The following is a 115,019-nucleotide window of genomic DNA, read 5'->3' as shown; positions in this document are numbered from 1 at the left end:
GAAGGCTGCTCGAGAAGACCGGAACTTGGGTTCGGGTGAGTCCTTTTCCGGATGGCAGAAATCACCCAAGCGAGCGGATCCGGAGGAGAAGAACCGGACCGAGGCGGGATTGAACCAGAGAAGAGGTCCCGGACGAAAAAGTCAACATCTGTTGACTTTGGGCTCCGGGGCGCCCGGACCAGACTTTTGACCAGGATCGAGATTTGACTCGATCTGATCGTTGGGGGATAAAGTTTATCCCCTCAGGGGGCCCGGAACCCTTTCGGGGTGCCTTGACCAAGACTATAAATATAGCCTTGGTCCAGAAGCTTTTCAACGAACTCAGAACTGTAAATCCAACGCTTGTGCGCTTTAGAGTTTTAGTTGAACTTCTTTCTTTTTGTACGTCAACGCTGTATGAGGCTTCTCCGCCTGAAGGAGATTGATATTGGGCTTAATCTTCCTTGGATTAACAACCACATCGGCCTCTTATTTTATGCTTTTTAATTTATTGCTTAATCTATTTATGCAAGTGTTAGCTTAAAGAGTTCGAGGAAGGTTGTGTTTGTTTTGATTTTACAGGATATCCAACAACCTCCCTTCCAGCCGGCCTCAACGCTCCTATAAAATCTTCTGGAGTTATGAAAGTAGTTATGTTTGCAAGTATATATATGTATTCATCTAAGTTGTCAAAGAAATCTTGTGATGAGTCTTGTCGGAACATACAATCCATATCATTTGTTGGGTATAAGAGTTGATTGGCTAATTACAGATATCTTATGCTTAGTTGTTGTAGTGTCCGAACATTATTTCTTATTAAGGAACTTTCTTCTTCTCCCTCAATATTTATTAAATTAAATATTTTATTTTCTTTATTTTTCTCATTTTGTGAAGTTGACGGTTTATAGTCATTAAACCTAACCATCAAGCCACCATGCCTATCTTTATATATTATCAAATGTGTTGGTTAAAGAGTTTGCGGTTGAGGTTCTAGATTGATGGTCCAATCTAGTCCTACTAATATTTCCAATGAGAAATCTTTTGGTTTGAGGAAGTAAATTCTTTTTGTGCTTCAATGATATTGTTTATTTGTACCTTAAAAAAATATAGATCCGCTACATTAACGACCTCCTAGTGTTGACTCCCCTAATATCGGGCCCACGGATATGGAAAGAGATAAATGTAGGTACACAAGCGTTAGGCGCATAGTAGGGTAAATCTCAGGTCGTTAGTTCCTGAGAATTATTATTTGTACTTCAAAGCTATTATTAATTTGAGTCATTATTTTTTCCAAGAAAATTATGTCAATTTGGACATTGTATTTCTAGAAGTTTCCATAACCTTTAGCTTGGAGTATGATTTAAATATGTTTGATAAAGTCTGAAATAATCATATTGGATTTTGGGCAAAAAAATGTAATGCCTATGTTATTGTTCATGTCTATTTCAATGACTCTTATAATTGCCTTTTCATTGTTTGAAAATCTAGAGTCATATAGGATTAAGAATACTTTGGCTCCTCTTAGATCACTTATTGTTTGTGTTTGTTGGACTAAAGTATTGGATATATGTTCCAATAAGGTTTTAGTTTGTTGTTTGTGAGATTCTAAGGTAGTTCCTATACTCAAGAATAAATCTATGATGGTGTTTAAGTGAGGATCATCATTATGTAAACAGTGATCAAATTTACAAGATATAACAAAACAACTATGTTTATGTTGATTAGAAGTAATAATTCTTCTAGTTGGAAATTGTGAGACTAGGTCTAATAAATCTATTTTCTAATATATTTTCTGAAAGTTCTGGAAGTTTATAGAAATTATTCATGGTCCGAAGAAACTTAGGCTCGGTACCAATTATTTTATTGTTGTGAATAGTAATTGTGAACAATAACGACTATTTTTTAGAAGTTGGTTTGAGTTGATCTGGGGTGTTTCCTAGGTTTGATTTATGAACTGTCAAGAGAGAGGATACCTTGTCGTTCCTATTCTAATATTATTCTACTTACTTCCAATGAACCTCACCTATCCTTGGCGATGTGGATATGTCTCTGGCCCAAAGGTAATTATGGAGAAGAAGAGGGACATTCTTTGTCATTCTATTGGTTAGGGCTTTAAAGGATGAAGAAGAGAAGTCTTCTGGGTTTTCTCTCATTCCGCCGCTAGGAAGAAGAGGATAAGTCTTTTTAGGGGAGGAGAAGGGGGCTTTCAGGAGAGGAGGGGAGGAACACAGGGGAGAATGATGACGCTGACGCCCCCTTCGTTGTCTCCGAAGCCGGCCGGATCTAATGTCGGTAGTCCTCTCCCTTTCCTCACACATGCCGGCCAGCTGTTGTTTCCCTTTCTCCTCTACTCTCTCTCATGACGAGGAGGTCGACAACCCCTCTCGTTGCCTTCGCCCTGAGCTGGACGCCATCGCATCCAGAGGTCAAGCGCCTCTGCTCCCCTTTCTCGTCTTCGATCCGGGTCGCAGCTAGCCTCGAGCCTTTAGTGGTCGGTGCTGCCCTTCACTCACGCCGCCAACATACGAGAGGACGTCGCCGATGATGCACGTGAGCACCACATCTCTTCCGCTGGCCACGCCTTCACATTGCTACCATCGATGGCCGCCTCCACCAGCCACCTCTTTTTCTCCATCGTCTACAGCAGGCCGACAGTGCATCCTCGCGTCCAGCCACCAGCTTCCCTCAGACAGCTAGACCGCCTCCTTTTGACCTTGGACGTTGTACCCCTTCTCCACGCCGACCTTCCCCTCAACACCGCTCCTCCTCATTGTCTCCGAGCCAGCCTTCTCTGGTCAGCGAGATCGCCTTCTCCTCTCTCCCTCTCCTCTTGTCAGCAAGCGTCGCGCGCCGCAGCCCCCTCTCCACTCCGACGCCACCGTGCCGCCTCTCCCTATCCCTCAACGTGCCAGCAGCCCAAGCACCGCCTCCTCTTTTTTGGCATCTACAACCATTGCCCGCAGCCTTATTTCCTCCTGACGCCTCTACAATAGACTCCGGCGCCTCTACCGGATCATATTGGCACTGTCTCCACTGTTTTCGACGCAGATCCGACCATTGCTATGTGTCGGCCATCGAGCCGCTATGTTTTGCTCTTTGTACCACTATTATAATTGTGAGTTACTTGTATTAGGCGGCGTGTGTGCCGTGTTCTGGCCTATGAGCCACTGTGATATTCCGGCCTAGGTGCCATGGTCATATTTCGGCCTACGTGACGCCTTTTGGATCCATGCGGCAAATGATTTCGTGTCGTTGCCCGTAGATCCGGCTTCTTAGCTGACTCACATTCATCTACCCTTCTGGGTCACGACGACTCGTTCAGCGTCGCGACCAGCTTGCCGATCCATCCGAGGGCGCCCCCCGGGCCACAATATGTCACTGTACTCATTAATTCATTTTATTGTTTTATTATTATTCGACTGCTTATATATTTTTGGAACATGTCTCGAGCATTGGGGTACCAAGACTAGGGCAACTATATATATATATGATTTAGGCTTAAGATTTAAGATTTATGATATATTATTTAGGTTAAAAGAAGTGGAAAAAATACACATAGTGTACATGCGGTGTGCACCATAAAATAAGTAGGATATTATTCCTCTTGTACTCGTGTGAATTGACCCTCTCAGTCCAACATGGGAGGTGAGCATCGTATCATTCCCATATATATATATAATACTTTTAATATCTTCTATATTTTACCTTGCACACTCCGTGTACATCTAAAAATAAATTTCAATTTGAAATTTTTTATACTTAATAGTATAACTTAACTTCTAGATCCTAAAAATAAAGATTTATTGGTATAACCTAAAACTTAAAAATAAATAAATAAATAAAAGAAAAAAATTCAGTGTTTTGCACACTGTAAGAGACACCCACAATTATCACCCAGGTAACAATTATATATATATATATATATATAAAAGGCATTTTGGAGGGCACGTGCAGTGCATGTGATAGGGAGAAAAAGGTTTAAGGGTAAAAGATGGAGTAAGAAAAATAATTAAAGTATCAGGATTTTTTTTTAAAATCATTAAAATATGACCTTCTTTTATAATATATTATATTTTAAAAACAAAATATATTAATTTTAATTAAAAATAACTTTATTTCAACAATAGTAATTTTAATTAAAATTACTCGGAGGATAGATGATAACTTTATTTCTATAAATATTAAAATTATTTTAATTAATTTTGATTAAAATTGTTATAATATTTTTTTTACCATAATTAACACCACATAGCACAAAAAAAAAATCATGGTAAATTGAAAAGTACATGTGGCGGCCAACTCAACTCAAGAGTCCAATATCTTTTGATTGTGATATCTATTTGAAAAAAAAATTTATGTAGATATACCCCATAGCACAAGATCCTATAAAATGTTGAAAGCTATCAATTTTCTCGTTCTACCCATTTATCAACTCAACCCTGAAGGTGATAAATTAATGGGCCCCAATAGTTCACCATTCATGGCTTTTGTCTCTGAGGGGCCCAATTTGCAGGCCCGCGTTTTGGGCTTTTCTTTATCTTTTTTGTACTGAAAGAAATAATTAAATTAAATTAAATTTCTCGGATTAGAAATCGAGAATGTCCTCTCTTCCTTTTTCCTTCTTTCGTTGTTTGCCGTCGCTCGTCCCCCACCTTCATCATTTCCTTCCCCTCTCTCCCTTTCTCTTCTTTTTTTTCTTCCTCCTCTTCATTCTTCTTCTTCTTCTTGAAATGGAAGGTGTAGGAGACGACGCTGGGGAAGCAATGAGGTACTATTTTTTTTTTTCAGAAAACAATAAAAAAAGGTGTGTTTTTTTTTGCTGTCAGTGTTTGTAATTGGGAATGCCGCTATCGATCGATTCTTGTGGAAAATTCCTTTCTTGATTCATCCAGATCTCTGGCCGATCGTGGCGCCGCCCGAATCGCTCGATGCTAAACTCGGGGAACGGGGGAAGCTTTGATGCTGATTTTGGGGATGGAGTGGTGTTACTTAATCGCGGATAACACGAAAATTTGAATTTTTTTTTCTTTCAGATATGTGGTAGAATTTTCGAGCTATTTCCTCCCGATCTACCCTTCATATTGCATCTTTGGATTGGGATTTCTCCTCTTGGTTGCGGATTTCTTGTGAAGAAAATGTGTTCAGATGAAAAGCACGTTTTTTAATCTGATCGCAGAACTTTCCAAGGAGCTCAATAAGTTATTGCTGTAGTCATTTATTTGGAGATGTTAAAAAAAGGAGAAAGTGATTAAGAGCATAATCTGCCTGCCTCCAAAAGACAAAAAAAAGAAGGTCTTATTTACCAATCGATCTTCTCCTGGAACACACCCCTACATCATCTGCGTCTTTATTCAATTAAAATTTAGTTGTTTGCATCTAAGCATGATTAAGCAGATCCTGAACCGGCTCCCTCGAAAGCCATCAAAGTCTGATGGTCGGGATTCAGTTGGTGGCCCTGCTTCAGTATCATCATCTTCTTCTTCAAGTAGTGCTAGGAGTGGAGATCTACAAACAAGTAGGATCACTCATTTGAACAGTCAGGTTTCTGGATCGCCTCCTGGATCAAATAATCTAATGCATCCTTCAACTGTTAATCCAAGGATGAATGGAAATTACATACCCCCAGTCTATGAAGCATTACCGAACTTTAAAGATGTTTCTAACGCTGAGAAACAAAGCTTACTTGTGAGAAAATTGGACCTATGCTGTGTCGTTTTTGATTTTACTGACCCAACAAAAAATCTGAAGGAGAAAGACATAAAGCAACAAACTCTACTAGAGCTTGTTGATTATGTAGCTTCTGCAAGCGGGAAGTTTCCTGAGAATGTGATGCAAGAGATTACAAAGATGGTGTCCATCAACTTGTTCAGGACCTTAACTTCCCCACATCGAGAGAGCATGATTCTAGAAAAAGTTGATGGAGATGAGGAAGAACCTATGATGGACCCTGCATGGCCACACTTGCAAATCATCTATGAATTCTTTCTACGATTTGTTGCTTCTCCAGAGACAGATGCTAAGTTGGCAAAGAGGTATATAGACCATTCCTTTGTTCTCAAGCTGCTTGATCTTTTTGATTCTGAAGACCCAAGAGAGAGGGAGTACTTAAAGACCATACTTCATCGTATATATGGGAAATTTATGGCGCACCGCCCATTTATTAGGAAGGCGATTAATAACATCTTTTATCGATTCATCTTTGAGACAGAAAAGCACAATGGAGTTGCTGAGCTGTTGGAGATTTTAGGAAGTATTGTCAGTGGCTTTGCATTGCCACTAAAGGAAGAGCATAAGTTGTTTCTTGTACGTGCATTAATCCCACTTCACAAACCACGATGCATGGCTATGTATCATCAGCAGCTGTCATATTGCATAACTCAATTTATTGAAAAGGATTGCAAACTTTCAGATACTGTCATACATGGGTTGTTAAAATATTGGCCTCTTACAAATAGTTCGAAAGAAGTAATGTTCCTAGGGGAGTTAGAAGAAGTCCTAGAAGCAACCCAGCCTGCAGATTTTCAGAGATGTATGGTTCCACTGTTTCAGCGGATTGCTCGCTGCTTGAGTAGTTCTCACTTTCAGGTAAAATTCCTCTCAACCTTCAGTTTTAATTCCACTTTATGCTCTACAGGACCATGTACTTAGTTCCAATTATATTTTTCTTGGAATGCCTTTTCTTCTTTCATGTTAAATTAATGGTAATTTTAAATGCTTTGGCCATTGTTCTATTGAAACCTCAAGCACCATATTTAGCTTTTCTACATAATTGTATTTCTTATAGCATACGTCATAGTGTCAACTGAGGTTGTTGTTGTGTCAGCACACCGTGTTACTTTGGGTATGGAATAATACCTTTGAATATATATTATAGTGGCCGTTCTTGTCTTTCGTGTATTGATTAGTTAAGATAAACTGGAGCATGTTTAAAGTCAATATCTGCTTTTTTAAATCAACTCTCACTATTTGTTAGGTTGATTTTTTCTGATTTTATTGCTAGATACATCGAGAAGAAATTTTATCTGTCTGATAAATTTACTTATTTGATATCATTTAGACTCATTCTATTTGCTGAAGGCTTAAATTGATTTATACATTTTGTGAAGCTTGTCTGTAGTCTATAGTGGGCTCCAAAGGTTGAGTTTGCTTAATCGTGTCATGAGTTTCATGACAGAGATTCGGGAAGTGATTTCAATCAATTCTTTGCCACCAATATTGAGTAATGTTAAGTGAATGAATTGTTGCAAATTTCTTCTTTAGTTTTCTGTTCTACAAAGAGGCATTATCATATGTATTGACACTTGCTGGCTCACATCAATGATCCATGATGTTTGGTTGACGTCATAACCGTAGCAGGAAACAACTGAGATGATGTCAGTAAGGTAGGCAGTGTTAATGCAGATTTGAAGGTCTATAAGGCCTTAGGGTATGGGAAAGTGAGTTTTGGGAGGATTGAGGAGAGTGAAGTTTCTAGGCTTAGGAGAGAGAAAATCCGCAACAATAACTCCCAATTGGATAGACCCACAACCACTTCACTAAGAGTTTAATTGGCTCCACACCATGAGCCCTTTCATAGATTTCCTCTAGCTTGGTCCTACATATGGCATGCTCCAACAAATGTCTAAACTCATCTATTAAGTTGACCCTTAACAAATCAATATGATAGGTATGGACCGGTATGGTGAAGAGCAGGGCATGGAATCTTAAAGGGATGACAAGTGTTTGAGCTCAAATCACCTAGGTTCCTATCTTGAGGAGGCCATCAAGTGATAGTCAATTTCAATGGGGGAAGACTCATTTGGTTCTTAATTGACAAGATGAGTAACAAAATTCTGAATTGCGAGGACAATTCTCAAAGAAACCTAGTGAATCACTGGTCGAAGGAAGAACTAGAAGTTTCGCTGGAGTCTAAGCCCATTCTAGAAGGACAGAATTAAATGACCTTTTGAAGTGCTGCACAAGGATCAACCAAGTTAGGTGCTAGAGCTAGGGTTGAACAAACCCTGTTGGTTCAGAATATTCAAGAAGAGCTTGTTTTACAAACTTTCATGTGTCTAGCATGAATACATATGATGGAAGCATTTGGCTGGACTAAACATGTGGATGACTTCAACATAAGGATGTCTTTGTATGGAATGACTAATGCAATTATGTGTTGGGTTTTCCCCTCTATGTTGGCGGGAGTGGCCCAAAAGTGGTTTGCAGACTTGTGGGATAGATTGCCAGCTCCGAGGAGTTAACTCACAGCTTCAAAGCCTGCTTCTTTGACAACTGTTAAATAGCCAAAAGTGTTGATAGCTTAATATCTTTAACCATCCAATTTCTGCACTCGCTATATGAGAGCCGTTGTCACACTATACAGAGATATTAAAAAGAGTAAGCCAATATGCTATGTCGTAAAGTTCATGACATCAAAAGTGAGGTCCAAAAGATTAGATGAGCCTCAAAGACTGTGACCACACGTGTCCCCAAAACTTCTGACAAGGTCCTTTGAGGTTCAAAAAAGCTAGGGAATCCCTCTGATTATCCCATTATCAGTGATTCTCATAGAAAAATGAGATAAAAAAGCTAATAGACTGAGCCAGCTAATCAGATCTACAGCCCATAAGAAAGATTGCAGTTTATTATGTCTTTTCCATACTGACCACAGACATTACATTGATGACTTCCACTTGAGGTAGGAGATAAAAAAAAAGCTAATCAAGAACAGATACATGTGTTGTTTCCTCATGCATATAAGAGAGAAAATGAAAAAGAAAATAGTGAGCAAACCAATTCAAAAAAACTTATTTGATTATTGGAGGCTCAACAACAGGCAGGTCAAGCAACATGAAGACCAAGGCTTATGTGAACAAAAGGCCTACCTACTTCTCCTTGAGTATAGCACCTGAATCAAATTGAAACCTCACTTTCTCATAAAAAGATATGATATTGCAGGTCAAATGGCAGATCGCCATTACGCTGGTCAATCTCTAGGTTGTCAATTGCTTAGTAAAAAGAGTACTCAGGCAACTCAGCTGATGTGCTTTTTTATGACAACTTTGTGAAGATAAGCTATACTAAGATAGACCTTGATAGGGAGAACATGATCCTCACAAGTTTCCCTACGAATGCTATACATACTCTGAGGACCATCACCTTGTCGTTATCATAGGAGAATAGTAGTGGTTCAGAAGTATTCAAGTACAATTCTTAGTAGTTGATTTGCTTTCAATTTACAATGTAATTATGTAATAAATACTTGGCAGGCCATCCCTTAGAAGAAGCAGTTTCTGTATATAGCTTGGTAATGAAGTTCCCAACCTCGTTGAGGTTGAAATGATATCAGCTGACCCAGTAGAGTTGAAGGCATGTTACAAAAATGCCTTGAACATTAATAAGGAGTTGGTGCTACAGATTGAGGAAGCCGCCCCAATCAAAACCAGACAGGGTGGAAGGCAGAGCGTTACACCTCTAAGTTGCACAATTATGTACATTAGAAGTAGTTCACGATGTCAACAAGCACCCATGTAAAAAAAGATGAAGCAACAAGTGATACCTAGTCTATTCGAGATAATGCCCTCTTGTTAATGAGACTCAAGGTGAATTCACCCTTGAGCCGAGGAAAAGTGGAAACATTCTTGTAAGAACTTGCCTGTGTAAAGAGGGGCACACTCTCAAGCACTTTAAGGCAATGATGATCAAGCCTTCTCAAGTTAGATGTCTTGAACTCCCGTGAAGTTACGACAAATGCCCTTAAAACTGTGGAACAAGGAGAGCAATAACAGGATAGCTCACTGAACTTGAAAGTGAGACTAAGCAAGGATGTGCCAAGTAAGAAAAACTAAAGAAATTGATAGGTAGCAAGCCCCATATAAGGACAAATGCATGACCAATTGCTAGAAATTGACTAAGCCAATGTAGCAACATTGGACTTATGACCAACTGTCAGGGACTGACACAGTCCACGTCACCGTATAAGGCCCATGAGCAACTGATCGTTAGAGATTGACTAACCTGATGTCCCAGTATGGGACTTATGACCTATTGCCAGCCCATAAAGGATGAAAGGCTAACACTCCCCTACAGGTTAGAACCCATGGCATGGTTAGCTGCTAAATGGAGTAGCAATAACCTTCACAAACCCAAATTGGGGCATCACCCTATTAGCAATGCAAAGAAGCAATACAAGAATTTCATATTCATCTATCTTAAGTCTTAACTATTCACTCAATTCTTTATTAATATTGAAACTGCATTTCAAATATTTTTATTGCAGTTCTAGTTAACTTAATTCTTAATCTCCAAAGTTTTCCTCCTCAATCAAAGCTTTAGATTTACAGTTTAGTTTGGTGTTTTGGTTTGAATCAAATAATGGACACTCCTAGCAGTATGCATATCTTTTTTTATCGCAATCATATAATCATTAGACACTCCTAATTTCTCTAAACCTCAATACAATAGTTGTCTTGGTAGTCAAGCATATAATGGTCCTAAATTGTTAGTTGAGTTTTTATTTTATTTTATTTCAGCTGGAAACTCTTTGGTTTTTAGTTTAAAATGCTATGTGCCACAGGTTTGAGCTAGGTTGTGGTGCGTGCATATTTGTTTTTTGGTCATTGGCTTATGATTAGAGTTAGATCATTTTTCGTTCCTATGCTCTTATGCAGGTGGCTGAAAGAGCATTGTTCCTTTGGAATAATGATCATATTGAAACCTTGATCAAACAGAATAGCAAGGTTATACTACCTGTCATTTTCCCTGCATTGGAGAGAAACTCAAAGAGTCACTGGAACCCAGCCGTGCAGAGCTTGACAATAAACGTTCGCAAGATTTTCTCTGACCACGATCCTCAGCTGGTTGCGGAGTGTTTGAAGAAATTCCAGGAAGATGAAGCTCAACACAAAGAAATGGTATCCGAACGTGAAGCAACATGGAAGCGTCTTGAAGACATTGCTGCTTCGAAAACCAGCAGTGCGGCATAGTTATTCCACTCCGCATGGTGTATCTCATTCAGTTTCTTTTCATTGTTACATCTCGATGTAGTAGCTCAGCATCCGTGATCAAGTGACGAGGTTAAGGGTTCTTGATCCACTTAATGTTTTCTCTCAGTACGTTATTCCTTGTGTCTAGTTTTTTTGATTGAATCAACCTTTTATTACTGTTATTTAGAAAGAAAAAAAATAATCAAAGGAGATCTGATTACTGCTTTGTATGTTGTGACATAGTGCCCTGTCTATTTCTTGTCTAACTTTTAATGCATTTCCAAGCTACATCACAAAGTAACAACATGAACCACAACCCTCCAAGAGCACTTGTGTGCAATGTATTATAGGAAAGAACAAATTAGATTTTGTTAGGACTATTATCTTCCTTAGCTCCTAACCATCTTACATTTGAGCATAGCTTCAAACCATCTTACATTTGAGCATATGGATACTGTGACATTTGGTAGATTCTTTTTTATTTTCTCAAAATTTAAATCTAGAGGTTTTGCTTTAGTTATAAAAGTTCTGTTTGGTACAGAGATCTCTCATTCTCCTTTTCACTTCAACGATGAAGGCTACTGAAATGTATTTTCCTTTCACTGGTTGGAATGAAAATCCTTATCTCAGTAAGGAACCACATTGAGATGTGGCCTCCTAATTTAGCAACAGCAGATTTTGATTTAAAACTCTCTTGATAAAAAAAGATTAAGGGCTCTCTTGTCTCACCAGATAGCATTCACATGCATGATTCTTGCAACAAAACATGCAGTTAAATACATTTAAATTATCCGAATTCATCTAAATTCTATCAGGTAATTTTGTTAATGAGCACATGTATAGGAATTATTTCATTATGGCCTATCCTTAAGAAGTTCTCTGTGCGCTATGCAATGTAGCTCAGCATATCAATAATTACCAATCAAAGTTATTTCATCATTCCATTGTGTTCCCATAGTTTTCAGCAAAGAGGCACTTACCTGCCACATACGCAAGGATCATCCTCCCTAATGCTTTTGCATTATCCACATAAGGTCTCAAAGGAGCACTCTATGTTGAGGTAGATATTGTCCCAGTAACCTTTAGGTCTCAAAGGGGTACCTGATTATTACTCATTTTTACATGAGTTCCTCAACTCGAGTGTTTCTCCAGTAACCAAAATGCAGTGGAAGTCCCCAAGAAAACTAAGGTTAGTACAATGGAATGAATAATAACTTTCTTGGATATTTCAATTATCATTTCAAAAGTTTACAAATGTATCAAAGTAATACAATTGCAATCCAATCTAGAGTAGCAAATAGAGAGCTATGATCTGAGAGTGCTCGCGAGTATGCTCCTGACATCGACGTGACTCGCATAGTGATGCACCAAGTGATAGTCATCATGAACTCTCTGTAGCACCTGTTCAATGAAAATAAATTTTAAAAATATTGAAGCATTTAAAATGTAAATTAACCCCTCTTAATTAGTACGAGAGTAGATTAGAAAATAATTTATTTCTTACCAATAAGACGGATGCTAAAGCATCATCATCGTCCACGCCCGTATGAAGTGGCGAATCTCCCGCCACCATGTATTTATGGCAAGTGTAAGGAAAATAGGCGTATCTGCACAAATTAAATTGTCAATAATTTCAATAATGAATAAAAAATATTATTCAAATAATTAAAGAAACATTACTTTATTTATTTATTTATTTATATGTACCTCTGAATGAGAATGAGATTCCATTGATTATGCGGCCAAACTCTCACAGTATCATCCAAAATCAGCACGCTGGACTCAAAAGTAGTCACTTGATCTAAATTTTTAACCAATAGACCGTGATCATCTATGCTGGCATCCTCTCTGGAGATGATCCTGCCGAAGAATAAGGTACCGGTGGGATCAAGTAACTCGGCCATCGCAACCGCATATCGCTGAGTCCCCATAGTGACGACGTGCAGATCAAACAATTCTCTCGCCTGCAATTAAAAACAAAAGAAATGATTAATTCATAATATGTGTAACATGTAATAGATGAATGCCAATCACATTAAAAAAAAAAAAAGCAGTTCTCTATTTAAATTATAGAAAAGACAGATGCAATTATAACTATAATGTTATTAAAATTAATTAGTTCAGTAATGTTAGTGAGTAAAACATCATTTATATAGGACATGAATAATGGTCACAGGAGAGTGAACTTAATAAATCTTACTGGTTTGATAAAAAAAAATGGTACCAAATATTATTAGTTGTTTTTTTGTTGTTTACTATAAATGACCTGCAAAGATTCATCATTCATACGCTATTAACCAAACTCACTTAAATTCCTATCCGAATGGAATCGTGTGGCCTGATCAAACTCCCCACCCTCCCATGCATAGTAGTAATTATATTAATATTCATCCCCTTAATGTGGATGAATTAATGTTGATTTTATTACCATCTTACTTTCCTTTAATCTTCATTTTGTTTTTTAAAAAAAAACATCCTGTTATTTTCAGAAGTTAAGTATCTTTATCAGTCAATAACAATATTCTTAAATTAATATTTTTATAAAAAACAAACAGTAGAAGTTACCTTATGGAGGAATTCTCTGACTCCGGGTCTGAGTTTCGTCCAACATCGAAGACTATCAACGCAGAAAAGATCACAATCATCCCTCTCTTTCTGCATCGTCAGTTTTCTCCTCAAAAGTCGTTTATCGGCCGAAGCCGCTCGATCAAACTGATAATGCAAAACCATCAAATGAATTTGTCAGCATTTAATATAATTATTTTTGACAAAATCAACAAATTAACAAATAAATACAGTGCAATTAGTGGAGATAGATTACCTCGACCGAGTTTAAGAGAGTGAGATCTAAATCCAAAACCAAGGACAGTTTAGGCGTAGAGATCGGCAATTCTACTCTCTGTTTTTTTGCAGCGTCGTCATCTCCGGTGGACTCGTTGTCGATGCGCTTGCGTCTGATTCCTCTGGTCTCATGCGACCCACCCAGGGCTCCATGGTTGAGGCCATGAATAGAGGGTGGTTTTGCATCCGACGCAAGCATCATCATAATTAATCAGGTAATGAAGGAGGAGGAGAAATTGGAAGTGGAGGGAAAGTGGAAGAGGAGAACAAACAAGGGTTTGAAAATGAATCGGCGCAAAACAACGGCGCCTGATTTAATTAATATAAGAACTAACAAGGGTTTGGTTGATACGTGTAGGCAGTAGCAGAGTGATCTTGAAGGCCGGCTGGATGGACCAACTCAGCCCAGCCCAGCCCAGCCCAGCCCAGTTGAATGGCTTTATATTTATTTGCTGTCTCTTTGACATCCATATTATAATCTCTGCTCTTAATTGATCTGCCTAGATTATTTGAGAGGGCTTAGTGTATCCCATAGGGGTCAATGATCAAGGCAACTTGCCTTACACTTGTCACCAAAGTCTCCAATATTAAAGGTAAAAGATTTCTTACGACTTAACTCTCAAAAAATGAAAAGACATAAAAAATGAAAATACTTTATATGTCTGTGCAAGAAAAATGATCTAACTGTTTGTCACATATCTCTTGTGAGTTTTATCCACTTGAGCAAATAAGAGGGAGGAAATTGCTTCTCCTTTATTCTTTCATGACCCAATGGCTAATTGTGGATGACTTTCGGATGCAATGTCTCAGCCACTCAACCTTATCATATATAACTTCATTGGAAACATAATTGAATTGAACCTACAAACATCGTGGATTGTCAAATTTAGCAAATGCTTTTATATGTGATTGGTTATAATGGCTTGAAATCTTCTGGTGACTAAACCACCACTCTCTGACAAATCAAGTATTCTACGTCAAGGTGGTACTTAGATTTTGATCTTTTTGTGATCCTTTGCTCATTAATTTACTTGCACCCACATTAATACAATGGTCAACATTCTTACATAAAAGGAGTATGGCAAGGGGCATTGAAAATTTCTATAGGTGTTTTATCTTGTGACATATCACTAAATATAATTTATTTTTTAGGGACTTATAAATAGGGACACGAAGGAGAGGCTAATTAGTGTAATGATAAAATTATTATCGTGTGACTTAAAAATTATGAGTTCGAATATCGAAATAACTTTTTGAAAAGCAAGATAAGACGGTGTAAAATAGCTCCTTTTTCAGGATCCTTGCATTAACAAGACTTCGTACACCAAGCCATGGAAATGTCTTATATGTCAAATTGAGAAGTTTCTAGGGATTATGGAGGGCACGTAGACCTTTCCAAGACATTTTCCTGAATAATAACATGTATGCTATGTTTAGGAGTCTTAAATTTATAGTGTCAAAGGGAAACATTAGGTTGGTATGAGTCTACTATAAATTTATTTAGTGCACATCATGAATTTATGATTAATTTATTTTAACTTTGCTTCAATTATTTGGTGTTTTTAAAGTGCTTAATATATTTCAAAATGTTTCAAATGAATAAAATTTAAATTCTTTAGCTACTTATAGTTTCATCTCACGTATTATTAACATCCAACAACACATTGATAAAATTATTATTGCTGCCGATGAAATTATTATTATGAAGATTGAATTTATCGCATTCATAAGATATAAATTTGTGTCTTCACACTTGTTGAAAATTTGTCCCATCAAAGAAGAGATGAAGCTAGAACTCTTCAAAGGGGAGACCAAATCAGCTACGACTCTTAAAAAGGATAATGTGAGGTGCTTCTGAATGTTGTTGTAAAAGTTTAGTTTTTTTGTCTTAGAGGGGAAAAAAAACAAATTTGGTTAGCTTATACTTGTTCTTCCTCTTGGAAGCATCAGAAACTAGCTTATTTGATTACAAAAGACAGGGCAACTCAAAATATCCCATAAATTTGAACTCGTGGTAGACAATTGTTCTGAAAGAGAACCCCAACAAAATAAGTTAACTGTTGCAGAAAATGAACTGCCTTCTAATTAATGTAGACTATTTTTCGTGATTTGATCTGAGTACGAAAAGCATAAACCTATGGGAATTTATCCAACAAAAAACCAAGAAGCGTTGTATTAAAGTTTAAAAATTGTTAATAAATGTTGAAGGGTTCCAACAGAATGAGGCTTTATTTTGTTGTATTAACAACATAAAGACAGACACTACCATTCTAATAATATGCTTAGAATAACAGAAAAATGATCACAGAAGTTACCTGCATTGCATTAGCATCTTTCTCAATAGATTTACTGGACTTGGTAGAAACTGAAGGACTTGATGCATCGTCACTTGAAAGCTTCTCCAGAGTGCCTTTATGTTCAGCGTCTTTTTTCGCTCTTGATTTTGCTTTAGCTGCTGTTGACAGAACAGCAGTAGGAATCCTGACTGCAGAAATTGAGGTAGGAGGTGTGGTTGGGCGAGGGTACTCAAAAAGGGAAGGCTTTGCATTTGATAAGAACTCAAATTGTGCAACTTTGAGATCATAGTTGAGTCCAATAAAGGCAGTTGGAGAGAAAGCGAGGCTTATGAAGTAGAGAAGGGGATACCAATACCAAAACTGGCTAAAAACTGCAAGCCCAACAACAGCTGTGATTTTGTCATGCTTTGTTTTAGACAGCAGTCTAATGCTTACATTCCTACCACCAGCATCAAGAATTCCAGAAGCCAATATTGCACCCATCTTGCTCATCATATCTTCATGCTTATCTAGAATTATTTTCTCTAATTGCCACCTACAAATATCAAAAAGATTTACAACATATAGCAAGGAAGTTATCATCTGCTTTATCACAAGCCTAAATTAGAATGTCACCAGCACCTGAATGTTCCAACACGAGAGTCACAAGAGTCATTGGTTTGGATCATAACCATGGCCATAGCTATGAGGGCTCCTTGGCAGACAAAATCCACGACATCAGATGTTAGAGGCTCAAGCAATGAAATGGCCTCAATCAAACCAGTACCAGCACAGGAAATGCCCACTGCTAGAGCCGCGCCATAACAGACATGAGGATTGTAAGACTTGGACAGCAAGGAAACAATTCTCGGGGTCTGCATCATCCGAAAATTACTGTAAAAACTAATACAATAAGGTAAAAAATAACTGGTTTGGGAATATTGACTCAGGTTGATTGAAATTACTATAATCACAGGGGTTGCTATAACCGCCGATGGGTAATAAATGAGAGTGAAGGAGAAGACCACGAACAGGAGATAAGTTTGCAAACACAACATCATAAATAAATTTGATGAGCAAGGACTACTATCTTCATATTCAAGATTTATTAAGACTTAAGCATTCATATAAACAAATTCAAAATAACTTACCTGTTCGGGTTCAGAGTACAAGACAAATCCAAGGGCTAGAACAGCAGTCCTTCGGACATCATCACATACATCTGAGACAGCAAAATGAAGCAACTGACGGATGGCCTTGTTGTTTGCTGTTCCCCGATAGGCTAAAGCCAAAGCATACATGCCACCATAACGAAGTATAGGATCTTGATCTCTTGTCATTTGCTCAATCAAAAAATCCGCCTCCTCTTCCCTTCCATAAACTGTCAAAGCAATTCCAAGAGATAAGCCCCTGTAAAGAAGAATACAGATCAATGTATGGCTTCTTAATTAGTGGATGTAATTAAAAAAAGGATTTCTAGTTTAAGACTCAAGAACATAAAGATGACATATCTTTTATAAGAATTAAGATTTTTTTTTTTCAAAAAAAAAAGGAGTGTAGAGGCTACCAAAAAAGAAATAGATGAACTAGTCAACCATGCCACATCAGCCCATTTAGGCAAATACACAATTTCATCAAAAAAAAAAAAGGGAAAATACACAAACCATACTTACCGAATGATTTTTTCATGTTGTGTATCATGTGCATATGCAAGCATTTCACTAGCCTTTTCACTTGCAGTCCCAACCATGAGCAACCCCATACTAATGCCAGCAGCTTCACCAGCCACAGCACTATCTGTATAGAGCACATTTTTGACATCTTCATATATTTCCTCATCTCCTGTTCCTAAAGCTGCCAATCCAAGACCTAAGCAAGCTCCATGCTGGATAACCTGTAAAATATATATCAACATATCAAATGAGACCAGGTTACTAAATTTGATGCTTGCATGAGTGTATTTCGGATTCAGTGTTTGGGGAATTTTATAAATAAAAGTCACCTCAGCATTAGTATTCTGCAGGTTTTCACGAAGAAATTGCTTGATGCCTTCTCCATGGTTAGCATGAATCAATCCCAAACCATAAAGTGCCCCACCTTCAGAATAAGGACTACCACCACCAACAGCACCACTTTCAGGTAAATATGGTGCCATCAGGGACCTTCCTTGCTGCAGATGACCTCTGTGGATGACTCCTAGTCCAGCGGTAGCACTGAACTTGGCCCAGTTTGTTGCTCTGCTAAGCCATTCCTGCCAACATTGAATCAAGAAAATTTAAACTTAAATTAAATGCAGAAACATATCGACTACTGGAATTTTCTTTAATCAAAACAACATGACAATTGAAAAAAGATAGATCAAGGAGAAGAAACCAAGGAATTTCTATGGCATACACTAATATACTCATACCAGATTTTCTCTAAGAAAAGTGTCGACGGTTGTTCCAGCATGCATTATCGCATTGGCACATATTGCTGCACTCTGGCACACACTATTTCTCATTTCCACTGACTGCTTTATCGTCTTAAGAATCAAAAGGTCAGACCTATGATCAAGACACAATGATATTAATTTGCATGTGAATGCCATAGTAAGATACACATGAATAAAGATAATGACTTGCCAGCCAATTATGAAAGATGTTATGTGTTACCTATTCTGACTATATATTGTAGAGTCAACTGAATTGATGTTTCTCCAGATAAAATCTCTTTTATCTTCATATGCCTCTCATTCCGAGTGGTGACCACTTCAGTGGTATTTTCTGCAATCTCATTAACAGCATGAGATTCTTCAGATATGTGAACATCCTCTGCATCAACATTGGCTTTCTCGTTTTGTGAATTTGGAGTTGATGATACTTGATCAGGGTTCACATGGTCAATTGCTTGAGATGTGAAGCCTGATAACTGATTGACAACCTTTAATAGGAAGGCTTGATGCTCATTCTCTACAAGATTGAAAGCTATCTGAAATGCAAGAAGGGCATCCTCCTACACAGGAAAATAAATCAAAATGTCAGAATTGCCACTGCCACTAAATACAAAAAGAAAAATATAATTAAATACCTTGTTCACAGATAGCAACCTCTCTAAAACGGTTGCAACAGTTTTGGGTTCATTCAAAAACAAGAGGCAATGGCAAATGCTTAAATAATCAGGAGAATCCAGCCTCTGATATATTTTGACAAGTAGACGGAGAACCTGCAATATTAAACCACAAGCAATTAGACAACTTGTCACATGTCAACTTGAGCGATGCATTCTCACCCAAAATGAAAAATGGATCTCACTTTTTATTGTATGATAAATCAGAGTAAGTGTTCAGGCCAAACCAACCCTAACACACACGCACGCGCACGCGCGCGCGCGCGCACACACACAAAAGAAAGATTTCACTAACAGAATTCTGAACTCCCAAGTATTTTTCTTGTGCAAATGAATGAAAAAAGGCACGTGCATCCATGTTGAAGCACAGGCCACATTTGTTACAGTGAGGATGTCAGCGAAGTTCATGCCGCCATGCATGTTAAACATTAAACTCAATGAAGAAAGAGGTTAGCATATTTTATAACTAACTAATCTATCAAAATTAAACACCAGAAACTGTCATGCATGCTTTCTACACTAACCGAATTATGAACTCAATCCAAGTAGATTGAACAAGCTTCCAATTATATTTTCATACTGGAAACAAAATCATGAAATTTTCTACAAGATTTTCATTTCACAATCCAAGAAAAGGACCAATCAGAAACATTATGGATCAGAACGTGCTCCTAGGGTGCTATAAATTCAATAATTCATTAAAAACAACCATATTGAATGCAGTTAAGTTCATATGTACTGTGACTATAATGTTAATGCAAATTCCTACAAATCCCCTCCACTAAAGTTATCCCTGTATTGAGCCAAGTACTTGAAAATGCACACAGAAAAAGATTGCACAATTTTTTTAATTTCTTGATCAAACATAACCATGCCTTACAATGTAAATATACTTTTCTAGAACTACCAGATTCACAAGGATTAAATCGCACCATCATCATGTGGGTCGTTTCTCAGCATTATAAATTATTTCAATTGCGTGGAATTTCCATTGTAGTCCCGCATATGATTTTTTGTTTTAAATGGTCACAATAAGACATCATCATCATGAGAATATCTCCCATATGAGCTCACAATTTTTCCTCTCTCTTAATATAAGATAACTTAGCACCTTCACTAAGGTCTGGTGATTAATGAATAAGCAATATTGCCAACAAGCTTTTTCGAGGAAAAGATAGCACATACATTTAAGCAAACAGGTTAAAAGTTAGGAAAACGTCAAATGTTGATGAAGCAGCCATATTTGTTAGTTTATATCTGTACATAAGTATCCATATACTATAAATATCATCGCCAATCTGTGTTTGTTCTACCTATATGAAGCTGGCTATATGAATCTTGTCCCCTATTGAACTCAATGCAACATCGCCGATCATATTTGCACATGTTCGTTACTTTGAATCTGCATATACTTAATTGTATACTACCTTTTCTGAAAATTCATAGCAACAAAATTGTATATTTTTATTATCATAGCTAAAAGAATTTAACCCTCCATTGAGCTCAATGTGAGTCTGCATTAACATCATCGATGATATTCAGATGTCTCAGATAACTTTTCTATTACATTTAGAAATTTCTTTTATCTCCCTTGACCGCTTACCCCTTCAACTCTATCAATTCCAACTCATCTAATTATAGAATCTATTAACATTTTTTGACCGTCCAAACCATCTCAACCCATTTTATTTCATATTATCATTTATTTGTGCTACACAAGGTTACTCCACAGAGTGCCATTTTTTTTTTTATTTTCTATACAAAATGAAAATCCCCATAAAATTGCATCAGATTCAATACCGAGCACAAATATAGCATCAGATTCAACCTAGATATGCTATTATAGAGACATGAATAAGCTTATTGGAAACTTAACTGACAAGGATAGCATTACCTCACAGCGGTATTCTCTGTGATTGACAAATGAATGGGAAAGTGCTATGCAATATGAAAGTGCACCATGAATATTGTCACTTCAACTAATTGCTTTTTCAAGCTTATCTAATCTCCTACATTCAATGGACATCCCCATGGCTTGCTGGTATTTACCATCTAAAATGCACCTGAATCAACAACATATGTTGATACTTTCATAGACAGTAATAAATAGATATTGAAAGCACAAAATTTCTTAACATACTTGTCCAGCAGTCTTTCTACTATTGCCTCCAACCTTGGATCCATTTGTGACTCCCCTTCACTTGTTTTTGTTGATTTAGACTTAAGAGTGGCATATTCATCTAGCGCTTTGGCTAAAAAAACAACATGAATCAGAACCGACAATAATTGGAAGAGAAAAATGCAATCGAATCAATTGGCTAGAGTTGCATACCTAATAAAGTATGAGCATAAGCAGAATCTTCTGATACATCAAATAGGGGTCCAGCACCAAGAGCGTAAGACAATGAGTCATTAAGCTCTACAAGATAGTAGAAAAGACTTGGCCAGTAGAACCAAATAAGAACATCTAATATTGGAAATGAAATGACAACAGTTTCAAATCAAGTAACAACAAATACTCGATACAAAAATTTAATTTGTCAAAAAGAAAAAGAAAGCAAAGCATCACCTTAGATACCACCAATGCAGCAAGTTGCCTTTGATCAAACTCCTCGTCTTCATATAAACTTTCACTGCAAAATATGAGGCTGAGTGATACTGACGGAAAAATAAGCACGAAAGAAACCGAACCATGTTATGGAATTATTTCTGGACAACTATCCTTGACGTCGCATAACAATAACACACTTCCAAGCTCTAATACGATTCATAAGCATGTTCTCGTCTTAGAAAACACATTAAAACCAAAAGTCCAAACTTCAACCCATCGTAGCACTTTTCCCAATCACACCTCCTGTAACTTTATAAAGATTCACAAAATTCAAGGTACCCAAATTCAAAAAACAAAGAAAGGAGAAACCTCGACAGAAACACCAAATCTGCAACCCGTACTAAAGCCCTAACCCAACCGAGGAAAAGAAAAAAAATCAAGAATAAAAGGCAGAATGAGGGAAAAATTAGAGCAAACGGGCTCACATGGTGGGGACGCTGGTGAAGATCTCAGGCCAGAAAAGGTGGACGAGGGAGTTGAGCTTGTCGAGGGCGTGAAGCTTCAGCTCCGGGTGCGGTTCGTGAAGCATCGCAATAACACCGCTCGCGGAGCTCACAATCGCCATCTCCAGGTTATTTCAATCGCTAGTCGCAGCGGGGACGCCGGTTCCGTCGTCGATGGCTGGCGGTAGGGAGAGAGAATTCTTTTTACTTGGAGACTCGGCAAACTAAAAAGAAGCGAGCTGTTCATTTGCTCAGATGACAAAATATCCAGTTAAATTATTAAAAATGAAAAATACCTTTAATCTTTGTATTTTTTTATCTAGTGGCATTTTATTCCTATATTTAAAAAATAATATTTGACCAAAAGTCAGATGTAAAAAATCTTAATAAAAGATAATTATATTTTTATCTTTTATTTAATCAATTTTTAATAATAATAATAATAAAGGGAAAAGTATACATGCACCGGTATAAATAATAAAAATAATAATAATTCTAAAAAAGATAATTAATCAAAAACTTATTTTGTCACCCTCACCAAATCAAAAAAGAACTAGAATTCTAAATTGATGAATCAAAATCAAATGAAGATGAAACAAAGTTCATCATTAAAAATTTCCTTCTCATTATCAAATGTGACATACAATGAAGTAGGAGTGATCAATTTAGAATTCTGGCTCTTTTTTAGTTTAGTGAAAGAGTGGAATGAGTTTTTGACTATTTATCCGTTTTAGAGTTGCTGTTTTTCTCTTATTTATGCGGTTACATGTATGAATTTTGTGAGGTTTTTTTACCGAAGGATATAATAGTTAATTCAATATGTTTTTTTCCTCTCAAAAAATAATAAAAAAAAGATACAATTGTCTTTTATTTATTGTCTGCTACATTTGATGATGAGGAGGAGATTTTTAATAATAAACATTGTTCATCTTCATTTGATTTTAGTTCATTAATTTAGAATTATGATTTTTTTTTAAGTTTGATGAGGGTAGTGGAATGAGTTTTTCGATGATTAACCCTTTCAAAGTTACTTTTTCTGTTATTTATATTGATATATGTTTGAGTTTTGTGAGGATTTTTACCCAAGGATATAATAGTTAATTTAATATATTTTTCCTTTTTATTATTATTGAAAAATAATTAAAAAAAGACAATGGTATAATTGTCTTTTACAAGATTTCTCACATTTGACTTTTGGTCAAGGAGGTTAAATGTTATTTTTTTAAAAAAAATACAAGAGGTAAAATGTTATTGGATAAGAAATACAAAGGGTTAAAGGTATTTTATCCAACATAAAATGACTAGAGTATGAATAAATAAATTATAAAATCCAATCTTCTTTGCAAATCTAACTTGGAATCATTCAAGGATAAGTCATAATTCATTTAATGAAAAATATGGAATCCTCATATTAGTGGCCCCCAAGTTGTCCACTACCATTAGGAGGGAGATAAAAGTGAGAAAACCCAAGTGACAAGTGCTTGGGTGAGGATCTACACAGATGATAAAACCCTCTATTGAGTTTTGCCCTCTCAATCATTAGAGTCTTATTCTAAGCACGTACTACTGAATCATGCCCTTGAAGATGCAATAATTCATTTGATGCTCTGTTTAGATGGATGAAGGAAAGTTTATTAACATATGTTATTTTATTTGGGAGGAAAAAGAAGGAATGCAAGTTAATAATATAAAGTTATAAAAACACTCACTTTTTAAAATAAACCTATGTGTGAAAAAAAGGTATAGCTCATTAAAACTATAGATGTAAGTTTTTTTTCTTGCCAAAATCACCTTGTTAGGCCAACTAAAATTAGTATTTATATGGCGAGGGCGACACCTACATCGTGGAGTGCAAGCAATTGGATGCTAGGTGGTGACGGCACACATTGCGTAAGGAGTGACGACGTAAAGACAAGATACTTAAATAGACAAGTTAATTTGAGAATTAATATTTTAAAATAGGAATAAAATTGGATCAAAATATTTTGAGCTCCCCTTCTCCTTCTTTACATTCCAAATTAGTTGTAAGAAATTGTGCCGATTCATAAGCATGCAAAGGTATAGCTTACCTTTCTCTTCCTCCCTTTCTTAACTCACTCTATCTCTAATAAGGGTCAAAATTCACTTTCTCCTTATTTACCCTTTTCTCCCATTCCCCCACCTCCTCCCAAATAGAAAGTAAATGTTGTGAATTATGGTTATTTGAAATTTTAGGTTATTAAGTTTATTCAATTGGTTAATGAATTTACTTTTGATTTTAAGAGTCTATTTATTTATTAATTATGAGAATTTTTTTTGATGAATATAAATTTATATATTTTATTTGAGAATATTATTCATGAATAATTTATAATCTTTATTTATGAATATTAAGGAACACACGCTATCAAATCTATTTATTTAATTTTGTTGGACCAGCGGGGCCGGAGGCGTAGTGTCTGTAAGAGAAAAATAAAACCTTTCTCTGTTTTTCAACTAAGATTAGTAGCACTATCACAATAATTATAATCTCAAAAATGAACAACTAATAAAAAGAAGAGGTAAACATATTTGACTTGATTACAACCTAGGTGGTTGTTAATCCAAGGTAGTTGCAAAGTTTTACTAGAAAAATCTCCTTCTATGTAGGCGGAGAAGCCTCTTACACTCTTTGAAAAGCTTAGAAAAGACTAGGAAATAATTACAGTAGTTGTTCTCAAGTTGTTATTCATTTCCTAAGTCCAAGGGTCTTTTTATAACCCTTGGGAAATCTCATCCGAAGCTTGAAGGCGCCTCCAGAGTGGCAAGTGAATAAAGCTTTATCCACTTGCAAACAGTTAGTTTGACTGGCCGAAGGCGCCTTCCATACTCATGGAGGGGGCCTTCCATGCATATGGAGGGCGCCCTCCATGCTTATAGAGGGTGCCTTCCGCTTGAAGGTGGTGGAGGCGCAGGCGCGCCTCGGAGGCACTTTCTATTCCCATAGAAGGCGCCTTCAGCAGCTTTTACAACCTCTATCCTCCATTGCTACTCCGATCGCCTAGATGATTGCGGCCAATCGAAATAGGGCTCACCTGAATCCAATTTCTGACCTCACTACAAGAAAAAAGCTAATAGACAACACTTTTAAAGCGTTGTCTTTGTGCCTGAAAAAGTGTTGTTAAAGGCACTGTTGTTAAAAGTCTACTCAACGACAACGCTTTTAAAGCGTTGTCGTTTGTAGCGAAGACAACGCTTTTAAAGCGTTGTCGTTTTTAGCGAAGACAACGCTATTACAACGCTTTAAAAACGTTGTTGTTTTTTTTTACAAAGACAACACTTTTTGCAACACTTTAAAAGCGTTGTCGTTTTAAAGAAAAAAATTTTAAAAAAATATTTTAAAATCATTATTTTTATATTTATGAAACTATTATTTTTCTTTTACCATGTCTAGATTCGAATTTTACATATAATCAACTCAGCTAATGATTTCAAACTCATACCAAAATAATAGAATTCTGACATTGAAATAATATTAGTATTTAATTACATAAGAAGCTAGTAAATATCAAAATTAACACTAATTCTATTTCAAAGTAGATAGTGATATTCCTCTAACTCTTCCTAAATCCAGCTTCAGTTCCACACTGATGGAAACCATCTGCTTCTCTGTGAACTTGGAGACCGACTCTGCATCAAATTCAGCAAATGCCACCCTGCCACACAACATTTCTTTCAAGATTCTAAATTGTTCGAAACAAGTACTTTCCTCTGAATAAAAACTGTTTCTAGCATTAGTTCTAACCTGAATTCATTCCTCTTCTTCAGTATGAAGTATAGTAGTCCAGTCCATCCCCACTTGAGCTCCTGTTAGAACAAGCAACTCAAACAACATCCTGCAACCGGATTTCTCCACTACACCAGGAGTGTTGAAGGTATTCGGCTTTGCTCCGAGTGCAACGACCAAGTAATCATAATCTACTGTAAATTCCCCTTTCCCTTCCGAGTTTGTGCAAATATTGGAGCGGCAGAGAATTTTCTTGTTAACTGGATCGATCTTATGACACTCAGCTTCCCAAAATTGAATCTGCTCACCTTTCTATTAAATACAGCAGCAGATTAGAGAGAAAGAACTTCCAATGAACGAGAGTAATTACAGCAACTCCAGATTTTCTAAGGCTTCATAATAAGGAAAATCACTATGTTATTGCATACGGACGTACCTTTCGCATGATATTGCGAATGGGTTCTGCGATACTACGTTGTTCAACAGTTCCACAAGTGACGCTTGGCAGTAGAGGAGTGAACAGAAAGTAGTTACGCGGCGACACCACTTTCACGTCATACTGGGAGGTGTCTACATTTCTCAAGAAACTAGTGCCAGCCCAACCTGTTCCAAGAACAACCAACTTCTTCTTGTTGGTTGCTCCAGGTGCATCAAAATTATGATCTGACTTTGCATCAGCATAGGCTATTATGCCGCCACCACTGCAAACACAAACAGAAAGAAAAGAAAAACTTGTTAACTTTATTAATCAAAAGAAAGAGTTTAATTAACCAAATATAAAACTTGTAATCCATATATTTTTTACAAGTCCAATTTATACAAGAGAATAGTTCCTATATGGTTTAGATAACTGTGATTAGCCTTCACGAGATGAATGAGAACTAAACATTAGCCTGTCCTTCCTTAACTCAAATCACAGTGATGGCAGTCATGCAACAATTTTATGAACAAACTTAAATCACAGTGATGGCAGTCACTTGAGCTCCTGTTGCGCAGCAGTCCGGAAGAGAAGTCCGCCAACCGGATTTCTCCACTCACCTTCTATGGCTTCTTGTTCTTATCCATTTTAGAGTGTCATGTGTTGATTAGAACTGGAGCATCTACATCCAAGCGACTAGCCACTAGGATTGATAAGAAGCCACTAATAAACAACAGTGAAAATTAATAAGCAGGAGAAACTATTACTTACAAATCAAATATATTTTACTAGGAAGTCAAAAGGATACGACTAACTAGAGCATTTTATAGAAAAAGTAATATTGAAGACTCTCACTACAAGATAAAAAAACAACTACAAGATATATATCCACTCTAATATAAATTATAACTTTTACATTAGTTTACATTTAAAATGTTTTAAATTTTGTTAGGTGAATCAAGTGCCATCACACAAGTCCTATAACATGACATCTTACAACTAATCTCTATCAAACCCCTTAACAAACAACCACTCTAGGTAAAGCTTAACAAATAACATATTTTTTTATTTCTATGACCCATGGTCAAGGTCACAAAATATTACATTAGCTCACATTTTAAAATCTATAACATCTTACAACTAATTAGACAAAGAACAACCACTTTATTTAGGTAAAGCTTAACTGATTAAACAGTATATTGTTTTTCTCACAAAGAATGAACCTTTTCTTTCTTGTATAAGAATCTTTGCCTTCCTAAACCTTTTGCATACAAAGACCACCTATTTGTATCTACTAAGGGCAGTTCTAATGAGCATATTTGAGTGTCTACCTTATTGGGATTGATCGATTCAGTGTTCTTTGAGTAGCATCGAAATAAACAAGTGATGATAAAGCAGACTTGACTCGATCCCTACAGTAAGAACTCATACATACAGGCTAATAAAAAACCAAACTTAACACCGATTAGTTAACTCAGACAAAGATTCTCTGCATCTTATAAAAATTGAACAGTCAAAACTGTAGAAAAAAATGCAGAATGTAAAATTTCAAGTAAATTAAACAGTAAAAACTCAACAGGAAACCAATGGTGAGTAAAAGGGCAAAAATTGAGCAGTAAAATTCCATATTAAGCATCCAAATCGTAATACAACAAACTAAGCAGTACCTATGGGATGGGGAAGACCTCGAGGAGCTACAAACGGACGGAGACATCCCAGAAAACCCATAACTTCCTTCAGACATGGATAAACTCGAAGCAGCCCCCGGTTGCTTGTTCTCCACACAACTCAGCTCAATCTTCATGACTTCGATAGCCATGGCGCCACCATCTCCCATGCAAGCAGCAACTAGATTCTAAACCCTACAACACCAGATCAAATCACCACATCAAACCCAACTCCAACGGGCAAATGTAAACACCACTATGGTTGTAATCGGAGCCAAAAGCTACTGCACGAGGCTCAAACAGCAAGAGGAAAAAAAAACAGAAGCAAACCAGAACGGAAGGCAAATCTCCAAAAAAGGATCGATCCGAACAGGTTCAGAAGGGATCCAGAAGCGAGATCTAAATTCTAAAACAAATCGAGGACAAAAAAAGCTTAGAGATCTCTCTAGCAGAACCACGAAGCGATCCAGAGGGCTTCAGATATCGAGTACCTTGCGTGAACGAAGGCCGGAAGCTGGAGATCGGACTGGATACCCACGAATCGAAGCAACGCTCTCGCGGGACGCTCGCGTTCCGCTGGAGAGTTCAAAAGGAAACCTTTTCGCCTTCGCCCGTTGAAGCAAAAGGAAGAACTGCTCGATATCGGACGAGTAAGAGATTAATCCCACGAATCAAAGAGATTGGGCAGTGTGAAGGAAGCGACGGAGGCAAAGAGATTAATCCCGAGGTCTTGACGGAGAGGAGTTTGGAGGAGTGGTTCGCGGAGAGGGGTTCGCCAGAGAGGGGTTAGCCGGAGAGGAGTTGGATGGAGAAGGCTGCGTGAGATGAGGAGTTGGGAGAAGGGTTCGGGATCAAAAACGATCGGAAGATAGGAGTTGGGAGAAGGGTTCGGGTTTTCTACTCCTTACCTAGATCCAACGGTTTGTATTAATCAAGATTTAGATCCAACGGTTTGTATTAATCAAGATTTAGATGAGAACTTAACAATAGACAATACTTTTTAAAAAGCATTGTCGTAGACATTAAAAAAAAGGCTAATAGACAACGCTTTTTATGAAGCGTTGTCTTTGACCCGTAAAAATCACTAATAGACAACGGTTTTTAGAAAAGCGTTGTCTATTAATAAGAAAATAATGAAATAGACAACGCTTTTCACTAAAAGAGTTGTTAAAAAAAAATAGACAACGTTTTTTATAAAAAGCGTTGTCGTTTAAGTGTTGTAGAATCCCAATTTTCTTGTAGTGCCTTCTCCTCGAGCAGGCTTCCGCTCAGGCTTCTCATCCCTTGAACGTCGCATAGGTTCTTCTCATCTACCGGTGTACTCTTCCGCAGCCCTTTCATCCCTTGGATGCACTGAGCCCGTCGGCTCCCTTCCCATGTCATCCTTTTTGCTAGCTGCGTCTTCCGCTCAACTTCTTGTGCTCTTAAACTCCTGCACACTTAGACATAGAGATTAAAATCAAACAGGACTCAACCTAACTTGGTTGATCACATCAAAATAACCACGAGATCCACAATCTCCCCTTTTTGATATGCATCAACCCAAGTTCAAGTTAGGGTAATAACAAACAAGTAGTAATAAAAAACATTTAAAGTATAAATTTTGCAATAAAAGAAATTGCAACACTAAGTATAAAATAAACTTATTTGAATTCAGAATTTGAAAAAAAAATTCTAACTTCCCCTAAACTTGTACTTATTTTTCCCCCTTTGATCACATTAAAAAATAGGGTAAAAATATGAAAAATTTAAGTTTTAGAAAAATGCAAGTAAAAGAAATTTAACACAATTTCTAAGTTATTGAGTTTTTTAAAAATTGACAAACATTGGAAGTATTATCTTTATTAATTTCACAAGCTTATCAGTTTATCAATTAAATATTTAATTCAATAATCGGCTTTCAGGCCGTGGCGAGGCACTAGATCTTCTTGGTGATTGGATCATCAACCACTTCTGGACAAAGCCTTTTAAAGAATTTAAACATTTAACTTTTCTGAAAGTTTTAAAAAAAAACATTTTAAATTAAGTATAATCTTCGAACCCAATAAAGGTTCCTTCCTATTGGATTAAATAAAAATTTGTGGGGGATATGATTTTTTGGGAGTCTCTTTATTTGTCCTTGGTGATGTCTAATATACCAATTTAGTCTACCATAAATTCTAAGTTTTGATTTTTGAGAGTTATTTGGTTTCAAGCATGCATTGTCATTTTTCAATTTTTCGATTTCTATTTTCAAATTTTCATTTTCTAATTTTAGATTATCATACAATTCTAGACGACATGCCTTTGCTAAGTTCAATTTTAACTCAACATTTTCCTTTTCTAATTTCACTAGATCTTTAATAAGAATTTTAATGAAATTAAAGGACTGCTTAGGAGAAAAAACACGTACCTCACTTACCTCAATTTCTGATGCTCCCCATTCATCGTTCCTTTCTTCCGATTATCCTCCCCCCTCATCTATGCTCATCTTTGAGCTGGTCTCATCTTCTTCTTGATGGATCAACGTTAGGGTTAGTTCGGCGTATGCTTCGATTTCAGATTCGGAGGATGATGACTCGTCCCACGTGGCTTTGAGATTATGTTTGGGTCGAGCTAGCTTCTTATTCTTTTCCTTGTCTTTATTCTTCAGTTTCGGGCAGTCATCTTTGATGGTCTCCATCATACGCGGAAACATCCGATTGATCTTCAACGTGAACAATGTATGCTTTAAGCTCTTCGTCGCAGGCAGCCCCTTTGGCAAACAAGAGAAAAGAAACAAAGAGAAAGAAGAAAAAGATGGAGGTCATTGGTGCAGTAATTGAACGTTATCTTTTCCTTGTGGATGATTTACAGAAGAGAAGAGGTGCTTATTTATAGTCTCCAATTAGCAACTACTCGGTATGTGATTTGTTATTTTTGATTTAATTTGACAACAAATTCGAAAAACTTACTATAATTGTCAAAACTTAAGCATTATGATCCGTGGTTTTGAATATCTCTCTTGTCCTTGTGGATGATATACGGAAGAGGAGGTGATTATTTATAATTATAGCAACCAACTCACATTCGTTAATGATTCGGTGTTTGATCTTGTAGTTTCCTTCGATTTGGTGACAACTAAGGATAATCCAATTAGCAATGTGATTTATTATTTTTGTTTAATTTGACAAGAAATTAGGAAACCCTATTATTCATTAATTGTCGAAACTAAAGCATATCGAAATGTGTGTTTGAAAATCAAAATAAAAATAGAAGGAAGTACAGTACTTTTCAAACTTCCTCGTGGTTTACATTTGTTTTTTAAATGTGCTTTAATTTTTTTAATGATTCAGGTGGGTATATTTCGCTAGATTAATTTTGAAGATAGATAGTTTTTTTTTTTCTTAATTCACCTATTAGGTAAATCGAAAGCAAGACTTATCTACATTTAGAAGTTAATCACTACTTAGTTATTTGTCTCATTTAATATTTAAATTTCAAGTCTCTTTATGCTCCTCTAAATTTATTACTACACTATATATTTTTAATAGTTTTTTTTAATTTTATTTTCTTGATAATTTATGTATCAGAGTTTTCTATAACTAATTTTGAAGATAGACTATTACTAATATTTTTTTGGGATAATCTAGATGTTCTAGCATTGCTCGACTTGGAAGTAAGCGATTGTCATGACCCGAAGATTTTCTTCTCTATAGCAGGGATAGTCGTCTTGCTCGAACAATATTTGTCACCGTATAAAAAATTATAAATAACATCCTCGAGGGTATGTGCACCAGATTGTACAAACATAAATATGTAATTGTTTTTTTAGCATAAAGGATAAGTTATTATAAGAATCAATAAAAGGGAAATTGAGTAAAGACTATATTTTTCCTCCAGATTAATAAAAGCTATATGAACAAAGATGAATTATTATAAGAAACAATAACCCACTTTAGAGGATATCAGGAAATGATATATATAATATACAGTATTTTTTGGATTAACACTCTACTTTGTATTTTGTAACCCACAAAGTTGGGGCAAGTATGAATCTTAGTATGAATTTTAGATAAAGGAGAAGAATTGACAATAAGAAGGGAAAATCATAATCACACATTTGCTTGCCATCCATCTAGCAAATCGGAGTAGAATCAACCTTAAATCAATTGATCTAGGAGGGGTGCGTTGCGCTGTGCTCGGGACTTCTAAATCAGTCGTTAACTAAGGTGGCATTTGGTTCTCTCCTAGGAATCGGAATGGAAATGGGTATCATAGTATTGTGGAATGGGAATGGGTATGAGCTTGGGTATCATTCTTAAAAATAATGCTTGGTTAGTTGAATATTTTCAATCGGAATGAACCTAAATTTTCTTTTTTACCCTTAGAGGAACATAAGAGAAAAAATTAGATGGAAGAGAAAGTTGAATGTGAGAGAAACATATGATGAGAGAGAAAGTGTGATGAGAAAAAATGAAGAGAGGGAAAGTGTGATGAGAGAAAATGAGGAGAGAGAACGTGATAGGAGAGATTGAAAATAGAAAAAGTATGATGAGAGAGAAAGAGTGATGGGAAAGAAATGAAGAGCGAGAAAGTATGATGAGAGAAAATGAGAGATTGAGGAGAAAAAGTAAGATGAGAAAATATGATGAGAGAGAAAGTGTGATGGGAAAAAATAAAAAGAGAGAAAGTGTGATGAGAGAAAATGAGAAGAGAGTGTGATGGAAGAGAATGAAGAGAGAGAAGGTGTGATGAGAGAAAATGTAGAGAGAGTATGGTAAGAGAGATTGAGAGGAGAGCAAGTATGATGAGAGAGAAAGTATGAAGAAAAAATAAGGAGGGAATGAAGAGAGAGAAAATGATGAGAGAGAGTGTGTGATGAGAGAGAATATAGAGAGAAAATGGTAGAGAATGTGTGATGAGAGAGAATGAGGAGAGACAATGTGATGATAGAATGAGGAGAGAGAAAGTATAATTCGAGAGAAAGTCTGATGAAAAAATGAGGAGAGAATGAAGAGAAAGAAAATGATGAGAGAGAGTGTGTGATTAGAGAGAAAATGGTAGAGAATGTGTGATAAGAGAGAATGAGGAGAGAGAAAGTATATTGAGAGAGAAAATTTGATGATAAATGAGGAGAGAGAAAATATGATGAGATAGAAAGTATGATGAAAAAAAAAGAGAGAATGAAGAGAGAGAAATGATGAGAGAGTGTGTGTGTGCGATGAGAGAGAATATAGAGAGAAAATGATAGAAAATGTGTGATGAGAGAGAATAAGGAGAGAGAAATTATATTGAGAGAGAAAATGTAATGAAAGAATGAGAAGAGAAAATAAGGAGAGAGTGAAATGAAAGAAAAATTGAACATATATACTAAGGGTATTTTCGTCCAAAACTTAATTCTCATTCCCATTCTCTCAAAACCCAAGTTTTTTGATTTCATTCCAAAATCTTGATTCCATTCCCATTAACCAAACACAAGTTTAGAAATGAATCCATTCCCTCATTCCCAAACATCTAAACCAAACGCCACCGAAGTTTGTTTGTATTTACAAATCGTACTTTATCTTATTATTTTTGTGCTTGTGATTTAGATCAATAAGTGGTTTCTCCACCACCAGAAAAGTTTCAGATAGGAGAAAAACTAGTGGGTGGGCGGCTCTCGTACTTAAGCCTTTGACGTATTGACCCTGGGGGTTAGGAACCAAGTAAATCCGCACATCTGTTTTCGTTCATTATTGTTTTTATTATATACCATTGCAACTAACTTTGATAGAACGGACACGACAAAATGAGTCAAAGAAAAGCGACGAGTTAATATTCACCACCTCTATCGACGCCACCGGTCTTATTGTTACTTGAGGACTATAGAGAAGACAGCGTGCCGAGAGGATGACGTCGGCGATCGGGGAGAGAGATCAGTGAGATAGGGGAAAAGTCGGGCTGGAAAAACCCAAAATTTGCAAAATTAATGACTGAAATTTAATTATGTCGCTAATTAGAGATGAAATTTCATTTCTTTGGCAAATTTTATGATGAATTTTATTTTTCGTCAATAATTTTGCGACGGAATTAAACTTTCATCGCTAAATAAGGGACATAAACAATTAGCAATGGAAATTTAATGACAGAATATTAATTACGTCACAAAGTTGTGGGCTAAATAATATTCGGTCACTAAAAGTTGGATTGTTAATTGTAGGTTTTCTTGTAATGTAGAAAAAGTATGTAGTTATGCGAATAAGATATGACAAAAATATATGAAAATGTATTGACTCTAAATCCCCACTTGAGTCGATTAAATGAGCTAAATATATTGAGATGCGAGCCAAATATGTTACGTGATTCAATCATTCAAAGTGACAAAGCATGGTGAAAGATGAGATTGATTATGCCCACAAAAGTAGATCAAATAGATTAGGCAATAATTTCTAAAGAGTAAGAATGTTAAAGTAAAATAAGGTAGCATGATCTATTGTTCAAGAGAGCCAAGAGATATTGTAAAATTATTTTAATAGTATAAGAAATAATTACAAATAAAACAGACATGAATTATAATTTAAAATTTTTACAAAATGAAAAAAAGGGATAAATGCTTGTCCATGCAATATTCATAAATTTAGATGTATATACATGAATAAGAATATGATAATTAATATACATATGGGGAATTAATAGCTTCCTTTGCTTTATATAAATCATCATCACTCCAGGATGATGGAGATTGGACTTCTGACCACACTCCTCGCCTGGGAAACCCACATCAATTGCCCTTCAACAGTCGGTGACGACGCCCCATAGTCACTCCTTCGCTTGAAACTAATCTTGAAGCTCTTCTTTTCATTAACCTTCTCGAAGGTTAAGCTTCTCGGAACTACACGTGCCGAAACCACGTCGGGCACGTCTAACTTTGCGTAGTAAGTCGCTGCTGCCTTGTCGACGTTGGTCACGGTCCTTGTGAAGGTCACCGTCCTTGCCTCATTCGTCGGCAGTCGGACGGTGATGGAAGGATAGTTGAGCTCTCCTTCTGGGATGCTCTTGATCGACGAGCAGTTGATTTTGCGGTGGACGATGATTCTCACGTCGGAGACACTGTAGCCAAGGCCGCAAAGGTATGGATAATAGTCCGTCGGAGAGATGTCGTAGATGAGTCCCGGGTCAAGGACCTTTAGAGGCATGACGTGGCCGGCTCCCACCGCGAAGCGGTCGGCTGGAAGGTTCCTCTCATCAAAGATGGGGTTGTTGGTGTTATCTTTTACGTAGGCTGTCGTCATTATGGCAGATTTGATAGCTGCGGGCGACCAGTCGGGATGGGCTTTCTTGATAAGGGCGGCGATGCCGGAGAGATGGGGGCAGGACATGGAGGTGCCGGAGATGACATTGAATATTTGTGTGTTCCAAGCAGCAAGGACGCTGACACCAGGGCCTGTGATGTCGGGCTTGAGGATCCCCGGTGTATTTTGGCTAGGCCCACGGGAGGAGAAGGAAGTTATCGCCGGAGAGTGGGGCACATGGGTAATGGTGCCTTTGAAGACAATGGTGGCCGTCGGGAGGGAGGATGAGTTGATGTAAGCCTTGATCTTATGTCCAAAGGCATAGGGAATGTGCGACGCCGGCAGTACGTGGAGATCGGCGATAGTGCTGTAGCCGTCTTTCGGTGCATTGACAAGCACCATGCCGGCGCCACCGGCTTGCTTGACGACTTCCCCCTTCTCGATCCGCCCGTTGATGCCGCGGTCACAGAGCACAATCTTTCCCTTCACGTCGATACCGTTAAGGGAACCGTTGAGACATAAGGTGGAAGCGCCGCCAGGGAACACGAGAGGATACTTCTTCGATGAGAATCCCTGCGGCTGGTAGATGCTCTCGCCGTGGAACTCGCTGCCGTCGCCAAGCTTTACGGTGGCCAAGAACTCACGGTCCATAGTGCTGGCCGCCACAGTGAGTAACCATGGCGCGTCATTGGATACGGTGGAATTAAACGGCCCCGAGTTGCCGGCCGAGCAGCTGACGAAGACTCCCTTGCGCATGGCGTTAAAACCGCCGATCGCAATTGGGTCGAGGTAGAATGGACTAGGGTCACTACCGAGCGAGATTGAAAGCACATCCACACCGTCCTCCACTGCGGCGTCCATCCCAGCGAGTATGTCGTGCGCCTGACACTCGTCATTCGCGCAAACCTTATAAATGGCGAGATGCGCAAGGGGGGCCACTCCAGCTGCCACTCCCCTGGCTAGCCCGTACACATTAGCGCGCTTCACGAATGCTCCGGCGGCGGTGCTAGACGTGTGAGTACCGTGGCCATCGTTATCAATAGGCGAATCCATCGATCCGTTCCCGGACCGATTATAGTTGACGAAGGATCGGGCGCCGATGAGCTTATTGTTACAGAACTGCTCGGTCGATGACGACACGTTCCCTAAGTCGCAACGTCCCTTCCACTTGGGTGGAGGAGGCGGCATGCCGCGGTCACTATACGAAGGGTGGCCAGGGGTGATGCCGGAGTCGAGGACGCCTATGATGACGCCTTCCCCCATGTTGGTCGCGTTCCACACACTGTGAGTGCGGTGGCGCAACCCCAAAAACAGGGGCGTGTGGGTGGTCAACGGACGGTAAACCAAGCTCGGAACGACGCGCACAAACCAGTCGACCTTCGACATGGCCGCCACATCCCTCTCTGTCAGCATCGCCGAGAAGCCGGTCATAACATTCCGATAGGAGTGTATAACCCGCGACGCCGCATCATCTTCTTGGATCTCTAATGTTCCGGCCAAAAGGAAGGTGTAGTAGTCTCCATCATACGCGGAAACATCCGGTTGATCTTCGACGTGAACAATGTATGCTTTAAGCTCTTCGTCGCAGGCAGCCCCTTTAGCGAACAAGAGAAAAGAAACAAAGAGAAAGAAGAAAAAGATGGAGGTCATTGGTGCAGTAATTGAACGTTATCTTTTCCTTGTGGATGATTTACAGAAGAGAAGAGGTGCTTATTTATAGTCTCCAATTAGCAACTACTCGGTATGTGATTTGTTATTTTTGGTTTAATTTGACAACAAATTAGAAAAACTTACTATAATTGTCAAAACTTAAGCATTATGATCCGTGGTTTTGAATATCTCTCTTGTCCTTGTGGATGATATACGGAAGAGGAGGTGATTATTTATAATTATAGCAACCAACTCACATTCGTTAATAATTCGGTGTTTGATCTTGTAGTTTCCTTCGATTTGGCGACAACTAAGGATAATCCAATTAGCAATGTGATTTATTATTTTTGTTTAATTTGACAAGAAATTAGGAAACTCTATTATTCATTAATTGTCGAAACTAAAGCATATCGAAATGTGTGTTTGAAAATCAAAATAAAAATAGAAGGAAGTACAGTACTTTTCAAACTTCCTCGTGGTTTACTTTTGTTTTTTAAATGTGCTTTTATTTTTTTAATGATTCGGGTGGGTATATTTCGCTAGATTAATTTTGAAGATAGATAATTTTTTTTTCTTAATTCACCTATTAGGTAAATCGAAAGCAAGACTTATCTACATTTAGAAGTTAATCACTACTTAGTTATTTGTCCCATTTAATATTTAAATTTTAAATCTCTTTATGCTCCTCTAAATTTATTACTACACTATATATTTTTAATTGATTTTTTCAATTTTATTTTCTTGATAATTTATGTGTCAGAGTTTTCTATAATTAATTTTGAAGATAGACTACTACTAATATTTTTTTGGGATAATCTAGATGTTCTAGCATTGCTCGACTTGGAAGTAAGCGATTGTCATGACCCGAAGATTTTCTTCTCTATAGCAGGGATAGTCGTCTTGCTCGGACAATATTTGTCACCGTATAAAAAATTATAAATAACATCCTCGAGGGTATGTGCACCAGATTGTACAAACATAAATATGTAATTGTTTTTTTAGCATAAAGGATAAGTTATTATAAGAATCAATAAAAGGGAAATTGAGTAAAGACTATATTTTTCCTCCAGATTAATAAAAGCTATATGAACAAATATGAATTATTATAAGAAACAATAACCCACTTTAGAGGATATCAGTAAATGATATATATAATATACAGTATTTTTTGGATTAACACTCTACTTTGTATTTTGTAACCCACAAAGTTGGGGCAAGTATGAATCTTAGTATGAATTTTAGATAAAGGAGAAGAATTGACAATAAGAAGGGAAAATCATAATCACACATTTGTTTGCCATCCATCTAGCAAATCGGACTAGAATCAACCTCAAATCAATCGATCTAGGAGGGGTGCGTTGCGCTGTGCTCGGGACTTCTAGATCAGTCGTTAACTAAGGTGGCGTTTGGTTCTCTCCTAGGAATCGGAATGGAAATGGGTGTCATAGTATTGTGGAATGGGAATGAGTATGAGCTTGGGTATCATTCTTAAAAATAATGTTTGGTTAGTTGAATATTTTCAATCGGAATAAACCTAAATTTTCTTTTTTACCCTTAGAGGAACATAAGAGAAAAAATTAGATGGAAGAGAAAGTTGAATGTGAGAGAAACATATGATGAGAGAGAAAGTGTGATGAGAAAAAATGAAGAGAGGGAAAGTGTGATGAGAGAAAATGAGGAGAGAGAACGTGATAGGAGAGATTGAAAATAGAAAAAGTATGATGAGAGAGAAAGAGTGATGGGAAAGAAATGAAGAGCGAGAAAGTATGATGAGAGAAAATGAGAGATTGAGGAGAAAAAGTAAGATGAGAAAATATGATGAGAGAGAAAGTGTGATGGGAAAAAATAAAAAAAGAGAAAGTGTGATGAGAGAAAATGAGAAGAGAGTGTGATGGAAGAGAATGAAGAGAGAGAAGATGTGATGAGAGAAAATGTAGAGAGAGTATGGTAAGAGAGATTGAGAAGAGAGCAAGTATGATGAGAGAGAAAGTATGAAGAAAAAATGAGGAGGGAATGAAGAGAGAGAAAATGATGAGAGAGAGTGTGTGATGAGAGAGAATATAGAGAGAAAATGGTATAGAATGTTTGATGAGAGAGAATGAGGAGAGACAATGTGATGATAGAATGAGGAGAGAGAAAGTATAATTCGAGAGAAAGTCTGATGAAAAAATGAGGAGAGAATGAAGAGAAACAAAATGATGAGAGAGAGTGTGTGATTAGAGAGAAAATGGTAGAGAATTTGTGATGAAAGAGAATAAGGAGAGAGAAAGTATATTGAGAGAGAAAATGTGATGATAAATGAGGAGAGAGAAAATATGATGATAAATGAGGAGAGAGAAAATATGATGATAAATGAGGAGAGAGAAAATATGATGATAAATGAGGAGAGAGAAAATATGATGAGATAGAAAGTATGATGGAAAAAATGAGAGAACGAAGAGAGAGAAAATGATGGGAGAGAGTGTGTGTGTGATGAGAGAGAATATAGAGAGAAAATGATGAGAGAGAGTGTGTGTGTGTGATGAGAGAGAATAAGGAGAGAGAAAGTATATTGAGAGAGAAAATGTAATGAAAGAATGAGGAGAGAAAATAAGGAGAGAGTGAAATGAAAGAAAAATTGAACATATATACTAAGGGTATTTTCGTCCAAAACTTAATTCTCATTCCCATTCTCTCAAACCCCAAGTTTTTTTATTTCATTCCAAAATCTTGATTCCATTCCCATTAACCAAACACAAGTTTAGAAATGAATCCATTCCCTCATTCCCAAACATCTAAACCAAACGCCACCGAAGTTTGTTTGTATTTACAAATCGTACTTTATCTTATTATTTTTGTGCTTGTGATTTAGATCAATAAGTGGTTTCTCCACCACCAGAAAAGTTTCAGATAGGAGAAAAACTAGTGGGTGGGCGGCTCTCGTACTTAAGCCTTTGACGTATTGACCCTGGGGGTTAGGAACCAAGTAAATCCGCATATCTGTTTTCGTTCATTATTGTTTATATTATATACCATTGCAACTAACTTTGATAGAACGGACACGACAAAATGAGTCAAAGAAAAGCGACGAGTTAATATTCACCCCCTCTATCGACGCCACCGGTCTTATTGTTACTTGAGGACTATAGAGAAGACAGCGTGCCGAGAGGATGACGTCGGCGATCAGGGAGAGAGATCAGTGAGATAGGGGAAAAGTCGGGCTGGAAAAACCCAAAATTTGCAAAATTAATGACTGAAATTTAATTATGTCGCTAATTAGAGATGAAATTTCATTTCTGTGGCAAATTTTATGATGAATTTTATTTTTCGTCAATAATTTTGCGACGGAATTAAACTTTCATCGCTAAATAAGGGACATAAACAATTAGCAATGGAAATTTAATGACAGAATATTAATTACGTCACTAAGTTGTGGGCTAAATAATATTCGGTCACTAAAAGTTGGATTGTTAATTGTAGGTTTTCTTGTAATGTAGAAAAAGTATGTAGTTATGCGAATAAGATATGACAAAAATATATGAAAATGTATTGACTCTAAATCCCCACTTGAGTCGATTAAATGAGCTAAATATATTGAGATGCGAGCCAAATATGTTACGTGATTCAATCATTCAAAGTGACAAAGCATGGTGAAAGATGAGATTGATTATGCCCACAAAAGTAGATCAAATAGATTAGGCAATAATTTCTAAAGAGTAAGAATGTTAAAGTAAAATAAGGTAGCATGATCTATTGTTCAAGAGAGCCAAGAGATATTGTAAAATTATTTTAATAGTATAAGAAATAATTACAAATAAAACAGACATGAATTATAATTTAAAATTTTTACAAAATGAAAAAAAGGGATAAATGCTTGTCCATGCAATATTCATAAATTTAGATGTATATACATGAATAAGAATATGATAATTAATATACATATGGGGAATTAATAGCTTCCTTTGCTTTATATAAATCATCATCACTCCAGGATGATGGAGATTGGACTTCTGACCACACTCCTCGCCTGGGAAACCCACATCAATTGCCCTTCAACAGTCGGTGACGACGCCCCATAGTCACTCCTTCGCTTGAAACTAATCTTGAAGCTCTTCTTTTCATTAACCTTCTCGAAGGTTAAGCTTCTCGGAACTACACGTGCCGAAACCACGTCGGGCACGTCTAACTTTGCGTAGTAAGTCGCTGCTGCCTTGCCGACGTTGGTCACGGTCCTTGTGAAGGTCACCGTCCTTGCCTCATTCGTCGGCAGTCGGACGGTGATGGAAGGATAGTTGAGCTCTCCTTCTGGGATGCTCTTGATCGACGAGCAGTTGATTTTGCGGTGGACGATGATTCTCACATCGGAGACACTGTAGCCAAGGCCGCAAAGGTATGGATGATAGTCCGTCGGAGAGATGTCGTAGATGAGTCCCGGGTCAAGGACCTTTAGAGGCATGACGTGGCCGGCTCCCACCGCGAAGAGGTCGGCTGGAAGGTTCCTCTCGTCAAAGATGGGGTTGTTGGTGTTATCTTTTACGTAGGCCGTCGTCATTATGGCAGATTTGATAGCTGCGGGCGACCAGTCGGGATGGGCTTTCTTGATAAGGGCGGCGATGCCGGAGAGATGGGGGCAGGACATAGAGGTGCCGGAGATGACATTGAATATTTGTGTGTTCCAAGCAGCAAGGACGCTGACACCAGGGCCGGTGATGTCGGGCTTGAGGATCCCCGGTGTATTTTGGCTAGGCCCACGGGAGGAGAAGGAAGTTATCGCCGGAGAGTGGGGCACATGGGTAATGGTGCCTTTGAAGACAATGGTGGCCGTCGGGAGGGAGGATGAGTTGATGTAAGCCTTGATCTTATGTCCAAAGGCATAGGGAATGTGCGACGCCGGCAGTACGTGGAGATCGGCGATAGTGCTGTAGCCGTCTTTCGGTGCATTGACAAGCACCATGCCGGCGCCACCGGCTTGCTTGACGACTTCCCCCTTCTCGATCCGCCCGTTGATGCCGCGGTCACAGAGCACAATCTTTCCCTTCACGTCGATACCGTTAAGGGAACCGTTGAGACATAAGGTGGAAGCGCCGCCAGGGAACACGAGAGGATACTTCTTCGATGAGAATCCCTGCGGCTGGTAGATGCTCTCGCCGTGGAACTCGCTGCCGTCGCCAAGCTTTACGGTGGCCAAGAACTCACGGTCCATAGTGCTGGCCGCCACAGTGAGTAACCATGGCGCGTCATTGGATACGGTGGAATTAAACGGCCCCGAGTTGCCGGCCGAGCAGCTGACGAAGACTCCCTTGCGCATGGCGTTAAAACCGCCGATCGCAATTGGGTCGCGGTAGAATGGACTAGGGTCACTACCGAGCGAGATTGAAAGCACATCCACACCGTCCTCCACTGCGGCGTCCATCCCAGCGAGTATGTCGTGCGCCTGACACTCGTCATTCGCGCAAACCTTATAAATGGCGAGATGCGCAAGGGGGGCCACTCCAGCTGCCACTCCCCTGGCTAGCCCGTACACATTAGCGCGCTTCACGAATGCTCCGGCGGCGGTGCTAGACGTGTGAGTACCGTGGCCATCGTTATCAATAGGCGAATCCATCGATCCGTTCCCGGACCGATTATAGTTGACGAAGGATCGGGCGCCGATGAGCTTATTGTTACAGAACTGCTCGGTCGATGACGACACGTTCCCTAAGTCGCAACGTCCCTTCCACTTGGGTGGAGGAGGCGGCATGCCGCGGTCACTATACGAAGGGTGGCCAGGGGTGATGCCGGAGTCAAGGACGCCTATGATGACGCCTTCCCCCATGTTGGTCGCGTTCCACACACTGTGAGTGCGGTGGCGCAACCCCAAAAACAGGGGCGTGTGGGTGGTCAACGGACGGTAAACCAAGCTCGGAACGGCGCGCACAAACCAGTCGACCTTCGACATGGCCGCCACATCCCTCTCCGTCAGCATCGCCGAGAAGCCGGTCATAACATTCCGATAGGAGTGTATAACCCGCGACGCCGCATCATCTTCTTGGATCTCTAATGTTCCGGCCAAAAGGAAGGTGTAGTAGTCTCCATCATACGCGGAAACATCCGGTTGATCTTCGACGTGAACAATGTATGCTTTAAGCTCTTCGTCGCAGGCAGCCCCTTTAGCGAACAAGAGAAAAGAAACAAAGAGAAAGAAGAAAAAGATGGAGGTCATTGGTGCAGTAATTGAACGTTATCTTTTCCTTGTGGATGATTTACAGAAGAGAAGAGGTGCTTATTTATAGTCTCCAATTAGCAACTACTCGGTATGTGATTTGTTATTTTTGGTTTAATTTGACAACAAATTAGAAAAACTTACTATAATTGTCAAAACTTAAGCATTATGATCCGTGGTTTTGAATATCTCTCTTGTCCTTGTGGATGATATACGGAAGAGGAGGTGATTATTTATAATTATAGCAACCAACTCACATTCGTTAATGATTCGGTGTTTGATCTTGTAGTTTCCTTCGATTTGGCGACAACTAAGGATAATCCAATTAGCAATGTGATTTATTATTTTTGTTTAATTTGACAAGAAATTAGGAAACCCTATTATTCATTAATTGTCGAAACTAAAGCATATCGAAATGTGTGTTTGAAAATCAAAATAAAAATAGAAGGAAGTACAGTACTTTTCAAACTTCCTCGTGGTTTACTTTTGTTTTTTAAATGTGCTTTTATTTTTTTAATGATTCGGGTGGGTATATTTCGCTAGATTAATTTTGAAGATAGATAGTTTTTTTTTTCTTAATTCACCTATTAGGTAAATCGAAAGCAAGACTTATCTACATTTAGAAGTTAATCACTACTTAGTTATTTGTCCCATTTAATATTTAAATTTTAAATCTCTTTATGCTCCTCTAAATTTATTACTACACTATATATTTTTAATTGATTTTTTCAATTTTATTTTCTTGATAATTTATGTGTCAGAGTTTTCTATAACTAATTTTGAAGATAGACTACTACTAATATTTTTTTGGGATAATCTAGATGTTCTAGCATTGCTCGACTTGGAAGTAAGCGATTGTCATGACCCGAAGATTTTCTTCTCTATAGCAGGGATAGTCGTCTTGCTCGGACAATATTTGTCACCGTATAAAAAATTATAAATAACATCCTCGAGGGTATGTGCACCAGATTGTACAAACATAAATATGTAATTGTTTTTTTAGCATAAAGGATAAGTTATTATAAGAATCAATAAAAGGGAAATTGAGTAAAGACTATATTTTTCCTCCAGATTAATAAAAGCTATATGAACAAATATGAATTATTATAAGAAACAATAGCCCACTTTAGAGGATATCAGTAAATGATATATATAATATACAGTATTTTTTGGATTAACACTCTACTTTGTATTTTGTAACCCACAAAGTTGGGGCAAGTATGAATCTTAGTATGAATTTTAGATAAAGGAGAAGAATTAACAATAAGAAGGGAAAATCATAATCACACATTTGCTTGCCATCCATCTAGCAAATCGGACTAGAATCAACCTCAAATCAATCGATCTAGGAGGGGTGCGTTGCGCTGTGCTCGGGACTTCTAGATCAGTCATTAACTAAGGTGGCGTTTGGTTCTCTCCTAGGAATCGGAATGAGAATGAGTATCATAGTATTGTGGAATGTGAATGGGTATGAGCTTGGGTATCACTCTTAAAAATAATGTTTGGTTAGTTGAATATTTTTTATCGGAATGAACCTAAATTTTCTTTTTTACCCTTAGAGAAAAATAAAGGGAAAAAATTAGATGGAAGAGAAAGTTGAATGTGAGAAATAAAATATGATGAGAGAATGATTAAAAAGAAAGTGTGATGAGAAAGAATGAAGAGAGAGACAGTGTGATGAGAAAAAATGAGGAGAGAGAACGTGATAGGAGAGATTGAAAATAGAAAAAGTATGATGAGAGAGAAAGAGTGATGGGAAAGAAATGAAGAGCGAGAAAGTATGATGAGAGAAAATGAGAGATTGAGGAGAAAAAGTAAGATGAGAAAATATGATGAGAGAGAAAGTGTGATGGGAAAAAATAAAAAAAGAGAAAGTGTGATGAGAGAAAATGAGAAGAGAGTGTGATGGAAGAGAGAGAAGATGTGATGAGAGAAAATGTAGAGAGAGTATGGTAAGAGAGATTGAGAAGAGAGCAAGTATGATGAGAGAGAAAGTATGAAGAAAAAATGAGGAGGGAATGAAGAGAGAGAAAATGATGAGAGAGAGTGTGTGATGAGAGAGAATATAGAGAGAAAATGGTAGAGAATGTTTGATGAGAGAGAATGAGGAGAGACAATGTGATGATAGAATGAGGAGAGAGAAAGTATAATTCGAGAGAAAGTCTGATGAAAAAATGAGGAGAGAATGAAGAGAAAGAAAATGATGAGAGAGAGTGTGTGATTAAAGAGAAAATGGTAGAGAATTTGTGATGAGAGAGAATGAGGAGAGAGAAAGTATATTGAGAGAGAAAATGTGATGATAAATGAGGAGAGAGAAAATATGATGATAAATGAGGAGAGAGAAATATGATGAGATAGAAAGTATGATGGAAAAAATGAGAGAACGAAGAGAGAGAAAATGATGGGAGAGAGTGTGTGTGTGTGATGAGAGAGAATATAGAGAGAAAATGATGAGAGAGAGTGTGTGTGTGTGATGAGAGAGAATAAGGAGAGAGAAAGTATATTGAGAGAGAAAATGTAATGAAAGAATGAGGAGAGAAAATAAGGAGAGAGTGAAATGAAAGAAAAATTGAGCATATATACTAAGGGTATTTTCGTCCAAAACTTAATTCTCATTCCCATTCTCTCAAACCCCAAGTTTTTTGATTTCATTCCAAAATCTTGATTCCATTCCCATTAACCAAACACAAGTTTAGAAATGAATCCATTCCCTCATTCCCAAACATCTAAACCAAACGCCACCGAAGTTTGTTTGTATTTACAAATCGTACTTTATCTTATTATTTTTGTGCTTGTGATTTAGATCAATAAGTGGTTTCTCCACCACCAGAAAAGTTTCAGATAGGAGAAAAACTAGTGGGTGGGCGGCTCTCGTACTTAAGCCTTTGACGTATTGACCCTGGGGGTTAGGAACCAAGTAAATCCGCATATCTGTTTTCGTTCATTATTGTTTTTATTATATACCATTGCAACTAACTTTGATAGAACGGACACGACAAAATGAGTCAAAGAAAAGCGACGAGTTAATATTCACCCCCTCTATCGACGCCACCGGTCTTATTGTTACTTGAGGACTATAGAGAAGACAGCGTGCCGAGAGGATGACGTCGGCGATCAGGGAGAGAGATCAGTGAGATAGGGGAAAAGTCGGGCTGGAAAAACCCAAAATTTGCAAAATTAATGACTGAAATTTAATTATGTCGCTAATTAGAGATGAAATTTCATTTCTGTGGCAAATTTTATGATGAATTTTATTTTTCGTCAATAATTTTGCGACGGAATTAAACTTTCATCGCTAAATAAGGGACATAAACAATTAGCAATGGAAATTTAATGACAGAATATTAATTACGTCACTAAGTTGTGGGCTAAATAATATTCGGTCACTAAAAGTTGGATTGTTAATTGTAGGTTTTCTTGTAATGTAGAAAAAGTATGTAGTTATGCGAATAAGATATGACAAAAATATATGAAAATGTATTGACTCTAAATCCCCACTTGAGTCGATTAAATGAGCTAAATATATTGAGATGCGAGCCAAATATGTTACGTGATTCAATCATTCAAAGTGACAAAGCATGGTGAAAGATGAGATTGATTATGCCCACAAAAGTAGATCAAATAGATTAGGCAATAATTTCTAAAGAGTAAGAATGTTAAAGTAAAATAAGGTAGCATGATCTATTGTTCAAGAGAGCCAAGAGATATTGTAAAATTATTTTAATAGTATAAGAAATAATTACAAATAAAACAGACATGAATTATAATTTAAAATTTTTACAAAATGAAAAAAAGGGATAAATGCTTGTCCATGCAATATTCATAAATTTAGATGTATATACATGAATAAGAATATGATAATTAATATACATATGGGGAATTAATAGCTTCCTTTGCTTTATATAAATCATCATCACTCCAGGATGATGGAGATTGGACTTCTGACCACACTCCTCGCCTGGGAAACCCACATCAATTGCCCTTCAACAGTCGGTGACGACGCCCCATAGTCACTCCTTCGCTTGAAACTAATCTTGAAGCTCTTCTTTTCATTAACCTTCTCGAAGGTTAAGCTTCTCGGAACTACACGTGCCGAAACCACGTCGGGCACGTCTAACTTTGCGTAGTAAGTCGCTGCTGCCTTGCCGACGTTGGTCACGGTCCTTGTGAAGGTCACCGTCCTTGCCTCATTCGTCGGCAGTCGGACGGTGATGGAAGGATAGTTGAGCTCTCCTTCTGGGATGCTCTTGATCGACGAGCAGTTGATTTTGCGGTGGACGATGATTCTCACATCGGAGACACTGTAGCCAAGGCCGCAAAGGTATGGATGATAGTCCGTCGGAGAGATGTCGTAGATGAGTCCCGGGTCAAGGACCTTTAGAGGCATGACGTGGCCGGCTCCCACCGCGAAGAGGTCGGCTGGAAGGTTCCTCTCGTCAAAGATGGGGTTGTTGGTGTTATCTTTTACGTAGGCCGTCGTCATTATGGCAGATTTGATAGCTGCGGGCGACCAGTCGGGATGGGCTTTCTTGATAAGGGCGGCGATGCCGGAGAGATGGGGGCAGGACATAGAGGTGCCGGAGATGACATTGAATATTTGTGTGTTCCAAGCAGCAAGGACGCTGACACCAGGGCCGGTGATGTCGGGCTTGAGGATCCCCGGTGTATTTTGGCTAGGCCCACGGGAGGAGAAGGAAGTTATCGTCGGAGAGTGGGGCACATGGGTAATGGTGCCTTTGAAGACAATGGTGGCCGTCGGGAGGGAGGATGAGTTGATGTAAGCCTTGATCTTATGTCCAAAGGCATAGGGAATGTGCGACGCCGGCAGTACGTGGAGATCGGCGATAGTGCTGTAGCCGTCTTTCGGTGCATTGACAAGCACCATGCCGGCGCCACCGGCTTGCTTGACGACTTCCCCCTTCTCGATCCGCCCGTTGATGCCGCGGTCACAGAGCACAATCTTTCCCTTCACGTCGATACCGTTAAGGGAACAGTTGAGACATAAGGTGGAAGCGCCGCCAGGGAACACGAGAGGATACTTCTTCGATGAGAATCCCTGCGGCTGGTAGATGCTCTCGCCGTGGAACTCGCTGCCGTCGCCAAGCTTTACGGTGGCCAAGAACTCACGGTCCATAGTGCTGGCCGCCACAGTGAGTAACCATGGCGCGTCATTGGATACGGTGGAATTAAACGGCCCCGAGTTGCCGGCCGAGCAGCTGACGAAGACTCCCTTGCGCATGGCGTTAAAACCGCCGATCGCAATTGGGTCGCGGTAGAATGGACTAGGGTCACTACCGAGCGAGATTGAAAGCACATCCACACCGTCCTCCACTGCGGCGTCCATCCCAGCGAGTATGTCGTGCGCCTGACACTCGTCATTCGCGCAAACCTTATAAATGGCGAGATGCGCAAGGGGGGCCACTCCAGCTGCCACTCCCCTGGCTAGCCCGTACACATTAGCGCGCTTCACGAATGCTCCGGCGGCGGTGCTAGACGTGTGAGTACCGTGGCCATCGTTATCAATAGGTGAATCCATCGATCCGTTCCCGGACCGATTATAGTTGACGAAGGATCGGGCACCGATGAGCTTATTGTTACAGAACTGCTCGGTCGATGACGACACGTTCCCTAAGTCGCAACGTCCCTTCCACTTGGGTGGAGGAGGCGGCATGCCGCGGTCACTATACGAAGGGTGGCCAGGGGTGATGCCGGAGTCAAGGACGCCTATGATGACGCCTTCCCCCATGTTGGTCGCGTTCCACACACTGTGAGTGCGGTGGCGCAGCCCCAAAAACAGGGGCGTGTGGGTGGTCAACGGACGGTAAACCAAGCTCGGAACGGCGCGCACAAACCAGTCGACCTTCGACATGGCCGCCACATCCCTCTCCGTCAGCATCGCCGAGAAGCCGGTCATAACATTCCGATAGGAGTGTATAACCCGCGACGCCGCATCATCTTCTTGGATCTCTAATGTTCCGGCCAAAAGGAAGGTGTAGTAGTCTCCATCATACGCGGAAACATCCGGTTGATCTTCGACGTGAACAATGTATGCTTTAAGCTCTTCGTCGCAGGCAGCCCCTTTAGCGAACAAGAGAAAAGAAACAAAGAGAAAGAAGAAAAAGATGGAGGTCATTGGTGCAGTAATTGAACGTTATCTTTTCCTTGTGGATGATTTACAGAAGAGAAGAGGTGCTTATTTATAGTCTCCAATTAGCAACTACTCGGTATGTGATTTGTTATTTTTGGTTTAATTTGACAACAAATTAGAAAAACTTACTATAATTGTCAAAACTTAAGCATTATGATCCGTGGTTTTGAATATCTCTCTTGTCCTTGTGGATGATATACGGAAGAGGAGGTGATTATTTATAATTATAGCAACCAACTCACATTCGTTAATGATTCGGTGTTTGATCTTGTAGTTTCCTTCGATTTGGCGACAACTAAGGATAATCCAATTAGCAATGTGATTTATTATTTTTGTTTAATTTGACAAGAAATTAGGAAACCCTATTATTCATTAATTGTCGAAACTAAAGCATATCGAAATGTGTGTTTGAAAATCAAAATAAAAATAGAAGGAAGTACAGTACTTTTCAAATTTCCTCGTGGTTTACTTTTGTTTTTTAAATGTGCTTTTATTTTTTTAATGATTCGGGTGGGTATATTTCGCTAGATTAATTTTGAAGATAGATAGTTTTTTTTTTCTTAATTCACCTATTAGGTAAATCGAAAGCAAGACTTATCTACATTTAGAAGTTAATCACTACTTAATTATTTGTCTCATTTAATATTTAAATTTTAAATCTCTTTATGCTCCTCTAAATTTATTACTACACTATATATTTTTAATTGATTTTTTTAATTTTATTTTCTTGATAATTTATGTATCAGAGTTTTCTATAACTAATTTTGAAGATAGACTATTACTAATATTTTTTTTGGATAATCTAGATGTTCTAGCATTGCTCGACTTGGAAGTAAGCGATTGTCATGACCCGAAGATTTTCTTCTCTATACCAGGGATAGTCGTCTTGCTCGGACAATATTTGTCACCGTATAAAAAATTATAAATAACATCCTTGAGGGTATGTGCACCAGATTGTACAAACATAAATATGTAATTTTTTTTTTAGCATAAAGGATAAGTTATTATAAGAATCAATAAAAGGGAAATTGAGTAAAGACTATATTTTTCCTCCAGATTAATAAAAGCTATATGAACAAATATGAATTATTATAAGAAACAATAGCCCACTTTAGAGGATATCAGTAAATGATATATATAATATACAGTATTTTTTGGATTAACACTCTACTTTGTATTTTGTAACCCACAAAGTTGGGGCAAGTATGAATCTTAGTATGAATTTTAGATAAAGGAGAAGAATTAACAATAAGAAGGGAAAATCATAATCACACATTTGCTTGCCATCCATCTAGCAAATCGGACTAGAATCAACCTCAAATCAATCGATCTAGGAGGGGTGCGTTGCGCTGTGCTCGGGACTTCTAGATCAGTCGTTAACTAAGGTGGCGTTTGGTTCTCTCCTAGGAATCGGAATGGAAATGGGTGTCATAGTATTGTGGAATGGGAATGGGTATGAGCTTGGGTATCATTCTTAAAAATAATGTTTGGTTAGTTGAATATTTTCAATCGGAATGAACCTAAATTTTCTTTTTTACCCTTAGAGGAACATAAGAGAAAAAAATTAGATGGAAGAGAAAGTTGAATGTGAGAGAAACATATGATGAGAGAGAAAGTGTGATGAGAAAAAATAAAGAGAGGGAAAGTGTGATGAGAGAAAATGAGGAGAGAGAACGTGATAGGAGAGATTGAAAATAGAAAAAGTATGATGAGAGAGAAAGAGTGATGGGAAAGAAATGAAGAGCGAGAAAGTATGATGAGAGAAAATGAGAGATTGAGGAGAAAAAGTAAGATGAGAAAATATGATGAGAGAGAAAGTGTGATGGGAAAAAATAAAAAGAGAGAAAGTGTGATGAGAGAAAATGAGAAGAGAGTGTGATGGAAGAGAATGAAGAGAGAAGATGTGATGAGAGAAAATGTAGAGAGAGTATGGTAAGAGAGATTGAGAGAGAGCAAGTATGATGAGAGAGAAAGTATGAAGAAAAAATAAAGAGAGAGAAAATGATGAGAGAGAGTGTGTGATGAGAGAGAATATAGAGAGAAAATGGTAGAGAATGTGTGATGAGAGAGAATGAGGAGAGACAATGTGATGATAGAATGAGGAGAGAGAAAGTATAATTCGAGAGAAAGTCTGATGAAAAAATGAGGAGAGAATGAAGAGAAAGAAAATGATGAGAGAGAGTGTGTGATTAAAGAGAAAATGGTAGAGAATTTGTGATGAGAGAGAATGAGGAGAGAGAAAGTATATTGAGAGAGAAAATGTGATGATAAATGAGGAGAGAGAAAATATGATGATAAATGAGGAGAGAGAAATATGATGAGATAGAAAGTATGATGGAAAAAATGAGAGAACGAAGAGAGAGAAAATGATGGGAGAGAGTGTGTGTGTGTGATGAGAGAGAATATAGAGAGAAAATGATGAGAGAGAGTGTGTGTGTGTGATGAGAGAGAATAAGGAGAGAGAAAGTATATTGAGAGAGAAAATGTAATGAAAGAATGAGGAGAGAAAATAAGGAGAGAGTGAAATGAAAGAAAAATTGAGCATATATACTAAGGGTATTTTCGTCCAAAACTTAATTCTCATTCCCATTCTCTCAAACCCAAGTTTTTTGATTTCATTCCAAAATCTTGATTCCATTCCCATTAACCAAACACAAGTTTAGAAATGAATCCATTCCCTCATTCCCAAACATCTAAACCAAACGCCACCGAAGTTTGTTTGTATTTACAAATCGTACTTTATCTTATTATTTTTGTGCTTGTGATTTAGATCAATAAGTGGTTTCTCCACCACCAGAAAAGTTTCAGATAGGAGAAAAACTAGTGGGTGGGCGGCTCTCGTACTTAAGCCTTTGACGTATTGACCCTGGGGGTTAGGAACCAAGTAAATCCGCATATCTGTTTTCGTTCATTATTGTTTTTATTATATACCATTGCAACTAACTTTGATAGAACGGACACGACAAAATGAGTCAAAGAAAAGCGACGAGTTAATATTCACCCCCTCTATCGACGCCACCGGTCTTATTGTTACTTGAGGACTATAGAGAAGACAGCGTGCCGAGAGGATGACGTCGGCGATCAGGGAGAGAGATCAGTGAGATAGGGGAAAAGTCGGGCTGGAAAAACCCAAAATTTGCAAAATTAATGGCTGAAATTTAATTATGTCGCTAATTAGAGATGAAATTTCATTTCTGTGGCAAATTTTATGATGAATTTTATTTTTCGTCAATAATTTTGCGACGGAATTAAACTTTCATCGCTAAATAAGGGACATAAACAATTAGCAATGGAAATTTAATGACAGAATATTAATTACGTCACTAAGTTGTGGGCTAAATAATATTCGGTCACTAAAAGTTGGATTGTTAATTGTAGGTTTTCTTGTAATGTAGAAAAAGTATGTAGTTATGCGAATAAGATATGACAAAAATATATGAAAATGTATTGACTCTAAATCCCCACTTGAGTCGATTAAATGAGCTAAATATATTGAGATGCGAGCCAAATATGTTACGTGATTCAATCATTCAAAGTGACAAAGCATGGTGAAAGATGAGATTGATTATGCCCACAAAAGTAGATCAAATAGATTAGGCAATAATTTCTAAAGAGTAAGAATGTTAAAGTAAAATAAGGTAGCATGATCTATTGTTCAAGAGAGCCAAGAGATATTGTAAAATTATTTTAATAGTATAAGAAATAATTACAAATAAAACAGACATGAATTATAATTTAAAATTTTTACAAAATGAAAAAAAGGGATAAATGCTTGTCCATGCAATATTCATAAATTTAGATGTATATACATGAATAAGAATATGATAATTAATATACATATGGGGAATTAATAGCTTCCTTTGCTTTATATAAATCATCATCACTCCAGGATGATGGAGATTGGACTTCTGACCACACTCCTCGCCTGGGAAACCCACATCAATTGCCCTTCAACAGTCGGTGACGACGCCCCATAGTCACTCCTTCGCTTGAAACTAATCTTGAAGCTCTTCTTTTCATTAACCTTCTCGAAGGTTAAGCTTCTCGGAACTACACGTGCCGAAACCACGTCGGGCACGTCTAACTTTGCGTAGTAAGTCGCTGCTGCCTTGCCGACGTTGGTCACGGTCCTTGTGAAGGTCACCGTCCTTGCCTCATTCGTCGGCAGTCGGACGGTGATGGAAGGATAGTTGAGCTCTCCTTCTGGGATGCTCTTGATCGACGAGCAGTTGATTTTGCGGTGGACGATGATTCTCACATCGGAGACACTGTAGCCAAGGCCGCAAAGGTATGGATGATAGTCCGTCGGAGAGATGTCGTAGATGAGTCCCGGGTCAAGGACCTTTAGAGGCATGACGTGGCCGGCTCCCACCGCGAAGAGGTCGGCTGGAAGGTTCCTCTCGTCAAAGATGGGGTTGTTGGTGTTATCTTTTACGTAGGCCGTCGTCATTATGGCAGATTTGATAGCTGCGGGCGACCAGTCGGGATGGGCTTTCTTGATAAGGGCGGCGATGCCGGAGAGATGGGGGCAGGACATAGAGGTGCCGGAGATGACATTGAATATTTGTGTGTTCCAAGCAGCAAGGACGCTGACACCAGGGCCGGTGATGTCGGGCTTGAGGATCCCCGGTGTATTTTGGCTAGGCCCACGGGAGGAGAAGGAAGTTATCGCCGGAGAGTGGGGCACATGGGTAATGGTGCCTTTGAAGACAATGGTGGCCGTCGGGAGGGAGGATGAGTTGATGTAAGCCTTGATCTTATGTCCAAAGGCATAGGGAATGTGCGACGCCGGCAGTACGTGGAGATCGGCGATAGTGCTGTAGCCGTCTTTCGGTGCATTGACAAGCACCATGCCGGCGCCACCGGCTTGCTTGACGACTTCCCCCTTCTCGATCCGCCCGTTGAGGCCGCGGTCACAGAGCACAATCTTTCCCTTCACGTCGATACCGTTAAGGGAACCGTTGAGACATAAGGTGGAAGCGCCGCCAGGGAACACGAGAGGATACTTCTTCGATGAGAATCCCTGCGGCTGGTAGATGTTCTCGCCGTGGAACTCATTGCCGTCGCCAAGCTTTATGGTGGCCAAGAACTCACGGTCCATAGTGCTGGCCGCCACAGTGAGTAATTAACCATGGCGCGTCATTGGATACGGTGGAATTAAACGGCCCGAGTTGCTGGCCGAGCAGCTGACGAAGACTCCCTTGCGCATGGCGTTAAAACCGCCGATCGCAATTGGGTCGCGGTAGAATGGACTAGGGTCACTACCGAGCGAGATTGAAAGCACATCCACACCGTCCTCCACTGCGGCGTCCATCCCAGCGAGTATGTCGTGCGCCTGACACTCGTCATTCGCGCAAACCTTATAAATGGCGAGATGCGCAAGGGGGGCCACTCCAGCTGCCACTCCCCTGGCTAGCCCGTACACATTAGCGCGCTTCACGAATGCTCCGGCGGCGGTGCTAGACGTGTGAGTACCGTGGCCATCGTTATCAATAGGCGAATCCATCGATCCGTTCCGGGACCGATTATAGTTGACGAAGGATCGGGCGCCGATGAGCTTATTGTTACAGAACTGCTCGGTCGATGACGACACGTTCCCTAAGTCGCAACGTCCCTTCCACTTGGGTGGAGGAGGCGGCATGCCGCGGTCACTATACGAAGGGTGGCCAGGGGTGATGCCGGAGTCAAGGACGCCTATGATGACGCCTTCCCCCATGTTGGTCGCGTTCCACACACTGTGAGTGCGGTGGCGCAGCCCCAAAAACAGGGGCGTGTGGGTGGTCAACGGACGGTAAACCAAGCTCGGAACGGCGCGCACAAACCAGTCGACCTTCGACATGGCCGCCACATCCCTCTCCGTCAGCATCGCCGAGAAGCCGGTCATAACATTCCGATAGGAGTGTATAACCCGCGACGCCGCATCATCTTCTTGGATCTCTAATGTTCCGGCCAAAAGGAAGGTGTAGTAGTCTCCATCATACGCGGAAACATCCGGTTGATCTTCGACGTGAACAATGTATGCTTTAAGCTCTTCGTCGCAGGCAGCCCCTTTAGCGAACAAGAGAAAAGAAACAAAGAGAAAGAAGAAAAAGATGGAGGTCATTGGTGCAGTAATTGAACGTTATCTTTTCCTTGTGGATGATTTACAGAAGAGAAGAGGTGCTTATTTATAGTCTCCAATTAGCAACTACTCGGTATGTGATTTGTTATTTTTGGTTTAATTTGACAACAAATTAGAAAAACTTACTATAATTGTCAAAACTTAAGCATTATGATCCGTGGTTTTGAATATCTCTCTTGTCCTTGTGGATGATATACGGAAGAGGAGGTGATTATTTATAATTATAGCAACCAACTCACATTCGTTAATGATTCGGTGTTTGATCTTGTAGTTTCCTTCGATTTGGCGACAACTAAGGATAATCCAATTAGCAATGTGATTTATTATTTTTGTAAAATTTGACAAGAAATTAGGAAACCCTATTATTCATTAATTGTCGAAACTAAAGCATATCGAAATGTGTGTTTGAAAATCAAAATAAAAATAGAAGGAAGTACAGTACTTTTCAAACTTCCTCGTGGTTTACTTTTGTTTTTTAAATGTGCTTTTATTTTTTTAATGATTCGGGTGGGTATATTTCGCTAGATTAATTTTGAAGATAGATAGTTTTTTTTTTCTTAATTCACCTATTAGGTAAATCGAAAGCAAGACTTATCTACATTTAGAAGTTAATCACTACTTAGTTATTTGTCCCATTTAATATTTAAATTTTAAATCTCTTTATGCTCCTCTAAATTTATTACTACACTATATATTTTTAATTGATTTTTTCAATTTTATTTTCTTGATAATTTATGTGTCAGAGTTTTCTATAACTAATTTTGAAGATAGACTACTACTAATATTTTTTTGGGATAATCTAGATGTTCTAGCATTGCTCGACTTGGAAGTAAGCGATTGTCATGACCCGAAGATTTTCTTCTCTATAGCAGGGATAGTCGTCTTGCTCGGACAATATTTGTCACCGTATAAAAAATTATAAATAACATCCTCGAGGGTATGTGCACCAGATTGTACAAACATAAATATGTAATTGTTTTTTTAGCATAAAGGATAAGTTATTATAAGAATCAATAAAAGGGAAATTGAGTAAAGACTATATTTTTCCTCCAGATTAATAAAAGCTATATGAACAAATATGAATTATTATAAGAAACAATAGCCCACTTTAGAGGATATCAGTAAATGATATATATAATATACAGTATTTTTTGGATTAACACTCTACTTTGTATTTTGTAACCCACAAAGTTGGGGCAAGTATGAATCTTAGTATGAATTTTAGATAAAGGAGAAGAATTAACAATAAGAAGGGAAAATCATAATCACACATTTGCTTGCCATCCATCTAGCAAATCGGACTAGAATCAACCTCAAATCAATCGATCTAGGAGGGGTGCGTTGCGCTGTGCTCGGGACTTCTAGATCAGTCATTAACTAAGGTGGTGTTTGGTTCTCTCCTAGGAATCGGAATAGAAATGAGTATCATAGTATTGTGGAATGGGAATGAGTATGAGCTTCGGTATCATTTTTAAAAATAATGTTTGGTTAGTTGAATATTTTCAATTGGAATGAACCTAAGTTTCCTTTTTTACCCTTAGAGGAAAATAAGAGAAAAAATTAGATGGAGAGAAAGTTGAATGTGAGAGAAACATATGATGAGAGAGAATGATGAGAGGGAAAGTGTGATGAGAGAAAATGAAGAGAGAGCGTAATAGGAGAGATTGAGAAGAGAAAAAGTATGATGAGCGAGAAAGAGTGTTGAGAGAGAAAGAGTGATGGGGAAAAATGGAGAGAAAGAAAGTATGATGAGAAAAAATGAGAGATTGAGGAGAGAAAGTATGATGAGAAAATGTGATGAGAGAGAAAGTATGATGGGAAAAAATGAAGAGAGGGAAAGTGTGATGAGAGAGAATGAGGAGAGAGAGTATGCTGGAAGAGAATGAAGAGAGAGAAAGTATGATGAGAGAAAATATGGAGAGAGAGTATGGTAAGAGAGATTGAGGAGAGAGAAAGTATGATGAGAGAAAGTATGATGAAAAAATAAGGAGAGAATGAAGAGAGAGAAAATAATGAGAGAGTGTGTGATGAGAGAGAATACAGAGAGAAAATGGTAGAGAATGTGTGTTGAGAGAGAATGAGGAGAGAGAGAGTGATGGAAGAGAATGAAGAGAGAGAAAATATGATGGAAAAATGAGGAGAGACTGAAGAGAAAGAAAATGATGAGAGAGTGTGTGATGAGAGAAAATGGTAGAGAATGTGTGATGAGAGAGAATGAGGAGAGAGAAAGTATATTGAGAGAGATAATGTGATGATAGAATGAGGAGAGAGAAAGTATGATAAGAGAGAAAAAGGAGAGATAGTGAGATGTAAAAAAAATAGAAGAAAAGAGAAAAGATGTGTGTGTGGAAAAAGAGATGATGGAGAGGTGTGTGGAGAGAGAGAAAGTATATTGAGAGAGAAAATGTAATGAAAGAATGAGGAGAGAAAATAAGGAGAGAGTGAAATGAAAGAAAAATTGAACATATATACTAAGGGTATTTTCGTCCAAAACTTAATTCTCATTCCCATTCTCTCAAACCCCAAGTTTTTTGATTTCATTCCAAAATCTTGATTCCATTCCCATTAACCAAACACAAGTTTAGAAATGAATCCATTCCCTCATTCCCAAACATCTAAACCAAACGCCACCGAAGTTTGTTTGTATTTACAAATCGTACTTTATCTTATTATTTTTGTGCTTGTGATTTAGATCAATAAGTGGTTTCTCCACCACCAGAAAAGTTTCAGATAGGAGAAAAACTAGTGGGTGGGCGGCTCTCGTACTTAAGCCTTTGACGTATTGACCCTGGGGGTTAGGAACCAAGTAAATCCGCATATCTGTTTTCGTTCATTATTGTTTTTATTATATACCATTGCAACTAACTTTGATAGAACGGACACGACAAAATGAGTCAAAGAAAAGCGACGAGTTAATATTCACCCCCTCTATCGACGCCACCGGTCTTATTGTTACTTGAGGACTATAGAGAAGACAGCGTGCCGAGAGGATGACGTCGGCGATCAGGGAGAGAGATCAGTGAGATAGGGGAAAAGTCGGGCTGGAAAAACCCAAAATTTGCAAAATTAATGGCTGAAATTTAATTATGTCGCTAATTAGAGATGAAATTTCATTTCTGTGGCAAATTTTATGATGAATTTTATTTTTCGTCAATAATTTTGCGACGGAATTAAACTTTCATCGCTAAATAAGGGACATAAACAATTAGCAATGGAAATTTAATGACAGAATATTAATTACGTCACTAAGTTGTGGGCTAAATAATATTCGGTCACTAAAAGTTGGATTGTTAATTGTAGGTTTTCTTGTAATGTAGAAAAAGTATGTAGTTATGCGAATAAGATATGACAAAAATATATGAAAATGTATTGACTCTAAATCCCCACTTGAGTCGATTAAATGAGCTAAATATATTGAGATGCGAGCCAAATATGTTACGTGATTCAATCATTCAAAGTGACAAAGCATGGTGAAAGATGAGATTGATTATGCCCACAAAAGTAGATCAAATAGATTAGGCAATAATTTCTAAAGAGTAAGAATGTTAAAGTAAAATAAGGTAGCATGATCTATTGTTCAAGAGTGCCAAGAGATATTGTAAAATTATTTTAATAGTATAAGAAATAATTACAAATAAAACAGACATGAATTATAATTTAAAATTTTTACAAAATGAAAAAAAGGGATAAATGCTTGTCCATGCAATATTCATAAATTTAGATGTATATACATGAATAAGAATATGATAATTAATATACATATGGGGAATTAATAGCTTCCTTTGCTTTATATAAATCATCATCACTCCAGGATGATGGAGATTGGACTTCTGACCACACTCCTCGCCTGGGAAACCCACATCAATTGCCCTTCAACAGTCGGTGACGACGCCCCATAGTCACTCCTTCGCTTGAAACTAATCTTGAAGCTCTTCTTTTCATTAACCTTCTCGAAGGTTAAGCTTCTCGGAACTACACGTGCCGAAACCACGTCGGGCACGTCTAACTTTGCGTAGTAAGTCGCTGCTGCCTTGTCGACGTTGGTCACGGTCCTTGTGAAGGTCACCGTCCTTGCCTCATTCGTCGGCAGTCGGACGGTGATGGAAGGATAGTTGAGCTCTCCTTCTGGGATGCTCTTGATCGACGAGCAGTTGATTTTGCGGTGGACGATGATTCTCACGTCGGAGACACTGTAGCCAAGGCCGCAAAGGTATGGATAATAGTCCGTCGGAGAGATGTCGTAGATGAGTCCCGGGTCAAGGACCTTTAGAGGCATGACGTGGCCGGCTCCCACCGCGAAGAGGTCGGCTGGAAGGTTCCTCTCGTCAAAGATGGGGTTGTTGGTGTTATCTTTTACGTAGGCCGTCGTCATTATGGCAGATTTGATAGCTGCGGGCGACCAGTCGGGATGGGCTTTCTTGATAAGGGCGGCGATGCCGGAGAGATGGGGGCAGGACATAGAGGTGCCGGAGATGACATTGAATATTTGTGTGTTCCAAGCAGCAAGGACGCTGACACCAGGGCCGGTGATGTCGGGCTTGAGGATCCCCGGTGTATTTTGGCTAGGCCCACGGGAGGAGAAGGAAGTTATCGCCGGAGAGTGGGGCACATGGGTAATGGTGCCTTTGAAGACAATGGTGGCCGTCGGGAGGGAGGATGAGTTGATGTAAGCCTTGATCTTATGTCCAAAGGCATAGGGAATGTGCGACGCCGGCAGTACGTGGAGATCGGCGATAGTGCTGTAGCCGTCTTTCGGTGCATTGACAAGCACCATGCCGGCGCCACCGGCTTGCTTGACGACTTCCCCCTTCTCGATCCGCCCGTTGATGCCGCGGTCACAGAGCACAATCTTTCCCTTCACGTCGATACCGTTAAGGGAACCGTTGAGACATAAGGTGGAAGCGCCGCCAGGGAACACGAGAGGATACTTCTTCGATGAGAATCCCTGCGGCTGGTAGATGCTCTCGCCGTGGAACTCGCTGCCGTCGCCAAGCTTTACGGTGGCCAAGAACTCACGGTCCATGTGCCGCCGCCGCAAAGTGAGTAAACGCGGGCGCCATCGGATACGGTGGAATTAGTGGCCTCAGTTCTTGCTACTTTAGCAAAACGACGAAGACTCCCTTGCGCATGGCGTTAAAACCGCCGATCGCAATTGGGTCGCGGTAGAATGGACTAGGGTCACTACCGAGCGAGATTGAAAGCACATCCACACCGTCCTCCACTGCGGCGTCCATCCCAGCGAGTATGTCGTGCGCCTGACACTCGTCATTCGCGCAAACCTTATAAATGGCGAGATGCGCAAGGGGGGCCACTCCAGCTGCCACTCCCCTGCTAGCCTGTACACATTAGCGCTTCATCATCGCCCGGCGGGGCGTGCTAGATGGTGAGTAACGTGGCCATCGTTATCAATAAGGACCCATCGATCCGGTGGTTCCGACCGGCTATAGCTGACGAAGGATCGGGCGCGCCTGGCGAGCTGGCTGGTTGCAGAATCGCCGTGAGCGACGGCACGTTCCTCAAGCGTAGCGCCCCTTCCACTTGGTGGGTGGCGGCGGTATGCCATGGTCACGAAGCACGGCCGGGGTGATGCAGGGGTCGATGCCGATGATGGCGCCTTTCCCATGTTGGTGCATCGTTCCACACCGTGAGGCGGTGGCGCAACCCCTGTGCCAGGGGCGGGTGGTCAGCGGACGGTAAACCAAGCTCGGAACGGCGCGTTATTAAAACCAGCCGACCTTCGACATGGCCGCCATATCCTCTCCGTCAAGATCGCCGAGGCCGGTCACACATTCCGGCAGGGAGTGTATAACCATACCGTGATCATCTTCTGATCTCTAATGTTCCGGCAAAAAGGAAGGTGTAGTAGTCTCCACTCATACGCGAAAACATCCGGCTGATCTCGACGTGAATAATGTATACTTTAAGCTCTTCGTCGTAAAAGGCGGCGTAACAAGAGAAAAGAAACAAAGAGAAAGAAGAAAAAGATGGAGGTCACACAGCAGAATTGAACGCTATCTTCCTTGTGGATGATTTGTGAAGAGGAGAGGTGCTTATTTATAGTCTCCAATTAGTAACTACTCGGTATGTGATTTGTTATTTTAGGTTTAATTTGACAACAAATTAGAAAAACTTACTATAATTGTCAAAACTTAAGCATTATGATCCGTGGTTTTGAATATCTCTCTTGTCCTTGTGGATGATATACGGAAGAGGAGGTGATTATTTATAATTATAGCAACCAACTCACATTCGTTAATGATTCGGTGTTTGATCTTGTAGTTTCCTTCGATTTGGCGACAACTAAGGATAATCCAATTAGCAATGTGATTTATTATTTTTGTTTAATTTGACAAGAAATTAGGAAACCCTATTATTCATTAATTGTCGAAACTAAAGCATATCGAAATGTGTGTTTGAAAATCAAAATAAAAATAGAAGGAAGTACAGTACTTTTCAAACTTCCTCGTGGTTTACTTTTGTTTTTTAAATGTGCTTATTTTTTAATGACCGGTATATTCTATTAGATTAATTTTGAAGATAGATAATTTTTTTTCTTGAATTCATCATTAGGTAAATCGAAAGCAAACTTATCTACATTTAGAAGTTAATCACTACTTATTATTTGTCCCATTTAATATTTAAATTTTAAATCTCTTTATGCTCTAAATTTATTATACTATGATTTTAATTGATTTTTCAATTTATTTTGATAATTTATGTACAGTCAGTAATTAATTTTGAAGAGGACTACTACCACATTTTTTTGGATAATCTAGATGCTCTAGCATTGCTCGACTGGAAGTAAGCGATCACAAGACTCAAGATTTCTTCTATACAGGATATATCGCCTTGCTCGAGCAATATTTGTCACCGTATAAAAATTATAAATAACATCCCCGAGGTATGTGCACCCGATTGTGTATGCTAAAATATATATGTAATTGTTTTTAGCATAAAGGATAAGTTATTATAAGAATCAATAAAAGGGAATTGAGGCAATGGTATTTTCCTCCAGATTAATAAAAGCTATATGGAACAAACAGAATTCATTATAAGAAATAATAACCCACTTCAGAGGATACACGTAAATGATATATATATAATATATGTGATTTTGGATTAACACTCTATTTGTATTGTGAACTCATAAAGTTAAAAGTATGAATCTGGTATGAACTTTAGATAAAGGAGAAAATGAGAAGAGAGTGTGATGGAAGAGAATGAAGAGAGAGAAGATGTGATGAGAGAAAATGTAGAGAGAGTATGGTAAGAGAGATTGAGAAGAGAGCAAGTATGATGAGAGAGAAAGTATGAAGAAAAAATGAGGAGGGAATGAAGAGAGAGAAAATGATGAGAGAGAGTGTGTGATGAGAGAGAATATAGAGAGAAAATGGTAGAGAATGTGTGATGAGAGAGAATGAGGAGAGACAATGTGATGATAGAATGAGGAGAGAGAAAGTATAATTCGAGAGAAAGTCTGATGAAAAAATGAGGAGAGAATGAAGAGAAAGAAAATGATGAGAGAGAGTGTGTGATTAAAGAGAAAATGGTAGAGAATTTGTGATGAGAGAGAATGAGGAGAGAGAAAGTATATTGAGAGAGAAAATGTGATGATAAATGAGGAGAGAGAAAATATGATGATAAATGAGGAGAGAGAAATATGATGAGATAGAAAGTATGATGGAAAAAATGAGAGAACGAAGAGAGAGAAAATGATGGGAGAGAGTGTGTGTGTGTGATGAGAGAGAATATAGAGAGAAAATGATGAGAGAGAGTGTGTGTGTGTGATGAGAGAGAATAAGGAGAGAGAAAGTATATTGAGAGAGAAAATGTAATGAAAGAATGAGGAGAGAAAATAAGGAGAGAGTGAAATGAAAGAAAAATTGAACATATATACTAAGGGTATTTTCGTCCAAAACTTAATTCTCATTCCCATTCTCTCAAACCCCAAGTTTTTTGATTTCATTCCAAAATCTTGATTCCATTCCCATTAACCAAACACAAGTTTAGAAATGAATCCATTCCCTCATTCCCAAACATCTAAACCAAACGCCACCGAAGTTTGTTTGTATTTACAAATCGTACTTTATCTTATTATTTTTGTGCTTGTGATTTAGATCAATAAGTGGTTTCTCCACCACCAGAAAAGTTTCAGATAGGAGAAAAACTAGTGGGTGGGCGGCTCTCGTACTTAAGCCTTTGACGTATTGACCCTGGGGGTTAGGAACCAAGTAAATCCGCATATCTGTTTTCGTTCATTATTGTTTTTATTATATACCATTGCAACTAACTTTGATAGAACGGACACGACAAAATGAGTCAAAGAAAAGCGACGAGTTAATATTCACCCCCTCTATCGACGCCACCGGTCTTATTGTTACTTGAGGACTATAGAGAAGACAGCGTGCCGAGAGGATGACGTCGGCGATCAGGGAGAGAGATCAGTGAGATAGGGGAAAAGTCGGGCTGGAAAAACCCAAAATTTGCAAAATTAATGACTGAAATTTAATTATGTCGCTAATTAGAGATGAAATTTCATTTCTGTGGCAAATTTTATGATGAATTTTATTTTTCGTCAATAATTTTGCGACGGAATTAAACTTTCATCGCTAAATAAGGGACATAAACAATTAGCAATGGAAATTTAATGACAGAATATTAATTACGTCACTAAGTTGTGGGCTAAATAATATTCGGTCACTAAAAGTTGGATTGTTAATTGTAGGTTTTCTTGTAATGTAGAAAAAGTATGTAGTTATGCGAATAAGATATGACAAAAATATATGAAAATGTATTGACTCTAAATCCCCACTTGAGTCGATTAAATGAGCTAAATATATTGAGATGCGAGCCAAATATGTTACGTGATTCAATCATTCAAAGTGACAAAGCATGGTGAAAGATGAGATTGATTATGCCCACAAAAGTAGATCAAATAGATTAGGCAATAATTTCTAAAGAGTAAGAATGTTAAAGTAAAATAAGGTAGCATGATCTATTGTTCAAGAGAGCCAAGAGATATTGTAAAATTATTTTAATAGTATAAGAAATAATTACAAATAAAACAGACATGAATTATAATTTAAAATTTTTACAAAATGAAAAAAAGGGATAAATGCTTGTCCATGCAATATTCATAAATTTAGATGTATATACATGAATAAGAATATGATAATTAATATACATATGGGGAATTAATAGCTTCCTTTGCTTTATATAAATCATCATCACTCCAGGATGATGGAGATTGGACTTCTGACCACACTCCTCGCCTGGGAAACCCACATCAATTGCCCTTCAACAGTCGGTGACGACGCCCCATAGTCACTCCTTCGCTTGAAACTAATCTTGAAGCTCTTCTTTTCATTAACCTTCTCGAAGGTTAAGCTTCTCGGAACTACACGTGCCGAAACCACGTCGGGCACGTCTAACTTTGCGTAGTAAGTCGCTGCTGCCTTGCCGACGTTGGTCACGGTCCTTGTGAAGGTCACCGTCCTTGCCTCATTCGTCGGCAGTTGGACGGTGATGGAAGGATAGTTGAGCTCTCCTTCTGGGATGCTCTTGATCGACGAGCAGTTGATTTGGCGGTGGACGATGATTCTCACGTCGGAGACACTGTAGCCAAGGCCGCAAAGGTATGGATAATAGTCCGTCGGAGAGATGTCATAGATGAGTCCCGGGTCAAGGACCTTTAGAGGCATGACGTGGCCGGCTCCCACCGCGAAGAGGTCGGCTGGAAGGTTCCTCTCGTCAAAGATGGGGTTGTTGGTGTTATCTTTTACGTAGGCCGTCGTCATTATGGCAGATTTGATAGCTGCGGGCGACCAGTCGGGATGGGCTTTCTTGATAAGGGCGGCGATGCCGGAGAGATGGGGGCAGGACATGGAGGTGCCGGAGATGACATTGAATTTTTGTGTGTTCCAAGCAGCAAGGACGCTGACACCAGGGCCGGTGATGTCGGGCTTGAGGATCCCCGGTGTATTTTGGCTAGGCCCACGGGAGGAGAACGAAGTTATCGCCGGAGAGTGGGGCACATGGGTAATGGTGCCTTTGAAGACAATGGTGGCCGTCGGGAGGGAGGATGAGTTGATGTAAGCCTTGATCTTATGTCCAAAGGCATAGGGAATGTGCGACGCCGGCAGTACGTGGAGATCGGCGATAGTGCTGTAGCCGTCTTTCGGTGCATTGACAAGCACCATGCTGCCACCGGCTTGCTTGACGACTTCCCCCTTCTCGATCCGCCCGTTGATGCCGCGGTCACAGAGCACAATCTTTCCCTTCACGTCGATACCGTTAAGGGAACCGTTGAGACATAAGGTGGAAGCGCCGCCAGGGAACACGAGAGGATACTTCTTCGATGAGAATCCCTGCGGCTGGTAGATGCTCTCGCCGTGGAACTCGCTGCCGTCGCCAAGCTTTACGGTGGCCAAGAACTCACGGTCCATAGTGCTGGCCGCCACAGTGAGTAACCATGGCGCGTCATTGGATACGGTGGAATTAAACGGCCCCGAGTTGCCGGCCGAGCAGCTGACGAAGACTCCCTTACGCATGGCGTTAAAACCGCCGATCGCAATTGGGTCGCGGTAGAATGGACTAGGGTCACTACCGAGCGAGATTGAAAGCACATCCACACCGTCCTCCACTGCGGCGTCCATCCCAGCGAGTATGTCGTGCGCCTGACACTCGTCATTCGCGCAAACCTTATAAATGGCGAGATGCGCAAGGGGGGCCACTCCACCGGCCACTCCCGGCTAGCCCGTATACATTAGCGCGCGGCGGTGCTAGACGTGTGAGTACCGTGGCCATCGTTATCAATAAGCGAATCCATCGATCCGTTCCCGGACCGATTATAGTTGACGAAGGATCGGGCACCGATGAGCTTATTGTTACAGAACTGCTCGGTCGATGACGACACGTTCCCTAAGTCGCAACGTCCCTTCCACTTGGGTGGAGGAGGCGGCATGCCGCGGTCACTATACGAAGGGTGGCCAGGGGTGATGCCGGAGTCAAGGACGCCTATGATGACGCCTTCCCCCATGTTGGTCGCGTTCCACACACTGTGAGTGCGGTGGCGCAGCCCCAAAAACAGGGGCGTGTGGGTGGTCAACGGACGGTAAACCAAGCTCGGAACGGCGCGCACAAACCAGTCGACCTTCGAAATGGCCGCCACATCCCTCTCCGTCAGCATCGCCGAGAAGCCGGTCATGACATTCCGATAGGAGTGTATAACCCGCGACGCCGCATCATCTTCTTGGATCTCTAATGTTCCGGCCAAAAGGAAGGTGTAGTAGTCTCCATCATACGCGGAAACATCCGGTTGATCTTCGACGTGAACAATGTATGCTTTAAGCTCTTAGTCGCGAAGCAGCCCCTTTAGCTAACAAGAGAAAAGAAACAAAGAGAAAGAAGAAAAAGATGGAGGTCATTGGTGCAGTAATTGAACGTTATCTTTTCCTTGTGGATGATTTACAGAAGAGAAGAGGTGCTTATTTATAGTCTCCAATTAGCAACTACTCGGTATGTGATTTGTTATTTTTGGTTTAATTTGACAACAAATTAGAAAAACTTACTATAATTGTCAAAACTTAAGCATTATGATCCGTGGTTTTGAATATCTCTCTTGTCCTTGTGGATGATATACGGAAGAGGAGGTGATTATTTATAATTATAGCAACCAACTCACATTCGTTAATGATTCGGTGTTTGATCTTGTAGTTTCCTTCGATTTGGCGACAACTAAGGATAATCCAATTAGCAATGTGATTTATTATTTTTGTTTAATTTGACAAGAAATTAGGAAACCCTATTATTCATTAATTGTCGAAACTAAAGCATATCGAAATGTGTGTTTGAAAATCAAAATAAAAATAGAAGGAAGTACAGTACTTTTCAAACTTCCTCGTGGTTTACTTTTGTTTTTTAAATGTGCTTTTATTTTTTTAATGATTCGGGTGGGTATATTTCGCTAGATTAATTTTGAAGATAGATAGTTTTTTTTTTCTTAATTCACCTATTAGGTAAATCGAAAGCAAGACTTATCTACATTTAGAAGTTAATCACTACTTAGTTATTTGTCCCATTTAATATTTAAATTTTAAATCTCTTTATGCTCCTCTAAATTTATTACTACACTATATATTTTTAATTGATTTTTTCAATTTTATTTTCTTGATAATTTATGTGTCAGAGTTTTCTATAACTAATTTTGAAGATAGACTACTACTAATATTTTTTTGGGATAATCTAGATGTTCTAGCATTGCTCGACTTGGAAGTAAGCGATTGTCATGACCCGAAGATTTTCTTCTCTATAGCAGGGATAGTCGTCTTGCTCGGACAATATTTGTCACCGTATAAAAAATTATAAATAACATCCTCGAGGGTATGTGCACCAGATTGTACAAACATAAATATGTAATTGTTTTTTTAGCATAAAGGATAAGTTATTATAAGAATCAATAAAAGGGAAATTGAGTAAAGACTATATTTTTCCTCCAGATTAATAAAAGCTATATGAACAAATATGAATTATTATAAGAAACAATAGCCCACTTTAGAGGATATCAGTAAATGATATATATAATATACAGTATTTTTTGGATTAACACTCTACTTTGTATTTTGTAACCCACAAAGTTGGGGCAAGTATGAATCTTAGTATGAATTTTAGATAAAGGAGAAGAATTGACAATAAGAAGGGAAAATCATAATCACACATTTGCTTGCCATCCATCTAGCAAATCGGACTAGAATCAACCTCAAATCAATCGATCTAGGAGGGGTGCGTTGCGCTGTGCTCGGGACTTCTAGATCAGTCGTTAACTAAGGTGGCGTTTGGTTCTCTCCTAGGAATCGGAATGGAAATGGGTGTCATAGTATTGTGGAATGGGAATGGGTATGAGCTTGGGTATCATTCTTAAAAATAATGTTTGGTTAGTTGAATATTTTCAATCGGAATGAACCTAAATTTTCTTTTTTACCCTTAGAGGAACATAAGAGAAAAAAATTAGATGGAAGAGAAAGTTGAATGTGAGAGAAACATATGATGAGAGAGAAAGTGTGATGAGAAAAAATAAAGAGAGGGAAAGTGTGATGAGAGAAAATGAGGAGAGAGAACGTGATAGGAGAGATTGAAAATAGAAAAAGTATGATGAGAGAGAAAGAGTGATGGGAAAGAAATGAAGAGCGAGAAAGTATGATGAGAGAAAATGAGAGATTGAGGAGAAAAAGTAAGATGAGAAAATATGATGAGAGAGAAAGTGTGATGGGAAAAAATAAAAAAAGAGAAAGTGTGATGAGAGAAAATGAGAAGAGAGTGTGATGGAAGAGAGAGAAGATGTGATGAGAGAAAATGTAGAGAGAGTATGGTAAGAGAGATTGAGAAGAGAGCAAGTATGATGAGAGAGAAAGTATGAAGAAAAAATGAGGAGGGAATGAAGAGAGAGAAAATGATGAGAGAGAGTGTGTGATGAGAGAGAATATAGAGAGAAAATGGTAGAGAATGTGTGATGAGAGAGAATGAGGAGAGACAATGTGATGATAGAATGAGGAGAGAGAAAGTATAATTCGAGAGAAAGTCTGATGAAAAAATGAGGAGAGAATGAAGAGAAAGAAAATGATGAGAGAGAGTGTGTGATTAGAGAGAAAATGGTAGAGAATTTGTGATAAGAGAGAATGAGGAGATGATAAATGAGGAGAGAGAAAATATGATGATAAATGAGGAGAGAGAAAATATGATGATAAATGAGGAGAGAGAAGATATGATGATAGAAGAGGAGAGAGAAAATATGATGAGAGAGAAAGTATGATGGAAAAAATGAGAGAACGAAGAGAGAGAAAATGATGGGAGAGAGTGTGTGTGTGATGAGAGAGAATATAGAGAGAAAATGATGAGAGAGAGTGTGTGTGTGTGATGAGAGAGAATAAGGAGAGAGAAAGTATATTGAGAGAGAAAATGTAATGAAAGAATGAGGAGAGAAAATAAGGAGAGAGTGAAATGAAAGAAAAATTGAGCATATATACTAAGGGTATTTTCGTCCAAAACTTAATTCTCATTCCCATTCTCTCAAACCCCAAGTTTTTTGATTTCATTCCAAAATCTTGATTCCATTCCCATTAACCAAACACAAGTTTAGAAATGAATCCATTCCCTCATTCCCAAACATCTAAACCAAACGCCACCGAAGTTTGTTTGTATTTACAAATCGTACTTTATCTTATTATTTTTGTGCTTGTGATTTAGATCAATAAGTGGTTTCTCCACCACCAGAAAAGTTTCAGATAGGAGAAAAACTAGTGGGTGGGCGGCTCTCGTACTTAAGCCTTTGACGTATTGACCCTGGGGGTTAGGAACCAAGTAAATCCGCATATCTGTTTTCGTTCATTATTGTTTTTATTATATACCATTGCAACTAACTTTGATAGAACGGACACGACAAAATGAGTCAAAGAAAAGCGACGAGTTAATATTCACCCCCTCTATCGACGCCACCGGTCTTATTGTTACTTGAGGACTATAGAGAAGACAGCGTGCCGAGAGGATGACGTCGGTGATCGGGGAGAGAGATCAGTGAGATAGGGGAAAAGTCGGGCTGGAAAAACCCAAAATTTGCAAAATTAATGACTGAAATTTAATTATGTCGCTAATTAGAGATGAAATTTCATTTCTGTGGCAAATTTTATGATGAATTTTATTTTTCGTCAATAATTTTGCGACGGAATTAAACTTTCATCGCTAAATAAGGGACATAAACAATTAGCAATGGAAATTTAATGACAGAATATTAATTACGTCACTAAGTTGTGGGCTAAATAATATTCGGTCACTAAAAGTTGGATTGTTAATTGTAGGTTTTCTTGTAATGTAGAAAAAGTATGTAGTTATGCGAATAAGATATGACAAAAATATATGAAAATGTATTGACTCTAAATCCCCACTTGAGTCGATTAAATGAGCTAAATATATTGAGATGCGAGCCAAATATGTTACGTGATTCAATCATTCAAAGTGACAAAGCATGGTGAAAGATGAGATTGATTATGCCCACAAAAGTAGATCAAATAGATTAGGCAATAATTTCTAAAGAGTAAGAATGTTAAAGTAAAATAAGGTAGCATGATCTATTGTTCAAGAGAGCCAAGAGATATTGTAAAATTATTTTAATAGTATAAGAAATAATTACAAATAAAACAGACATGAATTATAATTTAAAATTTTTACAAAATGAAAAAAAAAGGATAAATGCTTGTCCATGCAATATTCATAAATTTAGATGTATATACATGAATAAGAATATGATAATTAATATACATATGGGGAATTAATAGCTTCCTTTGCTTTATATAAATCATCATCACTCCAGGATGATGGAGATTGGACTTCTGACCACACTCCTCGCCTGGGAAACCCACATCAATTGCCCTTCAACAGTCGGTGACGACGCCCCATAGTCACTCCTTCGCTTGAAACTAATCTTGAAGCTCTTCTTTTCATTAACCTTCTCGAAGGTTAAGCTTCTCGGAACTACACGTGCCGAAACCACGTCGGGCACGTCTAACTTTGCGTAGTAAGTCGCTGCTGCCTTGCCGACGTTGGTCACGGTCCTTGTGAAGGTCACCGTCCTTGCCTCATTCGTCGGCAGTCGGACGGTGATGGAAGGATAGTTGAGCTCTCCTTCTGGGATGCTCTTGATCGACGAGCAGTTGATTTTGCGGTGGACGATGATTCTCACATCGGAGACACCGTAGCCAAGGCCGCAAAGGTATGGATGATAGTCCGTCGGAGAGATGTCGTAGATGAGTCCCGGGTCAAGGACCTTTAGAGGCATGACGTGGCCGGCTCCCACCGCGAAGAGGTCGGCTGGAAGGTTCCTCTCGTCAAAGATGGGGTTGTTGGTGTTATCTTTTACGTAGGCCGTCGTCATTATGGCAGATTTGATAGCTGCGGGCGACCAGTCGGGATGGGCTTTCTTGATAAGGGCGGCGATGCCGGAGAGATGGGGGCAGGACATAGAGGTGCCGGAGATGACATTGAATATTTGTGTGTTCCAAGCAGCAAGGACGCTGACACCAGGGCCGGTGATGTCGGGCTTGAGGATCCCCGGTGTATTTTGGCTAGGCCCACGGGAGGAGAAGGAAGTTATCGCCGGAGAGTGGGGCACATGGGTAATGGTGCCTTTGAAGACAATGGTGGCCGTCGGGAGGGAGGATGAGTTGATGTAAGCCTTGATCTTATGTCCAAAGGCATAGGGAATGTGCGACGCCGGCAGTACGTGGAGATCGGCGATAGTGCTGTAGGCGTCTTCGGTGCATTGACAAGCACCATGCCAGCGCCACTGCTTGCTTGACGACTTCCCCTTCTCGATCCGCCCGTTGATGCCGCGGTCACAGAGCACAATCTTTCCCTTCACGTCGATACCGTTAAGGGAACCGTTGAGACATAAGGTGGAAGCGCCGCCAGGGAACACGAGAGGATACTTCTTCGATGAGAATCCCTGCGGCTGGTAGATGCTCTCGCCGTGGAACTCGCTGCCGTCGCCAAGCTTTACGGTGGCCAAGAACTCACGGTCCATAGTGCTGGCCGCCACAGTGAGTAACCATGGCGCGTCATTGGATACGGTGGAATTAAACGGCCCCGAGTTGCCGGCCGAGCAGCTGACGAAGACTCCCTTACGCATGGCGTTAAAACCGCCGATCGCAATTGGGTCGCGGTAGAATGGACTAGGGTCACTACCGAGCGAGATTGAAAGCACATCCACACCGTCCTCCACTGCGGCGTCCATCCCAGCGAGTATGTCGTGCGCCTGACACTCGTCATTCGCGCAAACCTTATAAATGGCGAGATGCGCAAGGGGGGCCACTCCAGCTGCCACTCCCCTGGCTAGCCCGTACACATTAGCGCGCTTCACGAATGCTCCGGCGGCGGTGCTAGACGTGTGAGTACCGTGGCCATCGTTATCAATAGGCGAATCCATCGATCCGTTCCCGGACCGATTATAGTTGACGAAGGATCGGGCGCCGATGAGCTTATTGTTACAGAACTGCTCGGTCGATGACGACACGTTCCCTAAGTCGCAACGTCCCTTCCACTTGGGTGGAGGAGGCGGCATGCCGCGGTCACTATACGAAGGGTGGCCAGGGGTGATGCCGGAGTCAAGGACGCCTATGATGACGCCTTCCCCCATGTTGGTCGCGTTCCACACACTGTGAGTGCGGTGGCGCAGCCCCAAAAACAGGGGCGTGTGGGTGGTCAACGGACGGTAAACCAAGCTCGGAACGGCGCGCACAAACCAGTCGACCTTCGACATGGCCGCCACATCCCTCTCCGTCAGCATCGCCGAGAAGCCGGTCATAACATTCCGATAGGAGTGTATAACCCGCGACGCCGCATCATCTTCTTGGATCTCTAATGTTCCGGCCAAAAGGAAGGTGTAGTAGTCTCCATCATACGCGGAAACATCCGGTTGATCTTCGACGTGAACAATGTATGCTTTAAGCTCTTCGTCGCAGGCAGCCCCTTTAGCGAACAAGAGAAAAGAAACAAAGAGAAAGAAGAAAAAGATGGAGGTCATTGGTGCAGTAATTGAACGTTATCTTTTCCTTGTGGATGATTTACAGAAGAGAAGAGGTGCTTATTTATAGTCTCCAATTAGCAACTACTCGGTATGTGATTTGTTATTTTTGGTTTAATTTGACAACAAATTAGAAAAACTTACTATAATTGTCAAAACTTAAGCATTATGATCCGTGGTTTTGAATATCTCTCTTGTCCTTGTGGATGATATACGGAAGAGGAGGTGATTATTTATAATTATAGCAACCAACTCACATTCGTTAATGATTCGGTGTTTGATCTTGTAGTTTCCTTCGATTTGGCGACAACTAAGGATAATCCAATTAGCAATGTGATTTATTATTTTTGTTTAATTTGACAAGAAATTAGGAAACCCTATTATTCATTAATTGTCGAAACTAAAGCATATCGAAATGTGTGTTTGAAAATCAAAATAAAAATAGAAGGAAGTACAGTACTTTTCAAACTTCCTCGTGGTTTACTTTTGTTTTTTAAATGTGCTTTTATTTTTTTAATGATTCGGGTGGGTATATTTCGCTAGATTAATTTTGAAGATAGATAGTTTTTTTTTTCTTAATTCACCTATTAGGTAAATCGAAAGCAAGACTTATCTACATTTAGAAGTTAATCACTACTTAGTTATTTGTCCCATTTAATATTTAAATTTTAAATCTCTTTATGCTCCTCTAAATTTATTACTACACTATATATTTTTAATTGATTTTTTCAATTTTATTTTCTTGATAATTTATGTGTCAGAGTTTTCTATAACTAATTTTGAAGATAGACTACTACTAATATTTTTTTGGGATAATCTAGATGTTCTAGCATTGCTCGACTTGGAAGTAAGCGATTGTCATGACCCGAAGATTTTCTTCTCTATAGCAGGGATAGTCGTCTTGCTCGGACAATATTTGTCACCGTATAAAAAATTATAAATAACATCCTCGAGGGTATGTGCACCAGATTGTACAAACATAAATATGTAATTGTTTTTTTAGCATAAAGGATAAGTTATTATAAGAATCAATAAAAGGGAAATTGAGTAAAGACTATATTTTTCCTCCAGATTAATAAAAGCTATATGAACAAATATGAATTATTATAAGAAACAATAGCCCACTTTAGAGGATATCAGTAAATGATATATATAATATACAGTATTTTTTGGATTAACACTCTACTTTGTATTTTGTAACCCACAAAGTTGGGGCAAGTATGAATCTTAGTATGAATTTTAGATAAAGGAGAAGAATTAACAATAAGAAGGGAAAATCATAATCACACATTTGCTTGCCATCCATCTAGCAAATCGGACTAGAATCAACCTCAAATCAATCGATCTAGGAGGGGTGCGTTGCGCTGTGCTCGGGACTTCTAGATCAGTCGTTAACTAAGGTGGCGTTTGGTTCTCTCCTAGGAATCGGAATGGAAATGGGTGTCATAGTATTGTGGAATGGGAATGGGTATGAGCTTGGGTATCATTCTTAAAAATAATGTTTGGTTAGTTGAATATTTTCAATCGGAATGAACCTAAATTTTCTTTTTTACCCTTAGAGGAACATAAGAGAAAAAATTAGATGGAAGAGAAAGTTGAATGTGAGAGAAACATATGATGAGAGAGAAAGTGTGATGAGAAAAAATGAAGAGAGGGAAAGTGTGATGAGAGAAAATGAGGAGAGAGAACGTGATAGGAGAGATTGAAAATAGAAAAAGTATGATGAGAGAGAAAGAGTGATGGGAAAGAAATGAAGAGCGAGAAAGTATGATGAGAGAAAATGAGAGATTGAGGAGAAAAAGTAAGATGAGAAAATATGATGAGAGAGAAAGTGTGATGGGAAAAAATAAAAAGAGAGAAAGTGTGATGAGAGAAAATGAGAAGAGAGTGTGATGGAAGAGAATGAAGAGAGAGAAGATGTGATGAGAGAAAATGTAGAGAGAGTATGGTAAGAGAGATTGAGAAGAGAGCAAGTATGATGAGAGAGAAAGTATGAAGAAAAAATGAGGAGGGAATGAAGAGAGAGAAAATGATGAGAGAGAGTGTGTGATGAGAGAGAATATAGAGAGAAAATGGTAGAGAATGTGTGATGAGAGAGAATGAGGAGAGACAATGTGATGATAGAATGAGGAGAGAGAAAGTATAATTCGAGAGAAAGTCTGATGAAAAAATGAGGAGAGAATGAAGAGAAAGAAAATGATGAGAGAGAGTGTGTGATTAAAGAGAAAATGGTAGAGAATTTGTGATGAGAGAGAATGAGGAGAGAGAAAGTATATTGAGAGAGAAAATGTGATGATAAATGAGGAGAGAGAAAATATGATGATAAATGAGGAGAGAGAAATATGATGAGATAGAAAGTATGATGGAAAAAATGAGAGAACGAAGAGAGAGAAAATGATGGGAGAGGGTGTGGGTGTGATGAGAGAGAATATAGAGAGAAAATGATGAGAGAGAGTGTGTGTGTGTGATGAGAGAGAATAAGGAGAGAGAAAGTATATTGAGAGAGAAAATGTAATGAAAGAATGAGGAGAGAAAATAAGGAGAGAGTGAAATGAAAGAAAAATTGAGCATATATACTAAGGGTATTTTCGTCCAAAACTTAATTCTCATTCCCATTCTCTCAAACCCCAAGTTTTTTGATTTCATTCCAAAATCTTGATTCCATTCCCATTAACCAAACACAAGTTTAGAAATGAATCCATTCCCTCATTCCCAAACATCTAAACCAAACGCCACCGAAGTTTGTTTGTATTTACAAATCGTACTTTATCTTATTATTTTTGTGCTTGTGATTTAGATCAATAAGTGGTTTCTCCACCACCAGAAAAGTTTCAGATAGGAGAAAAACTAGTGGGTGGGCGGCTCTCGTACTTAAGCCTTTGACGTATTGACCCTGGGGGTTAGGAACCAAGTAAATCCGCATATCTGTTTTCGTTCATTATTGTTTTTATTATATACCATTGCAACTAACTTTGATAGAACGGACACGACAAAATGAGTCAAAGAAAAGCGACGAGTTAATATTCACCCCCTCTATCGACGCCACCGGTCTTATTGTTACTTGAGGACTATAGAGAAGACAGCGTGCCGAGAGGATGACGTCGGCGATCAGGGAGAGAGATCAGTGAGATAGGGGAAAAGTCGGGCTGGAAAAACCCAAAATTTGCAAAATTAATGACTGAAATTTAATTATGTCGCTAATTAGAGATGAAATTTCATTTCTGTGGCAAATTTTATGATGAATTTTATTTTTCGTCAATAATTTTGCGACGGAATTAAACTTTCATCGCTAAATAAGGGACATAAACAATTAGCAATGGAAATTTAATGACAGAATATTAATTACGTCACTAAGTTGTGGGCTAAATAATATTCGGTCACTAAAAGTTGGATTGTTAATTGTAGGTTTTCTTGTAATGTAGAAAAAGTATGTAGTTATGCGAATAAGATATGACAAAAATATATGAAAATGTATTGACTCTAAATCCCCACTTGAGTCGATTAAATGAGCTAAATATATTGAGATGCGAGCCAAATATGTTACGTGATTCAATCATTCAAAGTGACAAAGCATGGTGAAAGATGAGATTGATTATGCCCACAAAAGTAGATCAAATAGATTAGGCAATAATTTCTAAAGAGTAAGAATGTTAAAGTAAAATAAGGTAGCATGATCTATTGTTCAAGAGAGCCAAGAGATATTGTAAAATTATTTTAATAGTATAAGAAATAATTACAAATAAAACAGACATGAATTATAATTTAAAATTTTTACAAAATGAAAAAAAGGGATAAATGCTTGTCCATGCAATATTCATAAATTTAGATGTATATACATGAATAAGAATATGATAATTAATATACATATGGGGAATTAATAGCTTCCTTTGCTTTATATAAATCATCATCACTCCAGGATGATGGAGATTGGACTTCTGACCACACTCCTCGCCTGGGAAACCCACATCAATTGCCCTTCAACAGTCGGTGACGACGCCCCATAGTCACTCCTTCGCTTGAAACTAATCTTGAAGCTCTTCTTTTCATTAACCTTCTCGAAGGTTAAGCTTCTCGGAACTACACGTGCCGAAACCACATCGGGCACGTCTAACTTTGCGTAGTAAGTCGCTGCTGCCTTGCCGACGTTGGTCACGGTCCTTGTGAAGGTCACCGTCCTTGCCTCATTCGTCGGCAGTCGGACGGTGATGGAAGGATAGTTGAGCTCTCCTTCTGGGATGCTCTTGATCGACGAGCAGTTGATTTTGCGGTGGACGATGATTCTCACATCGGAGACACTGTAGCCAAGGCCGCAAAGGTATGGATGATAGTCCGTCGGAGAGATGTCGTAGATGAGTCCCGGGTCAAGGACCTTTAGAGGCATGACGTGGCCGGCTCCCACCGCGAAGAGGTCGGCTGGAAGGTTCCTCTCGTCAAAGATGGGGTTGTTGGTGTTATCTTTTACGTAGGCCGTCGTCATTATGGCAGATTTGATAGCTGCGGGCGACCAGTCGGGATGGGCTTTCTTGATAAGGGCGGCGATGCCGGAGAGATGGGGGCAGGACATAGAGGTGCCGGAGATGACATTGAATATTTGTGTGTTCCAAGCAGCAAGGACGCTGACACCAGGGCCGGTGATGTCGGGCTTGAGGATCCCCGGTGTATTTTGGCTAGGCCCACGGGAGGAGAAGGAAGTTATCGCCGGAGAGTGGGGCACATGGGTAATGGTGCCTTTGAAGACAATGGTGGCCGTCGGGAGGGAGGATGAGTTGATGTAAGCCTTGATCTTATGTCCAAAGGCATAGGGAATGTGCGACGCCGGCAGTACGTGGAGATCGGCGATAGTGCTGTAGCCGTCTTTCGGTGCATTGACAAGCACCATGCCGGCGCCACCGGCTTGCTTGACGACTTCCCCCTTCTCGATCCGCCCGTTGATGCCGCGGTCACAGAGCACAATCTTTCCCTTCACGTCGATACCGTTAAGGGAACCGTTGAGACATAAGGTGGAAGCGCCGCCAGGGAACACGAGAGGATACTTCTTCGATGAGAATCCCTGCGGCTGGTAGATGCTCTCGCCGTGGAACTCGCTGCCGTCGCCAAGCTTTACGGTGGCCAAGAACTCACGGTCCATAGTGCTGGCCGCCACAGTGAGTAACCATGGCGCGTCATTGGATACGGTGGAATTAAACGGCCCCGAGTTGCCGGCCGAGCAGCTGACGAAGACTCCCTTGCGCATGGCGTTAAAACCGCCGATCGCAATTGGGTCGCGGTAGAATGGACTAGGGTCACTACCGAGCGAGATTGAAAGCACATCCACACCGTCCTCCACTGCGGCGTCCATCCCAGCGAGTATGTCGTGCGCCTGACACTCGTCATTCGCGCAAACCTTATAAATGGCGAGATGCGCAAGGGGGGCCACTCCAGCGCCACTCCCCTGGCTAGCCCGTACACATTAGCGCGCTTCACGAATGCTCCGGCGGCGGTGCTAGACGTGTGAGTACCGTGGCCATCGTTATCAATAGGCGAATCCATCGATCCGTTCCCGGACCGATTATAGTTGACGAAGGATCGGGCGCCGATGAGCTTATTGTTACAGAACTGCTCGGTCGATGACGACACGTTCCCTAAGTCGCAACGTCCCTTCCACTTGGGTGGAGGAGGCGGCATGCCGCGGTCACTATACGAAGGGTGGCCAGGGGTGATGCCGGAGTCAAGGACGCCTATGATGACGCCTTCCCCCATGTTGGTCGCGTTCCACACACTGTGAGTGCGGTGGCGCAACCCCAAAAACAGGGGCGTGTGGGTGGTCAACGGACGGTAAACCAAGCTCGGAACGGCGCGCACAAACCAGTCGACCTTCGACATGGCCGCCACATCCCTCTCCGTCAACATCGCCGAGAAGCCGGTCATAACATTCCGATAGGAGTGTATAACCCGCGACGCCGCATCATCTTCTTGGATCTCTAATGTTCCGGCCAAAAGGAAGGTGTAGTAGTCTCCATCATACGCGGAAACATCCGGTTGATCTTCGACGTGAACAATGTATGCTTTAAGCTCTTCGTCGCAGGCAGCCCCTTTAGCGAACAAGAGAAAAGAAACAAAGAGAAAGAAGAAAAAGATGGAGGTCATTGGTGCAGTAATTGAACGTTATCTTTTCCTTGTGGATGATTTACAGAAGAGAAGAGGTGCTTATTTATAGTCTCCAATTAGCAACTACTCGGTATGTGATTTGTTATTTTTGGTTTAATTTGACAACAAATTAGAAAAACTTACTATAATTGTCAAAACTTAAGCATTATGATCCGTGGTTTTGAATATCTCTCTTGTCCTTGTGGATGATATACGGAAGAGGAGGTGATTATTTATAATTATAGCAACCAACTCACATTCGTTAATGATTCGGTGTTTGATCTTGTAGTTTCCTTCGATTTGGCGACAACTAAGGATAATCCAATTAGCAATGTGATTTATTATTTTTGTTTAATTTGACAAGAAATTAGGAAACCCTATTATTCATTAATTGTCGAAACTAAAGCATATCGAAATGTGTGTTTGAAAATCAAAATAAAAATAGAAGGAAGTACAGTACTTTTCAAACTTCCTCGTGGTTTACTTTTGTTTTTTAAATGTGCTTTTATTTTTTTAATGATTCGGGTGGGTATATTTCGCTAGATTAATTTTGAAGATAGATAGTTTTTTTTTTCTTAATTCACCTATTAGGTAAATCGAAAGCAAGACTTATCTACATTTAGAAGTTAATCACTACTTAGTTATTTGTCCCATTTAATATTTAAATTTTAAATCTCTTTATGCTCCTCTAAATTTATTACTACACTATATATTTTTAATTGATTTTTTCAATTTTATTTTCTTGATAATTTATGTGTCAGAGTTTTCTATAACTAATTTTGAAGATAGACTACTACTAATATTTTTTTGGGATAATCTAGATGTTCTAGCATTGCTCGACTTGGAAGTAAGCGATTGTCATGACCCGAAGATTTTCTTCTCTATAGCAGGGATAGTCGTCTTGCTCGGACAATATTTGTCACCGTATAAAAAATTATAAATAACATCCTCGAGGGTATGTGCACCAGATTGTACAAACATAAATATGTAATTGTTTTTTTAGCATAAAGGATAAGTTATTATAAGAATCAATAAAAGGGAAATTGAGTAAAGACTATATTTTTCCTCCAGATTAATAAAAGCTATATGAACAAATATGAATTATTATAAGAAACAATAGCCCACTTTAGAGGATATCAGTAAATGATATATATAATATACAGTATTTTTTGGATTAACACTCTACTTTGTATTTTGTAACCCACAAAGTTGGGGCAAGTATGAATCTTAGTATGAATTTTAGATAAAGGAGAAGAATTAACAATAAGAAGGGAAAATCATAATCACACATTTGCTTGCCATCCATCTAGCAAATCGGACTAGAATCAACCTCAAATCAATCGATCTAGGAGGGGTGCGTTGCGCTGTGCTCGGGACTTCTAGATCAGTCATTAACTAAGGTGGCGTTTGGTTCTCTCCTAGGAATCGGAATGGAAATGGGTGTCATAGTATTGTGGAATGGGAATGGGTATGAGCTTGGGTATCATTCTTAAAAATAATGTTTGGTTAGTTGAATATTTTCAATCGGAATGAACCTAAATTTTCTTTTTTACCCTTAGAGGAACATAAGAGAAAAAAATTAGATGGAAGAGAAAGTTGAATGTGAGAGAAACATATGATGAGAGAGAAAGTGTGATGAGAAAAAATAAAGAGAGGGAAAGTGTGATGAGAGAAAATGAGGAGAGAGAACGTGATAGGAGAGATTGAAAATAGAAAAAGTATGATGAGAGAGAAAGAGTGATGGGAAAGAAATGAAGAGCGAGAAAGTATGATGAGAGAAAATGAGAGATTGAGGAGAAAAAGTAAGATGAGAAAATATGATGAGAGAGAAAGTGTGATGGGAAAAAATAAAAGAGAGAAAGTGTGATGAGAGAAAATGAGAAGAGAGAGTGTGATGGAAGAGAGAGAGAGAAGATGTGATGAGAGAAAATGTAGAGAGAGTATGGTAAGAGAGATTGAGAAGAGAGCAAGTATGATGAGAGAGAAAGTATGAAGAAAAAATGAGGAGGAATGAAGAGAGAGAAAATGATGAGAGAGAGTGTGTGATGAGAGAGAATATAGAGAGAAAATGGTAGAGAATGTGTGATGAGAGAGAATGAGGAGAGACAATGTGATGATAGAATGAGGAGAGAGAAAGTATAATTCGAGAGAAAGTCTGATGAAAAAATGAGGAGAGAATGAAGAGAAAGAAAATGATGAGAGAGAGTGTGTGATTAAAGAGAAAATGGTAGAGAATTTGTGATGAGAGAGAATGAGGAGAGAGAAAGTATATTGAGAGAGAAAATGTGATGATAAATGAGGAGAGAGAAAATATGATGATAAATGAGGAGAGAGAAATATGATGAGATAGAAAGTATGATGGAAAAAATGAGAGAACGAAGAGAGAGAAAATGATGGGAGAGAGTGTGTGTGTGTGATGAGAGAGAATATAGAGAGAAAATGATGAGAGAGAGTGTGTGTGTGTGATGAGAGAGAATAAGGAGAGAGAAAGTATATTGAGAGAGAAAATGTAATGAAAGAATGAGGAGAGAAAATAAGGAGAGAGTGAAATGAAAGAAAAATTGAGCATATATACTAAGGGTATTTTCGTCCAAAACTTAATTCTCATTCCCATTCTCTCAAACCCCAAGTTTTTTGATTTCATTCCAAAATCTTGATTCCATTCCCATTAACCAAACACAAGTTTAGAAATGAATCCATTCCCTCATTCCCAAACATCTAAACCAAACGCCACCGAAGTTTGTTTGTATTTACAAATCGTACTTTATCTTATTATTTTTGTGCTTGTGATTTAGATCAATAAGTGGTTTCTCCACCACCAGAAAAGTTTCAGATAGGAGAAAAACTAGTGGGTGGGCGGCTCTCGTACTTAAGCCTTTGACGTATTGACCCTGGGGGTTAGGAACCAAGTAAATCCGCATATCTGTTTTCGTTCATTATTGTTTTTATTATATACCATTGCAACTAACTTTGATAGAACGGACACGACAAAATGAGTCAAAGAAAAGCGACGAGTTAATATTCACCCCCTCTATCGACGCCACCGGTCTTATTGTTACTTGAGGACTATAGAGAAGACAGCGTGCCGAGAGGATGACGTCGGCGATCGGGGAGAGAGATCAGTGAGATAGGGGAAAAGTCGGGCTGGAAAAACCCAAAATTTGCAAAATTAATGACTGAAATTTAATTATGTCGCTAATTAGAGATGAAATTTCATTTCTGTGGCAAATTTTATGATGAATTTTATTTTTCGTCAATAATTTTGCGACGGAATTAAACTTTCATCGCTAAATAAGGGACATAAACAATTAGCAATGGAAATTTAATGACAGAATATTAATTACGTCACTAAGTTGTGGGCTAAATAATATTCGGTCACTAAAAGTTGGATTGTTAATTGTAGGTTTTCTTGTAATGTAGAAAAAGTATGTAGTTATGCGAATAAGATATGACAAAAATATATGAAAATGTATTGACTCTAAATCCCCACTTGAGTCGATTAAATGAGCTAAATATATTGAGATGCGAGCCAAATATGTTACGTGATTCAATCATTCAAAGTGACAAAGCATGGTGAAAGATGAGATTGATTATGCCCACAAAAGTAGATCAAATAGATTAGGCAATAATTTCTAAAGAGTAAGAATGTTAAAGTAAAATAAGGTAGCATGATCTATTGTTCAAGAGAGCCAAGAGATATTGTAAAATTATTTTAATAGTATAAGAAATAATTACAAATAAAACAGACATGAATTATAATTTAAAATTTTTACAAAATGAAAAAAAGGGATAAATGCTTGTCCATGCAATATTCATAAATTTAGATGTATATACATGAATAAGAATATGATAATTAATATACATATGGGGAATTAATAGCTTCCTTTGCTTTATATAAATCATCATCACTCCAGGATGATGGAGATTGGACTTCTGACCACACTCCTCGCCTGGGAAACCCACATCAATTGCCCTTCAACAGTCGGTGACGACGCCCCATAGTCACTCCTTCGCTTGAAACTAATCTTGAAGCTCTTCTTTTCATTAACCTTCTCGAAGGTTAAGCTTCTCGGAACTACACGTGCCGAAACCACGTCGGGCACGTCTAACTTTGCGTAGTAAGTCGCTGCTGCCTTGCCGACGTTGGTCACGGTCCTTGTGAAGGTCACCGTCCTTGCCTCATTCGTCGGCAGTCGGACGGTGATGGAAGGATAGTTGAGCTCTCCTTCTGGGATGCTCTTGATCGACGAGCAGTTGATTTTGCGGTGGACGATGATTCTCACATCGGAGACACTGTAGCCAAGGCCGCAAAGGTATGGATGATAGTCCGTCGGAGAGATGTCGTAGATGAGTCCCGGGTCAAGGACCTTTAGAGGCATGACGTGGCCGGCTCCCACCGCGAAGAGGTCGGCTGGAAGGTTCCTCTCGTCAAAGATGGGGTTGTTGGTGTTATCTTTTACGTAGGCCGTCGTCATTATGGCAGATTTGATAGCTGCGGGCGACCAGTCGGGATGGGCTTTCTTGATAAGGGCGGCGATGCCGGAGAGATGGGGGCAGGACATAGAGGTGCCGGAGATGACATTGAATATTTGTGTGTTCCAAGCAGCAAGGACGCTGACACCAGGGCCGGTGATGTCGGGCTTGAGGATCCCCGGTGTATTTTGGCTAGGCCCACGGGAGGAGAAGGAAGTTATCGCCGGAGAGTGGGGCACATGGGTAATGGTGCCTTTGAAGACAATGGTGGCCGTCGGGAGGGAGGATGAGTTGATGTAAGCCTTGATCTTATGTCCAAAGGCATAGGGAATGTGCGACGCCGGCAGTACGTGGAGATCGGCGATAGTGCTGTAGCCGTCTTTCGGTGCATTGACAAGCACCATGCCGGCGCCACCGGCTTGCTTGACGACTTCCCCCTTCTCGATCCGCCCGTTGAGGCCGCGGTCACAGAGCACAATCTTTCCCTTCACGTCGATACCGTTAAGGGAACCGTTGAGACATAAGGTGGAAGCGCCGCCAGGGAACACGAGAGGATACTTCTTCGATGAGAATCCCTGCGGCTGGTAGATGCTCTCGCCGTGGAACTCGCTGCCGTCGCCAAGCTTTACGGTGGCCAAGAACTCACGGTCCATAGTGCTGGCCGCCACAGTGAGTAACCATGGCGCGTCATTGGATACGGTGGAATTAAACGGCCCCGAGTTGCCGGCCGAGCAGCTGACGAAGACTCCCTTGCGCATGGCGTTAAAACCGCCGATCGCAATTGGGTCGCGGTAGAATGGACTAGGGTCACTACCGAGCGAGATTGAAAGCACATCCACACCGTCCTCCACTGCGGCGTCCATCCCAGCGAGTATGTCGTGCGCCTGACACTCGTCATTCGCGCAAACCTTATAAATGGCGAGATGCGCAAGGGGGGCCACTCCAGCGGCCACTCCCCTGGCTAGCCCGTACACATTAGCGCGCTTCACGAATGCTCCGGCGGCGGTGCTAGACGTGTGAGTACCGTGGCCATCGTTATCAATAGGCGAATCCATCGATCCGTTCCCGGACCGATTATAGTTGACGAAGGATCGGGCGCCGATGAGCTTATTGTTACAGGACTGCTCGGCCGATGACGACACGTTCCCTAAGTCGCAACGTCCCTTCCACTTGGGTGGAGGAGGCGGCATGCCGCGGTCACTATACGAAGGGTGGCCAGGGGTGATGCCGGAGTCAAGGACGCCTATGATGACGCCTTCCCCCATGTTGGTCGCGTTCCACACACTGTGAGTGCGGTGGCGCAGCCCCAAAAACAGGGGCGTGTGGGTGGTCAACGGACGGTAAACCAAGCTCGGAACGGCGCGCACAAACCAGTCGACCTTCGACATGGCCGCCACATCCCTCTCCGTCAGCATCGCCGAGAAGCCGGTCATAACATTCCGATAGGAGTGTATAACCCGCGACGCCGCATCATCTTCTTGGATCTCTAATGTTCCGGCCAAAAGGAAGGTGTAGTAGTCTCCATCATACGCGGAAACATCCGGTTGATCTTCGACGTGAACAATGTATGCTTTAAGCTCTTCGTCGCAGGCAGCCCCTTTAGCGAACAAGAGAAAAGAAACAAAGAGAAAGAAGAAAAAGATGGAGGTCATTGGTGCAGTAATTGAACGTTATCTTTTCCTTGTGGATGATTTACAGAAGAGAAGAGGTGCTTATTTATAGTCTCCAATTAGCAACTACTCGGTATGTGATTTGTTATTTTTGGTTTAATTTGACAACAAATTAGAAAAACTTACTATAATTGTCAAAACTTAAGCATTATGATCCGTGGTTTTGAATATCTCTCTTGTCCTTGTGGATGATATACGGAAGAGGAGGTGATTATTTATAATTATAGCAACCAACTCACATTCGTTAATGATTCGGTGTTTGATCTTGTAGTTTCCTTCGATTTGGCGACAACTAAGGATAATCCAATTAGCAATGTGATTTATTATTTTTGTTTAATTTGACAAGAAATTAGGAAACCCTATTATTCATTAATTGTCGAAACTAAAGCATATCGAAATGTGTGTTTGAAAATCAAAATAAAAATAGAAGGAAGTACAGTACTTTTCAAACTTCCTCGTGGTTTACTTTTGTTTTTTAAATGTGCTTTTATTTTTTTAATGATTCGGGTGGGTATATTTCGCTAGATTAATTTTGAAGATAGATAGTTTTTTTTTTCTTAATTCACCTATTAGGTAAATCGAAAGCAAGACTTATCTACATTTAGAAGTTAATCACTACTTAGTTATTTGTCCCATTTAATATTTAAATTTTAAATCTCTTTATGCTCCTCTAAATTTATTACTACACTATATATTTTTAATTGATTTTTTCAATTTTATTTTCTTGATAATTTATGTGTCAGAGTTTTCTATAACTAATTTTGAAGATAGACTACTACTAATATTTTTTTGGGATAATCTAGATGTTCTAGCATTGCTCGACTTGGAAGTAAGCGATTGTCATGACCCGAAGATTTTCTTCTCTATAGCAGGGATAGTCGTCTTGCTCGGACAATATTTGTCACCGTATAAAAAATTATAAATAACATCCTCGAGGGTATGTGCACCAGATTGTACAAACATAAATATGTAATTGTTTTTTTAGCATAAAGGATAAGTTATTATAAGAATCAATAAAAGGGAAATTGAGTAAAGACTATATTTTTCCTCCAGATTAATAAAAGCTATATGAACAAATATGAATTATTATAAGAAACAATAGCCCACTTTAGAGGATATCAGTAAATGATATATATAATATACAGTATTTTTTGGATTAACACTCTACTTTGTATTTTGTAACCCACAAAGTTGGGGCAAGTATGAATCTTAGTATGAATTTTAGATAAAGGAGAAGAATTAACAATAAGAAGGGAAAATCATAATCACACATTTGCTTGCCATCCATCTAGCAAATCGGACTAGAATCAACCTCAAATCAATCGATCTAGGAGGGGTGCGTTGCGCTGTGCTCGGGACTTCTAGATCAGTCATTAACTAAGGTGGCGTTTGGTTCTCTCCTAGGAATCGGAATGGAAATGGGTGTCATAGTATTGTGGAATGGGAATGGGTATGAGCTTGGGTATCATTCTTAAAAATAATGTTTGGTTAGTTGAATATTTTCAATCGGAATGAACCTAAATTTTCTTTTTTACCCTTAGAGGAACATAAGAGAAAAAATTAGATGGAAGAGAAAGTTGAATGTGAGAGAAACATATGATGAGAGAGAAAGTGTGATGAGAAAAAATAAAGAGAGGGAAAGTGTGATGAGAGAAAATGAGGAGAGAGAACGTGATAGGAGAGATTGAAAATAGAAAAAGTATGATGAGAGAGAAAGAGTGATGGGAAAGAAATGAAGAGCGAGAAAGTATGATGAGAGAAAATGAGAGATTGAGGAGAAAAAGTAAGATGAGAAAATATGATGAGAGAGAAAGTGTGATGGGAAAAAATAAAAAGAGAGAAAGTGTGATGAGAGAAAATGAGAAGAGAGTGTGATGGAAGAGAATGAAGAGAGAGAAGATGTGATGAGAGAAAATGTAGAGAGAGTATGGTAAGAGAGATTGAGAAGAGAGCAAGTATGATGAGAGAGAAAGTATGAAGAAAAAATGAGGAGGGAATGAAGAGAGAGAAAATGATGAGAGAGAGTGTGTGATGAGAGAGAATATAGAGAGAAAATGGTAGAGAATGTGTGATGAGAGAGAATGAGGAGAGACAATGTGATGATAGAATGAGGAGAGAGAAAGTATAATTCGAGAGAAAGTCTGATGAAAAAATGAGGAGAGAATGAAGAGAAAGAAAATGATGAGAGAGAGTGTGTGATTAAAGAGAAAATGGTAGAGAATTTGTGATGAGAGAGAATGAGGAGAGAGAAAGTATATTGAGAGAGAAAATGTGATGATAAATGAGGAGAGAGAAAATATGATGATAAATGAGGAGAGAGAAATATGATGAGATAGAAAGTATGATGGAAAAAATGAGAGAACGAAGAGAGAGAAAATGATGGGAGAGAGTGTGTGTGTGATGAGAGAGAATATAGAGAGAAAATGATGAGAGAGAGTGTGTGTGTGTGATGAGAGAGAATAAGGAGAGAGAAAGTATATTGAGAGAGAAAATGTAATGAAAGAATGAGGAGAGAAAATAAGGAGAGAGTGAAATGAAAGAAAAATTGAGCATATATACTAAGGGTATTTTCGTCCAAAACTTAATTCTCATTCCCATTCTCTCAAACCCCAAGTTTTTTGATTTCATTCCAAAATCTTGATTCCATTCCCATTAACCAAACACAAGTTTAGAAATGAATCCATTCCCTCATTCCCAAACATCTAAACCAAACGCCACCGAAGTTTGTTTGTATTTACAAATCGTACTTTATCTTATTATTTTTGTGCTTGTGATTTAGATCAATAAGTGGTTTCTCCACCACCAGAAAAGTTTCAGATAGGAGAAAAACTAGTGGGTGGGCGGCTCTCGTACTTAAGCCTTTGACGTATTGACCCTGGGGGTTAGGAACCAAGTAAATCCGCATATCTGTTTTCGTTCATTATTGTTTTTATTATATACCATTGCAACTAACTTTGATAGAACGGACACGACAAAATGAGTCAAAGAAAAGCGACGAGTTAATATTCACCCCCTCTATCGACGCCACCGGTCTTATTGTTACTTGAGGACTATAGAGAAGACAGCGTGCCGAGAGGATGACGTCGGCGATCAGGGAGAGAGATCAGTGAGATAGGGGAAAAGTCGGGCTGGAAAAACCCAAAATTTGCAAAATTAATGACTGAAATTTAATTATGTCGCTAATTAGAGATGAAATTTCATTTCTGTGGCAAATTTTATGATGAATTTTATTTTTCGTCAATAATTTTGCGACGGAATTAAACTTTCATCGCTAAATAAGGGACATAAACAATTAGCAATGGAAATTTAATGACAGAATATTAATTACGTCACTAAGTTGTGGGCTAAATAATATTCGGTCACTAAAAGTTGGATTGTTAATTGTAGGTTTTCTTGTAATGTAGAAAAAGTATGTAGTTATGCGAATAAGATATGACAAAAATATATGAAAATGTATTGACTCTAAATCCCCACTTGAGTCGATTAAATGAGCTAAATATATTGAGATGCGAGCCAAATATGTTACGTGATTCAATCATTCAAAGTGACAAAGCATGGTGAAAGATGAGATTGATTATGCCCACAAAAGTAGATCAAATAGATTAGGCAATAATTTCTAAAGAGTAAGAATGTTAAAGTAAAATAAGGTAGCATGATCTATTGTTCAAGAGAGCCAAGAGATATTGTAAAATTATTTTAATAGTATAAGAAATAATTACAAATAAAACAGACATGAATTATAATTTAAAATTTTTACAAAATGAAAAAAAGGGATAAATGCTTGTCCATGCAATATTCATAAATTTAGATGTATATACATGAATAAGAATATGATAATTAATATACATATGGGGAATTAATAGCTTCCTTTGCTTTATATAAATCATCATCACTCCAGGATGATGGAGATTGGACTTCTGACCACACTCCTCGCCTGGGAAACCCACATCAATTGCCCTTCAACAGTCGGTGACGACGCCCCATAGTCACTCCTTCGCTTGAAACTAATCTTGAAGCTCTTCTTTTCATTAACCTTCTCGAAGGTTAAGCTTCTCGGAACTACACGTGCCGAAACCACGTCGGGCACGTCTAACTTTGCGTAGTAAGTCGCTGCTGCCTTGCCGACGTTGGTCACGGTCCTTGTGAAGGTCACCGTCCTTGCCTCATTCGTCGGCAGTCGGACGGTGATGGAAGGATAGTTGAGCTCTCCTTCTGGGATGCTCTTGATCGACGAGCAGTTGATTTTGCGGTGGACGATGATTCTCACATCGGAGACACTGTAGCCAAGGCCGCAAAGGTATGGATGATAGTCCGTCGGAGAGATGTCGTAGATGAGTCCCGGGTCAAGGACCTTTAGAGGCATGACGTGGCCGGCTCCCACCGCGAAGAGGTCGGCTGGAAGGTTCCTCTCGTCAAAGATGGGGTTGTTGGTGTTATCTTTTACGTAGGCCGTCGTCATTATGGCAGATTTGATAGCTGCGGGCGACCAGTCGGGATGGGCTTTCTTGATAAGGGCGGCGATGCCGGAGAGATGGGGGCAGGACATAGAGGTGCCGGAGATGACATTGAATATTTGTGTGTTCCAAGCAGCAAGGACGCTGACACCAGGGCCGGTGATGTCGGGCTTGAGGATCCCCGGTGTATTTTGGCTAGGCCCACGGGAGGAGAAGGAAGTTATCGCCGGAGAGTGGGGCACATGGGTAATGGTGCCTTTGAAGACAATGGTGGCCGTCGGGAGGGAGGATGAGTTGATGTAAGCCTTGATCTTATGTCCAAAGGCATAGGGAATGTGCGACGCCGGCAGTACGTGGAGATCGGCGATAGTGCTGTAGCCGTCTTTCGGTGCATTGACAAGCACCATGCCTGCCACCCGCTTGCTTGACGACTTCCCCCTTCTCGATCCGCCCGTTGATGCCGCGGTCACAGAGCACAATCTTTCCCTTCACGTCGATACCGTTAAGGGAACCGTTGAGACATAAGGTGGAAGCGCCGCCAGGGAACACGAGAGGATACTTCTTCGATGAGAATCCCTGCGGCTGGTAGATGCTCTCGCCGTGGAACTCGCTGCCGTCGCCAAGCTTTACGGTGGCCAAGAACTCACGGTCCATAGTGCTGGCCGCCACAGTGAGTAACCATGGCGCGTCATTGGATACGGTGGAATTAAACGGCCCCGAGTTGCCGGCCGAGCAGCTGACGAAGACTCCCTTGCGCATGGCGTTAAAACCGCCGATCGCAATTGGGTCGCGGTAGAATGGACTAGGGTCACTACCGAGCGAGATTGAAAGCACATCCACACCGTCCTCCACTGCGGCGTCCATCCCAGCGAGTATGTCGTGCGCCTGACACTCGTCATTCGCGCAAACCTTATAAATGGCGAGATGCGCAAGGGGGGCCACTCCAGCGGCCACTCCCCTGGCTAGCCCGTACACATTAGCGCGCTTCACGAATGCTCCGGCGGCGGTGCTAGACGTGTGAGTACCGTGGCCATCGTTATCAATAGGCGAATCCATCGATCCGTTCCCGGACCGATTATAGTTGACGAAGGATCGGGCGCCGATGAGCTTATTGTTACAGAACTGCTCGGTCGATGACGACACGTTCCCTAAGTCGCAACGTCCCTTCCACTTGGGTGGAGGAGGCGGCATGCCGCGGTCACTATACGAAGGGTGGCCAGGGGTGATGCCGGAGTCAAGGACGCCTATGATGACGCCTTCCCCCATGTTGGTCGCGTTCCACACACTGTGAGTGCGGTGGCGCAGCCCCAAAAACAGGGGCGTGTGGGTGGTCAACGGACGGTAAACCAAGCTCGGAACGGCGCGCACAAACCAGTCGACCTTCGACATGGCCGCCACATCCCTCTCCGTCAGCATCGCCGAGAAGCCGGTCATAACATTCCGATAGGAGTGTATAACCCGCGACGCCGCATCATCTTCTTGGATCTCTAATGTTCCGGCCAAAAGGAAGGTGTAGTAGTCTCCATCATACGCGGAAACATCCGGTTGATCTTCGACGTGAACAATGTATGCTTTAAGCTCTTCGTCGCAGGCAGCCCCTTTAGCGAACAAGAGAAAAGAAACAAAGAGAAAGAAGAAAAAGATGGAGGTCATTGGTGCAGTAATTGAACGTTATCTTTTCCTTGTGGATGATTTACAGAAGAGAAGAGGTGCTTATTTATAGTCTCCAATTAGCAACTACTCGGTATGTGATTTGTTATTTTTGGTTTAATTTGACAACAAATTAGAAAAACTTACTATAATTGTCAAAACTTAAGCATTATGATCCGTGGTTTTGAATATCTCTCTTGTCCTTGTGGATGATATACGGAAGAGGAGGTGATTATTTATAATTATAGCAACCAACTCACATTCGTTAATGATTCGGTGTTTGATCTTGTAGTTTCCTTCGATTTGGCGACAACTAAGGATAATCCAATTAGCAATGTGATTTATTATTTTTGTAAAATTTGACAAGAAATTAGGAAACCCTATTATTCATTAATTGTCGAAACTAAAGCATATCGAAATGTGTGTTTGAAAATCAAAATAAAAATAGAAGGAAGTACAGTACTTTTCAAACTTCCTCGTGGTTTACTTTTGTTTTTTAAATGTGCTTTTATTTTTTTAATGATTCGGGTGGGTATATTTCGCTAGATTAATTTTGAAGATAGATAGTTTTTTTTTTCTTAATTCACCTATTAGGTAAATCGAAAGCAAGACTTATCTACATTTAGAAGTTAATCACTACTTAGTTATTTGTCCCATTTAATATTTAAATTTTAAATCTCTTTATGCTCCTCTAAATTTATTACTACACTATATATTTTTAATTGATTTTTTCAATTTTATTTTCTTGATAATTTATGTGTCAGAGTTTTCTATAACTAATTTTGAAGATAGACTACTACTAATATTTTTTTGGGATAATCTAGATGTTCTAGCATTGCTCGACTTGGAAGTAAGCGATTGTCATGACCCGAAGATTTTCTTCTCTATAGCAGGGATAGTCGTCTTGCTCGGACAATATTTGTCACCGTATAAAAAATTATAAATAACATCCTCGAGGGTATGTGCACCAGATTGTACAAACATAAATATGTAATTGTTTTTTTAGCATAAAGGATAAGTTATTATAAGAATCAATAAAAGGGAAATTGAGTAAAGACTATATTTTTCCTCCAGATTAATAAAAGCTATATGAACAAATATGAATTATTATAAGAAACAATAGCCCACTTTAGAGGATATCAGTAAATGATATATATAATATACAGTATTTTTTGGATTAACACTCTACTTTGTATTTTGTAACCCACAAAGTTGGGGCAAGTATGAATCTTAGTATGAATTTTAGATAAAGGAGAAGAATTAACAATAAGAAGGGAAAATCATAATCACACATTTGCTTGCCATCCATCTAGCAAATCGGACTAGAATCAACCTCAAATCAATCGATCTAGGAGGGGTGCGTTGCGCTGTGCTCGGGACTTCTAGATCAGTCATTAACTAAGGTGGCGTTTGGTTCTCTCCTAGGAATCGGAATGGAAATGGGTGTCATAGTATTGTGGAATGGGAATGGGTATGAGCTTGGGTATCATTCTTAAAAATAATGTTTGGTTAGTTGAATATTTTCAATCGGAATGAACCTAAATTTTCTTTTTTACCCTTAGAGGAACATAAGAGAAAAAAATTAGATGGAAGAGAAAGTTGAATGTGAGAGAAACATATGATGAGAGAGAAAGTGTGATGAGAAAAAATAAAGAGAGGGAAAGTGTGATGAGAGAAAATGAGGAGAGAGAACGTGATAGGAGAGATTGAAAATAGAAAAAGTATGATGAGAGAGAAAGAGTGATGGGAAAGAAATGAAGAGCGAGAAAGTATGATGAGAGAAAATGAGAGATTGAGGAGAAAAAGTAAGATGAGAAAATATGATGAGAGAGAAAGTGTGATGGGAAAAAATAAAAAGAGAGAAAGTGTGATGAGAGAAAATGAGAAGAGAGTGTGATGGAAGAGAATGAAGAGAGAGAAGATGTGATGAGAGAAAATGTAGAGAGAGTATGGTAAGAGAGATTGAGAAGAGAGCAAGTATGATGAGAGAGAAAGTATGAAGAAAAAATGAGGAGGGAATGAAGAGAGAGAAAATGATGAGAGAGAGTGTGTGATGAGAGAGAATATAGAGAGAAAATGGTAGAGAATGTGTGATGAGAGAGAATGAGGAGAGACAATGTGATGATAGAATGAGGAGAGAGAAAGTATAATTCGAGAGAAAGTCTGATGAAAAAATGAGGAGAGAATGAAGAGAAAGAAAATGATGAGAGAGAGTGTGTGATTAAAGAGAAAATGGTAGAGAATTTGTGATGAGAGAGAATGAGGAGAGAGAAAGTATATTGAGAGAGATAATGTGATGATAAATGAGGAGAGAGAAAATATGATGATAAATGAGGAGAGAGAAATATGATGAGATAGAAAGTATGATGGAAAAAATGAGAGAACGAAGAGAGAGAAAATGATGGGAGAGAGTGTGTGTGTGTGTGATGAGAGAGAATATAGAGAGAAAATGATGAGAGAGAGTGTGTGTGTGTGATGAGAGAGAATAAGGAGAGAGAAAGTATATTGAGAGAGAAAATGTAATGAAAGAATGAGGAGAGAAAATAAGGAGAGAGTGAAATGAAAGAAAAATTGAGCATATATACTAAGGGTATTTTCGTCCAAAACTTAATTCTCATTCCCATTCTCTCAAACCCCAAGTTTTTTGATTTCATTCCAAAATCTTGATTCCATTCCCATTAACCAAACACAAGTTTAGAAATGAATCCATTCCCTCATTCCCAAACATCTAAACCAAACGCCACCGAAGTTTGTTTGTATTTACAAATCGTACTTTATCTTATTATTTTTGTGCTTGTGATTTAGATCAATAAGTGGTTTCTCCACCACCAGAAAAGTTTCAGATAGGAGAAAAACTAGTGGGTGGGCGGCTCTCGTACTTAAGCCTTTGACGTATTGACCCTGGGGGTTAGGAACCAAGTAAATCCGCATATCTGTTTTCGTTCATTATTGTTTTTATTATATACCATTGCAACTAACTTTGATAGAACGGACACGACAAAATGAGTCAAAGAAAAGCGACGAGTTAATATTCACCCCCTCTATCGACGCCACCGGTCTTATTGTTACTTGAGGACTATAGAGAAGACAGCGTGCCGAGAGGATGACGTCGGCGATCAGGGAGAGAGATCAGTGAGATAGGGGAAAAGTCGGGCTGGAAAAACCCAAAATTTGCAAAATTAATGACTGAAATTTAATTATGTCGCTAATTAGAGATGAAATTTCATTTCTGTGGCAAATTTTATGATGAATTTTATTTTTCGTCAATAATTTTGCGACGGAATTAAACTTTCATCGCTAAATAAGGGACATAAACAATTAGCAATGGAAATTTAATGACAGAATATTAATTACGTCACTAAGTTGTGGGCTAAATAATATTCGGTCACTAAAAGTTGGATTGTTAATTGTAGGTTTTCTTGTAATGTAGAAAAAGTATGTAGTTATGCGAATAAGATATGACAAAAATATATGAAAATGTATTGACTCTAAATCCCCACTTGAGTCGATTAAATGAGCTAAATATATTGAGATGCGAGCCAAATATGTTACGTGATTCAATCATTCAAAGTGACAAAGCATGGTGAAAGATGAGATTGATTATGCCCACAAAAGTAGATCAAATAGATTAGGCAATAATTTCTAAAGAGTAAGAATGTTAAAGTAAAATAAGGTAGCATGATCTATTGTTCAAGAGTGCCAAGAGATATTGTAAAATTATTTTAATAGTATAAGAAATAATTACAAATAAAACAGACATGAATTATAATTTAAAATTTTTACAAAATGAAAAAAAGGGATAAATGCTTGTCCATGCAATATTCATAAATTTAGATGTATATACATGAATAAGAATATGATAATTAATATACATATGGGGAATTAATAGCTTCCTTTGCTTTATATAAATCATCATCACTCCAGGATGATGGAGATTGGACTTCTGACCACACTCCTCGCCTGGGAAACCCACATCAATTGCCCTTCAACAGTCGGTGACGACGCCCCATAGTCACTCCTTCGCTTGAAACTAATCTTGAAGCTCTTCTTTTCATTAACCTTCTCGAAGGTTAAGCTTCTCGGAACTACACGTGCCGAAACCACGTCGGGCACGTCTAACTTTGCGTAGTAAGTCGCTGCTGCCTTGCCGACGTTGGTCACGGTCCTTGTGAAGGTCACCGTCCTTGCCTCATTCGTCGGCAGTCGGACGGTGATGGAAGGATAGTTGAGCTCTCCTTCTGGGATGCTCTTGATCGACGAGCAGTTGATTTTGCGGTGGACGATGATTCTCACATCGGAGACACTGTAGCCAAGGCCGCAAAGGTATGGATGATAGTCCGTCGGAGAGATGTCGTAGATGAGTCCCGGGTCAAGGACCTTTAGAGGCATGACGTGGCCGGCTCCCACCGCGAAGAGGTCGGCTGGAAGGTTCCTCTCGTCAAAGATGGGGTTGTTGGTGTTATCTTTTACGTAGGCCGTCGTCATTATGGAAGATTTGATAGCTGCGGGCGACCAGTCGGGATGGGCTTTCTTGATAAGGGCGGCGATGCCGGAGAGATGGGGGCAGGACATAGAGGTGCCGGAGATGACATTGAATATTTGTGTGTTCCAAGCAGCAAGGACGCTGACACCAGGGCCGGTGATGTCGGGCTTGAGGATCCCCGGTGTATTTTGGCTAGGCCCACGGGAGGAGAAGGAAGTTATCGCCGGAGAGTGGGGCACATGGGTAATGGTGCCTTTGAAGACAATGGTGGCCGTCGGGAGGGAGGATGAGTTGATGTAAGCCTTGATCTTATGTCCAAAGGCATAGGGAATGTGCGACGCCGGCAGTACGTGGAGATCGGCGATAGTGCTGTAGCCGTCTTTCGGTGCATTGACAAGCACCATGCCGGCGCCACCGGCTTGCTTGACGACTTCCCCCTTCTCGATCCGCCCGTTGAGGCCGCGGTCACAGAGCACAATCTTTCCCTTCACGTCGATACCGTTAAGGGAACCGTTGAGACATAAGGTGGAAGCGCCGCCAGGGAACACGAGAGGATACTTCTTCGATGAGAATCCCTGCGGCTGGTAGATGCTCTCGCCGTGGAACTCGCTGCCGTCGCCAAGCTTTACGGTGGCCAAGAACTCACGGTCCATAGTGCTGGCCGCCACAGTGAGTAACCATGGCGCGTCATTGGATACGGTGGAATTAAACGGCCCCGAGTTGCCGGCCGAGCAGCTGACGAAGACTCCCTTGCGCATGGCGTTAAAACCGCCGATCGCAATTGGGTCGTGATAGAATGGACTAGGGTCACTACCGAGCGAGATTGAAAGCACATCCACACCGTCCTCCACTGCGGCGTCCATCCCAGCGAGTATGTCGTGCCCCTGACACTCGTCATTCGCGCAAACCTTATAAATGGCGAGATGCGCAAGGGGGGCCACTCCAGCTGCCACTCCCCTGGCTAGCCCGTACACATTAGCGCGCTTCACGAATGCTCCGGCGGCGGTGCTAGACGTGTGAGTACCGTGGCCATCGTTATCAATAGGTGAATCCATCGATCCGTTCCCGGACCGATTATAGTTGACGAAGGATCGGGCACCGATGAGCTTATTGTTACAGAACTGCTCGGTCGATGACGACACGTTCCCTAAGTCGCAACGTCCCTTCCACTTGGGTGGAGGAGGCGGCATGCCGCGGTCACTATACGAAGGGTGGCCAGGGGTGATGCCGGAGTCAAGGACGCCTATGATGACGCCTTCCCCCATGTTGGTCGCGTTCCACACACTGTGAGTGCGGTGGCGCAGCCCCAAAAACAGGGGCGTGTGGGTGGTCAACGGACGGTAAACCAAGCTCGGAACGGCGCGCACAAACCAGTCGACCTTCGACATGGCCGCCACATCCCTCTCCGTCAGCATCGCCGAGAAGCCGGTCATAACATTCCGATAGGAGTGTATAACCCGCGACGCCGCATCATCTTCTTGGATCTCTAATGTTCCGGCCAAAAGGAAGGTGTAGTAGTCTCCATCATACGCGGAAACATCCGATTGATCTTCGACGTGAACAATGTATGCTTTAAGCTCTTCGTCGCAGGCAGCCCCTTTAGCGAACAAGAGAAAAGAAACAAAGAGAAAGAAGAAAAAGATGGAGGTCATTGGTGCAGTAATTGAACGTTATCTTTTCCTTGTGGATGATTTACAGAAGAGAAGAGGTGCTTATTTATAGTCTCCAATTAGCAACTACTCGGTATGTGATTTGTTATTTTTGGTTTAATTTGACAACAAATTAGAAAAACTTACTATAATTGTCAAAACTTAAGCATTATGATCCGTGGTTTTGAATATCTCTCTTGTCCTTGTGGATGATATACGGAAGAGGAGGTGATTATTTATAATTATAGCAACCAACTCACATTCGTTAATGATTCGGTGTTTGATCTTGTAGTTTCCTTCGATTTGGCGACAACTAAGGATAATCCAATTAGCAATGTGATTTATTATTTTTGTTTAATTTGACAAGAAATTAGGAAACCCTATTATTCATTAATTGTCGAAACTAAAGCATATCGAAATGTGTGTTTGAAAATCAAAATAAAAATAGAAGGAAGTACAGTACTTTTCAAACTTCCTCGTGGTTTACTTTTGTTTTTTAAATGTGCTTTTATTTTTTTAATGATTCGGGTGGGTATATTTCGCTAGATTAATTTTGAAGATAGATAGTTTTTTTTTTCTTAATTCACCTATTAGGTAAATCGAAAGCAAGACTTATCTACATTTAGAAGTTAATCACTACTTAGTTATTTGTCCCATTTAATATTTAAATTTTAAATCTCTTTATGCTCCTCTAAATTTATTACTACACTATATATTTTTAATTGATTTTTTCAATTTTATTTTCTTGATAATTTATGTGTCAGAGTTTTCTATAACTAATTTTGAAGATAGACTACTACTAATATTTTTTTGGGATAATCTAGATGTTCTAGCATTGCTCGACTTGGAAGTAAGCGATTGTCATGACCCGAAGATTTTCTTCTCTATAGCAGGGATAGTCGTCTTGCTCGGACAATATTTGTCACCGTATAAAAAATTATAAATAACATCCTCGAGGGTATGTGCACCAGATTGTACAAACATAAATATGTAATTGTTTTTTTAGCATAAAGGATAAGTTATTATAAGAATCAATAAAAGGGAAATTGAGTAAAGACTATATTTTTCCTCCAGATTAATAAAAGCTATATGAACAAATATGAATTATTATAAGAAACAATAGCCCACTTTAGAGGATATCAGTAAATGATATATATAATATACAGTATTTTTTGGATTAACACTCTACTTTGTATTTTGTAACCCACAAAGTTGGGGCAAGTATGAATCTTAGTATGAATTTTAGATAAAGGAGAAGAATTAACAATAAGAAGGGAAAATTATAATCACACATTTGCTTGCCATCCATCTAGCAAATCGGACTAGAATCAACCTCAAATCAATCGATCTAGGAGGGGTGCGTTGCGCTGTGCTCGGGACTTCTAGATCAGTCGTTAACTAAGGTGGCGTTTGGTTCTCTCCTAGGAATCGGAATGGAAATGGGTGTCATAGTATTGTGGAATGGGAATGGGTATGAGCTTGGGTATCATTCTTAAAAATAATGTTTGGTTAGTTGAATATTTTCAATCGGAATGAACCTAAATTTTCTTTTTTACCCTTAGAGGAACATAAGAGAAAAAAATTAGATGGAAGAGAAAGTTGAATGTGAGAGAAACATATGATGAGAGAGAAAGTGTGATGAGAAAAAATAAAGAGAGGGAAAGTGTGATGAGAGAAAATGAGGAGAGAGAACGTGATAGAAGAGATTGAAAATAGAAAAAGTATGATGAGAGAGAAAGAGTGATGGGAAAGAAATGAAGAGCGAGAAAGTATGATGAGAGAAAATGAGAGATTGAGGAGAAAAAGTAAGATGAGAAAATATGATGAGAGAGAAAGTGTGATGGGAAAAAATAAAAAGAGAGAAAGTGTGATGAGAGAAAATGAGAAGAGAGTGTGATGGAAGAGAATGAAGAGAGAGAAGATGTGATGAGAGAAAATGTAGAGAGAGTATGGTAAGAGAGATTGAGAAGAGAGCAAGTATGATGAGAGAGAAAGTATGAAGAAAAAATGAGGAGGGAATGAAGAGAGAGAAAATGATGAGAGAGAGTGTGTGATGAGAGAGAATATAGAGAGAAAATGGTAGAGAATGTGTGATGAGAGAGAATGAGGAGAGAGAAAGTATAATTCGAGAGAAAGTCTGATGAAAAAATGAGGAGAGAATGAAGAGAAAGAAAATGATGAGAGAGAGTGTGTGATTAAAGAGAAAATGGTAGAGAATTTGTGATGAGAGAGAATGAGGAGAGAGAAAGTATATTGAGAGAGAAAATGTGATGATAAATGAGGAGAGAGAAAATATGATGATAAATGAGGAGAGAGAAATATGATGAGATAGAAAGTATGATGGAAAAAATGAGAGAACGAAGAGAGAGAAAATGATGGGAGAGAGTGTGTGTGTGTGATGAGAGAGAATATAGAGAGAAAATGATGAGAGAGAGTGTGTGTGTGTGATGAGAGAGAATAAGGAGAGAGAAAGTATATTGAGAGAGAAAATGTAATGAAAGAATGAGGAGAGAAAATAAGGAGAGAGTGAAATGAAAGAAAAATTGAACATATATACTAAGGGTATTTTCGTCCAAAACTTAATTCTCATTCCCATTCTCTCAAACCCCAAGTTTTTTGATTTCATTCCAAAATCTTGATTCCATTCCCATTAACCAAACACAAGTTTAGAAATGAATCCATTCCCTCATTCCCAAACATCTAAACCAAACGCCACCGAAGTTTGTTTGTATTTACAAATCGTACTTTATCTTATTATTTTTGTGCTTGTGATTTAGATCAATAAGTGGTTTCTCCACCACCAGAAAAGTTTCAGATAGGAGAAAAACTAGTGGGTGGGCGGCTCTCGTACTTAAGCCTTTGACGTATTGACCCTGGGGGTTAGGAACCAAGTAAATCCGCATATCTGTTTTCGTTCATTATTGTTTTTATTATATACCATTGCAACTAACTTTGATAGAACGGACACGACAAAATGAGTCAAAGAAAAGCGACGAGTTAATATTCACCCCCTCTATCGACGCCACCGGTCTTATTGTTACTTGAGGACTATAGAGAAGACAGCGTGCCGAGAGGATGACGTCGGCGATCGGGGAGAGAGATCAGTGAGATAGGGGAAAAGTCGGGCTGGAAAAACCCAAAATTTGCAAAATTAATGACTGAAATTTAATTATGTCGCTAATTAGAGATGAAATTTCATTTCTGTGGCAAATTTTATGATGAATTTTATTTTTCGTCAATAATTTTGCGACGGAATTAAACTTTCATCGCTAAATAAGGGACATAAACAATTAGCAATGGAAATTTAATGACAGAATATTAATTACGTCACTAAGTTGTGGGCTAAATAATATTCGGTCACTAAAAGTTGGATTGTTAATTGTAGGTTTTCTTGTAATGTAGAAAAAGTATGTAGTTATGCGAATAAGATATGACAAAAATATATGAAAATGTATTGACTCTAAATCCCCACTTGAGTCGATTAAATGAGCTAAATATATTGAGATGCGAGCCAAATATGTTACGTGATTCAATCATTCAAAGTGACAAAGCATGGTGAAAGATGAGATTGATTATGCCCACAAAAGTAGATCAAATAGATTAGGCAATAATTTCTAAAGAGTAAGAATGTTAAAGTAAAATAAGGTAGCATGATCTATTGTTCAAGAGAGCCAAGAGATATTGTAAAATTATTTTAATAGTATAAGAAATAATTACAAATAAAACAGACATGAATTATAATTTAAAATTTTTACAAAATGAAAAAAAGGGATAAATGCTTGTCCATGCAATATTCATAAATTTAGATGTATATACATGAATAAGAATATGATAATTAATATACATATGGGGAATTAATAGCTTCCTTTGCTTTATATAAATCATCATCACTCCAGGATGATGGAGATTGGACTTCTGACCACACTCCTCGCCTGGGAAACCCACATCAATTGCCCTTCAACAGTCGGTGACGACGCCCCATAGTCACTCCTTCGCTTGAAACTAATCTTGAAGCTCTTCTTTTCATTAACCTTCTCGAAGGTTAAGCTTCTCGGAACTACACGTGCCGAAACCACGTCGGGCACGTCTAACTTTGCGTAGTAAGTCGCTGCTGCCTTGCCGACGTTGGTCACGGTCCTTGTGAAGGTCACCGTCCTTGCCTCATTCGTCGGCAGTCGGACGGTGATGGAAGGATAGTTGAGCTCTCCTTCTGGGATGCTCTTGATCGACGAGCAGTTGATTTTGCGGTGGACGATGATTCTCACATCGGAGACACTGTAGCCAAGGCCGCAAAGGTATGGATGATAGTCCGTCGGAGAGATGTCGTAGATGAGTCCCGGGTCAAGGACCTTTAGAGGCATGACGTGGCCGGCTCCCACCGCGAAGAGGTCGGCTGGAAGGTTCCTCTCGTCAAAGATGGGGTTGTTGGTGTTATCTTTTACGTAGGCCGTCGTCATTATGGCAGATTTGATAGCTGCGGGCGACCAGTCGGGATGGGCTTTCTTGATAAGGGCGGCGATGCCGGAGAGATGGGGGCAGGACATAGAGGTGCCGGAGATGACATTGAATATTTGTGTGTTCCAAGCAGCAAGGACGCTGACACCAGGGCCGGTGATGTCGGGCTTGAGGATCCCCGGTGTATTTTGGCTAGGCCCACGGGAGGAGAAGGAAGTTATCGCCGGAGAGTGGGGCACATGGGTAATGGTGCCTTTGAAGACAATGGTGGCCGTCGGGAGGGAGGATGAGTTGATGTAAGCCTTGATCTTATGTCCAAAGGCATAGGGAATGTGCGACGCCGGCAGTACGTGGAGATCGGCGATAGTGCTGTAGCCGTCTTTCGGTGCATTGACAAGCACCATGCCGGCGCCACCGGCTTGCTTGACGACTTCCCCCTTCTCGATCCGCCCGTTGATGCCGCGGTCACAGAGCACAATCTTTCCCTTCACGTCGATACCGTTAAGGGAACCGTTGAGACATAAGGTGGAAGCGCCGCCAGGGAACACGAGAGGATACTTCTTCGATGAGAATCCCTGCGGCTGGTAGATGCTCTCGCCGTGGAACTCGCTGCCGTCGCCAAGCTTTACGGTGGCCAAGAACTCACGGTCCATAGTGCTGGCCGCCACAGTGAGTAACCATGGCGCGTCATTGGATACGGTGGAATTAAACGGCCCAGAGTTGCCGGTCGAGCAGCTGACGAAGACTCCCTTGCGCATGGCGTTAAAACCGCCGATCGCAATTGGGTCGAGGTAGAATGGACTAGGGTCACTACCGAGCGAGATTGAAAGCACATCCACACCGTCCTCCACTGCGGCGTCCATCCCAGTGAGTATGTCGTGCGCTGACACTCGTCATTCGCGCAAACCTTATAAATGGCGAGATGCGCAAGGGGGGCCACTCCAGCTGCCACTCCCCTGGCTAGCCCGTACACATTAGCGCGCTTCACGAATGCTCCGGCGGCGGTGCTAGACGTGTGAGTACCGTGGCCATCGTTATCAATAGGCGAATCCATCGATCCGTTCCCGGACCGATTATAGTTGACGAAGGATCGGGCGCCGATGAGCTTATTGTTACAGAACTGCTCGGTCGATGACGACACGTTCCCTAAGTCGCAACGTCCCTTCCACTTGGGTGGAGGAGGCGGCATGCCGCGGTCACTATACGAAGGGTGGCCAGGGGTGATGCCGGAGTCAAGGACGCCTATGATGACGCCTTCCCCCATGTTGGTCGCGTTCCACACACTGTGAGTGCGGTGGCGCAACCCCAAAAACAGGGGCGTGTGGGTGGTCAACGGACGGTAAACCAAGCTCGGAACGGCGCGCACAAACCAGTCGACCTTCGACATGGCCGCCACATCCCTCTCCGTCAGCATCGCCGAGAAGCCGGTCATAACATTCCGATAGGAGTGTATAACCCGCGACGCCGCATCATCTTCTTGGATCTCTAATGTTCCGGCCAAAAGGAAGGTGTAGTAGTCTCCATCATACGCGGAAACATCCGATTGATCTTCGACGTGAACAATGTATGCTTTAAGCTCTTCGTCGCAGGCAGCCCCTTTAGCGAACAAGAGAAAAGAAACAAAGAGAAAGAAGAAAAAGATGGAGGTCATTGGTGCAGTAATTGAACGTTATCTTTTCCTTGTGGATGATTTACAGAAGAGAAGAGGTGCTTATTTATAGTCTCCAATTAGCAACTACTCGGTATGTGATTTGTTATTTTTGGTTTAATTTGACAACAAATTAGAAAAACTTACTATAATTGTCAAAACTTAAGCATTATGATCCGTGGTTTTGAATATCTCTCTTGTCCTTGTGGATGATATACGGAAGAGGAGGTGATTATTTATAATTATAGCAACCAACTCACATTCGTTAATGATTCGGTGTTTGATCTTGTAGTTTCCTTCGATTTGGCGACAACTAAGGATAATCCAATTAGCAATGTGATTTATTATTTTTGTTTAATTTGACAAGAAATTAGGAAACCCTATTATTCATTAATTGTCGAAACTAAAGCATATCGAAATGTGTGTTTGAAAATCAAAATAAAAATAGAAGGAAGTACAGTACTTTTCAAACTTCCTCGTGGTTTACTTTTGTTTTTTAAATGTGCTTTTATTTTTTTAATGATTCGGGTGGGTATATTTCGCTAGATTAATTTTGAAGATAGATAGTTTTTTTTTTCTTAATTCACCTATTAGGTAAATCGAAAGCAAGACTTATCTACATTTAGAAGTTAATCACTACTTAGTTATTTGTCCCATTTAATATTTAAATTTTAAATCTCTTTATGCTCCTCTAAATTTATTACTACACTATATATTTTTAATTGATTTTTTCAATTTTATTTTCTTGATAATTTATGTGTCAGAGTTTTCTATAACTAATTTTGAAGATAGACTACTACTAATATTTTTTTGGGATAATCTAGATGTTCTAGCATTGCTCGACTTGGAAGTAAGCGATTGTCATGACCCGAAGATTTTCTTCTCTATAGCAGGGATAGTCGTCTTGCTCGGACAATATTTGTCACCGTATAAAAAATTATAAATAACATCCTCGAGGGTATGTGCACCAGATTGTACAAACATAAATATGTAATTGTTTTTTTAGCATAAAGGATAAGTTATTATAAGAATCAATAAAAGGGAAATTGAGTAAAGACTATATTTTTCCTCCAGATTAATAAAAGCTATATGAACAAATATGAATTATTATAAGAAACAATAACCCACTTTAGAGGATATCAGTAAATGATATATATAATATACAGTATTTTTTGGATTAACACTCTACTTTGTATTTTGTAACCCACAAAGTTGGGGCAAGTATGAATCTTAGTATGAATTTTAGATAAAGGAGAAGAATTAACAATAAGAAGGGAAAATCATAAATACCCTTCTTCGTTGCAATTGTAGCATCAGACAGTCCTTTTATTTCGATATTGCTTTCTCATCTGTGATTTAAATTTATTAGATTTAATAAATTTATTGATTTCCATACCATTAGGGCTGCTTCATTTTCATCAATTGATTTTTCGGAGTCTGAATCTTTGGTTCTTGCCTTCAGGGCAATGTTCTGATTTGGTCCTTTTCTTTGTCCTGCGCACCGAAATTCGTATAATTCGAAAGTAGAGAAATGACTTTTTAAAGTACTTAACACAAGATCCTTGGATATATAGTAGGAGTCTACTATAGTTGTCCATTCAGGTGCTCTTGGGAACTCATTTAAAGCATACCTAGCTTTGTGCGTCCCGATTCGTTACCGTTTCTCCGAGGTTTGTGTAGTTGTGCTACTGACTCTTTTTCTTCTATCCGGAGGTTCGTCAGTTGATTCCGGAGTGCGTCCCATCTTGCAAGCTTTGTTTCGGAAGTTCCTTCGTGCAGTTTCAGGAACTTCTCCCAAAGTTCTTTTTCTGAGCTGTAATCTCTGATTCGATTTAATTCCTAGGATGGAAGAATGATGAGTAGATGGAATTCTACTTTACCGTTTGCCACGAAGTCGGATTGTTCCTTCTTCGTCTATTGATATTTTTCTTTGTCTTTTGGAATTATAAAACCATATTTCATTATTAAAAGAATTTCAATATCTGTTTTGAAGAATACCTCCATCCGACATTTTCATTGTGCGAAGTCTCCCTCAAACTTTGGTGGGTGAATGCTTATACCGGTCATCGTCTTGATCTTGATGCTTCAGTTGGCGGTTAGTCCTTCTGTGGTAGTTGGGCTCTTGTTGGACTAGCGGGGACAGCCAGAGGGTGCAGCGTTTGTAAGAGAAAAATAAAATCTTTCTCTGTTTTTCAACTAAGATTAGTAGCACTATCACAATAATTATAATCTCAAAAATGAACAACTAATAAAAAGAAGAGGCAAACATATTTGGCTTGGTTACAACGTAGGTGGTTGTTAATCCAAGGCGGTTGCAAAGTTCTACTAAAAAAATCGCTTTCTATGTAGGCGGAGAAGCCTCTTACACTCTTTGAAAAGCTTAGAAAAGACTAGGAAATGATTACAGTAGTTATTCTCAAATTGTTATTCATTTCCTAGGTCCAGGGGTCTTTTTATAGCTCTTGAAAAATCTTATCTGAAGCTTGAAGGCGCCTCCAAAGGGCTTGGAAGGTGCCTCCAGCGTGGCAAGTGGATAAAGCTTTATCCACTTGCAAATGGCTAGTTTGATTGGCCGAAGGCACCTTCCATACTCATGGAGGGTGCCTTCCATACTTATGGAGGGCGCTCTCAATGCTTATGGAGGGTGCCTTCTGCCTGAAGGTGGTGGAGCGCAGGCGCGCCTCGGAGGTGCCTTCTATTCCCATAGAAGGCGCCTTCAGCAACTTTTACAGCCTCTCTATCCTCCATTGCTGCTCCGATCGTCTGGGTGATTACGACCAACCGAAATAGGGCCCACTCGAACTCAATTTCCGGCCTTCTCCTCGAGCAGACTTCCACTTCTACTTCTCATCCCTCGAACGTCGCGTACATTCTTCTCATCCACCTATATACTCTTCCGCAGCCCTTTCATCCCTCGAATGCACCAAGCCCATCGGCTCTCTTCTTGTACCATCCTTCTCGCTAGCTGCGTCTTCCGCTCGACTTCCTGTGCTCCTAAACTCCTGCACATTTAGACACATGGATCAAAATCAAACAAGACCCAACCTAACTTGGTTGTTCACATCAAAATAACCACGGGGTCCAATGAATTTAATGACTTATTTAAGTTTATTTATTTATTTGATCTTATATATATTGAATGAATATAATTAAGTTGTTACTAAATTGAATATTAAATTTGTTCATAAATATTTGATTCATTTATAACTCCACATCATGATGTGATTTTCCTTCCATCAATAGAGATTGATGTGCCCTGAGCCATGATGCAATGGCAAGATGCTCAAGTAGTTTTCCAAACATCTACTGTTTGAATCTCAGCTACAGCTAGGGTTGAGTATTTGATTAAAATTAAATTTTTTTTAGCTAATCGAATTGATCTAATTTTTCAAAAAATATCAAATAAACTGAATAAAAAAATATTAATTAATTCGAAAGAAAATTGAATTAATCAAAGATTTTTAGGATTTACTAATTTAGGGAGATTTAGGGATGGATGAGATATGATTATGATTCCTCCCCGGCTCTTCTTCCCCCTCAATATAGTTCCAATAATTCTTCTTCTTTCTTTGGACTAGATTTGGAAGAGGGCGCGGATGAAGACGAAGAGCTTATGAGGAGAGGAAGAGTTTGTGGCCGCCTTTTCTCTATTTTCTTTAGTCGTCTCTTCTTTTTTCCGTTTTGTCGTGAGTAGAGTAAGGACTTGAATGCCTCTTTCTTCGGACTAGATTCAGAAGTGGCCGCAGATGAAGAGGAAGAGCTTGCAAGGAGAGGAAGAGCTTGCGGCTGCCTCTTATTCCTTCGTACGCGTGGACGAAGAGCTTGTAACCACGGCTAGAGAGGTCAAGGTCGAACCGCATGCCGACCCTGGAGCAGACCATGGCTTCGGAGGTAAAGTTCGTGACTTCTATCCCTCCGCTTCTCCCTCCCACTTCTCATGATTTGCTTCTCCCTCCCACTTTTCATGATCAATTTCTCGATTAAATTAGTTTATTTGGGTTAACCAAATCAGAGATTTTCAAGTAAAAAATCATACTGGATTACTTGTAATAACTAATTAAAAAAATTAAATTTTGAAATAACTAAACTAAATTTTAAATTCAGTCGATTAATTTAGTCTACCTGAATTTTTGCTCACCCCTATCTACGACACAAAGAAGAACATTTTCCTCTAGTGGGATGAAAAATCTAATCGAGATTGAACCATCCACCTCAAAACTAGTTGGACCGAAGGGTCATATACCTAGATTATCAAAATTCATGTGATGTTGATTTTAAGGAGAAGGTTTAAAGAAACACTTTTAATATATTCAACAATTTCCCAAAGGGTGCACCCCAAATTTGGGATTTCCCAAGAGGGGCACCGAGATTTGAGAATGCCCTAAAATCACACCTCTTTCCCATTTTACCCCTCTACCAAAGTTGAATTTTTTTTTCTCTTCTCTTTCCTCTCTTGTTTGCTTCCTTTGCATATAACATCTTTCCTCTCTTCTCTTTCCTTTTAAATTAAATTAAACTTTAATTAAATTTTTAATAGATAATCCTCTAAATTTATTTAGTTTTAATTTTTAAACTTGAATAAAAATTTAAAAAATATAAAAGAAGATTAATAAAAACTATATAAAAATAATTTTTAATATCTAATTATAAAAGAATAAAAAAAATAAAACTAAAAATGAGAAGTGATTTTATTAATAAATAATAATAATAATAAATGAAATAAAAATTGTTGTTGTACTAATTTTTTAAATTCAACACGTCAGCGATGTTGGTGTTTAAAAATTAGTACACCAACTTAACACACTAGCATTATTGTGGTGTTAATTTTTAAAAACCAACACTTCGTAAACATGAGCCACAATGGTGTCAGTGTTTAAAAATCAACACTACGGTGATGACGGTATTTAAAATTACCATCGCAACTTAAAACCAGCATCATTATAGTATTGATTTTTTAAAAAATAATAAAGAATGACATATTTTTAGTCTGGAGCACTGCAGAAATCTACAGGAGTTAGAATGAATCTAATCAGAGTTCTCTAGGTCTATTAATGAGTTTTGACTGAAACTCATTGATGGACCCAACGAATTAGATTTTTCAAAAGTTAACATGTAATGGAAGACCCATTGATAGACCGAAGAGGGTAGTGTACTGAAGGTATTTATGGTGTTCATGTCTGGTTTCGACATCTCTATGATAAGTTATGTGTATGTGTCAATTACCTTAAAGTCATGAACTTTGAAAATGTTTTAATAACTGATGTTCTTGACTTTAAGATGATATTTCTTAGTAGATATAGACTCCAAGATACTTTAGAAACCTATAGCAATTGGAATGAGTCTGATATTCTATCTCTAGGTTCACAAATGAGTTTTGATCGAAACTCATTGAACCCTCTGAAAAGTCTTTAAACAATATTTTTTAGACTCAAAACTGGATATTACCGATTCTACCTAGTAATAAATATAGATCTCTAAACCAACTTCAATTTGACGCTAGAATGTCTCGTTCTGATATCTGAGTTAAAAGTTATGACATCCAGAAGCAGACAATTTGTTGGGACCGATGTGCCCGCTAGAGGGGGGGGTGAATAGCGTTTCGTCGTGCTTGCGTCGGTTTGCTTCGTCTTGATGATGATATGTAGCAGAAATGAAATACAAGACTCACACAACGCTAACAAGTAGATTTACTTCGTATCCACCTCAAGAAGAGGTGACTAATCCAAGGATCTACACATGACATGCTATCTCCACTATGAACAACTCCTTCTCGGTCACAGCCGGAGGCGGAGAAGCCTCGTACAAATCCACACACAACAACACAACTCACACAAGAAGAAAATACACGATACAAATGAAATACACCCTTTTTCTTGCTTACTTGTTGCTTGTTGTTGCCTCTTGAACCTTGAGAGAATACTCTCAAGAGCCTTCAAGAACTGGCGGTGAAAGTTGGAGAAGCTTCGTGAAGATCGCAGAAAAATCGCAGCGAAGAAGAACGCAAAGTTCTACGGAGAAAATGCTCTGCCCAGGCTTTAAACAATGCTCCTAATCGATCCAATTCATCCCCAATCGATTGCCACGTCAGCACCGCTTTATCACAACCGCCCATCACCTGCATCTTGCGCAACGGTCACTTCCCAATTGATCGACCGATTGAATGGGACTGCCTGAATCGATCGGTTGATTGATTCAGAACCTTTCTATGCTCTCGTGATCATGCGAGAGCTTCTGCTGCCCGACCGATCGATTGGCAGCTCCCAATTGATTGCCTGATCGATTGGGAAAGTCTCTGTGCTCGCGATTTCACATTCCAATCGATCGGCCGATCGATTGGGCCTTCCCAAAATCGCAGCATAGTCCAAATCGATCTACCGATCGATTTGGACCTTGTTCAATCGATTGCCCGATCGATTGAACACCTTGAACTTGACTCAAACTCAAGTTCAAAGTCCCAAACCCAACTTCCGGTTAATCGTGACCTGTTGGGTCTCCATGCCTAACATTTGGCCACACCCAACCAACCTCGAACTAGCCTTCTAGCCTCCTCCATCAGCCTTGCGTCCCTCGGATATCTTCCGATCCTTCACACCTTGCATTCAAGAACTTCCTTCGGCCTCATCCTAGTTATTGACTTCTCTTTGCCAAGTCACACTAGGACTTACCTTGCCAAGACCACATGCTTGGACTTACAACCTGTGCCAAGATCACACTTGGACTTTCCAATTGCCTGGCTCCTCACCAGGACTTTCTCCCTTGCCAAGATCACACTTGGACTTTCCAAATGCCTGGCTCCTCACCAAGACTTTCTCCCTTGCCAAGATCACACTTGGACTTTCCAATTGCTTGCCACCTCACCAGGACTTTCTCCTTTGCCAAGATCACACTTGGACTTTCCAATTGACTGGCTCCTCACCAGGACTTTCCCTTACCTAGCTCCTCACTAGGACTTTCCCAGTCAGGTCTCCTGTCAACCTTGACCTACTTGACTTGTATTCTCATCAACCTGGTCAACCCTTTGACCATCACCATAACCGGACGATTGCTCCAGCAATCTCCTTATATTGTCAAACATCAAAACTCAAATGCTGACTCAAGCTTGACTCAATTCAACCTGGTCAACCTTGACCTAGGGAATTGCCCCAACAATCTCCCCCTTTTTGATGTTTGACAATGCATCTAAGTTAGGCTAAATCACATAGCCTCAACCTCTTCTTTATAACAAGGCTAAATCCCATAGCCTCAAAATCTTCGTTATCACAAGGCTAAATCCTATAACCTTAAACTCTTCTTTATCACAAGGCTAAATCTCATAGCCTTAATCTCTTGTTTATCACAAGACTAAATCTCATAGCCTTAACCTCTTCTTTATACTAAGGCTAAATCCCATGTCACGCCCCGGGAAAGTCCCTGTCCGAAGAAATTTCGGCAGCACCTCCCCTGTACGGGTGACAATCTGAAACATTTCTACAGAAACAATATACATCAGCCACATGTGACTAGAATATGTACACAACCACACAGTTAATAATCTCAGCCTACACGGCTGGACAAATATAACAACAACCACGCAATTTTATATATTTTTATCAGCTCACTCGGCTGAAATCAAAACCAACACAGCGGAAAAACATAAATACAAGCCCATACAAAACAAAACAAACACTGCTAGCCGGCTAGGCTTACACCACACAACAACATAACACTCCGGAAACAAAATCGGAACACAAAGCCAAATACACACATTCATCTACCAAAATACAAATAAACAAAAAAAAAACAGAGACAGGTCTTCTGATGTGACGTGGGGACCAGCAGACAGGATACTCCAAGCGACTCCATAAACAACTTGGTACCTGGAAAAGATAGTGTCCACGGGGGTGAGTTCAATAACTCAGCGAATACCAATAGACATGTCTAGTAAGATATATCAATAGCAATAAACATGGAATACAGCTTCCTAATCATATATAGGAAAAATGCAAAACTGAAAGGTAACTGAGGAAGTTGTACTCACTAGGAACTCCTATCCAGAACAAAAGGGTCGTCAAACCGAGAGTGTCATAAATCCTGTATGCATGTCAAACATATGCATCCAACCGAAATAAATGCAATGAGCAATAAATGCATCAATGCGTATGATGCCAATGACATGGTCTTACGTCGATCGGCCATACGCCACATGATGGTGAGGAGTGGGTAGGGGCTGTGACAACGGTGCACTCTGGCGTCACTACTCGATGAGTGACCGAGTGGATGGGATGTTGTAGTACACACATACTCCTACCCCAAATCATAAATGAGGGCCTTGATGCTCTCATCTCGGTACACCATGGCGGGAGGATCCTGACGTGCTTACCACCTGCGTCACACTACCCATGAGCGGACCAACTGAGCAACAGAGCAGCAAAGCGGCGTGCTACCGCGGGTCACGCTACCCATGAGCGTCGGTGAACCCGGGCAAAGATGATGCGGATATGCTCTACAATAATGGAGCAGGCTATCACGCAGCATGCAATCATGCGAATGGTGCATGACACTAAGCATGACAATATCCTGAACCAATCCATATATATATATATATATATATATATATATATATATATATATATATATATATATATATATATATATATATATATATATATATATATATATCTTAAGAGTATACAGGTCCTCTATGGTATAACAACCTAGGTCCTGAACATATCCACCAACATAAAATATGTACCAACAATATACATGGATCAAAGCAAAAGGATCTAGGTACACAGATCAAATATGATATAAAAATATAGGTACACATGCCAGATAATAAAAAAAAATCCAGAATCTAGTCCTAAACTCAGTAAAGCATGACATGTCACTTACTCTAGGAACTAAGATACTCATGGCAATAATCACGAGGTATAAACATGGATACATAACAAGCGACAAAACAGAACACGCTATGGGTATCAAACCGTGACATACCAAAGGCAAACATGATCATTGCTTGTAGCTATAAAATACTATGCATATCCAATTGACAATATCATAAAAGATAAGTCAAGAGGTACCCGCCTCCAATCGAAAAGTCCAATCTGGTCCAAATATGACGTCGAGATACTCGTCTCGCGTCAAAGTCCTGTGTCACCAATATATATACTTATTTTATTTAGCAAAATTTCTCATAAATAGCTAAATAAAATCTCTAACCCTAAATTAGGGTAAAAACCCTAATCAACACATAAACAACTAATTACTCAATCCAACTCATACCTAATTCAACCCAATTAAATATCTTACCTTAATCTCACAGTCCCTAATAATGATCCACTGCTAGGGATGTCGCTGCTGTAATAAGATTAACTGTTGAAACTCAATAAATAACCTGCACTTCACTGTCCGTATCAAAATGAAACTCAAGAAATCATTTTCAATTCAGTAACCAAATTCCCAAAATAACCTGAGCACCTTACCTTCTTTTCACCAAACTACTACTGTGATCCAAAATCAAAGACGTTGGCTGCCGGAAAATGGGTGGCTGCTGGAAGACCCTCCTCACTCCAAGATCACTGCTAGCCAAAGTTATGAAAACACAGAATTCCATCAAGCACCAAAAGTCTTAAAACCAAAACATAGCTTTAGTTTTCGGATATACCAAGACCAATCCAAAAACTCACCTAAATTCGATCGCTACTGTGGTGGTTAGAAGAGGATCCCCAACCCAACTATGAGGAAGGGAAGCTTTCTGCTTTGGATCTGTGTCTTCCTCGTGGCCGATAAACAAGTGCTTCGGATCTAGGTCTTCCTCGTGGCCGGCGAACAGGAAGAAATGTTTAGCACCGGTCCTAGTCAAAGGTGTGTGGAGCCAAGGTGTTGCGACAAGGACGGAAATCAATCGGCGGCGGATCGAGAGCTAGAGCTCCGGCGCTAGGTAGAGGGGAGGTGCTCGGCTTCTGGAGAGATCATGAGGGAGAAGGATTGAAGAGGGCTAGAGAGGATCGGGAAGAGAGGAGGCGGCTCTTGTAATAGCAACCTGTGATGGCCGGCGGCAGCACAGAGAGGGGAGAAGATGGAACCGTCGCCGGGCGGTTTTGGCAAGAGCGCGCGGGGAGGAAGAAGGAACGGCGTGAGAAGAGGAAATAAGAAAAAAAACAAAAAAAAAGAATAGAAAAAGAAAAAGGAATTAGGAAAATAAACATTTCCTCGCTAAAACAAGGTAGCCTAAACAGGCTTTCCCGGACCCCGTTTTTATCCCCGTAAACTCGTCTATACGGTCTCCGAAAAATTTCAGAAAAATTTCTAAAAATTATGGAAAATTCTCTTATCAATATTCACCATTTTTTGGTATTTTACATTCTCCCCCTCTAATAAAAATTTGGTCCCCAAATTTCGTTATCTACCATCAGCAAATACTAATAACAGGTAAAGAGTACAAATGCTGAACGGTAAATAAATCACATACCTTAAGTGAAAAGATGGGGGTATCGAGCTCGGATCATATCCTCGAGCTCCCAAGTAGCCTCCTCGTCCGACTGGTGCTGTCATCCGACTTTAACCAGTCGGATTGTCTTGTTCCGCAACTGACACTCTTTCCGGTCCAGAATCCGTACCGGAATCTCCTCATAAGTGACGTCAAGCTGAATAGGAACTGAGATATCGGTCAACACATGTGTCGAGTCGGATATATACCTCCTCAGCATAGACACATGAAATACATAGTGAACGTCTGCCAGGGACGGTGGTAGTGCCAGCCGATAAGCTACTGCTCCAATCCTCTTTAGGATCTGGAAAGGTCCAATGAATCGCGGAGCTAGGTTACCTCTGAGGTCAAATCTCCCCTTTCGTGGGTGAAACTTGCAGAAATACATGGTCGCCTGTAGAGAACTCCAGGGGTCTGCGTCTCTGACATCCTCCGTTTGATAGTATGGACCAACTCTACCTCATGCTGAGCTCTATGGGGTCCCAACAACTAGGCCTCCCCCAACCTCATCCCAAAGGGTGGGTGTCCGACAAGGCCTACCATACAGCGCTTCAATTGGTGCCATCTGGATAGCCGAATGAAAGCTGTTGTTGTAGGCAAACTCTATCAATGGCAAATGGTCCTCCCAACTGCCCTTAAAAATCCAATACACCTGACCTCAACAAGTCCTCTAGAGTCTGAATGGTCCACTCTGACTATCCATTTGTCTGCAGATGGAAAACTGGAGCTGAGTGCCCAAGGCCTGCTACAGACTCTGCCAGAATCAAGACGTGAACCGGGGTCTCTATCCGAAATAATAGTCAAGGGACACCATGAAATCTGATGATCTCCCGGCAATACAGATCTGCCAATCGATCCAGGGGATCAGTCCTCTGGATCGCTAAAAAGTGCGTGGATTTGGTTAATCGATCAACGATTACCCAAATCGCGGCATGGTCTCGTCGTGTCCTTGGCAAACCTACCACAAAGTCCATAGTAATATGTTCCCAT

The 115,019-nt window shown here is 39.6% G+C and overlaps 8 protein-coding genes and 6 pseudogenes across 9 annotated transcripts; 1 reads left to right on the top strand and 13 right to left on the bottom strand.

The window, feature by feature from the left end:
- Positions 1-4,582: 4,582 nt before the first annotated feature.
- Positions 4,583-11,169, top strand: LOC122046992 (serine/threonine protein phosphatase 2A 57 kDa regulatory subunit B' theta isoform-like). 2 transcript variants are annotated; one of them, XM_042607987.1, is made up of 3 exons: positions 4,583-4,747; positions 5,013-6,564; positions 10,629-11,169. In XM_042607987.1, exons 2-3 carry the CDS (start codon positions 5,362-5,364, stop codon positions 10,941-10,943), a joined length of 1,518 nt encoding a protein of 505 aa, XP_042463921.1. In that variant the 5' UTR covers positions 4,583-4,747; positions 5,013-5,361; the 3' UTR covers positions 10,944-11,169. The 2 variants fall into 2 exon arrangements, with proteins under 2 accessions (XP_042463921.1, XP_042463920.1); XM_042607986.1 differs by having other exon boundaries at positions 4,872-6,564.
- Positions 11,170-11,882: 713 nt separating this feature from the next.
- On the bottom strand, positions 11,883-22,461 carry LOC122046991 (annotated as a pseudogene).
- Positions 22,462-34,714: 12,253 nt separating this feature from the next.
- Positions 34,715-36,934, bottom strand: LOC122048642 (subtilisin-like protease 4). Its single transcript, XM_042610183.1, has one exon. The coding sequence runs from the start codon at positions 36,932-36,934 to the stop codon at positions 34,715-34,717; it is 2,220 nt and encodes a 739-aa protein (XP_042466117.1).
- A 3,961-nt stretch (positions 36,935-40,895) lies between these two features.
- LOC122048641 (subtilisin-like protease 4) lies at positions 40,896-43,115 on the bottom strand. Its single transcript, XM_042610182.1, has one exon. It carries the CDS (start codon positions 43,113-43,115, stop codon positions 40,896-40,898), a length of 2,220 nt encoding a protein of 739 aa, XP_042466116.1.
- Positions 43,116-47,028: 3,913 nt separating this feature from the next.
- Positions 47,029-49,248, bottom strand: LOC122048640 (subtilisin-like protease 4). Its single transcript, XM_042610181.1, has one exon. The coding sequence runs from the start codon at positions 49,246-49,248 to the stop codon at positions 47,029-47,031; it is 2,220 nt and encodes a 739-aa protein (XP_042466115.1).
- Positions 49,249-53,143: 3,895 nt separating this feature from the next.
- Positions 53,144-55,366, bottom strand: LOC122048639 (annotated as a pseudogene).
- A 3,820-nt stretch (positions 55,367-59,186) lies between these two features.
- On the bottom strand, positions 59,187-60,407 carry LOC122048638 (subtilisin-like protease). The gene has a single exon (XM_042610180.1). It carries the CDS (start codon positions 60,405-60,407, stop codon positions 59,187-59,189), a length of 1,221 nt encoding a protein of 406 aa, XP_042466114.1.
- Positions 60,408-64,611: 4,204 nt separating this feature from the next.
- LOC122048637 lies at positions 64,612-68,116 on the bottom strand (annotated as a pseudogene).
- Positions 68,117-70,736: 2,620 nt separating this feature from the next.
- On the bottom strand, positions 70,737-72,953 carry LOC122048636 (subtilisin-like protease 4). The gene has a single exon (XM_042610178.1). It carries the CDS (start codon positions 72,951-72,953, stop codon positions 70,737-70,739), a length of 2,217 nt encoding a protein of 738 aa, XP_042466112.1.
- Positions 72,954-76,860: 3,907 nt separating this feature from the next.
- LOC122048635 lies at positions 76,861-79,079 on the bottom strand (annotated as a pseudogene).
- A 3,905-nt stretch (positions 79,080-82,984) lies between these two features.
- On the bottom strand, positions 82,985-85,204 carry LOC122048634 (subtilisin-like protease 4). Its single transcript, XM_042610177.1, has one exon. The coding sequence runs from the start codon at positions 85,202-85,204 to the stop codon at positions 82,985-82,987; it is 2,220 nt and encodes a 739-aa protein (XP_042466111.1).
- A 3,907-nt stretch (positions 85,205-89,111) lies between these two features.
- On the bottom strand, positions 89,112-91,329 carry LOC122048632 (annotated as a pseudogene).
- Positions 91,330-95,241: 3,912 nt separating this feature from the next.
- Positions 95,242-97,461, bottom strand: LOC122048631 (subtilisin-like protease 4). Its single transcript, XM_042610176.1, has one exon. The coding sequence runs from the start codon at positions 97,459-97,461 to the stop codon at positions 95,242-95,244; it is 2,220 nt and encodes a 739-aa protein (XP_042466110.1).
- A 3,884-nt stretch (positions 97,462-101,345) lies between these two features.
- Positions 101,346-103,564, bottom strand: LOC122048630 (annotated as a pseudogene).
- Positions 103,565-115,019: the final 11,455 nt, after the last annotated feature.

Source organism: Zingiber officinale, chromosome 2B (assembly GCF_018446385.1).
Source record: "Zingiber officinale cultivar Zhangliang chromosome 2B, Zo_v1.1, whole genome shotgun sequence".
Taxonomy (NCBI): Eukaryota; Viridiplantae; Streptophyta; class Magnoliopsida; order Zingiberales; family Zingiberaceae; genus Zingiber; species Zingiber officinale.
Note: the sequence above shows the minus strand (reverse complement) of the source record. Positions and strands in the feature narration are given on the sequence as shown.

Bases quoted from the DNA above. Each gene is read 5' to 3' on its own strand.
- LOC122046992 (XM_042607987.1), top strand. From the start codon at position 5,362: ATGATTAAGCAGATCCTGAACCGGCTCCCTCGAAAGCCATCAAAGTCT. The intron at 6,565-10,628 runs GTAAAATTCCTC...GCTCTTATGCAG, and splicing joins TGAGTAGTTCTCACTTTCAG to GTGGCTGAAAGAGCATTGTT.
- LOC122048642 (XM_042610183.1), bottom strand. From the start codon at position 36,934: ATGACCTCCATCTTTTTCTTCTTTCTCTTTGTTTCTTTTCTCTTGTTC.
- LOC122048641 (XM_042610182.1), bottom strand. From the start codon at position 43,115: ATGACCTCCATCTTTTTCTTCTTTCTCTTTGTTTCTTTTCTCTTGTTC.
- LOC122048640 (XM_042610181.1), bottom strand. From the start codon at position 49,248: ATGACCTCCATCTTTTTCTTCTTTCTCTTTGTTTCTTTTCTCTTGTTC.
- LOC122048638 (XM_042610180.1), bottom strand. From the start codon at position 60,407: ATGGACCGTGAGTTCTTGGCCACCGTAAAGCTTGGCGACGGCAGCGAG.
- LOC122048636 (XM_042610178.1), bottom strand. From the start codon at position 72,953: ATGACCTCCATCTTTTTCTTCTTTCTCTTTGTTTCTTTTCTCTTGTTC.
- LOC122048634 (XM_042610177.1), bottom strand. From the start codon at position 85,204: ATGACCTCCATCTTTTTCTTCTTTCTCTTTGTTTCTTTTCTCTTGTTC.
- LOC122048631 (XM_042610176.1), bottom strand. From the start codon at position 97,461: ATGACCTCCATCTTTTTCTTCTTTCTCTTTGTTTCTTTTCTCTTGTTC.